At 39.1% G+C, this 144,179-nt stretch overlaps 1 protein-coding gene and 1 long non-coding RNA gene across 2 annotated transcripts; one reads left to right on the forward strand and one right to left on the reverse strand.

Moving 5' to 3' along the window:
• Nucleotides 1-9,806: 9,806 nt before the first annotated feature.
• On the reverse strand, nucleotides 9,807-10,774 carry LOC132311093 (uncharacterized). Its single transcript, XR_009482833.1, has 2 exons — nucleotides 10,505-10,774; nucleotides 9,807-10,373 (listed from the first exon to the last, which is right to left on the reverse strand). It is a non-coding gene; the product is annotated as an uncharacterized LOC132311093 (long non-coding RNA).
• A 131-nt stretch (nucleotides 10,775-10,905) lies between these two features.
• On the forward strand, nucleotides 10,906-66,236 carry LOC132311092 (DEAD-box ATP-dependent RNA helicase 32). Its single transcript, XM_059808820.1, has 8 exons — nucleotides 10,906-11,554; nucleotides 12,194-12,469; nucleotides 13,150-13,473; nucleotides 42,382-42,579; nucleotides 42,655-42,810; nucleotides 42,925-43,343; nucleotides 43,686-43,849; nucleotides 65,664-66,236. The coding sequence occupies exons 1-8, from the start codon at nucleotides 11,186-11,188 to the stop codon at nucleotides 66,002-66,004; spliced, it is 2,247 nt and encodes a 748-aa protein (XP_059664803.1). The 5' UTR covers nucleotides 10,906-11,185; the 3' UTR covers nucleotides 66,005-66,236.
• Nucleotides 66,237-144,179: the final 77,943 nt, after the last annotated feature.

Here is a 144,179-nt window from a genome sequence, read left to right on the forward strand (position 1 = left end):
AGGAAGGTGTCTGGACGCTGAGTGTGCAGATAGTTCTCTTGGTGTGCGTTGGATGCTCGCTTGTAAGGCTTATGGCATTGAGTGTTTGGACACATGGCTGAGCTTCCGGATGCATTTTTAGCTGGCTACTAGAATTTTAACTTTTATTAAATTGAATTTGCTGTTCTAATTTTCAAAGGGCATCCGGATGCCAGAATTGCGCTTGGAGAGTGCGTCTAAATGCTATGTTATGCCCTTCATAGTTGACTTCTCCTTCTTATTTAGCTTCTCGGGCCTGACTTCATTCTCAGGCTGAATATGATCTTAGACTTAAGTCCATTTTGCCGGGATCCATAGCTCGCCAAACACCTTGTTCATTAAAAACCTTTAAAATCCCCTTTTTACACCATTTTGGAGATAAATCTTAAAAATAACAAATAAACACAAAAGTATGTGAAAGACACTTTATTATTATGCTAAATAGACTAAACCATGCAATTAAGGGTGTTTGAATATGCAATATTCGGTGCTTATCAAATATACATGCTTCACAATGTTATAGTAACATGGCAATTTCTACATCAAAGCCCACTTTAATAATTCACGATTTAAGAGCAATTCAACATAGCAGTTTTCATATAATGACTATAGCATTTATAACATAAAATCAGCATGCCAACTTAGCATTTCATACATCAATAAACATTTCTATAAATCATGTTTTAGAAGTAAAACTAACATGGCAGTTTACAAGTAATAGACACAATTCCAGATTAACATGAAATCAACCTCTAAAACAAGGCAATTAGACATAGGAAGTATACATTGATTCAAAAATATTCACATAACATTCCAATAGTTAAATTAAACATGTGTTACATAAACCACAATCATAAAAGGCTTAAATTCTATACATGCTATAATGCAAATTTAAGGAAATAATTTACCAAGAACAAATGGTTGTGAATTTTAGAAATAACCCCTACCTTAAATCAAGCAAAACCCTCAAAATAGCCCCAAATTCGAAACTCCAAGGGTCACCAAATGGAAGCCTAGAAGCACCAAGGAAGAGAAAAAGGTAAGAGTAACAAAGTTCCCTCTTGAAACACCAACAAATTCCCACTTCCAAGGGGAATTTCAAAAATCATAAATGAAGGAATGGGTTTGATTCTTACATCACTGGAAAGCTCTATTCCTGAGGGTTAATTCTCTCTTCTTTGGCATCACCAAATTCCTCCTCTAAAGTGCCTAAAATGGAGCTTCAATAATAAGCTCTAATGGAGGAAAAATTTAGAGAAAGAAAGAAAAAGAAAAGAGAAAGAAGAAGGCTGTAGAAAAAAGTAGAAGTTGTACGAAATGAGTGGGTAGCAGAAATGAGGTCCTCCACTCACTTGGTCAAACTTTGACCAAGTGAATCCCTAAAATTACAGTCATGACATTTATATACAAAAACCCCAAAGTAACCCCACACAAAAGACAAACAACATTTAAAACACTTAAATAAACCAAGAAAATAATTTCGGAGCACTTAAATTCTGGTGTAGGACCCATACGGGCCTCCCGAACCAAAGAATTGAAAAATACCAAAATCGCCCAAATTGTATTTCTAAGAGTCCCCAACCTCAAAATTCCTAATGTTTTTTAAACCATCGCTCTGATACAAACTTTGTAACGGCCCAAACCCGGGGTTCGAAATGCTAACCAGTCCGTGCCAGGACCCGAGGGCACACACAGCCAAAACGGTCAATTCAAGACTAATATGGAAGGTGAGTTGAGTATGAGTAGTCAAATAGGGCCCTCTAAACTCACATTAACCAAATAAGTCCATTCCATAAGTTTCAAATAGACAAAGGTAAAGTTTCTCCACTTTTTCCTATTATCGGCTTGAAGGACTTCCTAACATTACCTCACTAAAGCTGATATAACTCTCAGTGTGTTTATAATTTAAGGATGGAATTGATATCCATGGGAAACTGACTTCGGGCCGGTCAGTTTAGACTCAAGAACGACCCAATTTGAGTTTGAAATTAGGGAGTTATGGTCGTTTGAAGTTCAGGTCAAAATGCAAAAAACTGCTCTCGGGATCTCACCATTTTAGGCCCTGTGCTCAACCACAAAGCCATATTTTGGCCTTACCTTAGTTCTTATATTGCTCATTAAGTTATAATGCCAAACCAAGCACTTTAAACCTGTCCAAACCATGGTATAAATGTACCTTACCACTTTATTTATAGAATGCCAACATAATAGCCCTAAAATACGTGAAGCTCATACATGCATTGTCCTTACTTTACATTGAACCATAGGGTTACATTTACAATACTATAATTTACAAGGCTTCAACAAGTCATATGTCAAGGATTGTACAAAATAGGCATGAGGGTACAAAAGATAACATAGACAATATATACATTGATTACAAAATAAGCAAAACAATCATTCTAAATCACGACTAAACTTATGGAGGAACATCGTCCGCCACTTCTCTTTCCGTGACCTGAAAAATAGTAGTAGGGGGTGAGCACAATAGGTCAGTAGGTGGTGCCTAAACCGCACTCCTTAATAATCTCGTGAATCCAAACAAAGAATAGTTAATAGGAAAGGGTTCATGCTTAGTTTGGGGATAAGAAACATCACACAATACAAGATCCGAAAGATACAATGCAATGCAATACCAATGCAATGCTAATGTCTTTCATAATTTTCTCGAAATCCTTTCCGTACTCGTCAAACTATTAATGTAACCCGGCCCGAGGCAACTCCCCGGCGCCACGAAAGGAGGATTGACTAACTATCCCTGACCTAAGGTAACTATTTAGCATCATTTGGGGCCTAGGTAACTTAACCACGCGTAAGGTAATTTCCCTACGTCCCCTTTAGGTCCCATTAACCACACGGACATAAGGTAACTCCTTGCTGCCCAATTTTTGCAAACGTTCTTTCAAAACACTTCCTAAAATAGTTTTTTTTTTTTTTTTCATTTTCAAAACACCTTTTCCATTTCATACCCAATGTAAATGCATGCATGAACATACTTGTCAATTCCATACACATATTAACATGCCAACAATAAATTTCTATATCAACAACCATTAACATAAACACACATTTAGAAGTAATTTGGTGTAACAAAACATATACCTTCAATATAGGAATTCCTTGGGCAGATTTCAACAACATAGTGGTGTAACAAAACATATACATTTAATATAGAAACCATTTGTTCATATTTGACAACATAGTGGTATAACAAAACATATACATTCAATATAGAAACCCTCTGGACAGATTTGACAACATAGTGGTGTAACAAAACATATACATTCAACATAAAACCCCTTTGGGCAGATTTGACAACATAGCCATGGCATGTTAAACATAAGAAACATATAATGATATTAAGCATGTTTACATTCCTACAATAGACATTTAAGCATGTAAATTACTTGTTAAGCACATAGAACATAACCACCATATAACTCATATACAAACCCTAACAACCATGAAAGAATTTCAGTTTTTAAGCATGCTAATGCACAAATTTAAAGAAGTTAATTCACCAAAATCAAAGGTTATGAGGCTTAGAAACCCCTACCTTAAAATTAAGCCAAAAACCTCCTCCTAGCTTTTCGAATTTCAAAGGTGGATGTGCCCTCAGGTCCAGGCATGGACTGGTTAGCATTTCAGACCCCGGGTTTGGGTCATTACACTCCAAATTTACTTCCATATACAAACTTGAATTGCAATTAACAAAACATCAAAATACAAAATACTATTAAGAACAATGTTGAAATAGGAGGATATTATTTAAGTGCAATGGAAGATAATTACACAGTTCACCTTCCTACCAGATTACATGAAGAATTCTTTAGTATGACAATTACACAGTTTAACTTCCACTACTGGATTCAGCATATACACAAAAGAAGCCATATATGCAATTTGGTTGAATAAATAAATGGTACAATAAAAGGCATTGCCTCCAGTCTTATAGTCTTGATAGTTGTTGCTGCAGATAACACAAATATATATCAAACAATCTGAAAAATATAAACATATAACATACAACATATATTTTGGAAACAGATAAGAGAAACAAACCACAATACCCATACAAAGAGAAAGAGAAAAAAAAAAAACCCATTGAAAAGTGATGCAAAAAATAAAATGTGCGGGCTCTATTTAGCTAGGATTCTTGTAATCTCAAAACGGGTTTCTAAGCCTAGAAAGTCATTTGCCAATAATAAAGGACATGTTTGGCTGGGCTTTCTGTAACCTCAAAACGGGCTTATAAGCCCAAAAATTTTTTTGCCAATAATAAAAAGCGTTTGTTAAAATTTTTGAAAATGGACTTTTAAAAAGTTTTAGTGGTTTAGAAGCCTGATTGACCAAAGCCAATAAAATATGCTTCCTGGTCGACTTCCCACAAGTTACACACTTTTTTTAAGTAATAAATATAAAATTCATATAATGTCTATTATTTAACCTATTTCTATTTCTGAATTCCATTGCAAACTTTTCACTTTTTCTTTCTCTACCCAAAAATAAAAAATAAAAAATAAATTTTAAAATGTTGAGCAACATTTCACAGTTTTTTACTAAAAAAATATATATATATTGTTGACAAACGATTCAACAAAGGAAAAATAATGACTTTGAGGAGTTGCAGGAAAAATTACTATCGACTCTCATTTGACTTCAAAGCCTAAAGAGTTCAAAGATTTATGAACTCTCGTCCAAAATTCAACCCTATGTAGAATTCTAAATAACTTTTTTTTCTCACAATATATATAAATACACACACAATATATATGTATATATAAATTATTCTTTTTTAAGGCTATCGTTCTACTGTTAAAGTAATTTATAGCTATAAATAAGAACAAAAATGGGATATTTTTGTTGCCATTTCTCTCTTTCATTTCATTTTTCTTTTCTTTTTCCATGATCTCTTTCAACTTCTAATAAGGAAAAAAAAAATTCTATCATATAGATTGGGTAAATTTGTATACCTTGATCATTACTATGTTAATTAATCGTTGATGTACCCTAGGCAGTTTCACTCCGTCACTTTAATTATGTTTTTTTTTTTTTTTTTTCCCTTCCTTCCCCTCTTTGTACATCTCAATTCAACTCTATGCTATTATTTATGGATTATTAAGGATATAATTGTCAAGTTAAATTATGCTGATAGTTAAAAGAACTTCAAAAAATTCATCCACCAAACAACTTTTTTGTTTTAAATCCCTTTAATCAAAATGCATTCTCCAAAACCGATTTAATAGAAGGAATTTTAAAAATTGAAAGCTCCCCCAAACAGGGCTAAAGAATGTTTGGTAAAATTTCAGAAAACGGACTTTTAAAAAGCCTTGGTGGTTTAGAAGCCCGATTGACCAAAGCCAATAAAACATGTTTCCTGATCTACTTTCCGCAAGTTACGCACTTTTTTAAGTAATAAATATAAAATTCATATATTGTCCGTTATTTAACCTATTTCTATTTCTATTTATGAATTTCATTGCAAACTTTTATCTTTCTCTTTCTGTATCATCTTCTTCGTTGGTTCTCTACCCAACAAAAAATAATAATAATAATATTGAGCAAAATTTCACAAAAAAACGATTCAACAAAGGAAGAACAAAGAGATTGATGAGTTACAAAATTTATGAACTCTCATTCAAAATTCAACACTATGTAGAATTCTAAATAACTATTCTTTCTCTCAATATATATATACACACACACAATATATATATATATATATATATATATATATATATATATATATATATATATATATATATTTGTAAGACTACCCATTCCGCTGTGAAAGTAATTTATAGTTATAAATAAGAATAAAAAATGGGATATTTTTGCTGTCATATCTCTCTTACTTTTAATTTTTCTTTTCTTTTCTTTTTCCATCTCTTTCACCTTCTATCATGTAAAAAAAAAAACACTTCTATCATGTAGATTGGGTGAATTTGTATACTTGGATCTTGACTATGCTAATTAATCGTTACTGCATCGTCGCCACTCCATCACTTTAATTATGGTTTTTTTTTTTTTTTTTCTTCACTACATCCCAATTCAATTCTTTGTTATTATTCATGGTTCATTAAGGATATTAATAGTTAAAAGAGCTTCAAAAAATTTACCTACCAAATAACATTTTTATTTTAAATTCCTTTCAACAAAATGCATTCTTCAAAACCGATGTAGTGGAAGGAATTTTAGAAACTAAAAATTTCCCCAAACAAGCCGTAGTACAAGAAAGACGGTTTTTCTCACCCACAAACAATCCCAATCTTCGTTCCGCTACAGGACACACAACATTTCATTTAGAATAAATAGTTGTAACTGTTGAGAACTTCAAGAGGTGATCATCATGTAATTTTTAAGTTTGTAACTGTTGAAAATTCTAGAGTTAGCAGTTGAGAATTCCAAGAGGCCCAATAGTGCAAACGAGGAAATTCAATTGTTAATTCATCATTGGATTTAATGATACTTTATTAGTCATTTTATATTTAAAAAAATTAAAAAATGTTAATAAATTAGAGAAGGGACTTACACATGTGTAACAAGTTAACTCATGTCATCAATTTCACTAGATGTTGAAGATGATAAATACAATGTGACAAGTTTTTAGAACTTTATACGATACATGTGTCTTTCAAATTGCTGTGAAAACACTTGTCCGGTGTTTATTGTGCAAAAAGACATTTATACTCCCAATTTACGGCATTTTTGTCAACTTAGTTTTTTTAATAATTTTTATTTTTACTTATTTAGGGGTATAAGTGTCTTTTCACATGACAAGTATGGGACAAAAGTGTTTTCACAACAGCTTGAAGGGCATTTTTATTATATGAAGCTAAAAAAAAATCTTGTTATATCTGCGTTGATCAGCTCTGACCATTAGTAAACTGATGACAGCGGCTATGCACATTTTCAGAACACAAAGAAAATAAGGGCTTGTTTGATATGCATTTTATTTTTGGTATTAGTACAGTAGTAGTGAACGTGAAAAAAATGTGTTTGATAAAAAATGTTTTGTTTTGCACAGTGTCAAAACGTTTTGTGAATAGTGGTAAAACGTTTCATGAATACCTTCGATCTGTTGGCCACCGAGCTAGGGTTTCAGAGAATAGAGAAAAACGATAGGAAAGCCAAGCCCGAGATGAAATTGGTCTTTGTTTTTGAAAGATTTGCAGACAAAAAGATTAATCTGTGGTCTACCAACCCCGATTTGCGAGAATAGAGAGAAATGAGAGGCGCAAATGAAATCGCCTCGACCGACCTGCGAGAAGACATAGAAATGAAAGGCGAAAATGGTTGTTCTCGCTGGTGGAGAAGCTCTGCCAGATCGGTGGTGGAAGAGGTTGTGTATGGAGTTACCTACACTTGGATCGCAACTGAAATTGCCTCCAAGAAGTTGCGCGAAGAGAGAGAAAGTGAGGCTGAAAAATGGCTAGGTTCTGATATGCGATATTATATACTTGATATCACCACTACAGTAAAAAACGAGGGTTGATATGTTTTGTTTTGGGCTGATATCACCGCTATAGTGCCATATCACCCAATATCACCAAATTGGTGATATGGGTTTTGGCCAAAATTTCATATCTGTTATGACACTATTCAATATCACATCAGCCTACTTCAAACATGATATTGGCCCAAAAACCAAAACCAAAACATCCAAACCAATATCATACCAATTTCATACCTCCTTCCAAACAATTCAGCACTGAATACAGAACACGATAACTGATTTTTAAAAATAAGTTTGTTTGATATAATCTTAGGACACCGCTTAACATGGTAAGTACCGTTTAAAAGATGCCAAAATTTTAAGGATGAGAAATGTTACTTATCACTTATCGCAGAAGACGGTAAGTGGTTGGGTTTAAAAAATAACTTTTTAATAACTACTGTATCCTCATATTATTGTGTTATCTCTTTTAGGGTTTCTCTTTACCTAATATGTTTTTAAAACGTATATAGCCTTTTGGTTACCATTTATATGGATTCGCTATAGAAAATAATTATTTATATAACATAATTCTATTTAATTTCACGTACTTTCTCAAATATTTTAAACACCATTTTTATACCCACACCATTTTTATACCCTACATAAATATTATGTAATTATTTATATAATAGAATTCTATTCTCAGAGAAGAATTGACGTACTTTTTTAACACTCTTTTCATTAACCTATAAACCAAAACCCATATATTTTAAGTTTTACTTTCTTTAATCTTTTTGTAACATTCTTTTTTATATCCAAAACCTATATATTTTAAATTTTCATTAATTATTTATATAATAGAATTATTATTATTTTTATTTTTGGTAATTGTGGGTGTTTGAGCCAGCTTGCGCGCACCTTGACTAATCCCATAAGGCCCTGAAAATATATAATAGAATTATGTTCCTAGATAAGAATTCATTTTCTCTTTCCTTAATTTTTGTAACACATTTTTTAATATCCTACATAAATATTATGTAATTCAAAATACATATATTTTAAATTTTACTTTCTTTAATTTCTGTAACACCATACTTACATAAATATTATGTAATACAAACAGATTTAAAATTTCCATCAATTATTTATATAATAGAATTTTATTCCTAAATAAGAAGTCTTTTTCAAGTATTTTCTTTAATTTTTGTAACACCCTTTTCAATACCTACCTAAATATTATTCAACCCAAAACTCATATATTTTAAATTTTACTTTCTTTAATCTTTGTAACACCTTTTTCGATACCATACATAAATATTATGTAATACAAAATCCATATATTTTAAAATTTCATATTTATTTATTTCATTGGGTGAATGTGATTATTTTATTAATATTTTTGTATTATAAATATAAAACTGTTATGAGTATTAGATATTAAGGGCAAAAATATAATATGTACAATTTTCAGATTTCAGCCTATGTATATGATAAACAATCTTAATGAATTCAGCATTTAAAATTAAAATGTTATTAAACAGGTTTTCAGATTAATACATTCAGCGCTTAAAATTCAGTATTTAAAATTTTCAGTGCTTAATTTTCAGTTTTATCAAACAGAACGTAACTTGGGTGTTTTTACATATTTCAGCAACAATACAAAAAAAAAAAAAAAAACTTTTCAATGACATTTTAAAACTAATTATTAATATTTTTCAAACTTACAAAACTTTTTTTGTCAAACTAAATCCTTAATTATCTCAAAAATTTTAAAAATATTTATTTTTTAATTTCATTTAAAAACTTCCCATTCAAAAATTTTGAAAACTTTTTTCAGTTTTATGAAACACAAGTGTTATCAAACTTACAAAACTTTTACCACGACAGACTAGCCTATCAAAGGCATTCCCATACATGATCTGAATTCCACTAGGGGGGCTTACTATGAATATGTTTAAGGTAGCATATGAACTTCTCCCCTTCTAGATTCAATTATTATTGGTCAGACGTCTGAAATTTTTAGTTCATATAACCAACTTTAGAACATTGGTTTCTATCATTCATATTCTATGAAAGTGTAACTAGTTATCTTAAACAAAGAAACTGGATACTCTTAGCAGTGTTTAAACGTGAATTTCTATTATACTCAAATACATGTTTTATTTATTTTCAGTGGTCGGATACACTCAAATACATGTTTTATTCAATCTGTGTCTATCACAGATTGAATTTTTAAAATTAAAAAATCTAAAATAGTTTGAATTTTTGTTTGATTGATAGTATATTTTTTTGAAAAACTGTTTTGAGTTAAAATATATAAAAAACAAATTAAAAAAAAAAAGAGAAAATATAACCTCAATATCTTATTATTCTTTTTAATAATAATTATTCTAAAAACAAGAAAGGAAAAGCCAAAATAAAAAAAAGAGGAGGAGAATAAAAGAGAGAGGAAAGGAAAAAAATGAATATAACATTCACTTGCTACTAATTGATGTTTGTTTATATGTAATGAGTGATGAGCTTTGATTTAAGTTTAAAGAAGACCGGCTCCGAGAGAGAGATTAGTGAAGATCAAAAACAAATCATGGTCATTGCCCAGAAGCCATGAAGAGCAACGACACATTCACAAAAAACAACAGTAGAAGAGAAGATGATCGAAAGGCGACGACTAGTACCAGTAGTATCTCAACCCTCGATTCCAGATTCACCAAACCCTCCGAAATGTTCAAGGGTACGTCTCAAAGTTTCCAACCATACCCTTAGATCCACTTTTGACTCTGTAATCAGCAAGTCCAGAAAATCATTCATTTCCTTATAAATGCTCATTTCTCACTTCGCACTCATCAATCAAACGATTAGAAATTTTCTTTTGCCACCAGATAGGCATTACACACAGTGACACACACACAAAAAAATCCTAGTATTGGAACAAAGAAAAAGGCCCAAATCAAATGATCCACATAAATTGAACAACATATATGTGTGAAATGATAATTGCATTGAGAATCGAAGACCCAGATAGGGAAATAGTGTGAATTTAAAGAAAACCTGTTTTCTAGTGGCGAGACCTGCGTTTCGACTTTCGTGAAAGTCGCTGAGAGATGTGAGATAGTGGGAGTCGCTGAGAGATGTGAGATAGAGGTGAGGGAGTTGTTGAGAGATGTGAGATAGAGGGAGTCGCCGATAGGTTGCGAGTTTCGTTGCTCGTTTCGACTTTCGCGGGAGATCGGTAGGAAGGCGATATAGAGAGAGAGAAGGATGAGGGGAGAGAAAGTTAGGGTTTGTTCAAACCTGAAGTCTATCGATATAAAGAGAGAAGAGAAGGATTTATATTTAATTTGGGTTTTCGGGTTGGGTTCGGGTTAAACCCTAGCCCAACCCAAATAAGATTGGGTTTTGATAAAATCCAATCCGACTTAAACCCAGTGAATTTATATATCCAGATTTTAAAATTTATGGATTAGACTCGGGTTGAGCTGAGTTAGTCCGCCCAAGTTACACCCCCAATCCGTGTTTATAGAATTGAACCAACATATTTGAGTTAGGGGGGTTTAATGTGTTGTAAACTCAAATTGAGTCGAAATCACGATAAACCCTAGGGTTTTCTTCTTCTTCTGCATCATCCTTCGTTGAGCATCCAAAGTCTCGGACTCTGCAAGCCTGGGTTGATTCTGAAAGCCCTTTAGATATCACTCTAAAACAACCTAGCGTTGCCACAGAAACTTCAGAATGAGACGACCCAAATCCAAACAATTCCGCAAGCAAAATCGACTGTCAGAGGTCCAAGAAATCGAATTGCTCGAATCCTGGACCGAATTCGGCAAACCCGATTCAGGTTCGAACCCGTTGTCGCTACCGCCGTTGCCGTCCGACGCTCCAGTCGGCCGAATGGACGAGAACTCGTTCTCTTCATACGCCGGGTGCAAGAAATTCAGTCAATTGCCTATCTCTCAGAAAACAAAAGATGGGTTGAGACAATCGAAGTACATAAAAATGACTGAAATTCAGAGGGCTTCGCTGCCGCACGCGCTCTGCGGCCGTGACATCCTCGGCGCGGCGAAAACTGGGTCTGGGAAGACACTGGCATTCATCATTCCGGTTAGTTCTATGTGAATTTAGGGTTTCATTCATGTTAATGAGTTTTTCTTGTTTGGTTGCTTGTAATGTTCTAATAATTTTAGTTCAGTTAGACTCTGCATTTTGGGCTGTTCATGTTTCTGTTAGACTGCATATTACCGAACACAGTTTTTCACAATCAAAATAATCAATGTATAAAAAATTCATGGTACCACTTCCATTTATTGTTCAGTTACTGTTGTTTGGTGCTGAGATAATGTAGAAAAAGATTAGACTTACCAAAAAGTAAATAAAATTGTGGACAAGAATGGAAATTGAAATTTCACAAATTCATTGTTTCCACTGTATAGTGATTGAAATAACTGCTCAACTGTGCCCCGCTAAGTTATTTAGTTTGTTTGGATGGGACCTCATTTCTTAGAAATTCAAAACAAAATGAAAACAAGGCTTTGAAACAATGAATGGTAAATAATTAGGATCTCTCTCTACATATAGATACATACAAACACAAATACGTACATATTTGAGCTTTCAAGAACATCAACTTGTTTTGGTATCATCCGAGGTCTAGTAGACAAGTTTGTTCCTTTGTTGATATTAGTCATTAATTCATCGTAAAGAACCAACTCACTTGATGCACAACTTTGTTGTTGTTTTCAGGTCTTAGAGAAGTTATACAGAGTGAGATGGGGTCCAGAGGATGGGGTAGGCAGCATCATAATATCTCCAACAAGGGAGCTAGCTGGCCAACTTTTTGAAGTACTGAAATCTGTTGGGAAGCACCACGGTTTTAGTGCTGGCCTCCTAATTGGTGGTCGCAAAGATGTCGATGCTGAGAAAGAGCATGTAAATGAGTTGAACATCTTGGTCTGCACTCCTGGTCGGCTTCTTCAGCACATGGATGAGACTCCAAATTTTGATTGCTCACAGCTTCAGGTCAACATAAGTTATTCTTTCATATTCTAATTTTTGTTTTGCTTTCTTAATATACTGTTTTAAGATACTGGGATGGAGCTGCAATTCTTTTTGTGTAGCCATACTAGCATACATGGGAAAATGTCCAGATTTTAGGGTTTGGTATTTCTCACCCTTCCACGGTATAAAACATTGCTTATTCTGCTGCATATTGTGCTATTTATCTACATTGTACGTCAACTTTCCTACCCTAAAGAGGGGCTGAAAATAGAATTCACTTAAAAGGGTTAGGTATTTTTAAGTTGGGGAAACGTGATTTTCACTAAAGGTTAAACAATTCTAGTATAAGTTTTAAGTTTTAGTATGTTTAGAAAAATTTGCCTTTTATAAATTTCAATACTAAATACTTGGCTTTTTAAGGTATCCAACACCACTAATTCAAAACAAATTTCTTTTTCAGTGGTAGTTTCAATTTCATCAAACACTCAAGTTAAGGCTCCTTAAATTTTTACAGTGGGATTTCTTCTAGATTTTCCATCTTTATGCAAGTAATATGGGCAATTTTTGAATAATCAATATGTATGATGATGGTATTTTGATATCTGAGAGTGCATGAGCGTGTGCATGTGATTGGTTTCCCAGACACCTACTTTATTGCGCTACTCGGTGCTGATTTGGGTGTATTTTCTTGGCCACGGCAGGTTTTAGTTCTTGATGAGGCAGATCGTATTCTTGATGTTGGATTTAAGAGCGCATTGAATGCGATAGTTTCACAGCTACCGAAGCGTAGGCAAACATTGCTTTTCTCTGCCACTCAGACAAACTTGGTTCAAGATCTTGCAAGGCTCAGTTTGAAGGATCCAGAGTACATCAGTGCGCATGCGGAGTGTGAAACTGCCACTCCCAATCGCTTGCATCAAACTGCAATAATTGTTCCTCTCGATCAAAAGCTTGATATGTTGTGGAGTTTTGTGAAAGCACATCTCAATTCAAGGATACTTGTATTTCTTTCAAGCTGCAAACAGGTAACTGTTCATGTTATATAACTGTTTATAAATTATGCTCAGCTAGGTGGAACTAGGGGTGGCCACGGATCGGATTAGGCATCGTGATCTGCTCCCAACGGATTAGACAAATCTTAATCCGGCATCGATCCGTTATCCCACGGATCGGATCGGATCGAATACGTGTAATAATGGATCGGATCGGATCGAATCCGTGGATTGGGTTTTATCTAAATTATTCATTATTATTTTTATAATTAATATTATATATTATTTATTATCTTTTAACCATAACCCAATAGATAAAATTTTAATTTATTAATATTAATTCATATATTTAACTAATTATTAACTAATACATCTTTAGAGTCCATTAAATTATCATTAACTGATTAAATTAACTAATATATTCTTTGAATATATATATATATATAAATTTCACGGATCGGACTTACGGATCTGATCGGATTTTTAACAGCCCAATTCGTGAGTTACGGATTCGATTTTTTTGAATCCGCCACCGATCTGTGGGTGTGGCAATCCGATCCGGTCTCGGATTCGCGGATTCACGGATTATTATATATTTATTTATTGATAAGTAAACTACTTAGGCACCCATCCACTATAGCCCCAATGGGGACTTGAAGATCAACCTTCCATTTGGAAGGAGAAGGAGATATCACTTGAGCGTAAGACTTAGTGTTGAACTTAATTTTCAGTCAATTAGACTTAGTGGTGAACTTAAATTTCATAGTCAATTAACATTTAGATGTGCAAGCTTGTTGCTCTGGTTGTTTGGGCGAAATTCATACACAGTTTTAAACAAGTTCGTTCACCCAACTTAGGGTATCTAAGCCAAATTCAGTGAATTTGAAGTTGGTGGTTGCGATAAGTACGATTGAGTTTTGGGTTTCCATTTGTTTGCACGCATTTGTCGACCCGAAATAATTATTATATTGTTTTTCTCATCTTGTGAACTACTCATGACCCCAGATGGGATACTTATATTGCTTGCATATGCTCTTTTGATATAGTCATACGGTTCATATTGACATTCTTGTGGCATCGGCACGAGTTGGAATTTTGGATGAGCATGGAGTGTTGGATTATGAATCAGAATTTTTTTTTTTGATACGTAAGATTTCATTAAAGGCGCTAAAGAGGGGAGTGCTCCCAAAGGAATACAAAGAAGCCTAAGATGGGTTTATCCACAGAGTCCAAAAGATGCCCCAAAGATTTACAATTTGCCCCATTGACCTAAAAAAATAAAGTAGAAAGAATATTGTATTCGGGAGACCAAATAGGGGACTCCTCTCCATCAAAGGATCTCCTATTTCTCTCGCTCTACAAACCCCACCATAAATAAAGGGGTGTGACTCTCCACGCATCCTTGGCTCGGCTCTCCACTGTACACCTTTTCCAAGCCTATAACATGTCAACTATGGACTCGGGAAACACCCAAGCCATGCCAAAAGCAACCAAGAACAAAGACTACACATCCCTCGCCACTAGACAATGAAGGAGAAGGTGGTTCACTGATTCTTCTGTCTTTTTGCACATACAACACCAATTCATGACTATCTGCCGTCCCCTTTTTTTTTTTTTTGAATAAGTAAAGATATATTAACAAACGCGCTCAGAGGGGAGCGAACCCTTAACAAAACAAATAAAACAAAAACGCAAAGCATCAATACAACGATAAGTTGTCAACAAAATCCAAAAAACTATCTACAGATGGGTAATTTTTCCCATTAACCAAAGAATAAAGGGAATGCAAAATATTCGCCTTGATAACCCACACTGACGACTCCTGGCCTTCGAAAGATCTTCTATTCCTCTCATGCCATAACCCCCACCAAATACAAAGAGGTGCAACCCTCCATGCCTTCCGAACCCGACTTTCCACTTGACTCTTTCTCTAAGCTTCTAACATATCCATCGTGTTACGTGACACTACCCATTCCACCCCAAAAACATTCAGCATCATACTCCAAACATCCGCTGCCACTCTACAATGCAACAAGAGATGATTAATTGATTCGCTCGCCTTCTTACACATGCAACACCAATTAACTGTTATTTGGCGTCTTTTCCTGAGATTATCCAAAGTAAGAATGCTGCCAAGTGCCGCTGTCCACGTGAAAAAGGCCACCTTTGTTGGTGCTGAAGTCCTCCAAACAACCTTCCAAGGAAACCCGTTGCTTATCGAATTCGTAAGACTTTTATAAAACAGCCTCACCTTAAACACCCCTTTAGAGTCCCCCTTCCACACCATCTCATCCCTTCCTTCCCCCTCCACCACTTGACTATAAATTAATCCCATTAATTCTGTAAACTCCACCAACTCCCAATCATTCAAATTTCTACGAAATCTCACGTCCCAACTAGCTCTCCCATTCCAAACCTAAAATAATCTACCACCACCGCATGCTTCACTTCAACCATCCTATAAAGTCTACGAAACCTACAAGCCAACGCCACATCCCCACACCAAACATCCGTCCAAAACCTCACAAAACTGCCATCCCTAACTCGAAATCGTATCCGCTTAGAAAATTTGTCCCACCCCCTCCTAATACCTTTCCATGACCCAATACCTGCTGATGCATTCACACCTCTGGATACCCAACCTCCCTCCTCTTCCCCAAACCGACAAGCAATAACACGCCTCCAAAACACGGACCTTTCGCATCCAAATCTCTATAATCATTTCTCTAACAGAGCTTTGTTAAACATTTCAAACCTGCGCAGTCCCAAGCCTCCTCTTTGAATCGGGGTGCACACTTTCTCTCCTTTCACAAGGTGGTATTTAAACTCCTCCCCTACGCCCCCCACAAAAAGTTCCCCTGAATCTTATTAAGTCTACAAATCACTGTTTTATGGATTGGAAACAAAGACATGAAATATGTAGGATGGTTAGCTAAGGTACTCTTCAGCAATGTAAGTTTACCCCCTTTTGACAAATATTGCTTCTTCCACCCAGATAACCTCTTTTGAAAACGTTCCTCCACTGGATCCCAAATAGCAACTCTCCTCGAGGAAGCACCCAATGGCAGCCCCAAATAAGAAATAAGAAAAACCTCCACTCCGCAACCCAAAATAGCTGCCAACTCATGAATATGACCCACATCCTGTACTGGAACAATCACACTCTTCCCAATATTGATCTTCAACCTCGAAACCACTTGAAAACAGGCCAAAACACACCTCAAGTGTCTCACTTGATTCACACTAGCATCACAAAACACAATAGTGTCATCAGCAAACAGCAAGTGAGATGTACAAATCTGATTTGGCGCACGGCCCATTGCAAAACCTTGAATAAAGCCCAGAACCTATGCCCTTTTCATGAGTCTACTAAAGGCTTCCATTACAATAATAAATAAAAAAGGGAACAATGGGTCCCCCTGACGTAAATCTCTCGAACTTGCAAAGAAACCTGTTGGTGACCTATTCACTAAAATAGAAAACCAAGCGGTCGAAATACATTTATGAATCCACCCCTCCATTTGGTGCCAAACCCCATCCTCTCTAACACATACAATAAGAACGCCCAATTCACATGGTCATAAGCTTTTTCTATTGCCAATTTACACACAATCCCCGGTTCACCACTCCTAACTCTAGCATCAATACATTCACTAGCAATAAGAATCGGGTCGAGAATTTGTCTTCCTCCAACAAACGCATTTTGAGACTTCGAAATGACCCCATCCATCACTTTCCTTAACCTATTGGCCAGAATCTTCGCAATAATCTTATACACCGCACCCACCAAACTAATTGGTCTCCCCTTAGGTTGTCAAGAGTGAGAATGCTACCAAGGGCAGTTGTCCAAGTGAAAAACACCACCTTCAAGGGGCTTTTGTCCTCTAAATAGCCTTTCAAGGGAAGGTTTGGCTGGGATCACCATCAGACTCCGGTAGAAAGACCTAAGCTCAAAAACCCCTCTAGGTGTGCCCACCCACACCATCTCATCCATATCCTCACCCTCTACCACCTGGTTGTAAAGTAATGTAAAGAGATCAATGACCTCAGTAATTTCCCAATCATGAACCTCTCTACGAAACAACACATTCCAAGTTAATCACCCTTTATCAAGCCAATAACAGTCAGCCACCAGTGTATGCCTGTTCGTTGAGTTTTTGAAAGTCGGGGGAACCTTTGAACCAGAACAAAATCCCTGCACCAATGATCCCCCCCAAAATCTGACGTGCCTCCCATTCCTAAATCTGAACCGAATTCGTTTGGAGAACTCATCTCAACCCTTCTGGATAAGCTTCCAAGTACCCACGCCCGCTAGATTCTGCACCTCCCGAGACGACCACCCTCTATCTCCCTCCCCACGAAGTCAAGCAATGACTCTCCTCTATAATTTGGACCTCTCGCACCCAAATCTCCAAAGCCGTTTGCCCAGCAAAGGCTTGTTGAAAAGATCTTGCCTCCGAATCCCCAAACCTCCATTTTTGATAGGGAAGCACACACTCTCCCAGATAACCAAGTGGTAACCATCCCATAAAAAATTCCTCTGCAAACAACAAGTGGGATATCTCTAACTGATGAGCCATATCCCTGCCCACCTTGAAACCCCTAATGAAACCCATATCCACGGCCCTCCCCATCAGCCTACTAAGAGGGCCTTATGACAATGATGAACAAGAAGGGAGAGAAGGGATCCCCTGTCTCAATCCCCGCAAACTAGTAAAGAAACCAGTTGGAAATCCGTTTATTAGAACTAAAAATCTCCCAGAAGAAATGCAAAACTCAATCCATCTCCTCCATCTCTCCCCAAAGTCCATTTTCTCTAACATGTAGAACAAAAAGTTTCAGATCACGCGATCATAAGCTTTCTCAATGTCAAGCTTACAGAGGATACATGAAACACCACTACTCATCCTCGGGTCCATACGCTCACTGTTAACGAGGGTTGAATCAAGAATCTGATGGCCACCAATAAAAGCGTTATGAGTCTTTGAAATGACTCCATCCAAAACACCCCTTAATCTCGTGGCAAGAACCTTGTTTAAGAGCTTATACATGCACCCCACCAAGTTAATGGGTCTAAAATCCCTAATATCAGAAGCTCCACCCTCTTAGGTATAAGAGTAATAAAAGATGTATTTAGGGATTTCTCAAACCTCCCATACGAATGGAAATCCTCAAAAGTACCCATCACCTCACTCCTAACCACACCCCAACTTTTCAGAAGAAACCTCATAGTTAAACCATCCCTTGCTCTTCAACGGCCTTCAACACTAGCTCTTCAGAAAAAGGGCTCTCCAAACCAATCCCTGTCCTTCTTAGAAATTGAATCGAAATGAAGACCTCCAAGTCAGGGTCTCCAACTGGCAGTTTACAGCCTCTGGTAGTAAGAGGCAGTCCCCCTACACATCTCCTCCTCCCTATATAGCCGAACATCGTCCACATGGATCCGCCTAATATGATTACCCCTCCTATGAGCATTGGCGAGCCTATGAGAGAACCTCGTATTGCGATCCCCCTCCTTGAGCCACAACGCCCGTGACTTCTGATGCCACAAGATCTCTGAAATAGCAATCTCCTTGATCTCTGCCTGACACCTTGCTCTATGACGTCTTTGAGCCTTCACAATACTGCTCATATCGATCAATCTCTGTGATTTATGAAAGAGCTCTATTCTTCCTTCATTCCAGATTCCCGAACATCTCCTTGTTCCACCTTTTGATCTTAGTCTTCGAGCACTGGAGCTTTCTTGCCAGCACAAAGCTCGAAATCTGCAAAAACCTATACGAGTCCCTCTCTCTCTTTATCATTTATGACAGTGATGTGGGGTCTTTGGAGGAGATTGAAGAGTGGGCTACGAAGACATGGAGGATCTCATGTGGGGTTATTCTCATCAATTAAGGAGGCATATAAGGTGCAAAATAGGGGAAAGAAAACATGGGGCGACGCGCAGTTGTTCATCGACCTATCATGTGGGGTTATTCTCGTCGATTAAGGAGGCACATAAGGTGCAAAATAGGGGAAAGAAAACATGGGGCGACGCGCAGCTGTTCATCGACCTATAGTGTTACAGGGTTGGGTGTTTTGGGTTGAGAAAGAAGACTAATCATTGGTGAGTCATTGTGTACGGTCTTCCTCTGCATCTCTGGTGTCAGAAGCTGTTTGTTGTAATTGGGGATTTATGTGGAGGATTTTGGGACGTTGAGGCTTATGAAATGAGCCACACAGAGAGGATTTTTATTACTGTGGTTGAAGGCGGCGAGATCCTGGAGTCCATCATCGTGGAGGACAGGTGGTGGGCCTTCATAATTTCATTAACAGAAGAAATCGCTCCTTCCCTTGTGCCGTTTTCGAAGTCCTGTGCCAGAAGTGAAGGTTTGAGGCCACCTGTGGTGTCAGAAAGAAGGAAGCGACCGTCTCGCAAGCTTGGGACTGGGTCTGGGTTGTGCCGGTGTTTCAGAAGACGGATTTGCAGCACTGTTGGACTTAAGGATAGGGACGCGTGAAGTTGAACGCGCTAAAGGCGAGTGGGATTGGGAGAGACGCTAGCGGGACATGTGGTTGGCGTTCAGAAGCCTCCCATTGCGAGTGTAAGACGGTTGTTTCTGCACTTGAGGGGGCATGTGAGAGTAGGGGATTTTTAAGTTCTGCATCCGATGGGCTTGGTGAGATTGGGCTTAGACAGCATGGGCTGTACAGACTGGATCGTGGTATGATAGAGCTTTAGAAAGTTGGGTCGGTTGTGATAGGCCTAGGTCATTTAGGCCAACCTCTTATTCTGGGTCTGCACAGGCCAAGTCCAAACACAAACACATAAGAGATAGGGTGGTGAGTTGGGGCCCAAATACGTGTTTAACTGTGTCTATTAATGGAATGCAGCCCAGCCCAACTTTTGCAAAGGTGTCGAGAACAGTTTCTCAAGGCCTTATCCGTGATTCGGCACAACAAAAGTTAGATATGAGGTATTGGTCACGATTGGAGAAGGAGCATTGGGCAAAGGTGAGTGTGAACAAGAAGAAGGGTGCTGGTTCAATATTGAAGAAGTTTCGGCGCGGTGAGTGCTGTCAGAAATTGCTCTCTGGTAATAGATTTGGACTGCTTTAGTTGGGTTCTCTGTGTGATGTCGAGGATGGCAGTTGTTCATCCATCAAGGAAGATTGCCACTCTTCGATTAAATTACATCAATTTGGTAAAAGATGGACTAGAAAAGACAAGCAGAAATGGGCCGTCTGCAAGGATAATCATTCTGATCCTGGTATGTACCCTGCTTACTTTTTTCGGAGCTCTCTTTTTGCTCTTTCTTCTTCTTCTACTCCTTGTGGGGTGTTGAGGAGCGAGGTGGGGGAGGATTTTGATGGGACGTCGATGATGTCTTGGATGCTATCGCCAGTGGTGGAGGTGGACTCCGAGGATGAGGTGATTGATACGGAATTTACTGGCATGGGGCTTTTGGGCGGTTAGAAAGGGATGGGATGGTTAGTTTGCTTGTTGATGGTTTCATTGATCGGAATTGTGTAGGGCATAATGGGTTTTGCTCTGATTTCTCCTCTTCCATTCAGTATGGTACGTCTGGGGATGATTTGGGTGGGCTGTCCGAACCTCAACTGGGCAGGGAGGAAGGAATAAGTCTTTGTAGACCCAAAGGTGATTTACTGGAGATACCTCAGACGGTTTCTTTGCTTGAAAAGATGATAGTTTGCATTGGTAAGGACATCCGTATTACCCTTAGTGATGAATCAGCTACTTTGTTGGTCCAAGAATTGAAGAAGCACAGGTTTTTGTCTGATGAAGTGCTCACTGGCAGTCTTGAGACCGGAGGGTATGGACACTGATGTTGCAAGGTAGTATTGTGTTGATATTGGCAAGGAATGGGTCATGGCAAATATCGGGGTCACTAGCGAACTGTTGGGTGTCTCTTGCAAGGGCAACCGGGACCAAGCCTTGTCGATTCTTATTTCCTCGTGAAGCTAAGAATTTTATCTTGGAATGTTCGCGGTCTTAATGACCAGGGCAAGATGAAGGTGGTGAAGTTGGCAGTGAGAAAATGGGGGGTTCATTTGGTGTGCCTTTAAGAAACGAAGATTGATTCGATGACCGATAGAGTGGTTAAGAGCCTTTGGGGGAGTAGGTTTGTGGGAGGTTTTGGACTCTTCAGGTCCTCTGGAGGCATTCTTCTCATGTGGGATAGGAGATGGGATGGCAAGGGTGGATATTTGGAGAGGGCGATTATCTCTATCTTATGCTTTTGTGATGGAGGAGGATGGTTTTTCTTGTGCTTTTTCTGGCGTTTATGGCCGGTGGATGATTGTTAGAGGCTTGCGCTGTGGGAGGAGCTTAGTGTGGTGAAGGGGTTGTGGTCTCTTCCATGGTGTGTGGCCGGGGATTCAATGTGGTTAGGTCTCCGTTGGAGAGATATATAGGTGGTCGATGGACTCCGGCTATGATGCAATTTTCGGAGTTTATTGATGGACATCATCTTATTGACCTTCCATTGAAGGGAGCTGCTTTTACATAGTCCAGTGGTAGGGAGGTGCCCACTCTTTCCCGCCTGGATAGATTCTTGATTTCTGGGGAGTGGGAGGAGAAGTTTCCGGACGTAGTTCAGGCTGTTTTGGCTAGGGTGACTTCTGACCACTTTCCTTTGGTTTTGGATTGTGGAGGATTGAGACCTTGTTGTACTCCCTTCAGATTTGAGAACATGTGGCTTAGAGCGGTTGATTTTTAGGGGAAAGTGCGGTCTTGGTGGGCGGAGGACACGATGGTGGGAACGCCGAGTTTTATTTTGACTGGAAAGCTTCAACTCTTGAAGAACAAACTCAAAAGACGGAACAAGGATGTGTTCGATAATCTAGAGTGGAGGAAGAATAGGGCTTTTGCTGATATTGCTGAGGTTGATAGTTTGGAAGGGGTGGGTGGTATTGTTGAGTCTCAACGTGATAGGAGAGCAGCTTGTCAGGCAAAGATTGTTGTTATGGAGGAAATTTCGTGGCGACAAAAATATCAGGCTTTATGGCTTCAAAGAGGGAGACCTTAATACAATTTTTTTTTCATAGAACTGCTAATGCCCATAGGAGGGGTAATCATAGTGAGTGGATTCGTGTGGATGGAACGGTGTTGAGTACGAAGGAGGAGGTGTGTTGGGGGATTGTTTCTTTCTACCAGAGGCTCTACTTTGAGCCTTTACGTTGGAGGCCACGGCTCGATGGCCTTCATTTTTACTCTATTTCAGCTGTGGATAGGGATGGGTTAGAGAGTCCCTTTTCAAAGGACAGTTTTGAAGGCTTTGAAGAGCTGTAATGGTGACAAAGCTCCGGGTTCGGATGGGTTTACAATGAGGTTTTTATTGGAAAGCTGGGAGGTGGTGAGATTATAGGCACTTTTCATGAGTTCCATTCTAATGGGAGGTTCGAAAAGTCGCTGAATGCATCTTTCATTGCCCTAATTCCTAAGAAGGGTGGTGTTTCCGATGTTAAGAAATTTAGACCAATAAGTTTGCTTGGGTGTATCTATAAGCTTATTGCTAAAGTCCTTGCATTGAGATTGAGGGAGGTTCTGGACGTAGTCATTTGTGAATCTCAAAATGTGTTCATTGGGGGGCAGATCCCGGATTCCGCTCTCATTGCCAGTGAATGTGTGGATTATAGGCTCAGTAGCAGTGTTCTTGGAGTTTTGTGTAAGCTCGATATTGAGAAAGCCTATGATCATGTTAGTTGGAATTTCTTGTTTTATTTGTTACAGAGGATGGGTTTCGGAGAGAGATGGAGGAGATGGATCGAGGCATGCGTTTCCTCTTTAGATTTTATGTGCTGGTGAATAGGTCTCCATCTGGGTTTTTTGGTAGTTCTTGTGGTTTGAGGCAAGGGGATCCCCTATCCCCCTTCTTGTTCATTATTGTTATGGAGGCTCTTAGTAGGTTGATGAGAAGGGCTATGGATTTGGGATTTATCAGAGGTTTCAGGATGGGTCCAAATTCATTTCAATAGATGGAGATCTCTCACTTGCTTTTCGCGAATGACACTCTGGTTTTCTATGAGGCAGATGTGTCCCAACTGAGATATTTGAGATGTGTTCTGGTTTGCTTTCAGGCAGTTTCAGGTTTGAAAGTTAACGTGGGTAAAAGTGTGCTTGTTCCTGCGGGGGAGGTTCAGGAGGTGGCTTCTCTTGCGGTGGATTTAGGGTGTGGGACGAGCTCCTTCCCTATTTCTTATTTGGGCTTGTTGTTGGGTGATTCGTCAAGGAGGCTAGGAAGCTGGGACCCGGTGATAGTGTGTTTCTAGATAAGGTGGGCTAGATGGAACAAATAATATCTTTCGAAGCGCGGGAAAGTTACTTTGGTGAAGAGTAAGTTGTCCACTTTTCCAACTTATTTTCTTTTGTTTTTCCAAATCCCCTCCTCTATTGTTGGAAGACTTGAGATGCTTCAACGGAAATTCCTTTGAGGCGGGCGGGGGGAGGAGTTTAAGTTTCATCTTGTCTGGTGGGAGTAGGTTTGCAGGGCTCTTTAGTTGGGCAGTCTTGGGATTAGGAGGTTGACCCCTATCAACAAAGCGCTCCCAGGTAAGTGGTTATGGAGATTCAGTAGCAAAAGACATAGGTTATTGAGGAGGGTTATTTCGTGTCGCTTTGGGGAGGAGAGAGGGGGATGGTCATCTAGGCCGGTCAGATCTACTGTCAGCGTGGGGGTGTGGAAATTCATTCGGAAGGGATGGGTGAGCTCTCTAAGCATATTAGATTCAGAGTTCGGGAGGGAAGGGACGTCTGGTTTTGGGAGGATACTTGGTGCGAGGATCGCCCATTGTTTTGTTTGTTTCCAAGGTTGTTCAGGATTGCTATTGATAGACATGCTTTGGTAGGTGACTATTATCGACTCGATAGCGGTAGTTTTTCTTGGGATGTGCGGTTCCGGCGATCCTTTCAGGATTGGGAGTTGGACGATGTGACTGGCTTGCTGGACCTTTTGTATAGACAGGAGGTCGATGGTACTGGTTCGGATTCCTTGACTTGGGTGCCATCTCCGCATGGGACTTTTTAGGTGCGTTCCTTTTTTCTCTGTCTCTCCGAGTTTCACAGTTCCAATTTCGTGTGGAAAATGGTTTGGCATTCGAAGGCTCCTTTTAGGGTGGCTTTTTTTGCTTGGATTGCAGCTTGGGGCAAGATTTTGACTCTGGACAATTTGAGAAAGAGAAGACAAATCAAAGTCAATTGGTGTTGTCTGTGTAAGAATGATGGAGAGTCTGTAGATCACCTTCTTTTGCAATGCCCGTGGCCCATTTGCTAGAGTCTTATTTTTGGTCTATTTGGCGTCCAATGATAAATGTCCCGAACTTCAAGGGATTTGATTGATGTTTGGAGGGGCCACATGGTGGGGGTTCATGTTCGTGACTCTTGGAGGGCGACCCCACTCTGTGTTTGGTGGAGTTTTTAGAAAGAGCGGAATAGAAGATCTTTTGATGGGGAGGAATCCTCCATTGGGGCGTTGAAGTTTCTGTTATTAGTTCCCTTTTTAGTTGGGTGATGGGGAGAAATTGTATATCTTTAGATGAAATCGTGGACTTTTTGGATTCTTTGGGTCCATAGGACTCCTTTTTTGGGTTCTTTAGAAATCGTTGAAGTTTTCTAATACACTTTTACTTATCAAAATTATATATATGTTGTCTAAATCCATAAATATTGCTTATAGTATACTTGATTATATTTTGTCGTTTGATGGTTCCTCTTGTGTTGCTATATACATGACTCCCCTTAAATTGAATTATCTACTTTCATGAATATTTAGCTTCTTAGACAGATTTGATATGTAAAGGCTTATAACTTAGTTTGGTTTTGTTTAATCTAATTGATTTTATTGAGTCTTCCTATGCCGGTACCCAAGGCTGGATGTGAAAGGAGGCGGCTTAGTTTCAGGTAGATAGCCAACTGTAAAACTCACGTTAAATCTTGTTTGATGAATTGTCATTTGAAAAAAAGAAGAAGAAAAAAATAATATAATAAGACAAAAAACTAAGTTATCAGTGGTAGGTGTAATGAACTTGTGGACACATTAAAAAGGAGAAAAATAAACATAATTTGTTTGCAAGAAGCAAAAGGGAAAGATGAAAAAGCTAGCAAGATGGGAGAAGAATATAGAACTTTTTTGTTTAGGAGGTGAGGCTAAGTAAAAGAGCAGAGTAGGTATAGACCATATATTGTAAAAGTAAGATGACGAGCACAAAATTATAGTTATTAAAATTGTTTTAGGTGCAGTTGTTTTAAATACAATTGGTGCATATGCTCCTCAAATAGCGTTAGATGAAACTACACACACAAAAAAAAAAAAGAAAAAAAAAATATATATATATATTTTGGGATTTAATGGATGAAAGATGCAATCCATTCGTATTTATGAGAGGGGGTATCTATAGGAGGTGATTTTGATGGGCATGTACTGCTGATCAAATAGGATATATATCTTCATAGAGGATATGGTTTTGGAGAGTGAAATGAAATAGGTGAAACACTGTTAGGATTTGCAAATGCATATGATTTAGCTGTAGCAAATACATTTTTTGAAGGAGGAGAATAACATTTAAATGTAGAAGGAATAAAACACGAATCGACTATTGTTTATATAGCATAAGGGAATTGGTCGGTTGCTAGGATTGTAAGGTAATCCCTGGAGAAAGTCTCACAAATCAACCTCAAATACTACTAACCTTAGACTATCAAATACTAATCTTAGGCTATCAAATACTAATCTTAGACTTAAACAAAATATATATATATATATATATATATATATATATATATATATATATATATATAAAAGCAAGAATAGGCCCTTAAGACAAAAAAATGAATTAAAAGGTAGCAGATTGATGAGGAGGGCTAGGTGTTGGGATTTATTCAAGGGTTCTCGGTGGGTAACAATCCTAATGAGCTGGTTATTTCTCACTTGCTGTTCGCGGATGATACTATCGTTTTTTATGATGCTAGGGTGGATCAGCTGTGGTTCTCGAGGTGTGTACTGGCCTGCTTTCAAGTTGTTTCGGGGCTGAAGATCAATATCGCGAAGAGTGAGTTGGTCCCAGTCGGGGCAGTCAATGGTATTCAGGACTTAGCAGATATTCTTGGGTGTGGTGTTGGCACTCTCCCAATTTCTTATCTTGGACTCCCTTTGGGAGCTGTTTCGAGGAGGATTTCAGTTTGGGACCCCGTGGTCAAGTGGTTTGAAAGGAGACTTGCAGGGTGGAAGAATCAGTACCTCTCGAAAGGGGGGAAGATTACCCTAATGAAAACCACCCTTTCAAACCTCCCAACCTATTATTTGTCTCTCTTCCCGATGCCAAAGGCTATTATTCGAAGACTTGATGACATTTAGAGGAATTTCTTATGGGGTGGCATATGTGATGAGTTCAAATACCATTTGGTGAACTGGGAGAAGGTGTGCTCCCCACTTCACAAGTGGGGCTTGGGCATTTGGAGATTGGATTTGTTCAACAATGCTTTGTTGGGCAAATGGCTTTGGAGATTTGGAAGGGAGAGTCCTCACCTCTGGAGTAGGGTCATTGCTTGTCGTCATGGGGAGGGCGATTGTGGGTGGCTGTCCAGGGAAGGGAGAGGTCCAGCGGGGATGATGGTGCAGGGCAGTAGCGACATGCTGCTGTCCGGCAGCTGTAACAGTGTAAAACAATGAAAGAAAAGGATTTCCAGCAATAAACAAACAGAAAAACAGAGAGATAAAGCAATAGAATCGAAGTTGGAACGTAGATAGGTGAGTTCTAGGGCAAAGAGACCCGAGAGAAACTCTAAATCTGATTAGTAAAAATCTGCATACATAGTCTCTTAATAGACTATTTATACTAGGGTTACAGCAGCCCTAGCATCCTAGCCCTTGATTACTTCAATAACTAATAAATCTTAACCCTCCAAAGTCCTAAAAAACTCACATGACTATTTAAAAAGACTAGGACTATCACTAGCATCTACCAAATAACATAGAACGTAAAAATCAAATAAGACACATAGAAAATAAGCAAATAACTAAAACCCCAAGATAATTAGAACCCAATCCTAGTTGGCTAGGGGGCCCAAATAGTCTTGGAGAGCCTTGTAGATGCTCCTGCATAAACTCCTCCTGGTTGGGAAAAACTCGACTCTGGCGAGAAATCCTTCACAACTTCAGCATATATTTCTGGATTAATTCTTTTCAGCTCTTCTTCAGCTATCCATGTACTGTCACTAGCAGGTTTACCCAACCATTTCACTTGAAACCGCCTATATTGGTTGCCCCTCCTTGATTTCACCTCTTTAACATCCAATACATCTTCGACAACATCTGGTTTCACCTTTGGAAGGTACTTGAGTTGTGCCTCTGTTGAAACTGGTTCCCCATCAGAATACAGATCAGACACGTTGAAGGTTGGGCTTATTTGGAGGTCAGATAGCGGCTCTATCATGTACGCATTTGAGCTAATTTTCTTCAGCACCTTGCATGGCCCAAACTTCTTTGACTTCAGTTTATGATAAGTGCCTTTTGGGAATCTGTCTCGCCTCAAATGCACCAAAACCATGTCACCCTCTTCAAAATCTTTGACTTTCCAGTGTTGATTGGCTGTTGTTGCATAGGATTCATTACTAGCCTTGATTGCTGCCCTTACTTCTTCGTGCACTTTTTTGATGTGATCTGCAAATGCCCCTCCATCGTCACTCACTTTACCTCTTGTGGTAGCGAAACTAGATCAAGAACATGCTGAGGTTTTAGTCCATAAGCAGCTTCAAAAGGTGTCTTCTTTGTAGATCTATTCACCGAATTATTGTATGCAAATTCAGCTTGCGGAATAATTAAATCCCACAGCCTTCACTATGCTTCCAACAAGGCATCCAAGCATATTACCCAAACTCCGATTTACTACTTCAGTCTGACCATCTGTCTGAGGATGGCATGTGCTAGAGTATTTTAATTCAGTCCCAAACTTTCTCCATACAGTCCTCCAAAAGTGTCCCGTGAACTTGACATCTCTATCAGAAACAATAGAAGTTGGCACACCATGTAGTCTCACCACTTCTTTGAAAAATAACTCAGCTACATGTGTGGCATCTGCAGTTCTAGAACATGGAATGAAATGCGCCATTTTGGAGAAACGGTCCACCACAACAACAATATTATCATGGCCCCTTGCCGTCTTTGGAAGTCCCAACACAAAATCCATGCTAATATGAACCCAATGAGCTTCTGCCACTCGTAAGGGTGTGTATAAACGTGTGTTTTGTGAGCTTCCCTTCCCAAACTGACAAACATGACACCTCCGAACCAGCCTATTCACATCCTTGTACATTCCAGGCCAATAATAACGATCAGCCACCATTGCCATTGTCTTATCCCTACCAAAATGTCCTCCTAACCCATTTCCATGAAGTTCTCTAATAATTTGTTCACATAAAGATCCCTCTGGAATGCACAAGAAATTTCCTTTAAATAAATACCCATCATGCATGCTAAATGGCAGCATCTTCCAACCTGCAGGGCCTTGAAGTTCAGAAACTATAGAGCTGAAATATGGATCTGCAACATACTGATTTTTCAACTCCTCAAACCCAATAACTTGAGTACTCATCACTGTCAACAATAGATTCCTGCTACTCAAAGCATCTGCAACTTTATTAGACTCGCCAGTTTTGTACTTGGGACAAAAATTGAAATCTTGAAGGTATGAACTCCATTTGACATGTCGAGCATTCAACTTCTTTTGAGAATTCAAGTACCTCAAGGCTTGATGATCTGAATAAACCACAAATTCTTTATAGGCTAGGTAGTGTTCCCAATGTTGGATTGCACGAACCAAAGCATAAAATTCCAAATCATAGGTGGAATAACACCATTTAGCACCTGACAACTTCTCACTAAAAAATTCCACCGGCCTTCCTTCTTGACTCAAAACAGCCCCTATTCCTGCATGCGATGCATCACACTAAATAGTGAATAGCTTCTCAAAATCTGGTAGCGTGAGTACCGGAGCTTCTGTCATCAATCTTTTTATTTGTTCAAAGGCTCCTTGTGCTGATTTTGACCATTCAAAAACATTTGTTTTCAAGCATTCAGTGATCGGACTCATAATGGAGATGGAATTGCGAATGAACCTCCTGTAGAATGAAACCAATCCATGGAAACTGCGAACGTCACCAACAGATTGTGGTACTGGCCACTCTGTAATAGCTCTTACTTTTCCAGGATCAGCTTGCAAACCATCGGCTGAACAATAAAGCCAAGAAACACAACTTTGTCGCACCGAAAATGGTACTTTTTCAAGTTTACATAAAGCTTCTCCTTACGGAGAACCTCCATGACTTGGCGCAAATGGACTAAATGTTCTTTACTTGTGTGACTATATATATAAATATGTCATCAAAATAAACAACTACAAATGAGCCCAAGAAAGGTTTGAGTACCTCGGTCATAACTCGCATAAATGTGATAGGAGCATTGGATAGTCCAAATGGCGTCACTAACCACTCGTAAAGTCCATTCGGAGTTTTGAAGGCTGTCTTCCATTCATCACCACTCCTCATACGAATCTGATGATACCCGCTTCTCAAGTCTATTTTGGAGAACACCTTGGCCCCTACTAACATATCAAGTATATCCTCTAATCGAGGGATGGGAAACCGGTATTTTACTGTAATTTTGTTGATGGCACGACTGTCTACACACATCCTCCACGATCCATCTTTTTTTGGTGTTAGCAATGCTGGAACAGCGCAAGGACTCTTGCTCTCACGCACAAAACCCTTAACAATCAAGTTTTCCACTTGCCTTTAAATTTCAGCTCGTTGTGTGGGTGGAATCCTATAAGCAGGAAGGTTTGGTAAAGCTGCACTAGACACCAAATCAATAGCATGTTGAATACTCCTCATTGGTGGCAAACCTTGTTGTAAATCATCACCAACCAGCTCTTGGAACTCCATTTATATATGCTGAATTTCATTTGGATACTCATCAAATTTTAAAGGTTGTTCCTCTTGTACTTTCTTAGCAACAAGTGCATACACAACTCCCACGTCCTTGCTCTCAAGTTCAAACTTGTGGGCTGCAAAAAACCCATTAACTTTGGCAGCCTTAGGAGTGGTGGTGATTTCTTCTTTAAGTGGTTGCAACGTCAACTTTTCCCATCTTTATGAAACGAGTAGGTATTGGCTCTAATATAATGGGTCATGTCTTTGTCAAACAACCATGGCCTTCCTAATAAGATATGACAGGCATCCATACGAACATCATCACACCAAGCTTCATCATTAACTATATTACCCATAGTGAATTTAACCAAACACCGTGAAGTGACCGGCACCTCGTTACCTTTTCGGAATCATGCAACCTTGTAGGGATTAGGATGCTTCTCAGTTTGTAATTCGAGTTTGTCTACCGCCTCCTGTGAAATAATGTTCTCACTGCTACCTCCATCAAGAATGACGTTACACACCTTTCCACCACAAAGGACTTGTGTCCGGAAGAAATTGTGTTGTCTCCAGTCTACTTCCTCGACTTTGGGTGTTGTCATCACTCGTCTCAGCACCAAAGACTCCTTTTACCGGGAAAAGATCAATAACTTCCTCTCCGTCGTTATACTCATCAAATACTGGTTCATGTAAGTTTCTTCAACTTCAAGCTCTGCTAAATTCACCCTGCGTCTTGGACAAGCGTAAGACGTGTGCCCCTTCTCTCCACAAGTCAAACAACGAACTTGTGTAGTGCTGCTACCCTTTGAATTGCTTACACCAGCACTGTGTTGTGGTTCGAATCTTTTCTCCTTTTCACTCCTATCAGCACCCCCAATGTTCCTGCCTCCTGGGCACGTGGGATAGCACCTTGAGCAATTCGAACACCTCCAACAGCAGCTGTACCCCTCTGCCAAACAGCACCTGGGCGACTAGAAACAACTCTTCCGCCACCACGACGCAGCACGCTTTTTTCCGCGATTAAGGCATATTGTCGAGAATCTTCTAGGTTGAACAAATGGACCATTTACTTATCAAAAAATAAAAAAAAACAAACGGACCACCCCCATCTCATCTCTAATGGAGTGATGCAATCCAAGAGATAACGAGATGTCAATTGTTCATTACTATCGTTTAAACCAGATGTCAATTGTTCATTACTCTCGTTTAAACCTACTTGAATCGAGAGATTTTTAAACTCAGATGTATATTCTTCAACGGACATGTCTTCTTGCTTCAAACTATGAAACCTTTCGTATAACTCCATTGAATAATCAGCAGGCAGAAATTGCTTTCGCAATTTTGATTTCATATGTTCCCATGTGTTGATTTTTTGCTTCCCTTGTCGAGCATGCTGTTCAACTCTCTTCCACCATTGAAGTGCAGTACTCTTCAACTTAAGCTTTACAAACAACACCTTCCTATCTTCAGCCATAGGCTTCCACTCAAAGTAATTCTCCAAGCTTGCCTCCCAATCTAAATAATCTTTGGCATGCATCTTTCCATAGAAGTCAGCAACTTCAATTTTAATTCCTCCACCATTCAAATCCAACGCATGAATCAACCACTCTTCCAATCTGCCATGATCCAGATTTTCTCGATTTCTAGCATCATGAAAGGGGTTTTCCTCTTCTTCCTCAAAATATTCATCCGGTACGTCCAAGGGGCCGCTGTTACCTTCCGGAATCTCCATACGGGCTTCCGCACGTTCCTGACGTTGAAGAGCTTGCACCACTCTTGACAGATCTTCAATCATACACCGCATCTCTGTCATCTCTGTTTGTTGGACTTGGTTTCCTCTTCCACGACCTCTACCATGTCCAACCATGGTGCAGACCTAGGGTGTTTTTTCCGGCTCTGATACCAATCTGGTGCACGGCAGTAGCAATAAGCTGCTGTCCATCAGCTGTAACAGTGTAAAATAATGAAAGAAAATGATTCCCGGTAGAGAGAGAAAGCAATAGAATCGAAGTTGAAATGTAGATAGGTGAGTTCTAGGGCAAAGGGACCCGAGAGAAACTCTAAAACTGATTTTCTAGAATCAAAAACTGCATACAAAGTCTCTTAATAGACTATTTATACAAGGGTTACGGCAGCCCTAGCATCATAGCCCCTGATTACTTCAATGACTAATAAATCTTAACCCTCCAAAGTACTTAAAAACTCACATCATTATTTAAAAAGACTAGGACTATAACTATCATCTACCAAATAACATAAAACATAAAAATCAAATAAGACACATAGAAAATAAGCAATTAACTAAAACCCCAAGATAAATAGAACCCAAGCCTAGTTGGCTAGGGGGCCTGAATAGTCTTGGAGAGCCTCGTAGATGCTCCTGCATCAGATGGGCACGTGGAAGTGTATCCGGAAGGGGTGGAATGAGTTTTCCAAATGTTTTCGATTTCTAGTTAGGAGTTGGAGCCACATCAGGTTTTGGGAGGATCGCTGGTGTGGGGACTTTGCTTTGTCACGTAGTTTTCCTTGGTTATTCAAGATCTCTTCGAGTAGACATGCTTTGGTTGCTGATTGTTATCGGCTTGTTAGCGGAAGGTTGACTTGAGATGTGTGTGCATTTTTGTAGAGAGTTTCATGATTGGGAGCTTACGGAGGTTGCAGAGTTCTTAGCCTTGCTTTTTAGCCAGGTGGTGGAGGGTGCGGGAATGGATGAGATGGTGTGGGTGGGTACTCCAAGAGGGGCGTTTGAGGTTGGAGCGCATTTTTTTTTTGGACAAGTAAAAATGTATTTGAAAATGTTCAAACGGGGAATGCATCCCAAGAGTTGTACAAGGATCGAAGCCAAAAGTTAGTCCTATGGACTTAAAGAACCCAAAAAAAATCCACGATTTCATCTAAAGATATACAATTTCTCCCTATCACCCAGCTAAAGAAATAATAATAGAAAATTTTAGCGCCCCAATGGAGGATTCCTCCCCATCAAAAGATCTTTTATTTCGCTCTTTCCCAATACTCCACCAAACACAAAGGGGGGTTGCCCTCCAAAATTCATGAGCGTGTGCCCCCGCACTGTGGCCCCTCCAAATGCCAGTCAAATCTCTTGAAAAAATAGGCATAACCCAATGAACACCAAAAAGACCAAGAATAAGACTCCAATAGTCGTGAGGTTAGAGCTTTTTATCACAACCTTTCGGAGATCCTAGGTCCTCCCTTTCCGTGGAAGTCAATTTGGAGATCAAAAGCCCCATTGAAAGTGGCTTTCTTTGGTGGTGTGCCGCTTATGAAAGTATTCTCACCCTTGACAATCTCATGAGGAGACGACAGATTGTGGTTAACTGGTGTTGTATGTGTAAGAAGACGGAGGAATCCGTGAATCACCTTCTTCTGCACTATCGAGTTGCTAGAGACGTTTGGGCTATATTTTTTATTGCGTTTGGCATGTCTTGGGTGTTCCCAAGATCCATAGTGGGTTTGAGTGAGTCTTGGAGAAGGGTGTCTAGTGGATAGCCGAGCCAAGGATGTTTGGAGGGCCACACTCCGTTGTATTCTTTATTTTTTGGGTTCTTGGGCGCAATTGTAAATCTTTGGGACATCTTTTGGATTTTGTGGATGGTTTAAAGCTATAGTTGTCGCCTTTGGTGTCTTATGTATTCTTTTGGAAGCGCTCCCTCCTTGAGCACCTTTTATGAAATCTTACTTATCAAAAAAAGGTTAGCAATTAGCAAAGAGGTAACATTTAGTGAGAGAATATTTAAAGTAGAACAATGAAATTGAAATGATTATATGAATAACTGGTGGAAGAAATGACAAATTATATTAGGAGTATGGCGAAGGAAGTTCTAGGGTAAACCAAAGGGAATAAATTCATTTAAAAGAAACATGGTGGTGGAGTGATGAAATACAACAAATAGCACAATAAAAGAGAGTATCAAATAACAGAAAAACGGTAACCAACAAGAGAATTTAGAGAAATATAAGAGATTCCAAGAAGATAGTAAGTGATGAAATACAACAAAAGAGAGTCTCACAGAACGGCAAAGAAGCAAGCAACAAGAGGATTTAAAGAAATATAGGAGATTCTAAGAAGATGGTGAGTAAAACTAAACACAATGCACTAAATGATTTATATGCAAAAGTAGACACAAATGATGTGAGAAAACTATTTATAAATTGGCAAAAGGGATAAGTTAACAAGAGATATGTAGGCTGTAATCGAACTGAGCTTTGAGATGTTTGGGCTCGGCTCGTCAACTTCACAATTGTGCTTGAGCTCGATTGAGCTATGATTAGCCAGGATTGAGCTCGCTCGACCATGTTTGAACGAGCTCGGACAGCTCGATTGAGCTCGTTTACTTCTCTGATTTCGTGTAAATACAGTGTGTTTGTGTGTGTATATATATATGCCTACCTGGTGGAAGAATTCTCCGTCGATCTCAACACGTTTACCAATCTTCACTCCATTGTTAAAACAATCATAAATCACTTCAGACATCTCCATTCGTGCGGTCGGATCTAGAATAGATGAAAAAAATATACGAGAGAAAGAGGGAGAGGGACCTGTAACCTGTTGGCAACATGAAGTTGTGGAGGATTTCGATTGTGATCGTCAATGGAAGATTTTGCGTTTCGGACGATGACTAGTGTTACGGTGCTGGGTAAGTGCTATGTGCGGCTAGGGTTGTAGAGAAAGAGAAGGTGGTGTTGTAATAGTAGTCTGACAGAGAATTTAATACATGGGTAATTAAGATGGCTTGGGTTGGGCTATTTTAAAAGGGATGAATATAATTAGTTAAGTTGGGCTTGGACTTGTCATAGGTTCAAATGGTTTAATAGTTGATTAATTAGAGTTAACCTGGGCTAAACTTATATATTGATGATGCAGAATTCCGCGCAACTCGGATCTGATCTGAGTTCCTGAACAAAGAGAAGAAAAGGTGATCCTATAGGCATCGGTGTGTTACCGGTGGAGTTAGCTCCGACGAACAAGTCAGTGTACAAAATAATCTCTCTGGAGAAATCAAGAAATTGAGTTGGGATCTATTGTATACCTTAAAACGTCGATTAGCTCCTTTCTTTATAGGGCTTAGGTCAGGATGTATCGTAGACTTACCGTCGTCTTAATCCTTATCGTGATCTGTAGGCTTAATCCTTATCGTAATTTGTAGGCTTAATCCTTATCGTAATCTGCAGAGTCTATCTCAATCTTATGAGATAGTGCGTTAATTTAACAATCTTCCCCTATTTGCGGGTATTTAAATTATACATCCATCAGTTGCCCCCCGTTTCGGAGAATTGCTTGTCAAACCACCGGAACGTTAATTCTCAAATATTACATAATAATAGATATTTAGAATTGTAGAGTCGTTCCCTGTATTTCTACAATAAGTTGGTTTGATTATTAGACAGTAGAGCCTTGCCCATTAGCCTGACTCATATTGCCACTTCGCTAACACAGTCAGGGGTCGAGCCTGACTCAAATTCTGCCTGACTCAAATTTAGCTTGATACAGTCGGGGGAAGAGCCTGACTCAAATTAAGCCTGACTCAAATTTAGCCTGACACAGTCGGGGGTAGAGCCTGACTCAATTTTTTTTTTTTTTTTAGGACCGTAGATGTCTTTGACATATTTGTCGTAATGCCACATTGGCAGCTCGTATATGTGACAAGCTGCCATGTTGGCAGCCTACCTTTCGGCACATAGGCAACTCATGTGGGGCTACCAGTGTGGTTGTCCTATTCGAGGATTGACTCTTAGTCCTATTCTCTGACCAACATGTCGTTTGCGATTCCACCTTGTAAAAGTAAATTCCTACGCAAAATAGCCCGCTGGGAGCTAATTGTCCCTCACGAAGCAGATTTCTGTTAGAACTCCATCATAAATCTCTTCCTTATCTGTTTACGTTCTTCTTCTATAAATCGAGAAGGTTTGACTAGAATTCATTCGAATTATTTCCATCTTCCAGAAAACCAAGTAGTACAAGTCGTAGTGATGTTATTTTATACTTGATTTTATTGACATCTTTAGTCGGCTCGTCCCTTTTAATAAGGGAAGTAGATTAATACAAGCTTCACCCAGCTCACCTTTTAACAAGAGAAGTAGATTAATACGAGTTTCACTCAGCTCCTCTCTTTTAATAAGGGAAGTAGATTAATACGAGCTTCACTCAACTCCTCTCTTTTAATAAGGGAAGTAGATTAATACGAGCTTCACCCAGCTTACCTTTTAACAAGGGAAGTAGATTAATACGAGCTTCACCAAGCTCACCCTTTAACAAGGGAAGTAGATTACTATGAGCTTCACTCAACTCATCCTTTAACAAGGGAAGTAGATTAGTACGAGCTTCACCTAACTTACCCTTTAACAAGGGAAGTAGATTAGTACGAGCTTTACTCAGCTCACCCTTTAACAAGGGAAGTAGATTAGTACGAGCTTCACTCAGCTCACCCTTTAACAAGGGAAGTAGGTTAATAGGAGCTTCGCCCAGCTCACCCTTTAACAAGGGAAGTAGATTAGTACGAGCTTCACCCAACTCACCCTTTAACAAAGGGAATTAGATTATTATGAGTTTCACCCAGCTCACCCTTTAACAAGGGAATTAGATTAGTATGAACGTCACTCAGCTCATTCATTTAACATGAATATCTTAACATATCAAAATGATGATGAATTATTTGAAACAACTGATCTAAGTGGGGAATACTTTATTAAAAGTAAAGTTGATAACAAGGCTATTGAAGACACTTATTTGTAGAGAATGAAACAATTATTGAAGCTAGAAGTATTAGCAAAAGCAAATAATAAACTCAGATTAAATTGAAATTGTTTACTGATAATATTTCTTCAGATGCTCAACATTCCACGGGTGAGGCAGTGGCTTTCCCTCTAAGTCCTCCAACCAGTATATTCCTGGTCTCTGACATCGCATAACTTTGTAAGGCCCTTCCCATTTGGGACCCAGTTTCCCCATGGTTGAATCCTTGGTTGCTTGAGTAACTTTGCGGAGTACTAAATCTCCTACTGAGAACCTCCTAGGCTTGACCCGAGCATTGTAATACTTGGAGACCTTCTATTGATAGGCAGCCATCCTAATCTGGGCTTGGTCTCTCCTTTCTTCGATCAGGTCCAAGCTTGATTCCAACTCCCTTTCGTTCTGCTTGGGCTCGCTGGACGGCGAGACAATCTGTCAGCCTGGCTGCCTATGAATTTCTTGTACTTCGATTCCTTTTCCTCCCTAGTGTTAGGTGCTGGCTTATTTTTATCCGACCTCTTATCTTCACCATCTTTGTTTTTTCGTGCATTCATAGCATCCTCAGAGTTCATGTGCTTCCGTGCTCTAACCATTAACTCTGCCATGCTCGTAGGGGCTTCTTTTGACAAGGAGAATAGGAACTTAGAGGTCTGTAGTCCTCCCATAAAAGCTGTGAGGGCAACCTTGTCGTCCACCTCTTCTACCTGTAGCATTTCAGTGTTAAAACGACTTATGTAATCACGAAGAGGCTCTCCCTTCTGTTGTTCCACATTCAATAAGTGTGTTGCTTGTCTCCTATGCCTCTGCCCAACGATGAAATGTCCTATGAATTGTTTGCTCAACTCATTAAAGTTTTCAATGGAGCCTGGCTTTAATTTATTGAACCAGAGACGAGCCCAACTCTTTTGTGTGGTAGGGAAAGCCCTGCACATAATCTCGTCCGGTATGGCTTGCAAATACATAAAAGCTTTGTAGGTCTCCAAATGATCGAGAGGGTCCCGCGTCCAATCGAAGCTCTCAAGAGTTGGCATCTTGAATTTGCTAGGTAGAGGACAACTCATAACAACTAGGCTAAATGCTAGGGTGGTCTTCTGCACTAGATCGTTCGCTGCGGCCTAGCCCTTCCCTTTCATCGCTTGCATGACGTTTTCGACCAGTTCTCAGATCTTGCATCTGTAGATCGAAATGAGTGACGTCCTCAGTCTTGTCGCCAACACAACCAGAGGTATCTCCACGGAGGTATCTCCACGGAGCCTGGCGGTATTCCGTTCGGGAGACCGATGGTGATGGCTTCTGTGTTGACCCCCTATTTGACTAAGCTCAACGTCGTTGTCAATCCTACGGGAGTCATTGTTGGGTACTTCACTGTTCTCCACCTCATTGGGGGCGGCTAAGCATTGCAGAATCATCGCATTTTGCTAGGACTAATTGGTTCATTCCCTCATTTAAGGTTTGAACCTGTTGTTTCAGCACTGCGACGCGTTCCTGATCGTTTGGGATGACGGGGGGTTGCCTCGTCGAGTCTCCTTGATCAGAAGTCTGCAACGCTTCGTCCTCGCCAGCAGCCAGACCAGATCGCAATTGAACCATGCTTTATTTAGAGAACTAAAATCGTTTCCCACAGACGGCGCCAACTGTTGATGCAGGATTCCGCGCAACTCGGATCTGATCTGAGTTCCTGAACAAAGAGAAGAAAAGGTGATCCTACAGGCACCGGTGTGTTACCGGTGGAGTAGCCTCCGACGAACAAGTCAGTGTACAAAGTAATCTCTCTGGAGAAATCAAGAAATTGAGTTGGGATCTATTGCATACCATAAAACGTCGATTAGCTCCTTTCTTTATAGGGCTTAGGTCAGGATGCATCGTAGATCCGCGCAACTCAGATCTGATCTGAGTTCCTGAACAAATAGAAGAAAAGGTGATGCTACAGGCACCGGTGTGTTATCGGTGGAGTAGGCTCCGATGAACAAGTCAGTGTATAAAGTAATCTCTCTGGAGAAATCAAGAAATTGAGTTGGGATCTATTGCATCTTAAAACGTCGATTAGCTCCTTTCTTTATAGGGCTTAGGTTAGGATGTATCGTAGACTTACCGTAGGCTTAATCCTTATCGTAATCTGTAGGCTTAATCTTTATCGTAATCTGTAGAGTTTATCTCAATCTTATGAGATAGTGCGTTAATTTAACAATCTTCCCCTATCCGCGGGTATTTAAATTATACATCCATCATATATATATATATATATGTATATATATGTATGAACGAGCCTAACATGGAGGTGTTTGAGCTTGGTTTGTTTGTTAATCGAGCTTAAAAATTTTCTTTTGAGCTTGGTTCGTTTGTTAAACAAATGAACTCGAACTAAGCTCTTAGGAGCCGAGTTCGAGTTGTTTGTCAAAAGCTTGTTTCGTTTACAACCCCTAGAGATAAACATATTAGTTAAGGATAATGACATATTAGTTAGATGGAAAATTTATTTTCAGCACCATCTAAAATGAGGAATATTCTAGAGGAGTGAAAAGTAATGAAATTAATGAAGGATTGATGAATAAAATCAACAAGAAGGAAGTAGATGACACACTTAAAAAGATGGAGAAGAATAAAGCGGTTGGCCCAAATAACATGCCTATGGAGGCATGGAGAATGTTAGGAAAGGTAGGAAATGAATTTTTAACAAAGTTTTTAAAAAGGAACTATGCCGAAAGAGTGGAGAAAGAGCACAATAGTTTACACGAACAATGGGGATATACAAAATTATAACAATTATCAAGAATTAAATTAATGTGCCATACACTTATCCAAAAAAAAAAAAATAATGTGCCATACAATGAAACTATGGATTATGGAAAAGCATGATAGAACAAAGATTAAGGATGGAAAAACAAGCTATTGCCCTATTTAAGGAACAACGAAACTTTGGAAAAGGACGATATTAGTATTTTACAAAACAAAGGGGATATACAAAATTGCAACAATTATAGAGAATTAAATTAATGCGTCATACAAAGAAACTATGGAAAAGGGTGATAAAACAAAGATTAAGGACAGAAAAACAAGCTATCGCCCTGTGTAGAGGTTTCCCGTCCTCTACTGAAGTCATTTTTAGTATATTTTAGTTCCTGTGTTTATTGCTATTACTTTATCGCATAGAACACAAAATTTAAAAACAAAAGCAAGAGTGGTATGAAATTGAAGTTTTGAATATGAAAGATAATAGAAACCATGAAATCAATAAAGTATTCTATGAGATATAGATATTGAGGGGAGGGAGGTGATAATTTTACTTCGCTTCATAAGAATGAATGTGTCACTGAAGTGAATAAGAAAAATCCTTCTGTTCATTATGAGAATAAGACAGGTGAAAGACAGGCTTTAACAGACATATAACCGAATCTATAAAACAAGAGCTGGTTATTGCTCTTTGTTGAAGGATTTAAATATTATAGTTACACCCTCTCTTCTAACAGCTTAAGCTTTTAGAGTAGCTGGTGGTTAACGCTCTTATGACTAATCAAGGATCTAATTCAAAAACACTTTCAAGGAGGAGAATAATGGAACATGAGACTTCCTTCAGGATGACTTTGAAAAGGGCTAAAAAAAGATTATTGCGAGATCCATAGCAAATTGATCCTCCCATATTTGAAAAGAACGTACCCAAAGACTTCTATTTCAGATGAAACAAAGACTTATATTTCAGATGAAACAAATGGTTTTCTGTTTGAAGGCAAACTGACTCCATAACCAATTTGGATTTATGCTAGGAAGATCCACTGTAGGCTATTTATTTAGCAAGACAACTAGATAAAGAGTTGTAGGAGTCAAGAAAAAAATTTACATATGTTTTTCATAGATTTAGAAAAGCTTATGATAGGTTGCCGAGAGATATAGTTTGGTGGGCTTTACAAAGAAAACAAATTCCTACTGAAATGATACTGATGATCAAGGATATGTATGTGAATACAAAAACTAGAATTAGCACTACATGCCGTGAGACTAGTGGTTTTCCTGTAAATGTGGGATTGCACCAAGGGTTAGCATTAAGTCCATATTATTCACAATAATTTTAGACAAAAAATTATTGTGGGATTGCTTGATTTTATGGATAGTCTGGGATTATAGAGATGTATAGTTATAGTTTTTTGTGTAGTTGTTCTTGGGTTCACTCTCCCATCAAGTGCTTCTTAATGAAATATTACTTACATTTTTTTTAAAGACAAAATCACAAAAGATTTACAAGGAAACATTCCTTGGTGCATGGTGTTTGCCGATGACAGTGTTATTGAATTATTGTAAAGAAAATTTAGCTATAATAAAATTATCAATGTGGAGAAAGGCATTAGAAATAAAAGGTTTAAAAACTAATGGGACTAAAATTGAATTTCGGAATGTAAATTAGTAACGGATACTGATAATATAATGATCGCACTTCAAAGCCAAAGGATTATCATAAGTAACCATCTTTGATATCTACAATCATAATACAAAAAGATGGTGGGATAGGTGGTGATATAATTCATAGAATTGGAGCAGATTAGACAAAATGGAGACAATCTACTGGTATTTTATGCGATAAAAAGATAACAAATAAATTAAAAGGGAAATTTTATAAAACAGTTATTAGGCCAACTATTTTATATGGTGCAGCGTGTTGGGCTTTAAAGAAGAAATAGGAACAACACTAGTCAAAAAAGGAAAAAGAAGAAATAGGAACAACAAATTCAGAAATGATAATGTTAAGATGGATGATAAGAGTTACTATAAGAGATAGGGTTACTAATCAAAATGTGAGGGAGAAATTTTTAGTGACACCTATTAGTGATAAATAAGGAAAAGTAGAGAGGTGGAATGGACAAGTACAAAGAAAACCCATAGAGGCAACATTAAGAAGAGGAAGAGGCTAATTCGCATAGCAGGTATGAGACAGAGTGGGTCATCGAAATTAATGTGAGATGAAATTATTAGAAATGCTTTAAAAATGTTAAATCTTATAGAAGCAATGGCTTGTAATAGGAAAAATTGAAACAAGAGAATTCATGTGGCTGACCTCATATTGGAAGAAGAGAATTCTTGTGGCCAACCCCATTCATATGGGATTAAGGCAAGGATGATGACAACGATGATGAATTTCTTCTCATTCAGCTGGACCTCCAATACTATTTGTTTATCTTTCTGTTTGTTTTATCTTGTCTTTTTTTGGGGACGTACTTTTTTTTAATCTTTATTCATTTATATTTGTTTAACTTGGGAGCTATGCTATTGCTATCTAATAGGTAAAGTTCGTTTTTGAAGCATTCAAGAAACTTCGTCCAGGAATCCCCTTAAAATGTCTTCATGGAAGGATGAAGCAGGAGAGACGGATGGGAATATATTCCCAGTTCTGTGAGAAAGATAAACGTTCAGTTCTCTTCTCAACAGATGTGGCCTCAAGGGGCCTTGATTTCAATAAGGCAGTTGACTATGTTGTTCAGGTGAGTTAATGGCTTTGCATAGAAGCAATATTTCACACGATTGTTGTCTTTGATATGAATGCCTTTTTCCTTTAGGTGGATTGTCCAGAAGATGTTGCAGCTTACATACATAGAGTTGGTCGAACTGCTCGTTATCTTTGTGGTGGGAGTTCGGTTTTATTCCTGATGCCATCAGAAATTAAAATGCTTGAAAAACTACAAGAAAAAAAAATTCCCATACAGTCTAAGAAGGTAGATTATTTGTTCTTGACAACCATTCTCATTTATATCTACTTTGAGTGGGATGGTCAAATTAGCTGCCTTGTATTGTCATATGCTAACCCTGCCTTATGCTGTTTGTTTCAGGCAAACACAAAAAAGCTGCAAGCCATTTCCGGATTGTTGGCACCTTTACTAGCCAAGTATAACAATTTGCAGCCACTGGCTCAAAGGGCCTTCATCACATATTTGAAGTCTATTTATATACAACGAGATAAAGATGTTTTTGATGTAATGAAACTGCCCATTGATGAATTCTCGGCTTCATTGGGTCTGCCAATGACCCCAAAAATCCGTTTTTTGAAGCAGAAAATTAAGAGCAAAGCAGTGTCAGTAGAACCTTCTCTTCAACCTGGAATTTCTCCCAAGGAGAATTTGTTAAAACTTCCAAAGGAAATGCCAGATATCGGCAAATTTGAGGAAGACGTAGTGGATGATATTTTTCTTAAAGGAAAGGAGACCCTTTATGGAGGGGAAGAAAAGACAACTGAGATCGGAGATTTTATGTATGTAACCTTTTACTTTTTCCCCCTCATGTTAAAATATTTATGCGTTATTTATTCTTGACAAATATGTAACCTAATATATAGTTGCAATTATGCTGTTCATATTAATCTCATATGAGAGGGCAGACCTGGACCAAATGGATGTAATATCCATTCTATCGTTTATTATCTGCTGTTTGGAAGATTGCAAGCGATTTTGTGCCTTGGTTTGTAATCTGTTGTTGACTAACATTTTCAAGCTTTAGCTGTTTGGATTAAATTCTTCTGATGTGTTTGTTGACCATGCTGCAATTTTAATGCTGATTATAATTTTGGGTTGGTTTTTCATCTATTGTTTTGTAGGCCGGCAACTAAGGTATCGAAGAAAAAAAAGCTGAAGATTAATATCCACAAACCAGGGGGAAAAAGAGTTGTCTTTGATGAGGAATGCAATCCGCTCCCTCCGCTTGCAACATTAGCTGACACGAAGAGTGGCAATAGTTCAGTCCAGCTTGACGTAGACTTGGGTAAATGTTACTTGGTTTACATCTCCTAGAAGCTTTAATTATGCATATGATGTTGAGAAGTGGTTTACTAAATACAAGTCAATCAAACCTTTAAATGTAGAAAAAGAATTGAACTTTTTACTAAAATTAAGTTCAATGGTAAATTTAACTGTTGTTCCCCTGAGGTTTGGGGTAGTCTCACACGTGTAAAGATTGGCCGAAGTTACTCCGTCGTCCCCCAAGGTTCTACACGTGTCCCCCACGACCCCCATCCTGGCAAGTAGTGCCAAAAAATTCATTTTCATGTAGATATTCAATGGGTTTTCTACAAACACATGGAATAGAGGAAAAACAGAGTTCAAAAGAGAAATGAAAGAGCAAACACACAATCTCACAACACACATAGATTTTACAAGGTTCAGCAACCTGCCTACATCCTTGCCTTAGAAACGCCTTTTGAGGATTCCGTTTCTTACTAAATGAGTTTCTCTTTACGGGTGGAGGAGAAACCTTACAGTGATCCTTTTACATAGGCTCAGGATCAACCCTCTATTTTATGGGATCAGAGAGAACCTTTTCATGCTGCGGGGCAGCACCCACACAGACTTCCTGAAGGCTGTAACCTTCAATCTCTTTTCTTCAAAGAGTGTGCTCTAAGCGCAATAATTGAGGTGTCCCTTGATGGACAGATATAAAATACAAGCTTAAAATTTCTCTCTCAAAAGATAGATATACAATCAGCTCTCTTTTACACAATTTCTAAAGTAATGGATAAAGCAAGAATTCTAGTTCAACTTATTGAGTGTGATGTCTAAAGACTTCAAATATTCAATGAAGATCGAAGTCTTGCTTTCATTTCTTTATACAGAAAGGTTTTTTTTTTTTTTTTTTTCCAAAAGATTTGAATGAAGTTTGAAAAGCTTTTCTAATTTCTCAAAGAGCTGGATGAAGCTCTTGATCTACAAAGCTTAAAACTTTTAGCTAATGCTGATAAGCTCAAGTGAGCGAGGAAAACTTCCTTTTATAATCTCTTTAGGAAATACAGCCGTTGGAGGGCTTTTGAGAGACTGTTTGGTAATATGTTTTAACTTATTAAGAAAACATTGAAGTTCAATTGCCTGTTTGTCCGGTTTGTGAACATCTGGATGTCTGCAGCTCATTAAATGAGCACATCTGCTCTTCTATTGACAATAAAGCTTAGCAAGGTGAGGGTCAGAATGTTAGACGCTTCAAGGCCAGTGCATAGTACTTCAAATCTTATCTTTTAAGCTTTGGCCAATTTGCACATGCAAGTCTTTGCTCCTTTGACCAACTTTAAGTCAAATTAAAGTGGTCTGGTTCCCTATGACTAAATAAGAGTTGAATCATAATAGCAGTGTCATAATAGTAGATTTGACATTTAGCCTAGGTTCAATTATTTTATCCTATTGTTGAGCATAGAATCATTTTGCAAGATAACCAATACTTCACGCGATTCTAATACTCATCAATCCAAATACCCCATGGACTTGAACTTGATTTTCAATAGGTAGTTCCAATGCCATGTGATGGGTTCAGCCAAATGGTCGAGTCCATGTGCTTTTGAGGAGGCCAGAAGTGACATGGGCCGGATATGACCCGCGAACATGGCATCCGGTCCGAGCAGATGGGTCCAGCCCATAGAGAAATACTGCCATATGGGCCGAACGCGAATAGCCCATCAAAGATGACCAAAACCCACAGAGGAATGGGCCCGGATCTAGTAGTCCATTAGTGTTTGTAAGTATCTATAAATATGAGAAGTAATGGATGGATTTGGGGCATTCTGTTGAAGTGTAAGAGTTCTAGAGAGAGAGAAAATAAAAATGAATTTCTTGCATCTTCAATTGGCGCCGTCTGTAGGAATCGTTGAAGATTAATTGATCATTGATCAATATCGCGTGGATTCAAACCAATTCGTGAAGACGAAACTCGATCTTTGGGAGTTGGATCCAGATCTGAGCAATTGTGACCTATTCTGGAGGAATTTTAGTTCCTGTTGCTTTGGCGGAAGTGGCTTCAGATCTACGCAACAACGAGTTGTTCGATTGTGGCCGGATCTGACGGATTTAGAATTTGGACAATTCAGATCTCGTCAACCGTAAGCATAATTCGGAGAATTCGAAACCAGATCTGAAAAATTCGCGCTCACGAAGCTCAGATCTACTCACGAACTTGAGATTAATGCCTTTACTCCGTTCAGGAATAATGATAGGTGAAAGCTCCAATCCGATGGAGGCTGTCCAGCAAACGAAGCTTGAGGAATTGATGAGCTTGATCGAAGCTCTCAAAAAAGAGAATGCAGAATTGAAAGCTGGAATGCAGCATCAGCAAATACCCGCGGTTCCGCGTCCACTTCCGGCCAGTGAAGGAGGTATGCAATCTAATATCGCACATCAAGGCGAGCAGGACGAGAACAATCAGTCAGCTCTCCACCGTGATGAAAGGAGGATGGACGATTTGCCGCCAAATGTTCGTCGAGTTGAGGATCACGAAGGATCGACTCACGTTGATCCGCGACATGAGCAGATCAGACAGAACGAAGCCATGACCTTCGATCCGCATCGGGAAAGGTTCAACCGAGAGGAAGTGATAGAGGTTGATCGCCGCCGAGCTGTATCGCCTTGGCAAAGAGAGCTCATTGAGGAACGGTCGTTCGATCCGTCTTACCGGCCCTCCATAGCTACAATCACTCATCGCGGTTCGGAGAGCAGATCTGTAGCTCATAGAGCTACCGCTGGGCTCCAGAGAGAGAATGAAGCACTCCGATCCGCGGCTCGGACGGTTGATTCACCATTCACTGATGAGATCCTGAATGCTCCGCATCCAAGGAAGTTTGCTATGCCAGTCTTTATTCTGTTTGACGGAACAACCGATCCGATCGATCATGTGTACCATATCCAGTTGAAGATGGCCCTGAATACGGAGAACGACTCTTTAATGTGCAAATGTTTCCCTACAAGTCTAGCCGGACCGGCGCTTAGTTGGTTCAAGAACTTGCCTAGGAGCTCCATTGATAGCTTCCGAAACCTGTGCGATCGGTTCATAAGCCAGTACTATGGGAACAAGCGTCCGCCGAAGGACATCTCGAGCCTATTCACAATGAAACAGCACAAAGATGAACGTCTCCAGGCTTTTCTCACCAGGTTTAATCTCACTAAGAGTATGGTGATCGAATGCCACCCTTCTACAGCGGTTCAAGCCTTCAAGTTGGCCATGACACGTGGCACTCCGTTCCATACCAGTCTGGTAGTGAACACGTTGACGACTATGGATGAACTCAATGAAAGAGCCGATGGCTTTGTGCGCCTAGAAGAAGAGGAGGCAGCCAATGCTCGGACAGCGTCGGTCGTGTCGACCGAGGAAAAGTCCAAGGCAAAGATCAGGCAGAAGCAGGCTCAGCCGCAACGTCAGACCTCCTAGAAGGCAGAAAATAGGTCCAGGGAGGAAGAGCTGATCACTCCGTTGAAGGTCACTCTGGCGAGGCTATATCAGGAGAACAAAGATAAGTTTCATCCACCACTGCCAATTAGGCAACCCCTCGAACAGAGGGATCAGACTAAACATTGTGCTTTCCACTCTGATTTCGGCCATCAGACTAACGAATGCAGGAATTTGAGAAGGCAAGTGGAGATGTTGATTGCTAGAGGGGAGTTTGCGAGTTATGTTCAAGGCTCGGCGATAGAGCAGAATCGACCGATGGAGCAAGTAAAAAGGAGTCAGAAACAAAGCTCCCACAATTCACAGCCAGTTCGTATAATCAATGCTATCCACGGTCGACCCGAGCCTAGCGAAGACTCAGATGAGCTACTCCGAACGCGCCTACGGCAGGCGCAGATGAAGAAAAGGGTCAGCAGTGTGAATACTCTGCACCAACAGATCGCATCGATACAGATAAAGTTCGATAGGACAGACCTGCAGCGTGTTCAAATCCCCCATGAAGACCCGTTGGTAGTCAGCTTGACAGTGGCGGACTGCCTGGTGCGCAGAGTTCTGATCGATCCCGGAAGTAGTGCGAATGTCATGCCGAGGGACACATTTGATCGGCTCGAGATTAAACCAGAGAGGCTCAAGCCCACTGGAAATCCCCTGTTAGGATTTGATGGTAAGAGGGTGGAGCCCATCGGAATGGTGGAAGTAGAAGTTCAAGCTGCAGAACGAGCTCTTATGGAAACTTTTGTGGTTGTGGAGATTCACCCCTCGTACAATCTCCTGATAGGAAAAGGATGGATTCACAGAGTCCAAGGTGTGCCCTCAACTCTACATCAGGTCATGAGGTGCCTCGGACCCGATGGAAGTAAGGTGATAGACATTCGTGGGGATCAGGTTGCAGCCAAAGAGTGTTATTCCGTCACACTAAAATATGCTAGGAAAGGGAAGGCGCCCGTCCGTTCGGCAAGCCCCAGATAGCAATTACAGGAACCTCCGCCCAAGCAGAATAGGGTGGAGGAGTCAGTTGACTTGACCGAAGAGCCCCTTCTGGATGTGCAGATCGATCAGTCCAAGCCAGAGCAAACTACCAGAGTAGGAGTAAGACTGACCAGGGAAGAGCAGCAGGAGCTAAATGACTTCTTGTCTCACAATGCTGATGTATTTGCATGGAGTCACCTAGACATGCCTGGAATTAATCCCTCCGTATCCTGTCATTCCTTGAATGTCAATCCCAATTTCAAACCAGTAAAGCAGAAGCAACGAAGATTTGCTCCAGAACGTAACCAGATCATAGCCGAGGAGGTTGATAGGCTGCTCGATGCGGGATTCATCAGAGAAGTGCACTATCCTGATTGGTTGTCCAACGTTGTTGTCGTGCAGAAGAAGAATGGGAAATGGCGAGTATGCATTGATTTCACCAATTTGAACAAAGCCTGTCCAAAGGATAGCTTCCCGCTGCCTAAGATTGATCAAATGGTGGATGCCACCACCAGGTATGAGCGTTTAACCTTTCTGGACGCTTATTTAGGTTATAATCAGATCCCTATGGACCCGGCAGATGAAGAAAAAACTTCTTTTGTTACCGAGCGAGGGACATACTGTTACAAAGTTATGCCTTTCGGACTGAAAAACGCGGGAGCAACTTATCAAAGACTTGTTAGCAAAATTTTTAAGGATCAAATAGGAAAGACTGTGGAAGCCTATATTGATGATATGGTGGTAAAGAGTAAGAAGAAGGATGATCATCTGAAACATCTGCAAGATGTATTTGATGTGCTGAGGCGGTATGGGATGAGGCTCAATCCAACCAAGTGCTCGTTCGGTGTGAGTTCCGGCCAGTTTTTGGGACACGTGGTTAACCGCGGAGGCATCGAAGTTAGCCCTGCTCAAGCAGAGGCTTTGATTAAGAATGCCGAGCCAAAGACGATCAAAGAAGTGCAAGCCCTCACAGGACGAATAGCTGCATTAAGTCGATTCATTTCTAAGTTGTCAGACCGCTGCAAGCCATTCTTTGACATGATCCGGAGTCATGGAAGACAGGTCTGGGGGGATGAACAACGACAAGCATTGACCCATTTGAAGGAATATATGCAGAATCCACCAGTCCTGTCAGCCCCGGATCCAGAAGAAAAATTATATCTATACCTTGGAGTATCTAGTGTTGCGACAAGTGCCGTTCTGATTCGTTGCAAGGAAGGGGTGCAACACCCGGTGTTTTATGTCAGTAAGACAATGACCGAGGCAGAACGAAGGTACTCGAAGGCCGAACGGGTGATACTTTCACTCGTAAACGCAAAAAGAAAGTTGAGGCATTATTTCGAATCCCACCCTATAGCTGTTCTAACAGCTTTTCCAATCAGAGTGCTTATGCACAAGCCAGAACTCTCGGGCAGAATGACAAAATGGGCCATAGAGTTAAGCTCATTTGACATAACGTATGAGCCGAGAACAGCTGTCAAAGGACAAGCGGTAGCCGATTTCCTGCTAGAATGTGACTCTGAGGATACGGAAGAAGACCTTAGATGCGGCTCTTGGAAACTTTATGTGGATGGCTCCTCTAACCAGATGGGGGCAGGAATTGGGGTTAAACTGCAAACCCCAGAGGGTACTTCTTTGAGTCAGGCACTCAGACTTGAGTTCCGAGCCACCAACAATGAAGCGGAATACGAGGCGTTGCTGAATGGGTTAAAGTTGGCCAGAGAGCTACAGGTCAGAAGTTTGACTGTTTATAGTGACTCATAGTTGATTGTTCGGCAGGTAAATGGTGAGTACGCGACCAAGGATGACACGATGGAGGCATATCGTTTTGCCGTTCTGCATAAAGCCAAGGACTTTGCAAAGATTGAATTCATACAGTTACCGAGGGAACAGAATGCAGATGCGGACCGGTTAGCATGTAGTGCTTCGAGTTCTGGCGAGACATTGGCGAGGGTGATTCCAATAGGAATACTGACCCAGCCATCTATTTTTGAAGAACCTTTAGATTCTGACCCTTGGCAAGTCAATGTCATACCGTATGAACCGAGTTGGATTGACCCCATCATCACTTATATTCGAGATGGCGTTTTGCCTATGCAAAGGGATGAAGCCTGGAAAATCAAAAAGAATGCTGCAAAGTACGCCATCGTGCATAACCAGCTGTACAGAAGGTCCTACTCTGGCCCATACTTGAAGTGTGTCACCCCCACAGAGGCTCAGCAGGTGTTGCGAGCTATTCATGAAGGCGTATGTGGCAATCATTCTGGGGGAAGATCGTTAGCGCACAAAGCAATGACACAAGGGTATTTCTGGCCGAACATGTCAAGAGATGCGGAGGAGTTCTCTTGAAGGTGCGATAAATGCCAACGGTATGGACCATTGATCCACCAACCACCTGAGGAATTGCACGTAATGGCCTCGCCATGGCCTTTCGCGCAATGGGGGATGGATGTGGTCGGTCCTTTGCCAACTGCAAGAGCTCAGAACAAGTATGTGCTACTGGCCACGGATTACTTCACTAAGTGGGTGGAAGCAGAACCATATCCAAGCGTGACTCAGACTCATGTGAGTCGATTTATCTGGAGCCATATTATCTGCCGTTTCGGCGTTCCAAGGTCAATAGTCATGGATAATGGCACGAACCTCGACAGCAAGCAAGTAAGAGAGCTGCTGGAGGAGTATGGAATTAATCAGAAGTTGGCTGCAGTAAGTCATCCCCAGGCCAATGGACAAGCAGAAATTACAAACAGAACAATTTTCGCCTGTATTAAGAAGAAGTTGGAGGACCATAAAGGGAAGTGGTTGGATGAGCTCCTGAACGTCCTATGGGCTTACAGAACCACCCCAAGGCGGCCGACTGGGGAGAGCCCGTTTGCAATGGCGTATGGTACCGAGTCGGTTATACCGGTTGAGCACTGGGTCCCAACTATCAGAAGCTTAGCATGGAGTCGAAGTCAGAACGAGAGAATGTTAAGATTGAACCTCGATATGATAGACGAAAAGAGGGACGCTGTAGCAATAAGGTTAGCATCATACCAGCAAGTATTGGCGAATAGTCACAACAAAAGAGTGAAACACAGAAATTTTGCCCCTGGCGATCTAGTTCTGAAAAGAAAGGTGGGGATAGTCAAAAAAATGATGCCACCCTGGGAAGGCCCATACAGAATTGTAGAAGTCATAGGGAAGGGGGCATATACATTAGAGACTATGGCGGGAAGGTTGGTCAATAAGCCCTGGAATGCTACGTCTCTGAAGAGGTACTATCAATAAAAGCTAAGTTTCAGTTTTACTGGATGTTGTTTGTTTTCAATCAAGTACGTATGAATGTGCAAATTCCTGAGATTTATAAAAATAGCTTTCCTTTTCAAAGGGTTTTAAAAAAAAATGAAAAGCCAAGTGGCAAGTGGCATTCTAGCCAAGCGCCAGGCACTTAAGCAAGATAAGTGGCAGCTGGCACCGTAAGCCGAACGCTAGACACTTGCTAAAAAATGAAAAGCCAAGTGGCAAGTGGCATTCTAGCCGAGCGCCAGGCACTTAAGCAAGATAAGTGGCAGCTGGCACCATAAGCCGAACGCTAGACACTTGCTAAAAAATGAAAAGCCAAGTGGCAGGTGACATTCTAGCCGAGCGCCAGGCACTTAAGCAAGATAAGTGGCAGCTGGCACCATAAGTCGAACGCCAGACACTTGCTAAAAAATGAAAAGCCAAGTGGCAAGTGGCATTCTAGCCGAGCGCCAGGCACTTAAGCAAGATAAGTGGCAGCTGGCACCATAAGCCGAACGCCAGACACTTGCTAAAAAACACGCACACGATAAAGTCAATAAGAAAAAATATTGAAAGTGGGTTTGAACAGAGCGTAGCACACAAAAAAAAAAACAGAAGAGGAGAAGAAAAAAAAAGAAAGGTTTTATCATCTCATTCATAATAAGCATTGAGGTTACAAAAAGTGAAGTATTCAAGTCACATAACTACAAAAGAGTATGGAATCGAAGAATCTGGAAAAGCCCTAGCTAGCTGCCTCAGTGCCGACAGCCTCCTGGTTGTGCTAACCCACCTCCTCGTTCCCGTCAGCCATCTCACCCTCACGAGGTGGGGAATCGAGATGAATAACAGAGTCGTTCTGCTGGGGCCCAACGTCAGCAGTGACTATGGGAGATACCACAGTTGACGAAGGAAGAGCGATTAGAGGCTGAACGGTAGGAGGAGCTGTAGTGATCCTGGAGGAAGCAATCTCCTGACACTCATCAAATATGTGCTCGGCTTCGGTGGGTTCTGGGTCAACATAAACCCCCAGAGGGTCAATCCCTAGATCCTTATCAATCTCATCCGGAGTTGAGCTGGTCTGGCCCTCAGCCGGAACTCGGTCGGAGAAACCATCTCGGAATCCCTGAGCATATCTAAGAGCTCCAACTCTTGAGAACCGAGCATGAAGAGCCAGCATTCCACCATTCACTCTGCGAATGGTGTCAATCAGAGCGTTGCGCTCGTCCAGAGCTCTTTTCTCAAAAGCCATCCGAGCAGATTGCTCGTCAGCCAGAAGGCGCTGGAGCTCTGCCTTTTCATCTCTAATTGAATCACGTTCAGTCTGCCAGACACTCTTCTCAAGCTGGAGGGCGTCTTTTTCATCTTGAAGAGAGTCGGTTTCCTTCTTCAGAGCATCTCTTTCTTTTTCGGCTTCTTCAAGCCGAGCCAATATCTCGGTGTTCTTGCTGGCAAGAATGTCGTTTTCCTTATTAGCCACATCCAGGCTATCAGAGAACTTACGGGCCCTGGCGTTCCCCATTTCCACCTGTTTCTGCATAGCCATCATACCGAACAAAGTCTGCATAGATATGCATGGATATTGGTTAAACTGATCGCCTGGTCGGACGAAGGCAAGAGCAAATATTATGAGAAGATTCATGAGTTAGAAAATAAAAGTCACCTCCATGGCAGATTGGGGAAAGCGGCTGAACACATCCTTTTGTGACAGACCCTTCGCCGCCTCAAGGTCTTTTGGAGTCCACATGGTCCTATAATACGCCATGGCGGTATGGCCATCCCTTAACATGGTCTCGTTCGGCTTCACGAATGTCCCATCCGTTCGGGTGTATCGAGGAGCCCATGGTGGTAGAACAGGAATAGAGGCAGAGGCAGAAGCTGAAGCAGAGGCAGAGACACCAGCTGCAACAGGCCCGGAGGGGGCAGGAGCTCTGACTGGGCGATGCAAGAGAGCGCTCGGCCCAGAGACTCGGGTCCTTCTTGTAAGAGATTCCCCCTCAAGGTTGACTCTATCGTTAGGATGAGGTCTTTTGCCTCGCTCTTTGTCCCGAGCACCCCCAGCGGCAGCAGGGGTAGTAGTGATCTGTGGAGATGTGTTTGGGTTGGTAGTAGGGGTGCTAACAACAGGATCAATAGCCACCGTACTCGGGATAGTGTCAGAGATGGTGGCTGAAGAAGAGGCTGATGCAGGAGAGGAGGTTGCTCCAGCAGCAGTAGTGGCTGGGGGAGTTCCTCCTACCAAAGGAAGGAATTTGAAGCCTGCTCATTGTATAGCCGAGGGATGAGAGCGCTAGAAGGTTGTCTGAAGTGAGGAGGTCTGAGCAAGAAGGAATATCTTTCAGAACGTATTTCTTCAAGTAATTACTCCTATCCCTGCAAACACTGTAGCTCAAGTTATCACAAGGTATGCCTAAGGAGCGACATAAGAAAGTACAAAAGCGAGGAACACATGTTTCGCAGGGACAATTGTTTTTATGAAATTTGAATTTCTTATGCGAGGAGACAGAACAGACGCCAAAGGCGCTCGGGATTGGGTAATCCTCTGCAGCCGGCGAAGACCAGGCCCCACTAACACCCACAATGTTATCCCTCCAACCCTTTTCAGATTTGATTGTATCCTTACATATGGACATCTTGTCGATCGGGTAGAGGTGGTAGAATGGCTCGTCAGTTCGGATCTTACTGACCTTATAGCAAAGAAGAAGATCTATGAGGTCAAGGTCCAGACCTCTGTCACGAATCAACAGTAACATAACGGATATGATTCTAAAGAAATTGGGGTTTACCTGCAAGGGGGATATCCCCAGTCTATTGAAAACATAGTTAAAGAAGGGATGCAGAGGGAACCTAACGACCTTCAGTTGAAGGTTAGTAAATAAAACCTCGCCGGGAAGAAGGCCGACACCGGTCATAATATTAACATCCCTAGGGCAAACCCTAACTTGGATGTCGTCAGGAAGCCTAAGTCTCATACGAAGAACATCTAGATCTACAACCATGGTGGAAGCGATTGAAGGATCTAAAAGAGTAAAAAGAAGTCTGCCGAAAGTAAAAAGGAACAAGACTAACCTCTAGGGTAGAAAGCAACAAAGAGCACTGCAAGATCGCTGGAAGAATGACTCTCGAAGAATTTCACCGGATGAAATTTAGCACTGTTCTAAAAAGATGAGCGAGAGATTTGACTGATGATGGAGAGAGATGGAGACGGTAAAAAGGCATGAAGTGGCATTCTAGAGCCTTATAAAGGCGAAGTGGACCCGAGGGCCGAAGCGTCAGGGAGGCGAGAAGTTTATCGAACCCCGGAACATTGATTCCGGATCCGACCGCCCATTCCCCCATAAGGGTTTCTCGAGCCGTCAACATCATGATGAGACGCCTTTGATAATTACCCCCTTTTTAAACAAGGAGTAATTATGGGGGCAGTTGAGGAGGCCAGAAGTGACATGGGCCGGATATGACCCGCGAACATGGCATCCGGTTCTAGCAGATGGGTCCAGCCCATAGAGAAATACTGCCATATGGGCCGAACGCGAATAGCCCATCAACGATGACCAAAACCCACAGAGGAACGGGCCCGGATCTAGTAGTCCATTAGTGTTTGTAAGTATCTATAAATATGAGAAGTAATGGATGGATTTGGGGCATTCTGTTGAAGTGTAAGAGTTCTAGAGTGAGAGAAAATAAAAATGAATTTCTTGCATCTTCAGCTTTAAATTGAATATAGCTTGATACACCATCAATGGATCAACAATGTACTTGAGATTGAATATTAATCCTGAAATTCAGTATACTTAAGTAGGCTGTTAGATACCCACATTAATAGGTTGTAATCATTAAGATTACCTAGTTTCCCTTGGCTTGAAACATTTGGGCTAACAGAGTGAGCTAGTGCAGTATTGGTTGGTGTTCGTTGCAATGGTGGTGCTAGAGAGAGAAATAAAAGCCAAGAGAGTTGGTGGTTCAATGGTTGGTGGTGGCGCAAGTGGGGTATACAAAGAAGGCCATGGCGGTAAAGGGGTGGCAGAGAGAGAATAGAGTAGACCATAGCAGTGGAAGGGTGGAAATGAGAGAATACAAGACTCAAGAGGTGGTGGTAGTCGACGTGGGATGGAAAGACAACAGAGAGAGAGAGAGAGAGAGAGAGAGAGAGAGAGCTAATGCGATAGTGGTGTTAAAGAAGCAAAAGCTAAGAGAGAGAATTGAGGTATCCAACCAAAGAGACCCAAGAAGATCGACAATCTGAGCACATCCATTTAAAAAATTGTCATTTATCTGCTTATTTCCGACCATCTCGTTGTTATGACAGGGAGGTGATGGTGATGCTCGGCGATTGGTGGGACGTATGTGCGAATAGAGAATAGAGGAGGTCATGGCAGCGGAAGGGTGGAGAGGATAGATAATAAAATAGACGGTGACAGTTAACGAAGTGGAAAGAGAAGACGATGTCGAGAAGAGAGAGCTAGTGCAATACTGGTGATGCAATTGGTCACCACAATGGTGGTGATAGAGAGAGAAACAAAAGCCAAGAGAGATGGTAGTGGTTGGTGTTCGTTGCAATGGTGGTGCTAGAGAGAGAAATAAAAGCTAAGAGAGATGGTGGTTCGATGGTTGGTGGTGGCGTAAGTGGGGTGTACAAAGAAGGCCATGGCGGTAAAGGGTGGCAGAGAGAGAATGGAGGAGACCATAGCAGTGGAAGGGTGGAAATGAGAGAATACAAGAGGTGATGGTAGTTGAGGTGGGATGGAAAGACAACAGAGAGAGAGAGAGAGAGCTAACGCGATGGTGGTGTTAAAGAAGCAAAAGCCAAGAGAGAGAATTGAGGTATCCAACCAAAGAGGCCTAAGAAGATTGACAATTTGAGCACATCCATTTAAAAAGTTGTCATTTATCTGCTTATTTCTGAGCATCTCGTTGTTATGACAGGAAGGTGATGGTGATGTTCGGCGATTGGTGGGACGTATGTGCGAATAGAGAATAGAGGAGGCCATGGCAGCGGAAGGGTGGAGAGGATAGATAATAAAATAGATGGTGACAGTCAACGAAGTGGAAAGAGAAGACGACGTCGAGAAGTGAGAGCTAGTGCAATACTGGTGGTGCAGTTGGTTACCACAATGGTGGTGATAGAGAGAGACAAAAGCCAAGAGAGATGGTAGTGGTTCGACGGTTGGTGGTGACTTAAGGGAGTGGAAGGCCATGGTGGTTAAAGGGGTGGCAGAGAGAGAATAGAGGAGGCCATGGCGGTGGAAGGGTGGAAAGGAGAGAGAACATAAGAGGTGGGATGGAAAGACAACGTAGAGAGAGAGAGAGAGAGAGAGAGAGCTAATGCGATAGTGGTGGTGTGGCTAGTGGTTGCTGCAATGGTGGTGCTAGAGAAATCTTTGCCTTGTTCGGAGATTTGACAGAGATGTGCGGTGTCTAAAATGGATTGAAGAGTGAGTTACAAAGGTTTGGAAAGTTTTGAGTGGGGTTAGGGTTTCTAACCTACCCGATGGTTTGTTTCTCTTTTGATTGCCGCTGGAAAAGGAAGCGCTGAGGGTTTTGACATGGGGCAAGAAGTATTGGGGTGTCATACATGGTGTTTTCGCTTCGGGTGTTATGGTTTGAGGAAGAAAACCAAGCACCGAAGAATCATCTTGTTTAGGATTTCGTTGCATCTTTGGTGTTAGAAGCTGTATGAAGCAATTGGGGACCTCTGTGGTGGGTTCTAGGATGTTGAGGCCTTTGAAATGTGTGATACCGAGCGGATTGTCATTACGGTGGTTGATGGTGGAGTAATCCCAGAGTCCATCATCGTGGAGGACAGGTGTTGGGCTGGTAAGATCTCGTTGACAGAAGAGATTGCTCCCTCTATTGTGCCTTCTTCTTTGTCCTTTGTCGGGAAGTCTCCTGTGGCAAGGAAAAGGAAAGGACGCATGATTCGTAGCTTGGATGTTGGCTCGGGTTTTTCTTCGACACAACAGGGATATGAAGCAGGGATGGATTCAAGGTCAGGGACGGGTTGGGTTGCATGCGCAGAAGGCGAGTGGAAAGGAAAGGGGAGAGGTGAGTGATCTGAGCCGTCCATGTGCCATGATCCCAGATGCTTCATGTTTAATGTGCAAGACAACTGTTTCCTCACGTGGCCGTGCATATGAGAGGTGAAATTTTGAATTTACAGGCTGCTGGCCTTGATGGGGTTGAGCCTGGATGATTTGGGCCTCTTATTACTTCTTCTAATTCTAGGCCGGGTAGTGGGCGAGCCCAGTCACCCTCCGCAGATGTTCGAAGAGGAAGGGATAGGCCCATGCTCAATGGTTTAGAAGCTGCTTCTGAGCCAGCTCTTGTTAGGCCTGCTTCAAGCCTTTCTTCTAATGGAAAGGACATTGAGGTGTTTTGTGGCCCAAATAATGGGCTCTCTGTTTCTATTAAAGGAATGAAGCCCAGCCCAAAGGATAGGAGGACGCCCATGGATAGGCGATCAGCCCAAGGCCATGTCCGTTATTCTTTTCAGAGGATTTCAATGAGGCCATCTTTGACGCCGGATCATTTTGTTGAAGGGAGGCAATGGTTGCGTTCTGATAAAGAGAATTGGGTAAAGGTTAGTTATAACAATAATAGCTTAGATGCGACAGGAAGATGTTCCAGCACGGTGAATGTTGCTTAGGGCCGGTTTCTGATAACAGATTTGGACCATTACAGTCGGACTCGATGCGTGATTTCTCAGACGATGGTAGTCTAACCACAACGGATGGCAGTCAGAGTATTCCGGGCCTATTTAGAAGACATAGAAGGCGATGGTCAAGCAAGGATTAACAGAAATGGGTTGCCCGTAATGATACATCATTCGAACTTGGTATGTACCCTGTTTCTCATCCTCAGAGCTCTCTTTCTGCTCCTTCTATTCCTTCTTGTGGGGTGTCGAGGAGTGCAATGGGGGAAGAGAATGATGGATTATTGGGGAAATCTCGGTTGCTATTGTCGGCTTCTGAGGAAGAGTTGTTTAATTTAGTTTCGATCAATTATGTGGGTTTCGGGCTATCAGAAAGGGATGCGACATCTGGGAAGGAAGTGGGTGACCTTTGCAGTAGGGGGGATGCTGGTGGTCTCTCGGAATTTTCTTCTCCGGCTCAGCCTCCTTCTGGTAGGGGGTCGGGGTGGTTGTCTGGGGTCTTTGGGCTTGTGCAGATTGGATGGAGGGACTCTGAGGACGTCACAGTTGAATGTTGTGTGTTGGATTTCTGATAAGATGACAGTTTGTGTGGGAAGGGATGTTCATATCACTCTTTGTGACGAGTTGGCTGCTTTGTTGGTCAAGGAGCTGAAAAATTATGGAATCCTAAATGATGACCTGCATAACTTTTCTCTGGACACTCAAGCTGATAGGTCGGAAGGTGGGTGTGATAGTGCTATTGACTGGTTATCGTGTGTTGGTGAGGAGGAGGGGTTGGAGGATGGTGAGGGATGTGCGGAGAGGGAGGAGCATGTTGGGCCTTTTGATTTGATCTTGTGGGCAAAGGAGGACCTCGCAAATCTTGGGGTGGTTGATCCCTTGGCTGTTGTGAGACCGGAAGGCGTGGAGTGGGATGTTGTAAGGCAGGAGTTTACTAATCTTGGTAAGGAGTAGGTGAAGGAGAATATCGGTGTTACTAGTGAATTGTTGGGTGTCTCCTTTGAGGGCAATAAAGATCAGGCCTTGTCAGTCCTTTATGTGACGGCGGAGGGGAGAGAAGGGGAGTTAAAGAAGAAGTCCCAGAAGGGGAGTAGGAGGAGGAATCCCTCTTGTTGGAAAGGAGAGAGGGCGGTGAGAAATCTGATTTCTTATGTCAATTATAGGGGGAAGGAGGGGATGGTGAGGGAGAGGGAGAGGGAGAGAGTGAGGGGTGGAAGGAGGAGTAAAGGGGAGGGGCTTGACATTGTTTCCTCATGAAGTTACGCCTTATTTTTTGGAACGTCTGTGGTCTCAATGATCCGGATAAGAGGAAGGTGGTGAAATTGGCTGAGGAAATGGGGGGCTCATGTGGTTTGTCCTCAAGAAATGAAGGTTGCTTTGATGATGGATAGGGTGGTTAGCAGCCTATGGGGAGGAAGGTTCGTGAAGTGAGGCGTTGGACGCGATTGGAACCTTTGTAGGCATTCTTGTCATGTGGGTTAGAAGATGGTTGTCGAGGGTGGACACTTGGAGAGGGAGGTTCTCCATCTCTTGTGCCTTCTTACTTAAGGAGGATGGCTTTAAAAGCGGGCTTTTTCAGGGGTGTATGTGCAGTGGATGATGGTGAGAGACTTTTGTTATGGGAGGAGCTTAATTTAGTCAAAGGGATATGGTCTCTTCTGTGGTTTGTGGGTGGAGATTTCATCGCTGTTAGGTCCCCGACAGAGAGATCTACAGGCGGAAGATGGTCCTTGGCTATGTCTCAGTTCTCAAAATTCATTGATGGACATCATCATAACCGTTGGAGGGAGTGGTCTTTACTTGGTCTAGTGGTAGGGATTCGCCCACTCTCTCCCGTCCGGATAAGATTATTTATAGGGATTGGGAGGAGAAATTCCCGGATGTTGTTCAGGTGGCTTTGGCTAGGGTGACCTTTGATCATATCCCATTAGTCCTGGATTGTGGGAGCTTGAGAGCTAGAAGTACCCCTTTCATATTCGAGAATATGTGGCTTAGAGCAAAGGATTTTTAGGGGCAGGTTCGGTCTTGGTGGGAGGAAGCTGGGGTGGTTGGTACCCCAAGTTTTGTTTTAGCTGAAAAGCTTCGTTTTTAGAACACTGAGCTTAAAAGATGGAATAAGGAGGTGTTCGGGAACTTGGAGTGGAGGAAGAATAGGGCTCTTGCTGAAATTGCAAAGATTGATCGGATGGAAGGGGTGGGTGGGATTGTGGAGTCTCAGCGTAGTTGGAGAGTAGTTTGCCAGGTGGAAATTGATGAGATTGCTATTATGGAGGAGATTTTGTGCCGTCAAAAATTTTAGGCTTTGTGGCTTAAAGGAGGAGACCGCAATACGAAGGTCTTCTATAGGCTTGCTAATGCCCATAGGAGGGGCAATCATATTGGGCGGGTTCGAGTGGATGGGGTGGAGTTGTGTAGGGAGGAGGAGGTGTGTAGGGGGATTGGTACATTCTTTCAGAGACTCTACACTGAGCCTTTTGGGTGGAGACCTCGCCTTGGCGGCCTTCACTTTGACTCTATCTGAGCGATGGATAGGATGGGCTCGAGATCCCTTTCCCTGAGGAGGAAGTTCTGAAGGCTCTGAAGAGCTGTAATGGTGACAATGCTCCAGGTCCGGATTGTTTTACTATGAGATTTTTGTTGGATACATAGTTGTTAAAGGCTCAAGGCGGACAAAAAGCGCAAAGGCCTTCTGGAGCCAGAGGCGCAAGGTGAGGCGCTCGCCCAACTGAAGCAAGGCGCACGTTGAAAAAAAAAAAAAAACAAACCTCACCCAATAAAGATTCAATAGTATATATAAAGATGCAAAAGTTAACTAAATCAATTACTTAAGTTCAATATTCAACATAAAGATGCCAAAGCCAACTAAATCTACTTGAGTTCAATAGTGAATAATCAAACATATTAATATAAAGATGTAAAAGTCTAACTAAGGAGAATTATGAGATAAAACTAAAACAAAAACAGGATTAATGATCACTCTAATAGTCTAATGAAGTAGTTCAAATTAGTTACAGGATTAAGTTTAAAACTAATTTTTTGTTTTTTAAATTTTCACTTGGAATCCTATTTGACCAATCAATTAAATTGGGAAAATGAAATGTTGAATAAAAAAAATTGAGATTGAATATTACTCTCACTTTTGATTTCAAACATTGTTTCAAAGTAAAATTAAGTAGTTTACTACTCTACTGTGAAACTCCTAAACTTTCAAATACACACAGTCAAAGTTTAAATTTTAAAAACCAATTATGGGACATCAAATGATTTATGTATAGTACCATTCATGTTGGAGGTCATAGAGAGGTAGTATAAAAAATGAGATTGATTCTAATAAATTAATAATTAAACAGCAAGTTTCAGAGAAGACAATTTTTTTTCCTTGAATTGAGAGGAGAAAATTTTGGAAAACAAAAAGTAATTGAAGCAAGTTATTTTTAATTAGCATAAAAATAGTGTTTTTAATAAGAAAATCAAGCAAAAGAAAAGGAGGTGTAAAAGAAAAGGCCAGTTATAAAAGGGTTTCTAGAATTTTGCTTCTGAAGAGACGTGGGAGTAAAAGAAAAGGCTAAGGGAAGTTATGTAACTTATGTCTCTACGTGGCAGCAAAAGAAAAGGAGGAAAGGTTGAAGTTGAAAAAAGAGAGAGAAAAGAAGATTATTCTGCTGAGAGAAGAGAGAGAAAAAGAAGAGAGAGGGAAGGAGAGAAAAAAAGAGAAAGAGAAGAAGAAGAAGAAGAAGAAGAAGAGAGAAAAAAAGAGAGAGAAGAACATCTGAAGAAGAGAGAAGAAGGAGGAGAAGGAGAAGGACTTACCTGGAAATCACAAGCTTCCTCTGTCGGCAGAATCGCAAACTTGCAGAATTTTGCTTCAAAGTTTCTCAGCCCTAGCCCCCCTCCTCTTCGATTCACTTTTACACTTTCCTTTTTGCTTTTGCTTTTATTTTATTCTTTTTCTTTTTGTAAAGTTGCTAAAACAGTAATAATAACCAAATAATAAGTAATAAACAAATAGCAAATAGTAACAAATAAAAGGAGGCGCGCCTTTTCTACGCCTGGGGCCTCTCGCCTCTTATGTAAAGGCGCACGCTTGTTCAAAGATCACCGCCTGGGGCCTATACAGGCGCAAGTCATGCGCCTTGTGCCTTAGGCGCGCGCCTTAGGCGCGCGCCTTCGGCGCTTTTTACAACTATGGTTGGATAGATGGGAGGTGGTAAGGAGTGAGGTTATGTGCACTTTTCATGAGTTTCATTCTTATAGGTGGTTTGAAAAGTTGCTTAATGCATTTTTCATTGCCTTCATTTGTAAGCAGGGTGGAGTTTTTGATGTTAAGGATTTTAGACCAATAAGTCTGTTGGGTTACATTTATAAGCTTATTGCTAAAATCCTTGCTTTGAGATTAAGGGAGGTCCTGGATGGTGTCATCTCAGAGTCCCATAACGCCTTTGTTGGTGGCCAGTAGATTCTTGACTCCACTCTCATTACAAGCGAGTGTGTGGACTCCAGAGGTGTTCTTGGACTGTTATGTAAGCTTGACATCAAGAAGGCTTATGATTATGTTACTTGGAGCTTTTTGTTGTATCTGATAGGGAGCCTGGGATTTGGAGAAAGATGGAGGAGATGGATAGAGGTCTGTTTTTCCTCTGTTAGATTTTTTGTTCTGCTGAATGGGTCTCCTACCGGTTTTTTTTGGTAGTTCTCGGGGTCTGCGGCAGGGGTATCCTCTTTCTCCATTTTTGTTCATCATTGTTATGGAGGCTCTTAGTAGGTTGTTGAGGAGTGCTGCGGAGCGGATCTGGGCCTCATTAGGGGCTTTAGGGTGGGTTCCGATCTGGGTCATTAGATGGAGATCTCTCATTTACTGTTTGCGGATGACACCCTGGTTTTTTGCGATACGGATGTGTCTTGAGATATTTGAGGTGTGTTTTCAAGCAGTTTCTAGGTTGAAAGTTAATGTGGGTAAGAGTGTGCTTGTTTTGTGGGGGAGGTCGAGGATTTTGCTTCTTTTGCTGAGGTTCTTAGGTGTGAGGTGAACTTCCCTATTTCTTATCTGGGTTTGCCTCTAGGTGCTTCATCGAGAAGGGTGGGAGGGTGGGAGGATGGGATCATGTGATTGAGCGGGTTGAAAGAAGTTTGGTTGGGTGGAAGAAGCAGTATCTTTCGAAGGGCGGGAAGGTTATTCTTTTGTCGAGCCTTCCAACTTGTCTCTTTTCCAGGTTCCTTCCTCTGTTGTTGATAGGATTGAGAGACTCCAATGGAATTTTCTGTGGGGTGGTCAGGGGGAGGAGTTCAAGTATCATCTCGTACGTTGGGATCATGTTTGCAGGCCTCTTCAGGTGGGAGGTCTTGGCATTAGGAGATTGGCCCCCTTCAATATAGCCCTCCTTGGTAAGTGTTTGTGGAGATCCGGTAGTGAGCTGCATCGTTTATGGAGGAAGGTTATCTTATGTTGTTTTGGGTAGGAGAGAGGCGGGTGGTCGTTTGGCCGGCCAGAGTTGCTAACGGTGTGGGAGTGTGGAAGTTTATTAGGAAGGCCTGAGCTGAGTTTTGTAAACACATCAGATTCACAGCTCGGAATGGAAGGGATGTTTGGTTCTAGGAGGATTTATGGTGTGGTGATTACCTGATGTCTTGTTCTTTCCCCAGACTTTATAAGATTGTTGTTGATAGGCATGCACTGGCGGCCGACTGTTATCAACTTGATAGCTGTAGGTTTACCTGTGATGTGAGAGTTCGGCGTTCCTTTTAGGATTGGGAGTTGGACAATGTTTTTGGCTTATTTAATCTTTTATATAGCCAGAAGGTGGATGAGAGGATCTGATTATCTACTGTGGGTGCCTTCTCCTCAGGGGAGGTTTGATGTCCGTTCTTTATTCCGTTGCCTCTCTGACTTTCGTGGGCTTATCTTTCCTTGGAAAACAGTTTGGTGATCTAAGGCTCTGCTTAGAATTGCTTTTTTTGTTTGGACTGCAGTTTGGGGTAAGATACTTACCATGGATAATCTGTGGAAGATAAGACATATTACATAGTTAACTTATGCTGCTTGTGTAAGAGGGATGGGGAGTCTGTAGATCATCTTCTTTTGCATTGCCTTGTGAGCCACAATTGTTGGAGCCTAATTTTTTGGAGGGTGATTAACCTTTGCGTTTAGTGGTGCCTTTGGAGAGAGCGGAGTAGAAGATCTTTCAATGGGGAGGAATCCTCCATTGGGGCCTTGAAATTTCATATTATTAGCTCTCTTTTTAGTTGGGTGACGGGGAGAAATTGTAAATCTATAGAGGAAATTGCTGATTTTTTGGGGTTCCTTTGGTCCCTTGGGATCCTCTATGTGGCTTTAGCCGTTGTATAGTTTCTGGAATGCGTTCCTCTTTTGAATGCTTTCTAATATATTCTTACTTATCAAAAAAAGTGTTAGAGAAACATAAGGCAAAAGAGAGAATTGGGGTAGGTGGGGATGTAATGCATGGGGGAAGGGAAATCTGACATTTATGACTATTATTAATGGGTGTAATAAGGTATTTTCACATGAAATGAATTTTCTTTAAAGTATTGTTAAATCAATATAATTTAACGGCTGTCAGCTTACTAATGTCAAAAGGAGAGGTCTTTGTAATTTTGGTCAACCTTGATACCCGAGTGAACTAACCTCAAACCTAAGGAAGTGTAACTTACCCTAAATTCATATATATATATATATATATATCTATATATTTTATTCCACAATGTTGCTTCAGAAAATTCTTTAATTTTGACAAATTTAAATCACTACCAAACGGTGTAGCCCATTGATATCTCTTTTACTTCCAAAAATGGAAAGTTGAGGGTTTCAGTCCCCCATAGGGCCAAAATAGGTGTTTGACTTATTTGTCAAGACAAAAAAATTAAATAAATAAATAACAAGACAAAGAAAAAAAGTACTTGGCCTTTTAATGTATAACTATAATTTATTAATACTTGATTCGTGTTCTAAAACTGGAATACATTGCTTATTAAAACGGATCCTGAAAATCGACTATACCATTAACTTATATTTACTTCAGTAATTTGGATGTAGCTTAGAAGGTGACAGCTTGCCTGGTTGGTAAAATCTCAAGGTAATCTACCAGATCTCAGTATCGAATTCCGCCTTCATTCAGATTAGTGGTGCCTTCATTCAGATTAGCGGCACCACAAGTACAGGTGACAGGTTGTGTAGTTGGTAAAATCTCTAGGCAATCTACTAGATCTCAGGATCAAATGCCGGCTTTATTCAGATTAGCGGTACCACAAGTACAGGAGGCTATCCAATCATGTGGCCTACCCGTTGCAACCACCAATAAATATATTAGAATATAATTGTAATTAAGATTGCTCTATGCCCATTGCAACCACCACCCCAGGAGATGAAACAAACTGCTTATACACCTAAACTATGGTTGTGCTGAATTAGTGTGTGTATCCTATGTGTTGATTTCATACCGGTCTTTGATATGCCTCTAATATTTTGCTTTATTTATTTTGCAGTAAATAGGAGATACGCAGAGATGAGGGAAGAGATGAAACAACAGGACAAGGAAGACAAGCTTAGAGACCGTCAGCGCCGCAAGGAGCTACGGATGAAGAAAAAGATGAAGTGGAAGAGGCAAAGGGAGGAAGAGGATGTAGAGGGTGAGGATGATGGCTTGGAGTCGGATGGAGAAGCAAGTGTGAAACGGGTAAATAAAAGGTCAAAAATATATTTTGACAGTGACAATGATGATGGTGAAAGAAAGAAAGAGGACAAAGTGAGTCTGAATGCTGACTCCATTTCTTTGGCAGAGCAAGAGGAACTCGCCCTTAAATTATTGGGTTCCATGAACTCATAGATTATATAAATCTCTTTAACTTTTTGTCATGTTAAATGTGTTTGATTGCAGCAGATTTGGATAAATAGAGGGACTTACAAGTTGCATGGACTCTTGATTTTGCGCATGCTCTTCGCTACTGTATATGCGTGACGGGGTGTAAAATTTAATGATGCACATTTCTTAATTGCATTTAGACCAAATCTATATCATTAATTATTATTCATGGTTTCTTTTGATTTTTCCTCCTTAATGGTTCTGCTTGTGAGAGCTTCGATTTGCTTGTTTTGCTTCCTTCACTTACCGTGCAATTTCACTCTTTTATTTATTTATTTTTACCTTGGCAAGAAATCCACACGGTGTTGGAAAAAAGCCTAAGATTTAGGTTGACAATTTATTATACTCCTCCGTTAATAGTTGTCGAACTTGAGAATGAGTACATGATAATTATCAAAATGTACCTAATATTTTATTATTTTATAATTGTTTTAAGTAATCATTTCATATATGAAAATTTTAAACAACATTTTTTTAAGAATGTAGAATAAATATATAGATTTCTTGCATTTTGTTAAAAAAAAAAAAAAAAAAAAATTAAAATACTAGTTTTTGTATTTTAATTATTACTAATATTATGTATCTCCCAACGAATTATAACTTATAACACTTTTTCTAGTGCTTATGAAAATAAAATTTTATTATTCTAGAAAATATATAATAGGACTTTAACATAAATACAAATTGTAAATATCATAAATCTAGACAAGTGGAAAGTTGACATATGGTGAGTTATAAGGGAACTTGCCACACCAGATTAGTTCTGGCAACGGGAAAAGGAATGCTACCTTGTAGGTAGTTCCACCTAGCTACTCAAGTCTTAAGTATGGAACCGTTCAGATGCTGATACGTGGCACTAAAGAATGAATTAAAGGTGGAAGGGATTCAGTGAAACACAAGCTCACCATAAGAACACATGGGGTCCATTACTACCACATGGCAATCATCGGGATAGCCATGTGTACCTTTGACCTAGTCATCAAGAATGACAACTCCCCACTCCTATAATATTTCCTAGTTTGTAGGAGTCACTCCAAGAAAGACATGCAACGGTTATGGCATATATGGAATGCCAAAAATAGACTTAGTCATTGAAGGATGTAAAATACCATTCCTAAAAAGTCTCCTATGTTATAGGAGTTGCTTCAGAAATCATGCAACTGCTATATGGAAACTTCCAGGATATTTCAAGATTAGGTTGACCAAGTAAAGAAGGAAAGTAGGAACGTGGTGCTATGATTTCTCTTACTTTGTAAGGAAGTTCCAACAGCCATACAACCACTATGTCCAGTTCATTGAATTTTCATGCTGAATTAAAACAAACTTATAAAAATAGAAACATAAAAAATGGGGAAGCGTATTGTTAAACATTAATTGACTCTAGAGGGGAGTGAATAGAGTCAATGACCAATGTTTAAATTTTGCAACTTTAAAATCTAATTAACAATTATGTAATAATCAAATAAGATAGACAAATAATTCAAAACATAAATGTAAGAGAGCTAAGGATAACAAATTGCAAACAATGACTCGGAGATTTTAGCAAGGTTCGGAAACTCCTACTCCTCGGCTCAAGATCCCTCTTGAGACTTCCCAATCCACTAGAACTTCTCCTTAATGGTGGAGAGCAAACCTTCACATGAAACAAACCCTTGCTTCTCTTCCTTGCTAGGAGAACACCCTTCTCCAAGGCTTCTTTTGGGTCACACCAACCCTTACAAGTTTATAACAATGTATATATTTGGAATACAAGATAGAATCTCTCTCAAGATAGATGTACAAATGTAAGCTCATAACTAGAGTAAATATATGAATGAAATGAAGCTCAAATCTCTAAGATGATATGAGAGAATGAATGATCAAATAATGGCCTTGAATGCTCTAGAATAAAACTCTTCAATGCTTTTCAAATTGCTCTCAATAGTTGTGTGTATGTAACACAAGCTGCAGCTCATATTTATAGAGAGAGGAGCACAATATAGCTGTTGGAGATGAGGTATGAATAGTCCAAGTTTGCAGGTAGCCATTTGATTTGAATTTGACTCTGTGTCGGTTGGTTGATGGAGTATCTTCGGTTGGCCGAAAGTCCCTTGTCAACTGACTGATCCTTAATCATCAGTCGGCCGAAACGATGGTTGAGAGACTCTAGCTCTCTGTTTTCATGAATGCTTCTTGTCAATCGGCTGATGAATCAATTCGGTCGGTTAATGGATTTATCATGAAATATTTTCTTCGTGAAACCCTTATCGGTCAGCTGAACCCTCATGTTCGGTCTGCCGAAAGTCTTTGAATGTGAACCTCCTTCTCTGTTTCTTTGTGCTGGGCTTTCAAATACATATTATGGACCATATGTGATGCTATTCAAACTATGAAATGAGGAATGAATGATCCTAGGATATGAACTTCATAAGATTCATAAATTACTTTAACATTTAAATCTAAGGCGCTCACCAAACCTATTTGTGTCGGCTGGCTGATGGAGTATCTTCGGTCGGCTGAAAGTCCCTTATTAGCCGGCTGATCCCTAATCATCAGTCGGCCGAAACGATGGTTGAGAGACTCTAACTCTCTGTTTTCATGAATGCTTCTTGTCGGTCGAGTGATGAATTAATTCGGTCGGCTGATGGATTTATCATGAAATATTTTCTTTGTGAAACCCTTATCGGTCGGTTGAACCTTCATGTTCGGTCGGCCGAAAGTCCTTGAATGTGAACCTCCTTCTCTGTTTCTTTGTGCTAGGCTTTCAAAGACATATTATGGACCATGTGTGATGCCATTTAAACTATGAAATGAGGAATGAATGATCCAAGGATATGAGCTTCATAAGATTTATAAATTACTTTAACATTTAAATCTAAGGCGCTCACCAAACCTATCTTCTCCATTTGAATCATCGGTCTTGATTACTTTTCTTCTCCGTGTTTCATCTTTGAAGCTTGGGATAGAATGATTTGTCTTCTTTTGTCCTTGGAGTGCATAGAATGTATCTTGCTTGACTTTACCTTTCCTTGTTTTCTACTTCATTTTTAGACTTCAAATGACGAACTTGTTATATGTTCTCAAGTCAAATATTATTCCTTAAAACATCATTAATGTTTTGTGATTGTCAAAATTAGTCTTAAGGTTAACAATCTCCCCCTTTTTGATGATGACAAAACATTGATGTGTTTTAGAAATAAGTGGAGTTGCATTTAAAAAAGCTCCCCTTATCGTTATGCACATTTGTACTTTATAGCAAGGTAATCACATGACAGTTTTAGTTTGCAACTGAGAATAGGCATTATACATTTTAACCTCCCCCTATCTTTGTGCACTTCATATTTAAGAAATAGGCAATAAGCATATACAAAGATACATATAGAACCAAGGTAATTTTTTCATTAACATGATATTCAAGGTTGAGTGCATATAGACATGAATTTCCACAAAATAAACAAATACATCAATAACTACAGCAACAGCTTAAGCCCAAACACCACCAAAATAAACCAATGTTCAACAACCTATCAACCACATCTTTTCCCCCTTTTTATCATCCTTAAAAAGAAAATATAGCATGGAGAGGTTGAAAAGACTGAAAAATAAAGTAAGATAAACCATATTGTAAGATAGAGAACAGGAACCCAAGCGGAAAAATCCTCAATATGGAGGAAGATCGGCACCCATACGCAGCTCTCGGAGATCCTTTTTGATGGCGTCGACATCACCCTCAATAGTGTCAAGGCGACCAACCATATCATTGACCTTAGCTTCAGTCCCGTGAGAGATACTAATATGCTCGTGAAGAAGATCATTTTGCTACGTGAGAAGCTCGAGAATAGCAGGATCGCTCTGTGGAGGCGGCATAGGGATATGAGGAACAACTGGAGGGGGGTCATCATGATCATCATCTTCTTGCGCAACAGGAGCTGGAATATTAGGAGGGACAAGAAATTCCCCATTGTCCTAAAGTTCTCCTCTTTCTAAAGCCTCATTCCAAGCCCTCTCAATGGGATTGAACCAATGCCCATCACTGTCCATTTGAAACCCCATTAACCCAATAGTAGCGGATGTGAGTTTGTTTCGGGGTCCTTGATCCCTTTTCACTTCTCTCCCAACGGATACCCCCTTAGCAAGAAAAATACGACTCAAGGGCACGGCATAAAAGAGATGTTTGTCTTCACTCCTTTGGCAGTCATTGATATGATGAAAGATAAGGAATGCAAGATCAAAATCCTTACCATTTAGGATGCACCAAATGAGGAAGGCCTCTATGTATGAGACATCCGAGCGACCTCCGAATTTTGGAAGGATTGCATACATGATGATGTTGTAAATGACTCGAGCTTCCAAAGTGAGCTGTTTTGCATGAACTTTTTAAGTGTTGGTGATTCTTTCATTATAGCTCATTTGGCGTATGGCCTCAACCTCATTAAAATCCTCCCCTTGATACCATGTGAAGGTAGTGAAATATTTAATGGATCCTATGGGTAATCCGAGAATTGTGCGAATGGTAAGGATATCTAGGGAAAAGCTAGTACCGGAAACAAAAGATTCCATTTGCAGGGAATTTGGTTTTTTTTCAAGATGTGTGTAGAAAAGACGAACTATGCACGGATAGAATGGAATATTCATGGCGATAAATTGACCCAACCTAATGGCATCAAATAAGTCATAAGTATTGAGATGAAGAGCCTTACACTCGGATTTGACAAGACTTTCCTAGAAGCAACTTTTCTATGAAGAAACTTTGTGTCATACAGATTTTTTATGGCTGGGTTTTTGAAAAGAGCAAGGTTGGAAATGGGTAGGGACTCGGTGTTGCTAGCCTCAGCTTGCTCAGGGTGACTATTTTTCTTTCGCTTGCTTTGAGAGTGGGTGGGGTTTTTCCTAGGCTCAGAGGATGACATGATTTTGTAAGGATTTGTAAAATGACTTTTGATAGAAAAATAAAGTGAAACCCTAACCCAAATCAACTATGACAGAGTTCCAAACCAATTTTAAAGAAAATCATAATGAAGACAGAGATTTTAGTAAACCTTCGAATGAAAATCTTGATTTCATTTGGACAGAATGAAAACCCCCAATTCAATTTTGATAAAATAACACTGAGAATTTTGTCCCCGAAATTAGGAACATACCGGAAAAGAACAGAACAAGGACCAAACAGAAGGTCAAATCAAAGAACAGCCCATGAAGCATTGAAGGACAACTCCAGAAGTCTCAAGATGAACTGAAGGAACACGAAACCACGAACCGAGATAACACCTCACAAGAATCGGCACGTTAACTCAATGTCAACCACTGAGAGAATCCCAAGACAACGAAACGTTGAAACACGATAAAAAAAGAGAGTGACAAGGCAGTATGAACAGTGACCAGAACTGGCCCACACTTACTCGTCAGTAAGGTAGAATGACGGTATAAGGCACTAGTTCATAATATGCCCCTAACTAGGTCAACTCGGAAAAACCTATCGATACGGATGACATTAATGTAAGAAACGATCATTACCAAAAGCACTACGGGAACCAGGCATTTTGCGAGAGTGGGGTATGGTCCAATGATGTCTGGCCAGACCATTTTGGCCAATCCCAAAGCTCTGACAATAATGTCATAGGCACTGTTACGCTTAAGGCCTTAAATCCCTAACGCTGGTGTAACTAATGACTCCCACATCTGAAAACGCGACAACAACAACAGCAGTCCCGAATCCATAGCCTGATAGGTTTGTGCCCTTAAGCTAATGGATTGGACCCACAAAATTGAAAACATAATGGAATCCCAATACTACACGAAACAAGACAACAACGAAATGGATAGCCCCAATGCTAACCGTTACGAGACATCAACAAGAAAACCCTTAAACCAAGATGCCAACGAGTTCGATAGAAACTCTACAGGATTCTACCAGAACCTTAACACAATGCCCCAAGTCTCCAAAGATAAGGAAGAGTAATTAATTACACCAATGCAATTAATTACACGAAACCTCTCATAACCCAACCGTAGCTCGTAAGAGCCGTCCAAGGTAACACAAAAGGAATCCTAGGTCATCACACCTATCCAAATCCCGAAACCATCGCCTTAAGAAGGCAAGACACAAGAACCTTGCCCTAAGGCTCACAAGGTAACTCCCGACTCTCCAAAGGAAGGACTTGAGTCAATCCTGACTCATCGTCCCATGACGCTAGAAACAAAGACCTCAATGGCATCATGACATCAAGACCACTGTGAAGTCCTAAGAGATGACATCGACACCTCCAACACCACCATGACTACATCACGAAGAGACAAAAGAAAATGAGACTAAACGGTGCCTCCGTGGCCTACGTCTCATACTGCCAGACGGATACTACAACTCTACGCTCACTCAAGCCCTAAAGAGAAGACTCTGTGTGAGTCAAGACTGTGACGCTATATGCGTGAAAAGGAAACGAGATCAATAATAACACGAGTTATTATGATCAAATACAACTCACACTATAAATGCACCAAACAAATAGCATGTCAATGTATGCAACATACGGTTATGCTAAAACAGATAAGCATACACAACATGCTAAACAGATAGTGGAAACTTCTAGGCACTTAAACACATAAGCACATATCAAACTAGGATGCTTTTAAATATATAAGCATACAAGTACAAAAAAAAACATGTCATCATACTGAGCATGTTATCAAAAGGCACGTAAACATGTTATCAAAAAACATGTGCACATATCAAAACAATTTAACAAAAGCATGAAATACACCCAAAGCCCGTCGTCCAAGGTATTCAAACCTAGGAGCTCTGATACCACCTGCGACAACCCTAGATTTTTCAACCCAGTGTGTCCTGTGATGACCCGAAGTGGATCCAAAATGCAGAAGCAAAACAAAAACAAGTCCATAGAGATGTACATTATCCCTAGGACACAAGAATGGACTTTCAAAGAGTTTTGAGGCTCAACGAAAGAAAAACGAAGACAAATGTGTCAAAAACCTACCAGAAGAAGGACCAAGGGTAAAATGGTCATTTTACCCTAAGAGGAAGGAATTTGACTTCCAACAAGTCAAATGAGGTAAAAAATGTAATGACCCGGTCATTTTCCTCCCTTTCATTTTTCTCAAATTTTACGGATGAATTTTTTTCGTTTAATTTTCTTTTTTGAGTTCTGTTTCTCGTCACTGGGTGTCGTCTCGAGTGCTTGGAAATGGTTTTCGAGACTCTTTCATTTGGATTGACAACTTCCTTTAAGGACCGAGTCATTTCCACATTTTCACTTTTTCGACACTATTCACCTTTCGTCTTTTTCCCGTTTGTCACTTTGTTGGCACAACCTCACTTTTTGTGTTCGGATTTGATTCTGGTTTTGCATGCATCCATGTTATTTAAATTCCATGCCATGTGTATTTTTGCTTTCCAATAAATGCATGCCATTAGTGCACTTTCTTCTTTAGGGGTGTGGATGCACACTTTCTTTGGAAACTTCTTGTTTTTGGGGTTTTAGTGTAATTATGTAAAGTAGTTATTTTTCGTCTTGGAGACCATTTTTTAATTTTGTTTGGAAGATATTTTCAAAAAGGATCTTTTTGCAATTTTTGGAGAGTGTGACAAGTCACACTTTCATAGAGCTACTTGTTGGCATTGGGGTGGAAAGACTTGGATGCATCATCTTGTGACATTTGGAGGGTGGAGATTCACCCACTTGTTGGCCTAGGATTAGTGCACTTGTTGGTTAAGATGGTTGACAAGTGTAGGCTTAAGATTAAGCCTAGGAAGGCGCCATTGATTTGTGACAAGTGTAGGCTAAATTGGTCTTGCATTGTGTGTGTGTGAGAGGTAGTGTAAGAGCACATAGTGAGTGGAGGATTACTAGATCCTCCACTCACCATTTTTCACTTTCATTTTTTTCATTTCCTTGTTTTTCAAAACCCTAAACTAGCCACTATTGGAGAAAAGCTTGTTTAATAGCTTAATTCTTCATTTTGGCCTCCTTCCACTCACCTTAGACCATTAACCTTGGGAGACAAAATTTTCCTCTCACTCTCCTCTTCAAAACCCTTGTTTTGTTTTCCATTTTGATGCTTTCTTGCATTGGATTCAAGGGGACCATTTTGCAATTTAATTTGGAAGATATTTTCAAAAAAGACCTTTTTGTAATCTCCTGGAGCCACTTGTTGGCATTGGGGTGGAGAGACTTGGATGCATCATCTAGTGACATTTGGAGGGTGGAGATTCACCCACTTGTTCACCTAGGATAGGTGCACTTGTTGGCTTAGATGGTTGACAAGTGTAGGTTTAAGATTAAGCCTAGGAAGGAGCCATTGATTTGTGACAAGTGTATGCTCACAAATTAGTCTTGCATTGTGTGTGATAGAGATGTAGTACAAGAGCACATAGTGAGTGGAGGATTACTAGATCCTACACTCACCATTTTTCACTTTCATCTTTTTAATTTCCTTGTTCTTCAAAACCCTAACCTAGCCACCATTGGAGAAAAGCTTGGTTAATAGCATAATTCTTCATTTTGGCCTCTTTCCACTCACCTTAGACCATTAACCTTGGGAGACAAAAGTTTCCTCTCACTCTCCTATTCAAAACCCTTGTTTTGTTTTCCATTTTGATGCTTACTTGCCTTGGATTCAAGAGGAACAATCCTCTTTTGAGGTAGGGGGTGTTATAGCTTATTTATCTAAGAGTTTTACTTGTTTTTGTAATGAAAATATAAGTTGTATGCATGTCTTATGTTAATTTGAGAAATAAATGATTAAAAGGTAGCTTGCATATAACTTACTTTAGACTTGATTTATGGCATGACCATGACTTGATCTTTGTTGTATATTAATTTGGGATGATTTAAATGAGTTTTCAAATCTAGAGATTTAATGAATTTAATTTGATTTAAATTCTACTTAATTGTACCTTACTTGTATTCTATTTTAGACTTGATATATGGCATGACCATGACTTAATCCTTGTTATATAATTATTAGGGATCATTTGAATAACTTTTGAAATCTAGAGATTTAATTAATTTAGATTAATTAAATTCAACATGATGTTATCTTGCTCATTTTTCACTTTTGATTTAATACATGCAATGACCATGGAATGATCTTTCACATATGTTATTTTGAGAATTTTTGGACAACTTTGATTTCTAAAGAAATTAATTAATTAGGTTAATCAATTTCTACTTAGTGTTCTAATGAATTAGACTTGTATTTCATGGGGCTTTTGTCTTTCTATCATGTATCATGACTTATTGCAACTTAGCTTCATTAATGTAGTTGATGAACTTGCACCCTTACATTGAAATGATTTAATTGTTCAAGTGTTGTTAAATAAATCATTAAATCATTAATCTTATACTAGTGGTATGTTTACATCAAATGGATTTTATGTGCTATATATCCTAGTTTGTAGTCTATGTAAATGCATACTATGATTTCTTGACATTTCACATGCCATGGTAGTTGAGAACTTAGGGCATGACTTGTGTGTTTCCAAAATCTCGGTTGTGCATGAAATGTGTTTAATGCATTACTTGTACCTTGATGCTATATTGACTTGCACAACTTGTTGATTTTGGAAACTCGGTGATATCAATCAAGAAATGACATGGCTAGGACTTGGTTCTAGTACGGGAGATAAAGAGCTCCCTACACTATAGTGCGTACTAAGGGACGGTACCCATGGGTTAGTAGCCCTAAAGTGATCCCAAGAGTACAGTTTTCTATAGTGCGCACTAAGGGAAGGTACCCATGGGTTAGTAACCCTAAAGTGATCATAAGAGATAAGAGCTCACTCCACTATAGTGCGCACTAGGGGAAGATACCCATGGGTTAGTAGCCCTAAAGTGATCCTAAGAATATGGTTTTAATCCGGCAATATCCAAGTATCCATATTGTTTGATTTCACTTTTTAAATTTCTAGTTGCTATTCCTTGAAGATTTAAAACTCTTTTCGTTTAGTTGCATTGATATTATGCCTTATCCTTGATTTCACGCCTTGTCTTTGTCATGTTAATTGAATTGTTTCAATCTTGTTAATTTTCTTAGTTATCTTGTTTCATGTTACTTTATGCTATCATGACTTAGGAATGATCCTATACATGTAACTTGACTTAGATTCTAGGTGGCATGGACCATACGTAATGATTTATATCAACATGCAAAATCTTTAAACTCTTAGATTTCAAGTGTTATCTTTTAAAGATCTAAGAACCTTGTCGTGTTATATGGAGTATTTCTTACCTTGTTTAATTGCATAGACATTATGCTTACTTCGTGTATTTAGATCTCATTTAGTATACTTGAAATTGTGCACTTGCTTATTGTATCTAGATTCCATTTAGTATACTTGTGTCTTGTATACTCCTCTTTTGAGCTTCTTCTCTTCAGTGAAATGCCGTAGTGCCTTAGTGTTTTATGTTTGACTTGGCGAGGCCTTCGATTCTACCAATTAGAATCTTGTTTTGGCCATTTCTTGAGTTTGGATTTGAAGTCAAGTTGTGATTTTTATGAGGCTTCCTTGGGATTCTTGTTCATCGTGTTGTCCCCGATAAAACTCCGAAGTTTCGTCGGATTCGGAGCGGTTTCGTTTTGGTGGCTTTTGAGATTTTCATCTCAAATTGAGGTAGGGGGTGTCTTAGGTTTATGTTAATGTTGTATGGATGATTTTAGAAGCTTTTATAACTTGTATGCATGATTCGGTTTAAGTCCAAGAATTTAATTTAATTAATTTCTATGGTTAGGATTTAATTCTCATGATGATATATAACTTGGGATTAAATTGTGGCATGCTAGTAAGTTTAGCTTTGATATGTTTGCTAACATTTATTAAATTAAAATTATTTGAATAAGAATTGCATTTTTTATTTAATAATTATCTTTGGTGAAAGTTTAATTCTCATGGACGTACCTTGCATGAAATTAACTTGTAATATACTTTTAAATTAAGTCTTAGCATGTTCTTTAACATACCTTAATTTGAGAGCATTTGAATAAGTATGAAAATCTAAAGATCTTAATTAAAAGGATTAATTAAAATCTCTTTTAAAGGTTCCATTGGCTTAATCAAGTTTTTAATTTGATAATTGTGATGACGAGGACTTGTATACTAGCATATATAAATTTGGGACCATTTAGAGTTGTTTTAGAAGTTAGAGATTTAATTATTATGTTTTAATTAAATTCTACCTTATTGTATCAATGGCCTAATTAAGTTTTTGAATTAATATATGTAGTGATCAAGTTATGTTGTATAACATGAGTTAATTGGGGATCATTGATTTGGGACTTGAAACTTAAAGAAATTAATTAGGTTATGTAATTAATTTCCGTTTCTATTGCGTTAATGATTTTATCATGTGTTTGACATTGCTTATATGTTTAAATCATGATTTTGGACTTTTATTAGATTCTTCACTTTATGCTTTCAATATTGAATCATATTGTTATAGCGTGTAACGAATCGCACATTGAAGATTCGACGTGTGATGTTATTATAGCGTGTAACGAATCGCACTCTGAAGATTCGACATTGTCATCCTATAGTAGTTGTGGATTTAGAGCATGTATTGTGTGGTTACAACCTACTTGCGCATGGAATGTAGTTTTGTGCTTTATATATATTTCGTATACAAGTTGTTAACTTATTTATTTTTGGAGTCGTGTTACAGAGACATGGCTAGAGTTTGGCTCTAATGCGGGAGGTATGAGTTTTCCCTATTTATAGTGCACACTTAGGGTGGTATTCCCAGTGGGTTAATGCCTGAAATAGCCGTAGCATTATCCAAGGCATGATGTCCAAGTATTCCACTATTTGATTTTGCATTCAATTCCAAGTTGACAACCAATGTTTAATTATGACTTGTGGTTTTGGTTATCGGCGAATTAATGTTTGTTTAAGTACATTTATGCATTATGATTTGTAAGGAATCATCGCAGGTTTCAAATGTTGTTAAGTACCATTATGCTTTATGATTTTAATGAATCATTGCAGACTTGATGTTATTAAGTACATCTATGCTATATTGTTCAAATGTAACTTATGGATGATCCTATAAATTTATTTGGGACATAAACGTTAGGTGGTATGACCCACTTTAACTGTTTTAGCAATTTAGATTTCAGGTTAACTTTGAGAATCTATGCCTTGTTGCCTTGTATAGTATGCTTCTGTGATATTTGAATTGCCTGTATGATGTGATTTATGATAAAAATGATCAAAGGTAGCTTACGATGCTCCCTGAGTCTCACTTTGATATAAATGTTAGGTGGCATGAGCCTCTTTAACATGTTTCACCTTAAGGTGATAAAAATGTAAAATTCTAGGTCGAAGCATGCTCATTTCCTATGAGTAGCTTTATGTTACTCACCCACGTAGTGGGGACATTTTTCAGGTATAGGAATCAAGGTTAGAGATTCTCATCATGCTTGGATGATTTGAGGACTTGAAGGGTTCAATTCTTGTGTAGGTTGGCTAGAAATACCATTTGTAGCCTTAATTGTTAAATATGTATATTTAATTCTAAACTTGTAATGTGTGCCTAAGCACACTTTTTGATTCTCATTTTATGTATATGACATGAGGCCAAGGGTAAAGCTTCATTTGAAGTCCATGCTCCTTCATAATGGTTGTATATTGCTTTAATAAGAATACAAAGAAAAGCATGTGTTTTGGAATCTGAAAAATTTGCCTGTGAATTAAGGAATAACTAGGAATGAATGCAAGTATGGATAGTAAGTCACATGTTTAATTGTAAGTTCCCTTCTAAAAAGTGTTTTACTGATTGAGATTATTGAATGAATGATTAAACTAACATGAAGGGACCATGGTTGCTAAATTGAAATTGAAAGTTGAAGGTTTTTCTAATTACATGATTGGCTGTATTTGCTATATTTGACTGATTAACGAACTGCAGGGATAATATGATTTGGAAATAGGTCTAAATGAGCTTATTGTGCAATTAAGGCACTGGTTTAAGAAGTTTATGGGTATCTTCACTGGAAACCCTCACGAGACTACAACTCGTCCACTTAAGATAACCTAGGGGTTTAAAGGCTTTTTGTATAGGCTAAATGCAACTGTGATTCCTACGAAAGCGGCTTTTTAGTTTTGTATTGCTAAGAGACTAGCAATATGTAAGTTTGGGGGTGTGACGAGCGTTGAATATTCCCCTAAATATACATATGTTAAGGCCTAAAGTGATACTTCTATCCATTGTTAGACTGATTTAAATATGTAAGTTTGGGGGTGTGATGAGCATTGAATATTGCATATTCGAGCCCCTAAATATACGTATGTTAAGGCCTAAAGTGATACTTCTATCTATTGTTAGACTGATTTATGGTTAATGTGTGTTTACAGGTACTTTTCCAGAGAAACGGTTAAAACCGGGATTATATGATGAAAAATTGATATCGAAGCTGATACAGTCATTGCTGGTCATCCAGAGCAAGCCGAGTGCTTAAATGGTGAATTTTGGTAGAATTTAAGATCCAAGGCTCAAGCCCAAGTTTTGAGGCTCGAGCCCTACAAGTCAAAGAAGAAAAATCAACAAGGCATTGAAGTTTGAGCCTTGCACCTTTAGGCTCGAGCCTTAACAAAGGGTGTTCGAGCCTGACCTTAAGGTGCTCAAGCCTTGACTCCAAAGCTCGAGCACAAGGCGTCGAAATTTGAAAAGTTGATTTAATAAAGAACCAAGCTCCTGGGGCCTCATGGCTAACCTCAAGGATCGAGCATCATCACACAAAGCTCAAGCCTTTAGTACCTAAAGCTCGAGCCTGGTACCTAGTTCTTGAGCCCATGAAGCTTGGATCGAGCAATGTTAAAAGAGATGATGTAATACCCCTAATTTTAAAAAGGATAGTCCTGATATTTAGTTCATTGTTTAATTGCGTTTTAATTTATTTAATTATGAATTTGTTGATTTAATTGTGAATTGATGTGAATTATTTGTTGTGAATTATTTAATGACTTGTTTATTTAATTATTTTGTTTGAATTGATTTATTTAATTGGTTAATTGAAATTTAGGGTTTGGTTTTAATTTTTTTTCACGTTATAGCCGACTTAGTATAGGATTAATTATATTGTTGGTTGTATAATTTTTTTCCAATCAGAATTAGGGATAGGTTTTACTTAAGCCTATAAATATAGCATTAGACGACTACTTTGGGTTTAGAGATCAAAAACCCTATTCACGACATAAAGAGAACATAGAGAAGCATAAAGGAGTCTGGGAGAGAACAGAGAGGGAAAACCAAAGGATCACCAGAAAAGTTTAGGAGAAGACATTGAGATTTTTGAACCGAATCTCACAGGTAAGTTTTATAACTAACTCTATCCCTTTGACTTGTGTTCTTTGTATCTCTAACTCAATTCTAGGAACAGATAAAGCTTTAAAATCAATCTGGTTCGCATGCTTGCATTGTTTAATAAACATATGTTTATGAACTGTTTAATTGTTTATTTTACAGTTTTGGTTGTTTACAGTTTTGTTTTACATAATTCATGATTTAAAGGATGTCAATTGATGGATTAAGAATTTTGTTAGTTCTAAAACATCTTAAGAAATCTTAAAATTAATCTAGAGCACAGGGTTAGATTCTTGAACAGAATGTATTCTTGTATGGGTTTTAGTCCACATAGAAACTGTTTTGCGTAATTATTGTTCCATATGGTTTCGAATAATAAGTAATGAATTTAATTAACTTTGGAACTCCCTAGGACTTAGTTTTAATTAGTAATAAACTTGGTCATAGGAACACAGTTGCCGGACACCGTCGGAATTATAGAAGAAGACGCATAGGGGAAGAGCCTGCTCTAATTTGAGTAGAGAAAGCTTAACAAAAGAGTAGAGCAGGCTCCACCGTAGGTGGAGCCAGCTCTTGGGGTTCTAGAGGCAGCTCCACCTTGTATAGAGCCAGCTGGTGGAGGCGGCTCCACCTTGTGTGGAGTCTGCTCTTCCAATTTTTGTGATTTTTTTCGCCTTTTCAGTGATAGTTTTGGCTACGGGTTTCAGAATTGGGTGTTTTCAGATGCAACTTGGAGCTACACAGGGATTTTTTAGTAGCATCTTGATAAGCGCCGAATATTGCATATTCAAGCGCCCTTACTTGCATTAGTTAAGTCCGTTTATGGTTTATTTGTATAGATTATCTCCAATTCCATATTTTTATGTATTTTCAGGTTTATCCTCCAAAAGGAAGTAAAAATGGAAGCTTTTGAAGGCCTTTTTGAAGATCAAGTCACTCTAAGCCTTTTTGTCTTCTGATTTCCAAGAGGAAACCGTCAAAGATGGTTTATGAAAACTTCCTACAATGAAAAAGGAGTAAAAGATTCTCAATAAGCCAAGGATGAATGTATGAAGAAGAATTCGGAGCAGCAGAAGGAGAAGAGCATGCTGGTGCATTTTTGAGTGCTCGAAGCCCCCCTTTGAGCGCTCGAAATCTTGACAGTCTACTCCACGGCTTACTTCGAGCGCTCAAAGCCCCTTCTTCGAGCGTTCGAAGGAACATTGCAGCCCACTTGTTCCTTGATTCCCTCAATTTTTGGTTCCCCTCTTTTTGGAGTGGTTGGAAATGTTCTTTTGGGGGGAGATGAAGCTTAGTTTTTGAGGGGTTTGGTGAGAGGATGTCTATAAAAGGAGAGATAGAGCTTGGATATCAAAGAGATATCATTTTGCAAGATTTTTGGAGAGAGAAAAGGAAAAGAGGATAGAGTTCTTGTGGCTAAAAAGAGGGAGCTCGAAAATGGAGGTTAGAGGCAAGCTTCTTCCTTCCTCCATGGGTAACTAATTCTTCCTCTAGGGAGGTGATGAAGCCCCTCCCCCTTGTAAGCATGTTCTAGTATAGTTATATTTTGGGGATTACAATGTATATTCTATGGTCTTTTCATAACCAAGAGCACTTCATTGGTTGTAATGGATGCTGATATATATATAAATGATTTTTCTAAGTTGATTATCTTGTTCTAGGTAATGTCTTACATTAATCATATTGCTTATGTTTTCATGGTGACAATGGAAATAAGGTTATGAACTGGTTTAATGGCATGTTGATAGGTGACTTTGATAGATCATTGTTTAGGAAAATCCTTTGATAATGTATGCTTAATCTCTACCTTCATGTGCTTCATCATTTTTGTCAAGAACTTGATAATCTTTCATCCAAGTAAGTGTGTTTAAGTTGCATCCTAGTTTAAGTAGTTTAAACACATTCACCTTTGGTAGATTATGCTTGTTTAAGGCTTAATGTACTTTTTGTTAATTATATGGCAACTATGTGTCGCTATATAATTCTTGACCATTATATATTGTTTATCCCCTAAATTAGTTCTATATCTAGCATGTGTAGAGGGATGGAGGTTGATTCACTTCCCTAGTTGTCTTTACTCGTATTTTATCTCGCTTTAGTTCTCGCAAGATTTATTTTACGAACCTCACATTTTAGTTTTTGTGACAATCCAACAAATCCTTTATAAACCCCCTTATCATTCTAAAAGATGATTCTAGATACTTAGGTTGCCATAGACTAGCAGTCCCAGTGGTTTGACTTACCCGACTAATAGCCCAATTTTACAGTGATTTGTGCTATTGCAAAACGGGTTGATTTATAATTGATAATCGATCCGTCGATCAATTTTTGGTGCCGTTGCCGGGGACTGCAAATGGTTTAGCAACCGAATTTCTAGGGTTTACTTTGGTTTGATTGTTAATATTGTGATTTATGAATATTTCTTGTGTGGTTTTGACTATCTTTGTGTATAAGTTGTTTGTGAGATTCTAGGGACTTGATGCTCGTCGGGGGAACCCTAGCAAATTCGTAAGTCTAGAGGACTCCAAGTAAGTCTCTTGACCTTCTAGTTTCGAAATTGTGAGTATCTCGCATGTGTTAAATCTAGTATTAGTTAGGTTGTGAAGCCCTTGTTGAGGCTATTTTATTGAATATTTTCAATTGCAAGCATCGGTCCTTGTCGTGGCTATTTAATTTCTGTCTTGATAATTGTGGAGAAAGGGACCATCGTATGTAGAGTCGATATGATAGATTGTTGTGATAAGTGTGTTGTGTGTTGTTGATATTTGGCCAAAGATCACTCTCTCTACCAACGCTAGAATCGCCAATTGACATAAATTCGCTAGAATGAACTCTTAGAAGAAACCTTAGGCAATCTGCTAGCACAAGAGAACTTGAAACTGAATTTAACGCAATGGCTGATAATATTGGAGATATCGGAAATGAGGGAATTAATAATGATAGGGCTGAAATTCCAAATGTGGTTCCTATGACTCTTCGGGACCACTTCATCCCTACCACTTATGCTTCTCCCTCTTGCATAGTGATGCCAAATATTGAGGATGCTCAATATGAAATCAAATCTAGCACCATCCAAATGCTTCCATCTTTTCATGGCTTTGAAAATGAGGACCGTTATAAGCACCTTGATGAATTCCTTGAAATATGCTCTACCATCAAGTTGAGGGGTTTTCCTGATAATGCTCTCCAATTGCATCTCTTCCCATTCTCATTAAAAGAACGGGCAAAATATTGGTTGAACTCCCTTGCCGCCAATTCCATCACCACATGGGCTCAACTGCAGCAATAATTCTTAAAGAAATATTATCCAGTGAGTAAAACCAATTTAATGAGGTGTTCCATTCTTAGCTTTTCACAAAGCGAGGGGGAACAACTCCATGAGACTTGGGAGCGATTTCAAGACCTCTTAAGGAAATGTCCGCACCACCTAATTCCAAAATGGCAATTGGTGCAAGTTTTTAATGCTGGGTTAACCAACCCACATAGGTTTATGGTTGACTCATCTTGTAGAGGGATGTTCATGTCTAAAAGTGTGGATGAGACATGGACCTTACTTGAAAATTTGAGTGAAAACTCATTGCAGCATAACTCTCGTAGTGGTCCAACCTCAACCAATACAAAGAACACCAACCCTTGTCAACCAAAAACACTGAGGGAGGAATCTTCCCAGGTGGATGCCATAGCTTATAAATTCTATCAATTGATGGCACCACATCTCTCCCCTTCTTTGTCTCAAATTCAGCAAGTGCGGTTTGCACATCATGCACTAGTCCTTTCCATCTCTCGGAAGATTGCCTCACACCGGAGCAATTTTCTAATCCAAATCAAGAGCAAGCAAATGCCATGTTCTCAAGGCCCGGGAATAATCCATATTCCAATACTTACAATCCGGGATGGAGAGATCATCCGAATTTCTCGTGGAGGCAACAAGCCCCACAAAATTCGTAATTCCAAAATCTGGGGCATCAAAATCAGCCCCCTTCTCAATTTCAAAATACGTCATTTCCAGCCTCTTCAAGTTATCGCCCTTCGTATAATCCAAATATCTCTAATCAACCTACTATGTTTCCAACCGATAAAATATTGGCTATAAATAAGCAGATGATGGAATCTTTAAATAAGCAAATGATGGATTCCAACAAGCAACTCTTGTCATCTTTGCAGCCCACTCTCCAAATGGTTCACTCTCATACTCAGTCCATAGCTAAACTTGAGAATCAAGTGGGTCAAATAGCTAACTCTATGAACCAGTTGTTGCAAAAAGATAAGGGTAAGCTTCCCGATCAACCATTTGAAAATCCTAGAGGGATGCATATGATTGATGAATCCCCTTCCCCGAGTGGGCCAATTCATAAACAAGTCCAAGCAATCTCCACCCTTAGGAGTGGTCGTGTTGTTGACAACAAGGTTGATGGAAGCAAAGATGAGAAAAATTCTCCTTCAAAAAATCCAAATCCAAGACCTAGCTCTTCTAATCCAAATCCTACTCATGAAAATCCCAAGCTTGTCACCCCAAATGTGTAAACTTCTTATGAGCCTAAAGCTCCGTTTCCTCAACGTCTCCAAGAGTCGACACATATTGGGAACAAGAATTGCAAAATTCAAGACATGTGGGAAGTTTTCAAGCAAGTAAAACTCAACTTGCCTCTCTTGGATGCTATAAAGAAAATCCCTCCCTATGCAAAATTTCTCAAGGATTTGTGCACTCAAAAGCACACTTCCAAAAATCATTTGCCAAAGAAAGTGAGATTAATTGAAAATGTGAGTGCAATCATTCAACACAGTGCTCCTCCAAAGTATAAGGATCCGGGTGCCCCAACTATCTTGAGTGTCATTGGCGACAACAAGATAGAAAGGGCCCTCCTTGACCTAGGAGCTAGTGTAAATTTGATTCCATATTCAGTTTACTTACAGCTTAGGTTGGGAGATCTAAAGCCAACCTCTGTGGTCTTGCAGCTTACCGATAGATCGGTCAAGCACCCACGAGACATTCTTGAGGATGTCATTATCAAAGGGGACAAATTTTACTTTCTGGTAGACTTTGTGGTTCTTGACACGAACCGGTCCATGACCCAAAGAAGCATATTCCAGTGATCCTCGGTAGGCCATTTTTAGCTACAGCTAATGCTTTAATTAATTGCCAAACTGGGGTGATGGATATCGCCATTGGAAATATGTAGGTCAAACTCCACATCTTCCATGCAACTCAACATCCTTCCGATGAGGATTTCCTTATCAATGTGGTAGATGAAGTGGTCGAAGAATCCCTCCCCTTCATTCTAAGCAAGGATCCTTTAGAAACTTGCATGTCTCATTTCGACTTCTCAAACTTTGATATTGACCAGTCAATCCAAGAAGCCAATTCCTTGCTTGACATTAATGCTGTCATGGATACTCCTCCATGGAAATTCTAAAAAAACCGCTTCCTCAACTCTCTTCTACTCCTCCGGTCCCTTCCTTGGAGTCTCCTCCACAACTTGAGCTAAAGCCACACCCGGCTCACCTCAAGTATGTGTTTCTTGGTGCTAATCAAACTCTTCCAGTCATCATTGCTTCTGACCTTTTAAAGGATCAAGAAACTAGCCTTTTAGCGGTGCACAAAGAAGCTATTGGCTGGGCAGTGGCTGATTTGAAAGGAATCGATCCTTCTATTTGCATGTATCACATCCATATGGAGGAGGACGTTAAACCTTCTAGACAGGTGCAGCACTGGTTGAATCCCAACATGAAGGAAGTGGTCATGAAAGAAATGATCAAGCTATTGGATGCAGGAATCATTTACCATATCTCCGATAGTAAATGGGTGAGTCCCACTCAAGTTATTCCTAAGAAATCCGGCCTCACTGTCGTTGAAAATTTCGCGGGAGAGCTCGTGCCACAACGCACCACCACCGGTTGGCATGTGAGCATTGACTACCAGAAACTTAACTCTACCACTAGGAAGGATCATTTTCCACTCCCATTCATTGATCAAATCCTAGAGAGGTTAGCCGGCCAAAGCTTTTTATTGTTTCCTTGATGGTTATTCCGGCTATAACCAAGTGGCAATTGATCCGCAAGATCAAGAGAAGAGCACATTCACATGCCCCTTCGGAACCTTTTCTTATAGACGCATGCTTTTTGGGCTATGCAATGCACTAGCCACGTTCCAAAGATCCATGATGTCTATATTTTCAAATATGGTTGAAAAATTCCTAGAGGTATTCATGGATGACTTCTCCGTTTTGGATCCTCCTTTGACTCGTGTCTCCAAAATCTATCTCTTGTGCTTCAAAGGTGCAAGGAAACAAATCTCATTATAAGTTGGGAGAAAAGTCATTTTATGGTCCAAGAAGGCATTATTTTAGGACATGTCTTTTCAAAAAGGGGAATTGAGGTTGACAAAGCCAAAGTGGAGTTAATCTCTAATCTCTCTCCTCCGAATTCGGTCCGTCAAATCCGTTCCTTCCTTGGCCATGCCGGATTCTATCGTCGCTTCATTAAAGATTTTAGCAAAATCTCTCGGCCTTTGTGTAATCTTCTTGCCAAAGATGTTCCGTTCAATTTTAATGAAGCTTGCATTGAAGCTTTCACTAAACTCCGCACTCTCCTCTCATCCGCCCCAATCATAAAACCGCCAAATTGGTCTCTTCCTTTTAAAATCATGTGTGATACATTCGATTATGCATTAGGCGCGGTTTTGGGCAAACGTGTGAAAGACTTCCGTACGTCATCTATTATGTTAGCAAGACTCTCTTCGATGCTCAGTTAAATTACACTACCATGGAAAAAGAATTGCTAGCTGTGGTGTATGCCTTGAATAAATTCCGTTCCTATCTTCTTGGCTCCAAGGTCATAGTCTTTTCGGATCATGCCGCTCTTAGGCATTTGCTTGCTAAAAAAGAGACCAAACCCCGCCTGATTTGATGGATACTCTTACTTCAAGAGTTTGACATTGAAATCCGGGACAAAAAAGGGACCGACAATGTTGTTGCAGACCATCTCTCTTGCTTACTCATTGAAAAATCTTCTGAATTTGCTGCAGTCCGTGATTACTTTCCGGATGAGCAACTTTTTTAGATTTCCCATTCCAGTCTCCCTTAGTATGCGGATATTGTCAACTATCTAGTGATAGGCAAAATTCCATCCAATTGGTCCAAACAAGAAAGAGACCGTTTCTTCTCCCAAGTTAAGTATTTCTTTTGGGAAGATCCGGAACTATTCAAGTATTACCCGGATCAAATCATTTGGCGATGCATTCCCAAAACTGAGACCACAAGCATTCTAAATTTTTGTCATACTCTTGCTTGTGGCGGCCATTTCAGTGCCAAAAAGACAGCCGACAAAGTCCTTCAAAGCGGATTTTATTGGGCATCCTTGTTTCGGGATGCTTATAACTTCTGCAAATCTTTCGAGCATTGCCAAAAGCTCGGATCCATGTCTAGAAGAGACATGATGCCCCTCACTCTCATCTTAATCGTAGAAATTTTTGATGTGTGGGGGATCGACTTCATGGGACCATTTCCATCTTCTTATAGCTATGAGTACATTCTTGTAGCGGTGGATTATGTTTCCAAGTGGGTTGAAGCCGAAGCTACCAAAACCAGTGATCATAAAGTAGTGATCAACTTCATTCAGTCCAACATTTTTAGTCATTTTGGTACACCCCGGGCAATCATTAGTGACAGTGGAACTCATTTTCGAAATCGTTATCGTAAATTCGTCCTCTCCAAGTACTCCGTCATCCACAAGGTTGCCACACCTTACCATCCTCAAACGAGCGGTCAAGTGGAAGTCTCTAATCGGGAGATTAGGCACATCTTGGAAAAAACGGTTCGACCAGATCACAAAGATTGGTCATTAAGACTAAACGATACGCTTTGGGCTTACCAAATAGCTTATAAGACACCCATTGGCATGTCGCCATATCGACTTGTCTTTGGCAAGGCGTGTCATCTCCCCGTTGAACTAGAGCACCGTGCTTATTGGGCCATAAAAGGCTCAACTTTGATCTCAAACAAGCCAGCTCTACTCGTAAATTGCAACTAAATGAACTTGAGGAAATCCGAAATGATGCTTATGAAAGTGCAAAAATCTATAAGGCAAAGACTAAAGCTTTTCATGACAAACACAATGTTAACAAGTCTTTCGCCCTGGGACAAAAGGTTTGGCTTTTCAATTCCCGCTTGAAACTCTTTCCCGGTAAACTCCGGTCAAGATGGGATGGTCCTTACCTCATCAATACTGTTTTTCCTCATGGTGCAATCGAACTTCGGAATCCGATGGATCGCTATTCAAGGTTAATGGCCAACGGCTTAAGCCTTGCATTGACGGCATAGTCCCAATCCGCAAAGTTGAGAAAGTCCTCTTGATAGACCCAATTTACGAGGACTGATGCATGATCTCGCTTTATCTAGCTATCGACTTTAAATTTAGCAACCAAAGGGAAGAAATTCTTTCTATTCCTATGCTTCCCTAATTTTCATTTGCTCGTGCCTTAAAATTTTCTGGGGAATGGTTAAGGAAAGTCAAAATTTAATTTTTTTGGAACTATCTTAAATTGTGTTCCCACAATTCAGACTGGCTTTCTTAAACCTTCTCAATCCTTGTCTTCATTCCCGGAAGTTTTTAGCTCTATCTAGCAATTTCATCGGACCTTCGGATTGGTACTCGTGTGCATAACTTCTTATTTTCAATACACCAGTTGATTGTGGTTTCCCAATTCTTTTCGAGCACTTAAGTCCTACATTGGCACTCTTTGACTTCGTTGTCATTTTCGTGTGGCAACGACTGCAATTCACGTGCTCAAGGGTGTTAGAGAAACTTTGCACTTCAATTTAAGTTCTTGATGATGCCACCAAGCTCTTTGCAGAATTTTCGAGCACTCGAAGACCACCTTCGAGCACTCGAAACCTGTATTCCACAGTCCCAAGTCCTCTGCCCAAAGTTCGAGAGCTCGAAGCCTTTCCTTCGAGCACTCAAAAGTTCCAAATAGCCTACTGTCCATTTTTTGAGCGCTCGAAGAGTCACCTTCGAGTGCTCGAAGCCTCAACCCACGGTTTCAAAGCTGTCTGCCCCTTCTTTGAGCACTCAAACTCACCCCCTTCCATATTAATCCGACTTTCCCTCTCCCATTTGCTTCAATTACTTCAACCACTCCCTCCATCAACCCATGAACTCCCTCCATCATATCCCTCCATAACTTCCCTATCTTTCCCACTACCCCATTATGCATGAAACCTCTATAAATACTCATCACCTCCATCCTCCTTCCTCACTCCATCCATCTTTCTCCCCCTCATCCTCTCAAGGTATGTTTCCGCATAATTTTTGTTTCATTCTTTTTGTTCAATTATTGTTATCTTTTTGAGGAGTAGGGGCATGGAAATTATGGAGGTTGGGTGTGATTGTTGATGTTACTCTAATCTTGAGAGTGTTTTGTTAACAAAATTTTTGGGTTTGATCTTCCATAACTCTCACTCTCACCTTCTCTTTCTCTTGGTGCACACCAGGTGCTCACTGAAATTCCCCATCCACGTCCGCCTCTCCAAATGTCTCGTGCCGGCCCTTCTCGTTGTCCTAGACCCTCTGCGGATGTCCCCGTTGTTGCTCGCGAGCAACCCCGAGACCCTTGGCTCGACAAAAAGCTCAATTATGAGCTTCCTTTTCTGCTCACGGGGTGTCTTTGACACTCTTCCCACCACTTCATGGGCTGCCGCGGAATTAGTCAACCAGCGCCTTCAACACATTTGCCAACCTGTTGCAAAGGTCACCTACCCCCGTGTGGTGCGACTCTTCTACCAGAAACTTAATTGCCCTGAAGAGCCGCCTATCTCTCTCACCACATCCATTGATGGCGTCCCTTATTCCTTCACTCTTACTGACATTGTGGCAGTCTTTGGCTGTCCTCTAGAGTGCCCCGATGATATTTTCAATCGTGAGAATCTCCCATTCGCAACGTGGATGACCCTCATCGACCCCGGAGCTTTACACTAAAATCTACTCTTCCGGAGCGAGTTTGGTTCCTTGACTCCGTTCTCAAGCACAATGTTTACCCCTTGGCACACAGCGCCGAGCGCCGAGGCCTGATGTTGTAAGCCTTGTATGCCATGGACCAAGGCAAATGGTTCTCTATCCCCGAGCTTATTTGGAACACATTTATGCGGTTCTGGGATGAGTGTATCAATGCACGGCATCAGCGTGTTAAAAATCGGCCTTTGCCATTGCCATTCTTCATCATTAAGCTCTTGAAGCACAAAGGCTTCATTGTTCCTCCTTATGAACCAAAAGGCAAAAAGATTCAGACTTTTACTCTCCGCCGGTGGACCAATGTTCTGAGCCATTCTCGGCCACCTCAGCTCGCTGCCTCTCCATTCCCCCGCTCTCCATCTCTTCCTTTTTTTGAGGATGATCCCATGGCTGAGGCTACTGAAGGGGAAGAGCCCCATGTTGACCCTCCACAGGACTATGCTTTCCTGCAGGCTAGCATCGCTGATATCCATACCCGAATGGACCATTTTGAGGCCACCTTTGCAGACTACAATCGGACCGTGCATGAGGACTACTACCGTGCCAAAGAAGACCGTCGTACTACTGCCGTGGACCGCCATGTTGTGGCTGAAGAGCGTCGCATGGCTCAAGAGGAATGGTGTGAAACAAAATCCCTCCTCAATGCCCTCCTTGCTCATTTTCCTCCTGGCCTATAGTTGGTTACCCGGGCAATTATTCTTTAGTTGCACATGTTTTCTATTTTTAATTTCTGTTATTGTCTTCTTATTAGAACTTGGGAATTTTTTTATTTTTTATTTTTTATTTTTTTTTTTGTCATGGTTGATCCAGTTGGACCAGGCTAGCACTTTAGTCCTTTTTGTAATCATGTCCACCTACTTTTGAATGAAAATTCCCTCTTTTATTTTCTTTAATTTTCTGTTAATCATTTTCTTTTATTTCTTCATTGTTATTTTTTAATTATTTTTTTTTTCCTTTCCCCAACTGTTTCTGATCCCTTGCAGGTTGTACACTTCAAGTTTGGGGGCCTTTTTGTGTTGGCATTTTCATGGGAGCTTTTTGTCACTTCTCCATGCACTTTCCTCCTATTATGGGTATTTTTGTTCTTGTTTTTCTCTCATTTTTTATAGATGGTAGTCGTTGTCCCACATTGAGGACAATGTGTTATTCAAGTTTGGGGGTGCAATATTGCATTTCTGTAAATGGCATATTTTTGGCATCACATTTTTTAGCAATGATAGTGCAATTTGAAACTTATCGGAGATGATGCTCATGTTTAATACCTTGTGTATAGAAGCAATTGTTAAGTTTTGAAAATAAAGAAAAATTTGAATTTGAAATGATCATGTGGATGCAATTTAGTCTGTATAAATGTTTCAATTAAATTCTCGCTAGATCTTATACTCTTTCATGCTTCACAATGCACAGATACGCATTGGAAACTTAACCGCGAGGCATGTAATTTGATTAACCTTGATCTGGACCTAGTTAATCTGAATTGATGAACCTAATAGATGAATACCTTTGGCATGAAAAAAAAAAAAAGAAAAAAAAAAAAGAAAATTAATAATAATATATGAAAAAGAAAATAGTGACCAGTTTGAGTTTGTAGCCTTTCCAACTCGAGTTATTAAGCCCTAGGAGTGTCTCTACACTCAACACCCTAAAGCCATCTGGTTTGGGAGTTATTGGCCTAATGCTTGCTACATAGGTTGGTTAAAAAGCTTAAAAGACTTAGACATTGCACGGTCATTCAAAAAAATTATAATAAACACGGTCCGTTGGAGTTCGTAACCTTGCCAATTCAAGCCATTAAGCCCTAGGAGTGTCGCTACACTCAACACCCTAAAGCCATCTGGTTTGGGAGTTGTTGGCCTAACGCTTGCTAAATGGATTGGTTAGAAAGCTTAAAGAAATTCGGCATTGCACAACCATTTTATGTATCATTTTTGAGTTATAATAAATTGTCAGGAAGCAACAAAAGTTGTTTTATAAATAAATTCATGCCTTAGTGACTTCATTTAAAGGGGAATTCAATGATTTGAAGACTTGTGTCTTGAATTTGGAAAAAGAAAGTAAAAGCTGCATGTTGAGAATCCAATCCACTTTCACTGAAGTTAGAGTTGATTTCCATTCAAGAGATGACAATTGAGTTATTTATATAGACTAGGATGTTGATGCATGTATGTTGAAACGTGTTTAGCAAACTTTTGTATCAATGTTTCATATATACATGGTAGTCTGCTTAATGACCCCATCTCCAGTCCTTTGTTTGTTTCAAGTTGTATTTGAGCTATATGTGTATTTTATTTTGCTTTGGTTGATATTTTTAGAAAGCAATCCAATGGTTGTCATTGTAGTGAATACTTCATTTTTGTTTTGCTATGGGACTAGCAAAATGTAAGTTTGGGGGTGTGATAAGCGCCAAATATTGCACAGTCAAGTGCCCTTAGTTGCATTAGTTAAGTCCGTTTATGGTTTATTTGAATAGATTATCTCTAAGTTAGTATTTTTGTGTATTTTCAGTTTTATCCTCCAAAAGGAAGTAAAATGGAAGCTTTTGAAGGTCTTTTTGAAGATCAAGTCACTCCGAGCCTTTTTGTCTTTTGATTTCCAAGGGGAAACTGTCAAAGAGGGTTTATGAAAACTTCCTATAATAAAAAAGGAGTAAAAGATTCTCAATAAGCCAAGGACGAATGCATGAAGAAGAATTCGGAGCAGCAGAAGGAGGAGCATGCTGGTGCATTTCCGAGCACTCGAAATCTTGACAGTCTACTCCACGGCTTACTTCAAGCACTCGAAGCCCCTTCTTCGAGCGCTCGAAGGAACATTGTAGCCCACTTGTTCCTTGATTCCCTCAATTTTTGGTTCCCCTCTTTTATGAAGTGGTTGGAAATGTTCTTTTGGGGGGAGATGAAGCTCGGTCTTTGAGGGGTTTGGTGAGAGGATGTCTACAAAAGGAGAGGTAGAGCTTGGATATCAAAGAGATATCATTTTGCAAGATTTTTGGAGAGAGAAAAGGAAAAGAGGATAGAGTTCTTGTGGCTAAAAAGAGGGAGCTCAAAAATGGAGGTTAGAGGCAAGCTTCTTCCTTCCTCTAGGACAGCCATGGGTAACTAATTCTTCCTCTAGGGAGGTGATAAAGCCCCTCCCCCGTGTAAGCATGTTCTAGTATAGTTTTATTTTGGGGATTACAATGTATACTCTATTGTCTTTTCATGACCAAGAGCACTTCATTGGTTGTAATGGATGTTGATATATATATGAATGATTTTTCTAAGTTGATTATCTTGTTCTAGGTAATGTCTTACATTAATCATATTGCTTATGTTTTCATGGTGACAATGGACATAAGGTTATGAAATGGTTTAATGGCATGTTGATAGGTAACTTTGATAGATCATTTTTTCGGAAAATCCTTTGATGGTGTATACTTAATCTCTACCTTCATGTGTTTCATCATTTTTGTCAAGAACTTGATAATCTTTCATCCAAGTAAATGTGTTTAAGTTGCATCCTAGTTTAAATAGTTTAAACGCATTCACCTTTGGTGGATTATGCTTGTTTAAGGCTTAATGTACTTCTTGTTAATTATATGGCAACTATGTGTCGCTATATAATTCTTGACCATTATATATTGTTTATCCCCTAAATTAGTTCTATATCTAGTATGTGTAGAGCGATGGAGGCAGATTCACTTCCCTAGTTGTCTTTACTCGTATTTTATCTCGCTTTAATTCTCGCAAGCTTTATTTTATGAACCTCACATTTTAGTTTTAGTGGCAATCCAACAAATCCTTTATAAACCCCCTTATCATTCTAAAAGATGATTCTAGATACTTAGGTTACCATAGACTAGCAGTCCCAGTGGTTCGACTTACCCAACCAATAGCCCTATTTTACAGTGATTTGTGCTATTGCAAAATGGGTTGATTTATAATTGATAATCGATCCGTCGATCACATCTAAGTCTTATAAAAAAATTCTGATGGTGTGATATTATATAGTAAATCATAAGGAAATCGGTAGATTAAACCGTTAGGGTTTTAAGGGAACTTGTGGATTGTTTTTGGAGGTAGAGGATTTCAAGTGCGTAACCTTATGGGTTGCTATTTATCTGGGAATGGACATATTGTTTAATCATGTTTCTGTAATTCAAATTAAGCATATTAGATTACAGAATGATTATATATTTATAATGGACAAATTGTTATATACATATGTTAAACATGTATTCTTAATTCTTGGATAATTAAGAAGTGTGTAAGTTAAGCATGTTTGATTATATATTTTGACTCTGCTTGATATGGAGTAGTTGGTATTTACATTCAATATTTTGTATTATTAACTTACTGGATGATGTGGATTGGTTTAAGTGAGCATATTAATTCTAATATTGACATTAGTATGTAGATAGGGGAAAGGATGGATTACACTTGTGCCCTATGTTTCTAAACTATTAAAAGAATCATGTACTGTTCGTGTATGACAAGCATGCTATTTATACATTCTTGCTGTACTTTTTATGGATGTGTTGATATTGATATTTTTAATGTCGTCTGTTTTATCAACAATTGGATGCATGGTGTTAGACTGTTTATGGATTTGTTGATTTTGTAATGCTTACTATCTTTTATATTATCAACACTGGATGGATGGAGTGTATGCTCCGGTATGGGATGGTGTCATACTAGGGGGATTAGCTAAAAAATGCTAAGTCCTACCTACTCTAGATTAAAGGATGGATTAACTACAAAAGTTAAGTCCTACCTGTATTTTATGTCCGATCACTAAATAGTTGAGTGACACTTTTGGTTTGGAACGGTTTTTAAATATATTTTTATGGTGCAACGATATGAGCCTGAGTCTTAGAGTTGTTGGCTAGGGAGCGTATATGCATTGGGATGCATAGTTGGCTTTGATGGTTGGATGTGTACCCTGCTAGGTCTAGGTAGTCATGCCCACCTCAGGTGCGTTTTGCATGGTGCCTACTAGTCAGGTTGAGATGGGCCTATAGTCCAGTGAGAGTCCTGTAGTGTGATTATATATATATATATATATATATATATATATATATGTATCTACAGACTATTTAGTTATTATTGGATTGGTTAGGATGTACATGCGTATCGGGTCTCTGCTTGGGTAGTAGTAGTATATAACTTGCTAGTGGGCCTGACCCACTTATCATTTTTCAGGTACTCGACGTTTGAGGTCTTAGGGCTTGTTCGAGCTGAGTAGAGACGATCTTCCATTCTACCGACGACGTAGGACTTCTTTCCAAATATTAGATTTGGGCTTTTATCTTCAGTTATTTATTTTCGTTCGGTTTGGGTTTTTAATAGGGGTCCACTAGAGATGGATTCCCGAGTTGTAAACTTATGAAGTTTGGATTATTAAAGTTTAAATATTTATGTTTGGGGATTTTTTTTTTTTTAATTTTAGTATTCCTTCAGCTTATTATTGTTATTTTTTAAATTCATTTTGTATTCTGTGTTCAGTTAAATATTTATTGTTTGGTATCCCTTGGATCTGTGCTCGGACTTGATCACCCGTGGCTCGAGAATCGAGGGGTATCACAGTTGGTATCAGAGCACTCCAAGTTCAAGTGTCTCTAGGATTCTATCGTATAAGACTTCCGCGTAGCGTTCTCTCTTGTTTAGAGCTTTAAGATTAGGATTCGTTGAATTCCTTTACGATCCGTTTATAATCATACTGATGTCTGTCTTTCTATGTTAACAGTATGGTTAACACTAGAAGAGGACAGAACTTGAATAGTTGACTGAGTAGACTAGCACTTAGGCAGTAAGAACGCCTGCAGCGTCGGCAAATGGGGGAAGAGCAGCAGGTGCCTCGGTTTTGGGAGGAAGATGGTCAATTGCAGATAGAGTATGAGGAAGTTCAGCATACTCAGGAGTCTCAGCATCAGGCCTACAATCAGGGCAGGGATCTAGAGTATTCTCCTCAGTTAGTTTACATCATTGCTCAGTGTCAAGCACTGAATGTTATACATTTTAGCGCCTCTATTCGTATGTTTTATTCTCTTAATAATAGTTTATTCGTGATTTTACATTGTTTTATTATTTTTATTTTTTTCAGGGCTTTAATTGTAAAATCAGTCAACACCAGTAATTCTGAGCTTTACAAGATGACTTTCATGGGACCGACCAATGCTGAAGATCCAAGTCTAATTATACTTAGAAAATAGTCCAAAGAAGTTACAAGTTGGTGAGAATGGAAAGAAGAAGAAAAGGAAAAATCCTTCTCCAAACAGGAAACTTTCGCCAAAGTTGGTAACTTAAACCCGTTTTGGTAATCTGGCTGTATCTCTCTCCTCGAAAGTCAAAACAGCTAAATTCTTGCGTGGGTTGATAGGAAATTCGAAGAGCTACAATTTTGTGTTTCACGAGCTTTCCCTAAGACAACTATTTACCATGTCAAAATTGGCCTAGAAGTCTGCACGAATTTTGGGAGTCCTTGTTCGACAAAATTTCTATGTATGTCTCCTATATGAAAAAGGGAACTTTAGGGGTGATCTTTTATTATTTAAAGGGGGTCCTTTATAACATTGAAGCATCATATAGAAGAGCTTGAGGCTGAGATCAGAGAAGAGCAGTCAGAAGAAAGAAGAGGTCGATCCATGGCGGTGAAGATGTCTTCCTCAACCACGAAGAATTTCACTCCAGTCATGCTTGGCTAAAAGCTTTGCTAGGGTTGTAATGTAGCCCTAGCTTAGCACACTGGTTTGATTGTATTTAATTATTGGAGAACAATTTTTATCATGCATGATTGTGTAATCTATAGGGTTTTTAATTGAATTTTCAGTAAGAATCAGTTTTAAAGTTTTAATTCAATTACAAATATTTTTTTATCTTGTCTTAGATATTTTAATCTTGTGATTGAACACAACTCATTCGCTTCTTGTAGTTGTGAGTGAGATGATTACACAATGGTATTTCTTTAAATATAATGTTAGAGATTTGATGGATTATGCCTAGAAAAGATAGACCATGCTACACCCTAGAGTAAAGTAGTTAGGTAGATGGTTTATACCAATCGAAGATAGTCTATGCTTAGCTTTAAATTATACTATTTTCTAGCTGAATTAATATGTGCTTGTAGCCATGATTAATTCCCTATGCATGTTATATGAAATATCTCTAATAAATTGATGCAATTGACTGGTGGTGCGACATTAGTGGTGAAATCATACCCCTAGTCCTCTCTCTCTATTTTCTACATCTTATTTAATCATTGTTCTTTAGTTTATTTTATTTTTCTACTTAGTTAATTTAGAATTAATCATCACAATTCAATTATCCTACTTTCAAGTTAATTTTGGAATTTAAGAAATCTGTTGACAAACTTAATTTACACAAGTCCCTTGGGTATGACACCCTTACAAGTAAACCCTATCTGTAAAGATTCGTGCACTTGCGAGTGGTAAATATAAATTCACAACACTCAGGCTATAGCTGCAGGCGTAGCAGCAGCACTTCAGAGTCAACTGCATGTGCAACAAACACTTGAAGCAGTACCGGTGGTGCAGAATGTGGTTAAAGTTTATTGTTTTGGCTGCGAAGAGGATGGGCATACATCCAACCAATGTCCTGAGTTAGCCCAGAGACAGCAGAATAGGGTACCACAGGCAGAACGTGATCAATTATGGTCTAACCAGCAGAGGAGGCCGTTTGGTACTTTTAGGGGTACTTGCTATACTTCTGGAGAGTACGGTCACACTGCTAGGCAGTGTCATAGACGAGGAGGTATCGGGCCGTCCCAGTAAGAGGTTACCAAACCACAAGGAGGATGGCTCTTTTAAGAATTTTTTTTTTTTGGTTGTTAATAGTAGAGGAGATTTTATTAAAGGTGTGGTATGGATTTAAACACGTACACTAGTTGTATGTTAAAGATTATCTTACGATTTACAGTTAACAGTTATGGTTTGGAAAAGTTCTTAATAAAGTGAACTAGCGGTTTTAGCTATTTTTTAATTGTGTGGTGTGATAGTATTTTTGTGGTATATATGGTTTTTATTAAACTAAATTGGGATGATTATGTGGTATTAATAGATGATTATCCCAGTGGAGTGGTTGGGGTTTTGTAGAACAAGCAAGCAAATAGTTGCTTGTAAATATATTATGTAGAGATAGGATGATTACCAAAAAGTTTATCAATGAACTTATGTAAGTCAATATGGTAGGTTTGTTTGGAAGGAGGAATTTCCAGGATAGAAGAATAATCCAAAAAAATGGGACGATTGCAGAGTATCTCGTCTTACCTTATGTGTTTTGCACTACGGAGTATTTCGAAACATGGGATTCTCATGGATTGGTTGGTGATACACGTATGCGGTAGACCTCAGGATATTTCTATATTTTTGGGCAATATTGCCATTTTTCATGAGAGTGATATGCCTGTGACACTAGATATTGGTAGACTCGGATTTCTAGCCAATCTTTTGTCCTGGATATGCACACTTATGATGGGATACTTGGGATGGATTGGTTATCACTTCCATGCTCAAGTTATTTGTTTTTGGATGGGTCTATTGTAGTTACTATACCTAGTCCGAATGTTTACGTCGTTGTTATGCCACATTTTAACGGGGACATTAGCACCTATTTGTTTCGGATAAAGTAGGAAACGGAGGTGGGGACTACTGTATCATTAGATAGCATACCAGTTGTACAGGACTTCTCAGATGTATTTTAGGAGATTCCAAGGATTTGTCGCCTAGTCGCGAGATCGACTTTATGATCGACTTAGCTCCAAGCACTACGCCTATTGCTAGGGCACCATATAGGATGGCACCAGTGGAGATGCATGAGCTGAGGGATCAGATTCAGCAGCTACTCAGCCAGGGTTTCGTTCGTATGAGTACTTCACCCTGGGGAGCACCAGTTCCATTTGTGAAGAAGAAGGATGGTTCGCTCCGCCTGTGTATAGATTACAAAGAGTTTAACAAGGTTACTATTCATAACAAATATCTTTTGCCCAGGATTGATGACTTGTTTGATCAGTTGAAGGAAGCTACTTATTTCCCTAAGATTGGTCTGAGGTCTGGATATCATCAACTTCGAGTTAGGGAGCAGGATATTCCGAGGACAGCATTTCTCACTAGATATGGATCTTATGGGTTTCGGGTGATGCCATTCGGGTTGAATAATGCACTAGCGGTCTTCATGGATTTGATGAACAGGGTCTTCAAAGCCTATTTTGATCAGTTTGTCATTGTTTTCATCAATGATATCTTGATCTATTCTAGGTCTGAGGACGATCATGCTAGACATCTTCGGATAGTCTTGCAGACGCTTCGTGAGCACCAGTTGTATGCCAAGTTCGAGAAGTGTGAAGATTGGCAGCATGAGGTGAAGTTTCTGGGGCACCTGGTGTCAGAAAGGGGAATAGCGGTGGATCCAGCCAAGGTTTCAGTGGTGGTTGAGTGGGGATAGCCTACTTCACTTACTGAGATTTGAAGTTTCCTTGGTTTGGCAGGATATTATAGGAGGTTTATCCAAGGGTTCTCAAAGATAGCAGGACCACTCACTCATCTGACTAAGAAGGGTGTACGGTTCGTATGGGATGAACATTGTCAGAAAGCTTTTGAGGAGCTGAAGACTAAATTGACTTCTGCACCAGTTTTGTCTACTCCACAGAGTGGAATAGAGTATCTGGTTTACACGGATGCTTCTTTGTGGGGTCTTGGATGTGTTTCGATGTAGGACGAGCGACCGATTTCGTCTGGATCTCGGAAGCTTAAGCCTTACGAGCTTAATTATCCAGCACATGATATGGAGCTGGTAGCTGTGGTCTTTGTCTTACGTATTTGGAGGCATTATCTGTTGGGTGAGTCCTTCAGATTATTTAGCAATCATAGGAGTTTGTAGTACTTGTTCACTTAGGGGGAGTTGAATATGAGACAGCGCAGATGGTTGGAGTTTGTGAAAGACTATCACTTCTCTATACAGTATCATCCAGGGAAAGCTCACTTCTTGCCTATTAGCACTGATTACACTTCGGAGCAGTTGGCGAGACTGTACATTTCTGAGATTGTGAAGTTGCATGGCATTCCTTTGTCTATTATATCGGACAGGGATTCAAGCTTTGTGTCAGGATCCTGAAAGTGTTTTCAGCAGGCTTTAGGAACAGAATTACACCTTAGTATTGCTTATCATCCTCAGACTGATGGACAGACTGAGCGAGTGAATCAGATCATGGAGGATATGCCTTGGCCGTGTGTTCTTGATTTCAAGGGCCACTAGGAGGATTACTTACCGCTTATGGAGTTTGCTTATAACAATAATTTCTAGAAGACTATTGGAATGGCACCATTTGAGGCATTATACGGCCGACCGTGTCGATCTCCTGTTTGTTGGATGGAGGTTGGTGAGAGCAGATTCTTGGATCCTGAGTTCATCAAGGATACTTCTGAGAAGATCGCTCTTATTACGGATCGCATGCAAACTGCCCAAAGTAGGCAGAAGAGCTATGCTGATCATCGCACACGTGCTTTGGATTTTTGGGTTGGGGATCAAGTTCTTATCAAAGTGTCGCTTAAGAAGGGTGTAATGCGCTTAGGGAAGAAAGGGAAGTGGCCTCCGCGGTTTGTCGGTCTATTCCTGATAACGGATCGAGTTGGTGCTATTGCTTATCGGTTAGCACTTTCGGAACATTTGGAATTGCGTACATAATGTATTCCATGTTTCCATGTCGTGAAAATTTTTTGTGTTGGTAATAATATATCGATGTTGGGGAGATTGTGTTGCGGCCGGATGCAACTTATTTGGTGCCACCGTGTTGTATTGTCGACCGTCGGGATCAAATCCTTCGTAACAAGGTTATCCCTATGGTTCGGGCTCGGTGGAGTCATCACAATGAGGTTGAGTCTACTTGAGAACGGGAGGATGTCAATCGCTTGCAGTTTCCTAAATTATGGGAAGAAGGTAAGAGCGAATTCCGAGGACGAAATTCCTTTTGTTAGGGGGGAAGAATGTAATACTCCTAATTTTTAAAAGGATAGTCCTGGTATTTAGTTAATTGTTTAATTGCGTTTTAATTTATTTAATTGTGAATTTGTTGATTTAATTGTAAATTGTTGTGAATTATTTGTTGCGAATTATTTAATGACTTGTTTATTTAATTGTTTTGTTTGAATTAATTTATTTAATTGGTTAATTGAAATTTAAGGTTTGGTTTTAATTTTCTTTCATGTTATAGCCGACTTAGTATAGGATTAATTATATTGTTGGTTGTATAATTTTCTTCTAATTAGAATTAGGGTTTAAGTTTTACTTAAGCCTATAAATATAGCATTAGACGACTACTTAGGGTTTAGAGATCAAAAACCCTATTCACGACATAAAGAGAACAGAGAGAAGCATAGAGGAGTCTGGGAGAGAACAGAGAGGGAAAACCAAAGGATCACCGGAAAAGTTTAGGAGAAGACGTCGAGATTTTTGAACCGAATCTCACAAGCAAGTTTTATAACTAACTCTATCCCTTTGACTTGTGTTCTTTGCATCTCTAACTCAATTCCAGGAACAAATAAAGGTTTTAAATCAATCTGGTTCGCATGCTTGCATTGTTTAATAAACATATGTTCATGAACTGTTTAATTGTTCGTTTTACAGTTTTGGTTGTTTACAGTTTTGTTTTACATAATTCATGATTTAAAGGATGTCAATTGATGGATTAAGAATTTTATTAGTTCTAAAACATCTTAGGAAATCTTAAAATTAATCTGGAGCGCAGGGTTAGATACTTGAATATAATGTGTTCTTGTATGGGTTTTAGTCCACTTAGAAACTGTTTTGCGTAATTATTGTTCCATATGGTTTTGAATAATAAGTAATGAATTTAATCTACTTTAGAACTCCCTAGGACTTAGTTTTAATCAGTAATAAACTTGGTTGGAGGAACACAGTTGCTGGACACCGCCGGAATTACAAAAGAAGATGTACAGGGGAAGAGCTTGCTCTAATTTGAGTAGAGCAGGCTCAACAAAAGAGTAGAGCAGGCCCTACCTTAGGTATAGCCGGCTCTTAGGGTTCTAGAGGCGGCTCCACCTTGTGTGGAGCAGGCTCTACAAGGAGGTGGAGGCTGCTCCACCATGTGTGGAGCCTGCTCCTCCAATTTTTGTGATTTTTTGCCTTTTCAGTGATAGTTTTGGCTACGGGTTTTAGAATTTGGTGTTTTCAGATGCAATTAGGAGCTACACAGGGATTTTTCAGTAGCATCTAAGTCTTATAAAAAAATTCTAAGGGTGTGATATTAAATACTAAATCACAAGGAAATCGGTAGATTAAACCATTAGGGTTTTAAGGGAACTTGTGGATTATTTTTGGAGGTAGAGGATTTCAAGTGCATAGCCTTATGGGTTGCTATTTATCTGGGAATAGATATATTGTTTAATCATGTTTCTGTAATTCAAATTAAGCATATTAGATTACAGAATGATTATATATTTATAATGGACAAATTGTCGTATACATATGTTAAAATGTATTCTCAATTCTTGGATAATTAAGAAGTGTGTAAGTTATGCATGTTTGATTATATATTTTGACTCTGCTTAATATGGAGTAGTTGGTATTTACATTCAATATTTTGTATTATCAACTTACTGGATGATGTGGATTGGTTTAAGTGAGCATATTAATTCTAATATTAACATTAGTATGTAGATACGGGAAAGGATGGATTACACTTGTGCCCTACGTTTCTAAACTATTAAAAGAATCATGTACTGTTCGTGTATGACTAGCATGCTATTTATACATTCTTGCTGTACTTGTTATGGATGTGTTGATATTGATATTTATATTGTCCTCTGTTTTATCAACAATTCGATGGATGGTGTTAAACTATTTATGGATTTGTTGATATTGTAATGCTTACAGTCTTTTATATTATCAACACTGGATGGATGGAGTGTATGCTTCGGTATGGGATGCTGTCATACTAGGGGGATTAGCTTAAAAATGCTAAGTCCTACCCACTCTGGATTAAGGGATGGATTAATTACAAAAGTTAAGTCCTACCTGTATTTTGTGTCAGATCACTAAATAGTTGAGTGACACTTTTGGTTTGGAACGGATTTTAAATATTTTTTTATGGTGCCACGATATGGGCCTGAGTCTCAGTGTTGTTGGCTAGGGAGCCTATATGCATTGGGATGCATAGCTGGCTTTGATGGTTGGATATGTACCCAACTAGGTCTAGGTAGTCATGCCCACCTCAGGTGCGTTTTGCATGGTGCCTACTAGTCAGGTTGAGACGGGCCTGTAGTCCAGTGAGAGTCCTGTAGTGTGATTATATATATATATGTATCTATGGACTATCTAGTTATTGTTGGATTGGTTAGGATGTACATGCGTATCGGGTTTCTGCTTGGGTAGTAGTAGTATAAAACTAGCTAGTGGGCCTGACCCACTTATCATTTTTCAGGTATTGGACGTTTGAGGTCTTAGGGCTTGTTCGTGCTGAGCAGAGGCAATCTTCCATTCTATCGACGACATTGGACTTCTTTCCAGATATCAGATTTGGGCTTTTATCTTCAGTTATTTCTTTTCATTCGTTTTGAGTTTTTAATAAGGGTCCACTAGAGATGGATTCCCGAGTTGTAAACTTATGAAGTTTCGATTCTCAGAGTTTAAATATTTATGTTTGAGGATTTTTTTAAAATTTAGTATTCCTTCAGCTTATTATTTTTATTTCTTAAATTCATTTTGTATTTTGTGTTCGGTTAAATATTAATTGTTTGGTATCCCTCGGATCTGTGCTCGGACTTGATCACCCGTGGCTCTAGAATCAAGGGGTATCATAGATGAAGCGAAAAATATTCTAAGTGTTGAAGAAAAAGATGCTTTGAAAAATAATTGAAGAAACTTGGCTAAGTGTCAAAGTGAAGATCGAGCATCAACTTAATAAAGCTCAAGCATTGTTCCCAAAGCTCGAGCCTTAACCTTAAAGCTCGAGCATTTATTCCTAAAGCTCGAGCCTTCCATGACATGCCAGATTTAGGTTACAGGATTGCTCTTTTCACAAGTCGAATCTTATCCCAGTTGGTCAGAATACCTAAAAGCCCACGAAGCTGTTATTTTCTTTTATAAAAGAAGTCATAGGCCTTTATAGAAAAAAGTCCTTTTTCTCGTATTATTTTAGAATGCTAATACTGTGGTGGCCAATTTTAGGGTTTCCATAACCTTAGAAGGTGAAGATCCTGATAAGAGAAGTGTCATCCGTGATGATGGAACTGACCCCAACACAGATGATATTCGGCATCGTCAGGAGTAGCTAATTCCTCTCTTAGGGCACTGATGTAACCCAATCTAGTATTATGGTTTGATTGTTCTTAACTCTGGGATTATTTAATGTATATTATGTTTTTGATCATATGACTATGAGCAATTGGGATAGCTTAATAGGATTTAATGTTTTATATAGGTTACAAATTGTTATTACCTTGTCTTAGATATAACTATTTGTTCTTTATTCTCAACCTATCTTATTGGATGGTATCTGGCAGAGCCTTGCCGGACATAAGAATAGAGATCATATAATGGTGTTCCAACGTTTTTACAAAAGAATGTTTTCATAGTCTACGCTTAGGAAAGATAAATTATTTGTAAAGTAGTTAAAGTAGTTAAAATAGTTAGAGTAGGTAGGTGGATAGTCTATGCTAACCGCAGATAGGTTATAGTTAACTGAATTTCATAAAACATCTTTCTTTAAAACCCAAATTGAACGAATGTTATTGAGTTCAATTCATTTAAAACATAATTTGTTAAATTCCCAGAGTTGAAACAATTAACCATAGTATGATGATTGCGGTAAAGTCTAAGCCCTAAGATCTCTCTCTCTGATCACTTTAGTTTAATTTTAGTTTTTAATCGTGACAACCAATCAAACACTTCAATCAGTTACTTGTGAACCAATAGGAATTAATTAAAGGCTGAACATAAATCCTCATCTCCCTGTGGGTTCGACATTCTCTCTATAGTGCTATCCTTTAAGGATTTGTTCTATTACGAGTGATAAAATTTACAAACAGCAGTTACCTTAGGGTTTTGTTAAGCTCGTGGTAGGGTTCGGTGTCCGGAACTGATTTCTGACACCATGTGCATTGCATTATTTTATCTTTTATTGTCAATGCATGATTTAATTTCATAGAAAAACATGCTCGTTTATTTTTATTTTCTAGGGGTACGGATGCATAGTTTCTTCGGAAACATTTTCATTTTTCAAGGTTATTTGATTAATTAAGTTTTTGAGATATTTTTGCTTAAGGACCTTTTTGTAATTATTTTTGCCAGAAATTTAGAAGAGGGACCATTTTGTAATTTTTAAAAAGTGTGGTAAGTGTCACCTTTTCTATAGACCATTTGTTGACATTTGGGTGGAACACTTGGAAGCCTAGGATGCTGACAAGTGTAAGGCCTAGATTTAGCCTTGTGAGGAGGACTAAAATCATGACAAGTGGAGGGGTGTGATGTGTGTGTGTGAGAGAGAGGTAGTGTTAGTATGGTATATGTGTCTAACCATTCATTTTAGTTAGTGGAAGACCTAGTAAAATGTATTGTCTTTCACCTTGCTCTCTCACCTAGCCACCATTGATGACTTGAAGACCTAGCCCATAAACCTTGATTTCAAGCCTCTTTCTCTCACCTTTTTGTGTTACACTTGGAAGACAAAAGGTTCTTCTCTCTATTGTCCACCACACCTTGCCATGGTTTTACATTTTGCTTCCATTTCTCTTGGTTTCTAGAGATACAATTCTCTAGTGAGGTAGGGGGTGACTTATGTTTATACCCTTAGAGTTTTAATGAGTTATTTGAAGTTAATATACATTGTATGCATGTTATTTAAATTCTAGGATTGCATATAGATGTATATTGTATGAAATTAACTTAGGATTTAATATTGTACAAGGCTTGTGTATGATCTTTACCTTGTATTAGTATTATTTTATTTGGTGGAGAATTAAAATCTAGTGATTATTATTGTGTAACTATAGAAATTCAATATAATTCTTGCCAATGATTTAATTGTATATTTGATACTATGTTGTTGTTTAAATAATGAATTTGAAAATCATTATATATTGGTATAAGTGGATTTCATATGTCAACAACATTGTAATAGCTTAGTTTCATTCACATTGTGAACTTGTCATTGCTTATGCCATGGTAGTTGAAGATTTAGGGCATGGATCATATAGTTTCCAAACTTGATTATGTATGGAAGGTGGTTAAGTGCATTGTATACTTATGTATGCGTTGTGGTATTGCTTGTTGATTTTGGATTCTTAGAACATCGTTGTTGTGACATGACTAGAGTATGGCTCTAGTGCGGGAGGTACGAGTTCTCCCCAATTTAGTGCGCACTAGGGTAGTTACCGGCTGGCTAGTAACCCAAAATAACTAATTTCATTTGGTTTATATCCAGCGTGATGTCCATGTATATTCCTAATGTATGATTTCACATTTTGTTTCCAAGTTGATAGTACTAAGTAATTGAACTTGCTATTTCGTATTGGTTGTTCCAATGTTGTTTATATACCATACTTGTTGTGGATCATGTTTAGAATGTGTCAAATATAGCTTAGGATGATCCCTTAGCTCCCCCCTTGAAGCTAGATGTTAGGAGGCATGACCCTCATGTGTTTGGTTTATATTACACTTGCAAATCCATCAAAACTTTTGGTTATACGCATATGCATCGTCCTACTAAGTAATTTACTTACTTACCCTAGTTGATATCTATTTTTTTTCAGACAAGGAGGTTCTTTTCTAGGATACACACCATCCCTAATATGTTGTGGATTTCTATCACAGACATACACACCTTTTGTAATGCATACAAAATGTTTAGCTTGCTTGTTTGACCGAAATGTCATTTTGGAGGACCGAAATGCTATACATATTGTCCAACTTGGTTTAGACATTTGCCCCTATTTGTTTATTTCATTTACATGCTTCTATTTTCATTTTCAACCTTACATAAGCCAACTTATCACGATCATGAACTAGTTTAACCTAGTCTATGTTTCTTGGACTGTACGTATTGATGCCGTAAGGTACCATTTGACCTTTTGACTTAGCTTCCGCATTTAGGATCCATTATTGAGTTAGTCTTCGGGTGATGCACCTAGTTCTTCAAAATTTGGGCCGTTATAATATTTGGTTACTAAATAATTTTCTTATATGTACGTTCCTAGGAAAATTTATTCTATAAACCTTAAAACCCTAAAACTGTGTGAAAAGTGTGGGAACATTAAGAGAATAACACGTATACACTTTATATGCATTAAGGATTTTTAGTTGATAAATCCACATGATTCATACATGTTTGTTTATTTCTTTCGCCACAAGAGCAAAACTTTATGTTTTCATTTATATATGCAGATGAGAGTTGTGGATGTGGTTTATGCCACATCATTGAAAGTCACATCAAGCTGACATCACATCAGTGCCAGCTTTGAAAAAGAATAACAAGAAGACAAAATGGCCAACACTCGGTCGATGGGCCTTGAACCTCAATTTGGTCAAAGCCACAACTGTCGATCGATGGGCCTTAAACCTTGATCTGACCAGGCCACAAACTATCGATCGATGGGCCTTGAACCTCGATCTAACCAATCCACAAACTGTTGATCGATGGTCCTTGAACCTCGATCTGACCAAAGCCTCGAACCATCGATCGTTGGGCCTTGAACCTCGATCTGACCAAGCCACGAACTGTCAATCGACGAGTCTTGAACCTCAAGTTAACCAAGCCAGAAACTGTCGATCGACAGGCTTTGAACCTCGGTCCGACTAAGCCACGAATTGTTGATTGATGGTCCTTGAACCTTGATCTGACCAAGCCACGAACTGTCGATAGATTGGCCTTGAACCTTGATCTGACCAAGCAATGAACTGTTGATAGATGGGCCTTGAACGTCGATCTGACTAAGCCACGAATTGCTGATCGATGGGCCTTGAACTTTGATTTGACCAAGCCATAAACTGTCAATCAACGGGCCTTGAACCTCGATCCAACTAAGCCATAAACTGTCAATCGACGGGCCTTGAACCTCGATCTAACCAAGCCACAAACTGTCGATCGACGGGCCTTGAACCTCGATCCAACCAAGCCACGTCCCATCAAAGGAAATGAACAACGAAGAGTAATGGTAGGACTCTTCAAGGCTAGTAGGAATGCATAAGGGACTTTGGAATGGAGGATGGAAAATTAGCTAAGTGTTATTAAGGTAGGACCAAAATTTTGGACAAAAGTGAAAGACAAGCTGGAGCAAATATAGATACCTTTACAGCTTCCCTCCATTAAGTAATTCAAGGAGAGACGTACCCCTGGCGACAGGATCGGAAAAATAGGGATTAGGGCATTATGATCCATAAAGGAACATGGACGTTGACTCGTCTTATCTGGAGGCCCAACATATAACTTAAATGACCTAGAACTATAAATAGGTGGGCAAAGGCAAGAAGGAGAAGGACACAAAGAATTCAGTCTCTAAGAATACTCCAAACTTCATTTTCTCTTCCATCGTTTTAGTCCACAGATTGGGCTGGTTTTGTCTCCCTCAATCCACTCTTTTGTATTCCTCATATTATTTTAGTGGTATTTTCCAGATATTTTCATCTCTCAACTTGACTAAAAAATTGGGTACATACATTTGGCGACTCCACTAGGGATATCCTATTAAGAAGATGAATCCAGACGAGGTACACCTCCCACTGGCATAGGTAGAGGTATTTGCCATTGGAGCTACCAGTGCTAGATCTCATTCATCAGCGAGGTCCAGGCACAGACTTGACACATGCACCATCTTAGAAGCGATATAGAGCATCAACAACTAGTTGATGACTCGAATGGAGATGTTTGAAGAAGCCCTCCATGCTCTCGACAAAAAAGTTCTAACTACACAAACTATAGCTGAGACATAGCTTGCTCCGGCCAACCAGATGGCACCTACTGTTGTTAAACTAGCCGACATGAACTTACCCATGTAATGTGAGCAGCCAGCCATCATCCAATCACCAATGGACCGGGTTATAGTACATATCTACTTTCACAGTGTACTTCGGAGCCCTGCAACCCAGTGCTACAGGGAACTGTTGTGTTGTCAATTATAAATAACCACTCATAATAGCATGAATCTTTGTAGGATAGTACTATAGAGAAGGTATCGAACCCCAAGGGAGACGAGTGTATTATAATTTGATTTTAACTAATCTCTACTGGTTTATAGGTAGCTGGTTGAATTGATTGATTCGTTGTCACGATTATAAATTGAAATTAAACTAAAATTTAACTAAAGTGATCAGAGATAGAGAGAGGTTTTAGGGCTTTGACTTCACCACAACCGTCATACTATGGTTAAATATTTAAACTCCTGGGATTTAACAAATTATATTCAAATAAATTGAACTCAATAACATTCATTCAATTCGGGTTTTAAAAAAGGATATTCTATAAATTACAGTTAACTATAACCTATCTGCGGTTAGCATGGACTATCCACCTACCTAATCTAACTACTTTAACTAATTTCTAAACAATCCATCTTTCCTAAGCATAGACTATGAAAGCATTCATTTATAAAAAAACATTGAAACACCATAACATGACCTCTATTCTTATGTCCGGCAGGGCTCCACCAGATACCTTCCAATAAGAATGGGTTGAGAGTAGAAAACAAATCAGTTATATCTAAGACAAGGTGATAATAATTCGAAAACTATTTAAAACACTAAATCCAATTGACCTGTCTCAATTGCTCATAGTCATGTAATAAAAAACATAATATATATTAAAAATAACCCAGAGTTAAAACAATCAAACCATAATACTAGATTTGGTTACATCAGTGTCCAAAAAGAGGAATTAGCTACTCATGATGATGCCAAATATCATCTGTGTTGTAGTTGTCTCCATCGTCACGAACGACACTTCTATTCTCAGGATCTTAACCTTCTAAGGTTATGGAAACCCTAAAAGCTACCACCACAATATTAGCCTTCTGAATAATACGAGAAAAATGAACTTCTTCTATCAAGGCCTGTGCCTTCTTTTATAGAAGAACATAAAGGTTTGGTGGGCTTTTAGGTCTTCTGGCCCATCTGGAATGAAATATGACTTTGAAAAGAATAATCCCGTAACTTAAATCTGATATGTCATGGAAGTCTCGAGCTTTAGGAAGTAGAGCTCGAGCTTTGAGGTTTGGGCTCGAGCTTGGGAACAAGGCTTGAGCTTTAAGGAATTATTGCTAGCTTTAAGGAATGGTGCTATATCTTCACTTTTACACTTAGCCAAATTTCTTTAATTATTTTCCAAAGCGTCTTTTCCTTCAACACGTAGAATATTTTGGGATTCTTCTCTTTTAACATTACTCGATCCAAGCTTCATAGGGCTCGAGCTTTGAATGATAGTGCTCAATCCTTGAGGTTTGGCACAAGGCCCTAGGAGCTTGGTTCTTTATTTAAATCAACTCTTCAAATTCCAACGCCTTATGCTCGAGCTTGAGGGCCAAGGCTCGAGAACCCTGAGTAGGGCTCGAGCTCTGAAGGTGTAAGGATCGAGCTTCAATGCCTTGTTGATTTTTCTTCCTTTTTCTTGCAAGGCTCGAGCCTCAGGACTTGGGCTCGAGCTTTGGTTCTTGAATTCTTCCAAACTTCACCATTTAAGCTCTCGGCTTGCTTTGAATGACTGGCAATGACTCTAAAAGCTTCGATATCAGTCTTTTCATTATAAAGTCCCGATTTTAGCCGTTTCTCTAGGAAAGTACCAATAAACACACATTAAACATAAATAAGTCTAACAATGGATAGAAGTATCACTTTAAGCCTTAACATACGTATATTTAAGGGCTCGAATATGCAATATTCAGCATTTATCACACCCCCAAACTTACATATTGCTAGTCCATTAGCAATACAGAACTAAAGATCCACTTTTGTAGGAATCACGGTTGCATTTATCCTATGCACCCCTAGGTTACCCCTAGTGGACGAGTTGTAGTCTCGTGAGGGTTTCCAGTGATGGTACCCACAAACATCTCAACCAGTGCCTTATTTGCACAATAAGCTCATTCAAGCCTGTTTTCAAATCATAATATCCTTACAGTTCATTAATTAGTCAAATATAGTAAGCACAACCAATCATATTAATTAGCAAAAATTTCAACTTCCAATTTCAATTTAGCAACTATGGTCCCCATATGTCGGTTTAATCATTTATTCAACAATCTTAATCTCCAAAACTCTTTAAAAGTGATCTTACAATTAAACATATGGCTTACAGTCTATGCTTGCATTTATTCCTTGCTATTCCTCAATTCACATGCAAACTTTTCCAATTCCAATTCCAAGGCATTATTATTTTTTTCTATAGGTATGCATTTTTTAAAAAGGATACTATGCAATGTTCAAGTCTATTAAGCTTTCTAAATGACCCATGTAACGAACTTCCACCCAATGACTCCTAGATGATAAGCGCCGAATATTGCATATTCAAGTGCCCTTATTTGCATTACTTAAGTCCATTCGTTGATCATATTATACATATTAGCTTCATTTGCGTGTTTTTGTTCATTTTCAGGTTGGTGCCCCAAAGATAGTTAAAAGCGCTGCTTTGTTGAGTTTTTGAAGAATCAAAGCATGCCGTTGCTGGGGTCATTCACTTTAGCTAAGCGTGACCAATTAATCTCATGTTTTCCTTACAAAATGCGCTAAGGAGGATGCCTGCCAAAGCGGACCGAGCCAAAAACAACCTGGCAGCAGTGAAGTTTGCCTTTGTTCTTCATTTTTGACCCACCATACTTGAGAATTGGACTCCTATTAAAACATGACGTACTTAGATCTTTGAGTTAGATTGGCAAATCATTAAATAGTTCATCATTTGGAGTTCGGAACAAAGAGTTATGTGCTGAAATTTATAGCCTGGCAACAGTGAAGTTTGACTTTGTTCTTCATTTTTGACCCACCAAACTTGAGAATTGGAGTTCTATTAAAACATGATGTACTTAGATCTTTGAGTTATCTTTCTAAATCATCAAATGGTTCATCATTTGGAGTTTGGAGCAAGGAGTAATGGCCTTTTTACCAAAGGTGTGCAGAGTTGAGGAACAACTGCGGGCGCCCACAAGGAACCTGCGGGTGCCCACCAAAATGGGCAGCAAGGAACCCATGGGCGCCAGCCAAGAACCCACGAGCGCCTACCCGATTGGCCAGTATCTTCGTGCAGCCGCGGGCGCCCACCTTGTGCCTGCAGGTGATCGGTTGATCAACTATACATCAACCTTCGTAATAGCACGAATCATTGTAAAATAGGGCTATTGGTCAGGTAAGTCGAACCACTGGGACTGCGCTAGTCTAAGGCAACCTAAGTGTCTAGAGTCATTCTTAGGATGATGAAGGGGTATAGAGTGTTTGTTTGTCACTAAAGATAGGAATGTAAAGATGCATAAATTAAGAACTTGCAAGAATTTAAAAGAGATAAAATATGGGTAAAAGAGACTAGGGAAGTAACTTCACCACCTACAATATAAACATGCTAGAATATGATTCATTCGGGGAAAAACAACATAAATATGTGGCTATGATAAGTAGTTACTCATGGTTACTACATTACCTTCAAAGGATTCATGGAATCAATAGGCAAGAACAATTTATCAAAGATTTTACATGCTCAATTACCTAAACTAAAGTGTAATTTAAGACATGTTCACTAAGCTAGAAATTGTCAAACCATCAATCACATGATAAGAGCACATGAAGCTAAGAATTAAGAATAAGCCATCAAAGAAAGAACCTAAGCTATGGCCTATCAAATCTCTCAACAACATGCCATTAAAACCATTCCAAAAATCTCATCTTCATTGTCACCATGAAAATGTAAACCATACAACCATGAAAACATACATTCTAAGACAAGAAAGTAGGTCCAACATGATCATTAAATCAAAATCAATTCATTACATCAAGTAAGAGTTCTAGATTATGGAATCACCGCAAAAATACATTATTTTTCCCAAACTAGAATCAAAAGTAAAGCATGCTTACAATGAGGGGTTCCATTACCTCCCTAGAGGAGGAGTTAGTTACACATGGGAGCCTTAGAATGAAGAAGAACCATGGATCCTCCTTCCATTTTTGAGCTCCCCTTTATTTGCTCCAAGAACTCTCTTCTTGCTCCTCTTTCTCCCTCCAAAAATCTGATCCAAAAGTGAGATTAATAATGTGTGGCCTCCCTTCTCTTCTTTTGTATAAGTAAGGCCTCTCTCTCCCTTCCAAAAACATCCCCAACCACCTCATAAAGAAGTAAGTAGAAATGAGGAAACCAATGCACAAGTGGCTGCCAAACTGAGAATTCCCGAAGGCAATTCTACCTGAATTTCGAGCACTCGAAGCAAGGCCTCGAGCACTCGAAATTGGAGCAGATTGCTCCATGCTTGCTTTGCTTTGCCCGGACCTACTTTTGTAAAATGGCTATAAGTTTGTGCTCCAAACTCCGAATGACAAACCATTTGAAGATTTGGAAAGCTAATTCAGAGCTCTAAAAACTTTATGTTTTGGTGGAGATCCAATTCTCAAGGTTGGTTGGTCGAAATTGAAGAACAAGGCAGACTTTCATTGCTGCCAGGAAGTTCTGAGCACCTCTAATGAGAAGATCATAACTCTCTGCTCCGAACTCCGAATGATGAACTGCTTAAAGATTTGGAAAGCTGATTTAGAGCTCTAAATCTTTTATGTTATGAGGGAAGTCCAGTTCTCGAGATTGGTAGGTCAAAATGGCAAACAAAGTTTGGGATTCACTGCTGCCAGAATTTCAGAATTGGCACCTTGATATTCAAAAACTCTACAAAACACCCTTCTTGCTCCTTTATTGCAATTGAACCTGAAAATGCACAAAAACATTCAAATGAAAGTAATCTACATAATTAAATGAACAATGGACTTAACTAATGCAATTAAGGGCGCTTGAATATGCAATATTCGGCACTTATCACACCCCCAAACTTACATTTTGCTAGTCCCTTAGCAAAACTACAATGAAAAACTTAATGAAAAGACAACCATGGGCATGCTACTACAAAAATATCATCCATGGTAAAATGAGATATGTACATAGCTCAAAAATAACTTGAAACAGAAAAAGAGCTGGAGATGGGGTCATTGGGAAGACTACCTTGCATATATGAAGCATTGATACAAAACACATTTCAACATGCATGTATCAACATCATAGACTATATAAATAACTCAATTATCATCTCTTGAATGGAAATCAACTCTAGCTTCAGTGAAAGTGAATTGGATTCTCAATATGCGGCTTTTACTTTTTTTTCCAATTTCCAAGCACAAGTTTTTGAATCATTGAATTCCCCTTTAAATGAGGTCCCTAAGGCATGATTTTATTTACAAGACAACTTTTGTTGCTTGTTGACAATTTATTGTAACTCATAAGCGAAACATAGAATGGTTGTGCAATGCTGAAGTCCCTTAAGCTTTCTAACCAACCTATGTAGCAAGCATTAGGCCAACAACTCCCAAACCAGATGGCTTTAGGGTGTTAACTATAAAGACACTCCTAGGGCTTAATAGCTCAAGTTGGAAAGGCTATGAACTCCAACGAACCATGTTTATTACAAGTTCTTTTTGAATGACCGTGCAATGTTTAAGTCCTTTAAGCTTTCTAACCAACCCATATAGCAAGCGTTAGGCCAACAACTCCCAAACCAGAAGCTTTAAGGTGTTAAGTGTAGAGACACTCCATAGGGCTTAATAGCTCGAGTTGGAAAGGCTACGAACTTCAACTGGTCATTATTTTCTTTCTTTTTTTTTTTTTTTTTTTTTTTTTAGACAACTTAAATCATGTCAAAGATATTCATCTATCAGGTTCATCAAATTAGATTAACTAGGCCAAGGTCAAGGTTGATCAAGTTGCATGCCTCATAGTTAAGTTTCCAATGTGCATCTGTGCATTGTGAAGCTTAAAAGAGTGTCAAATCCAGTGAGAATCTAATTGAGACATTTATACAGACTAATATGAATCCACATGATCATTTCAACTCAAATTTTTCTTTATTTTCAAAAATGTCAATTGCTTCTATACACAAGGTATTATACATATGCTTCATCTCCAACTAGTGTCAAGTTATACTATCATTGCTTAGCAAAAACTATGAAACCAAAAATGCATAAATGCACCCCCAAACTTGAATGGCACATTGTCCTCAATGTGAGAAGACAAGTTAATGAAAATAAGAACAGAGAGGGTTAAAGAACAATAATACCAAGTCGAGTGACGATGACGTAGATGTTCAGCCATGTGAGTGCGCAGCAGCGTCTCCTAAACTTGGATATGAAGACCTATCAAAACACAACTAAAATATACAGGTAAAAGCATTGGTCTCGTAAGGAGAATGAGAACAGACAAAAAATAGGACTAACACGAATTGTAATAAAAGATAGAAATCTATAATAATTTTTTTATTTTTTTTTCTTTTAGAGAATGCAAGAAGGTTGGATGGGTGGTGGGTTTTGGAGGTTGAAGCCGAGATGGGTTTGGGGTGTTGGAGAGGGTTGGGATGGTGGGGTTGGGGTATACTTGCATGGTGGTGAGGGAAGGGGCATGCATGGGAGTGGGTTGCATAGAGATGAGGTTGTGGGGTGGGAGATGGTGAGAGGGTGGTGGTTTATGGGAATGGTGTGTGTGAGGTGAGAATGGAGGGTTGGGATGTGCATGGGGTGAGGTTGGTTGTTGTGGGTTGTGAGGAGGTTGGGTTGTAGGGAGTGAGCATTGGGTTTACATGCAGGATGGGCTGCATGCATTGAGGAGGTGGTGGTTTGTGAGGGTGGCCGAGAATGGGATGCATGAGGTTGGAGTTGGTGTGAGGTGGAGGGGCTCGGTTGTGTAGAGAGAGGTTGCTGAGGTTGAAAGGAGTTAGGGTAGTGAAGTGAGGGATGCCGAGAGCTGGGTTGTTGGTTTGGGTTGTGGTGAGCATGCATGGAAGTGGTGGACAAGAGAGTGAGGAAGCAGATTCGAGTGCTCGAACTGAGCCTGCGAACACTCGAATTGAAGGCAATGGGCTCGGCATGGTTAGTGTAGGAAATTCGAGCACTCTAACAGGAATTGAGAGTGCTCGAAAATGAGGCAGTGGGTTGGGAAGTTGGGCTGAAAATTTAGAGCAATCCAAATGGAATTTAGAGTGCTCTAAAATTGGGCAGTGGTGCATGCAAGATTGGTTCACATTTAGAGCACTCTAAAATGGAATTAGAGTGCTCTAAATATAAGCAGCAGCCTCGGAATGATGGTGAAGAAGTTTGGAGCAATCCAAATGGTAGCTAGAGTTCTCTAAATGAAGGCAGTAGGCTCAGCATTGTGGGTTGAAGAATTTGGAGCACTCAAATTGGAATTTGGAGTGCACGAAATTGGCTCAGTAGCTTGTAAATGAATTGGCACATGGAGATGGAATGTTTCAGCCAACTTGAATGCATGTATGATCTTGCATGGATGGATTGCATAGCTGCATTTTGAGTGCATGGATGAATGCATTTGATGGATTGCCATGCATGGTGCTTCCAACCATCCATCCATCATGTAAGATTACAACAAAGAAATGCATGGAATGCATGCAACATAGAAATGCATGAAACATAAAAAAAATGCATGCAACATAGAAATGAATGGAATGCATGCAAGCAAGGTGTCTATGCATGCAAAAATGCAATATTGCATGGATGAACTTTCAACTTTTGAACTTCAATCCATTCTAATGCAAGGAGGGAAAATTGTCAAACTCTACACTTCATTGCAATGCATGGAAAATTTAGAAAAATTTTCAAATTGTGCAAATTTTTTTTTTTTTTTTTAGTGCATGGATGATTTCAAGAAGATTTCCCAACTTTTGCAACCTCACACAATGCATGGATGATTTTGAGAAAATTTTCAAACTTTGGAACATCTCTTCAATGCATGGATGAGATTAAGAACATTTCAACAATGCATTAAAGATGAGAGGTTATGTATATGAGTGCCATGTCGAAAGTCCGAGAAAATTGCCTGATAGAGCCAGAAACTTCCGGGAATAAAAACAACAGTTGAGAAGGTCTAAGAAGCCGGTCTAAAATTGTGGAACACAACTGAAAAGCATTCCAGGAAAATCAAATTTCTGGCTTTTCGAAACCATTTCCCAGAAAATTTCAAGGCTCAGGCAATTGAAAGGAGGGGAGCTTGGAAATTGAAAGAATTGCTTCCCATGAGTGCTAAAGTTAACATCGATAGCTAGACGCACCGAGATCAGGTTAGTCCTTATCACCCTATACCATGTCTCTCTAGAGAGTCATGTTGCCCCAAATAGGATAATTCTTTTAAAAGCGGAGGAGGAAGAGCTTGAAGACAAAAGTGGAAAAGAAGTAACGGAAAGACCTTAACCCACTCTTCATCCTTAATGAAGAACTTTAGATTATGGGGCTGATTTGGATGAGGGAAAGGTGGATCAAATGAAGGCACATCAAGCAAAGACTTGTGAAGGGCCATATTGAGTACGGGTATGCTCAACCAATTATCCTTCAGAATTTCAACATCCTCCTCACACTTATCCGGCGGCTCAGGCTCAATAGCTTGAGATAACTCAAGTGAAGGAATGAGAGGAGGTGCAAGCTCCCAAGAGAGGGATACATTTGATGGTGCCCAAGGAAGAGAGTGAATGGGTGGAGGAATATTAAACAAAGAATTTACCTCCCAAATAGACTTATCAACATCAAAATCCTCATAATTGAAATGAGCTAAGCAAGCTTTTAGAGGATCCTCCATTAAAGGAGGTGCATCAAGCAAGGGATTATGTAGGGGCTGTGCTGGATTTTTATAGGATACAATCTCATCATCATTAATTTCCTCATTTTGAACCACAAATTCTTCAATTTTTTGTGTGGCTACAATTTGATCTTCACCCACTATTTCTTCATTTTCACATGCGGTAACCACTTGAACATTCTCGTGATGAAAATTACTAAAAGTAAACTCATCATTCATAGAATTCTCTTTTGGATTGACCACAAGTTCAATTGGAAATTCTTCTTCCTTTTCCTGATTTAGAATATCAACCATTTGTTGAATTTGGGCTATTTGGTCATCTAAATCAACTCTAGATTGGGAATGAGAATAGGCGGTGGATTGCATGCTAACAATGTCATCCAACATTTGCTTGTTGGACTCCATCATTTGCGTATGCATAGACTCTATCATTTGTTCGTTGGCAGCTATTAACTCATCCAATGGAGACGGTAGAAAAGGAGAAAAAGAGGGCTGGAAATAATGATCATTGGGTTGAAAATTGGAGTGAAAATGTTGCCCAAGAGATTGTGGGGCGGAATTTCCTACGTCAAGCCACAAGAAGTTTTGATGATCTCCTGAACCCGAGTTATAACCATTGAAGTATGGATCACTACCTGGTTCAGAGAAATTTGCATTTCGTTGCTCTAGATAGAAATCCGAGAATTGTCTCGTTGGAAGACAATCTCTTGTATGATGTGTATTACTAGAGCAAAAAGCGCAAAACGCATGTGGTGTGTAGAATTGAGTTAGGAGATAATTATTCTCCATCTAGGAGTAATTCAACAACACACAAAGTAATCAACACAACACTTCATCACCATAACCTCCACATATGATATTCCCTCTCTCCTCAATTATTAAGACAAAAATTAAATTGGCCACGATAAGGACCGATGCTTGAACACGAAATTTAAACAGGATAAGAGCCTTAACAAGGGCTTCACAACTAAACTAAAACTAAATTTAATACATGCACAATATTCACAACTCGAAACTAGAAGTCACGAGACTTACCTAGGGTCCTCTAGACTTATAATTTGCTAGCATTCCCCCGGCGAGCTTCGAGTCCCTAGAATCTTACAACACTTAAAACATTGAGATGGTCAAAACACACAAGAAATATTCACAAGACACAATATTCACAATCAAACTAAAATTAACCCTAGAACTTTGGTCGCTAAACCGTTTGCAGTCCCCGGCAACGGCGCCAAAAATTGATCGGTTGATCAACTATACATCAACCTTCGCAATAGCACGAATCATTGTAAAATAGGGCTATTGGTCGGGTAAGTCGAACCACTGGGACTGCGCTAGTCTAAGGAAACCTAAGTGTCTAGATTCATTCTTAGGATGATGAAGGGGTATAGAGTGTTTGTTTGTCACTAAAGATAAGAATGTAAAGATGCATAAATTAAGAACTTACAAGAATTTAAAAGAGATAAAATGTGGGTAAAAGAGACTAGGGAAGTAACTTCACTACCTACAATATAATATGCTAGAATATGATTCATTCGGGGAAAAACAACATAAATATGTGGCTATGATAAGTAGTTACTCATGGTTACTACATTACCTTCAAAGGATTCATGGAATCAATAGGCAAGAACAATTTATCAAAGATTTTACATGCTCAATTACCTAAACTAAAGTGTAATTTAAGACATGTTCACTAAGCTAGAAATTGTCATCAATCACATGATAAGAGCACATGAAGCTAAGAATTAAGAATAAGCCATCAAAGGAAGAACCTAAGCTATGGCCTATCAAATCTCTCAACAACATGCCATTAAAACCATTCCAAAAATCTCATCTTCATTGTCACCATGAAAATGTAAACCATACAACCATGAAAACATACATTGTAAGACAAGAAAGTAGGTCCAACATGATCATTAAATCAAAATCAATTCATTACATCAAGTAAGAGTTCTAGATTATGGAATCACCACAAAAATACATTATTTTCCCCAAACTAGAATCAAAAGTAAAGCATGCTTACAATGAGGGGTTCCATTACCTCCCTAGAGGAGGAGTTAGTTACACATGGGAGCCTTAGAATGAAGAAGAACCATGGATCCTCCTTCCATTTTCGAGCTCCCCTTTATTTACTCCAAGAACTCTCTTCTTGCTCCTCTTTCTCCCTCCAAAAATCTGATCCAAAAGTGAGATTAATAATGTGTGGCCTCCCTTCTCTTCTTTTGCATAGGTAAGGCCTCTCTCTCCCTTCCAAAAACATCCCCAACCACCTTATAAAGAAGTAAGTAGAAATGAGGAAACCAATGCACAAGTGGCTGCCAAACTGAGAATTCCCGAAGGCAATTCTGCCTGAATTTCGAGCACTCGAAGCAAGGCCTTGAGCACTCGAAATTGGAGCAGATTGCTCCATGCTTGCTTTGCTTCGCCCAGACCTACTTTGGTAAAACGGCTATAAGTTTGTGTTCCAAACTCCAAATGACAAAACGTTTGAAGATTTGGAAATCTAATTAAGAGCTATATAAAATTTATGTTTTGGTGGAGATCCAATTCTCAAGTTTGGTTAGTCGAAATTGAAGAACAAGGCAGACTTTCATTGCTGCCAGGCAGTTCTGAGCACCTCTAATAAGAAGATCATAACTGTCTGCTCCAAACTCCGAATGACAAACCACTTGAAGATTTGGAAAGCTGATTCAGAGCTCTAAATCTTTCATGTTATGAGGGAAGTCCAGTTCTCGAGTTTGGTAGGTCAAAATTTTGAACAAAGTTCGGGCTTCACTGCTGCCAGAATTTCAGAATTGGCACCTTGATATTCAAAAACTCTACAAAACACCCTTCTTGCTCCTTTATTGCAATTGAACCTGAAAATGCACAAAAACATTGAAATGAAAGTAATCTACATAATTAAACGAACAATGGACTTAACTAATGCAATTAAGGGCGCTTGAATATGCAATATTCGGCGCTTATCAGCAGGCGCCCTCCAATTTGTGGACAAACAGGCATAGTCTCCCTCTTTTCCCACTAAATGTTATCCCCTTAATTAGGGGATTGCTCTGATATTGTCTAAGGCTTATAGACCACGAATTTGGGGGAAGATAGGAGGATAAGGTTGATATAATAAGGCATGTATGATATATCTCACATATCTCACAATTTGTAAGGTTCTAGAGAGAGAAAGAGGTGTTTTTGAGTGTGTGGATTGTTCTTGACCCTTAACGTGCAAAAATGGAAGGCCTCATCCTCTCTTCTACTTCCTCCATTGCTCCTATGGGTAACTAAATCCCTTTCTAGGGAGGTGATGAAGCCTTTCATTGTAAGCATGTTCTAGTTTTGATTCTATTTTGGGAAAAATGATGTATTTTTGTGGTTATTCCATAATCTAGAGCTTGCACTTGATGTAATGAACTGAAATTGATATAAATGATCATATTGAATCTAGTATCTTGTCTTAGAATGCATGTTGTCATGGTTGTATGGCTTGTATTTTCATGGTGACAATGAAAATGAGATTGTGGAATGGTTCTAATGGCATGTTGTTGAGAAATTTGATAGGCTATGGCTTAGGTTCTTCCTTTGATGGTCTATTTTTGATTTTTGTCTTCATGTGCTCTTATCATGTAATTGAAGGGTTGATAATCTCTAGCTTAGTGAGCATGTATAAGACTACATTCTACTTAGGTAGTTCAAGCATGTGCAACTTTGATAGGTTATTCTTGCCATTGATTTCATGAATTTCTTCAAGATAATGTAGCAACCATGTGTAACTACATATCATGGCCACTTATTTATGTTGTTTTTCCCAAATGAATCATATTTTAGCATATTTATATGGTAGGTGGTGGATTCACTTCCCTAGTCCTCTCTTTATTATTTTCATTGTAATACCCCTCACATTCATCTCTTCAATTCCTTGCAATTATTGTCTTATGCAATTTTAATTCCTAATTCTAGTGACACACTCAATCAAAACTGTATACCCCCTTTATCAAGCTAAAAGTGAATTTAAAAACCTTGGTTGCCATAAACTAGCAATCCTAGTGTTTCGACTTACCCGACCAATAGCCCTATTTTACAATGATTTGTGTTATTGCAAAGGGTTGATTTATTATAGATCGAATCTTTACCAATCAATTTTTGGCACCGTTGCCTGGGATTGCAAACAGTTTTGTGACCGAGGTTTTAAAGATTACCTTTAGTTTGATTGTGAATATCTTGTTTTGTGTATATTTTTTGTTTTTGTGTTTTTGTGGATTGTGTGTTTCTGTGAGATCCTAGGAACTCAAAACTAGCTAAGGAGAAGCTGAAAATTTGAAATCTTAAGGACTCCGGGTAAGTGTTTGATGTTCTAGTTTTACATTTATTTTTGTGTTGTATATATTTTGTGTGAATTTACCTTAATGTATCTAAATAAGTGGCTGAATTAGTCCTAGATGGTGGGTAATTATCTTCCAACTCAATTCTATATATCACATGAGTTTTGTGCATTTTGCTCTAGTCATACACATCATTCAATAGATTGTCCTCCATTGGGACAATTCTCAGATTTTTATCTAGAGCAACCAACTGAAAATTTCTTTAAACCGGGTAATGATCCATATTTCAATGGTTATGACTCGGGTTAGGGAGATTATAAAAACTTCTTGTGGCATGACATGGGAAATTCAGCCCCACAATCTCATGGGCAACATTTTCATGCCAATTTTTAACCAATGATCATGATTTCTAGCCCTCTTCTCTTTTTCCACCGCCTCAATTGGATGAGTTTATTGCTGCCAACAAACAAATGATGGAGTCTATAAACACGCAAATGATGGATTTCAATAAGCAAATGTTGGATGACACTGTTAGCATGGAATCCACCACATATTCTCATTCCCAATCTAGAGTTGAGTTAGATGACCAAATAGCCCAAATTTAACAAATGTTTAATGCTCTAAATCATGAAAATGAAGAAGAATTTCCTATTGAACTTGTGGCCAATCTAAAAGAAAATTCTATGAATGATAAGATTACTCCTAGTAACTTTCATCATGAGAATGATTAAATGGTTACCACATGTGAAAATGAAGAAATAGTGGTGGACGATCAAATTGTTGCCACACAAAGAAATGAAGAATTTGTGGTTCAAAATGAGGAAATTAATGATGAAGAGATTGATACACCTCCTTTAATGGAGGATCCTCTAAAAGTTTGCATGGCTCATTTCAATTGTGAGGATTTTGATGTTGACAATTCTATTTGGGAGGTAAATTATTTACTTGATATTCCTTCCCCCATTCACTCTTTTCCTTGGGCAACATCAAATTTATGTCTCTCTTAGGAGCTTGCACCTCCTCCCATTCCTTCACTTGAGTTATCTCAAGATGTTGAGCCTGAACCACCTGATAAGTGTGAGGAGGATATTGAAAGTTTAAAGGGTATTTGTCCAAAAATTCCCGCGCGAAATATGACCCTTCACAAACCTTTGCGAGATGTGCCCTCACTTAATCCACCTTCCCATAATCTAAAGTTCTTCGTTAAGGAAGAAGAGTGGGTTGAGGTCTTTCCGTTACCTCTTTTCAACTTTTGTCTCCAAGCTTTTTTTCTTCCACTTCTACAGAAATTTTCGTATTTAGGGAAGTATAACTCTGTAGAGAGACTTGGTGTAGGGTAAACCCTACTTTGAGATTCATAGTTAGATTTTAGTTTGTTTTCTTTGCATTTTAATTTTTAAATGTTTAATTTTACTAGATAATTTTAGATTTGATTTCATGAACTTGTGGATATGCTTAGTTTAGTTTCCTTTGCACATTTTCAGTTTGTTTTGTGTGCCTATGTTTTTCTACTTATGTGCATTAGTGTTGTTTTCCTAGGTTCTTATGTCCAAGTTTGGGGGAAGATCATTTTAGCATCTCTTCACGGGGTTGCATGCTGCTACAATGCTAGAGTTGCCTTACTCACTTGGTATTATTGTTCCTTTTACCCCCTATGCTCTTTATTTATACATCTTTGTCTTCACACATTGAGGACAATGTGCCATTCAAGTTTGGACATATTGTGTATTGTATAGTGTTTGTATTTGTTATTTTGTTCAAATAGATTGGCATAAAACTGAAAATTAAAAACAAAACAAAAAAAAAATATGGAAGCAATGATTTTGTAGTCTTGGAACTTGTTGGAGATTGAAGTATATGTTGAGTACTCTATGGATAGAGGCAAATGATAGTTTTGAATTGAGAAAAATCTGAAATGAACATGTGGATTCAAAAAGATTTGTATAAATGCTTCAATTAGATTATCTTCGAGTATCACTCTCTTTTATGCTTCACACTTTACATATGCACACCAGAAACTTAATTGTGAGGCATGCAACCCGATTTACCTTGACCATGACTCAGTTGATTTCAATTGATAACCCTAATGAATGGATATCTTTGGCATAAATTAAAAAAAAAAAAAAAAAGTTGAATAATGAAAATGACTTGTTTAAGTTCGTAACCTTGCTAACTCGAGTTATTAAGCCCTTGGAGTGTCCTTACACATAGCACCCTAAAGCCATCCGGTTTGGGAGTTGCTGGCCTAACACTTGCTACATGGGTTAGTTAGAAAGCTTAAGGGACTTGACATTGCACGGTCATTCACAAAATAAAAATAAATAAATATGGTTCGTTGGAGTTTATAGCCTTGCCAACTCAAGTTATTAAGCCCTTGGAGTGTTTTTACACTTATCACCCTAAAGCCATCCGGTTGGGGAGTTGCTGGCCTAACACTTGCTACATGGGTTGGTTAGAAAGCTTAAGGGACTTCGGCATTGCACGACCATAATATGCATATATATATATAATGTGTTTCGATTAAAATCATACCTTAGAGACCTCATTTAAAAGGAAATTCAATGAATTGAAAACTTGTGCTCTTGAAATTGGAACAAGAGGGTAAAAGTTACATATTGGGAATCCGGTTCACTTTAAATGAAGCTAAAGATGATTTCTATTATAGATATGACAATTGAAATATTTATATAGACTATGATGTTAATACATGAGAGTTGAAAGATGATTAGCCATTTTGTTTTATCAATGCTTCATATACACAAGGTAGTCTTCATAATGATTGCATCTCCAATGTTCTCTATGTTCCAAGTTTGCAAATGAGCTTTGTGCATCTTCATGCACCATGTTGATGTTTGTGGGTAACATTCTTATTAAACCCTTAAGAGACTTCACTCGTCCTCTAGGGATGCCTAGGGGTTTAAAAGGCTTGTTGCATATGCTAAATGCAACCGTCAATCCCACGAAAGAGGAGATTTGTTGTTATTTCATTAAGTATTTTCATTCTAGTTTTGCTATGGGACTAGCAAAATATAAGTTTAGGGGTGTGATAAACTCCAAATATTGCATATTCAAGCCCCCTTATTTGTATTATTTAAGTCCATTCGTTGGTCATATTATACATATTAGGTTCATTTGTCTGTTTTTGTTCATTTTCAGGTTGGTGCCCCAAAGATAGTTAAAAGCGCTGCTTTGTTGAGTTTTTGAAGAATCAAAGCATGCCATTCCTGGGGACCTTCAGTTTGGCTAAGCCAGTGACCAATTAATCTGATGTTTTCCCTGCAAAAAGTGCTAAGGAGGATGCCTGCCAAAGCGGACCGAGCCAAAAGTAACCTGGCAACAGTGAAGTTTGACATTGTTCTTCATTTTTGACCCCCCATAATTAAGAATTGGACTCCTATTTAAACATGATGTACTTAGATGCTTGAGCTACCTTTCCAAATCATCAAACGGTTTATCATTTGGAGTTTAGAGCAAAGAGTTATGTCATTTTTACCCCAGGAGTGCAATGCTGAAATTTATAGCCTGGCAGCAGTGAAGTTTGACTTTTTTTCTTCATTTTTGACTAACCAAACTTAAGAATTGGAGTTTCATTAAAACATGACATACTTAGATGATTGAGCTAGCTTTCTAAATCACCAAACAATTTATCATTTGGAGTTCAGAGCAGGGAGTTATGGCCTTTTTACCAAAGGTGCGCAGAGCTGAGGAACAACCACGGGCGCCCGCACGGAACCTGCAGGCGCCCACCAAAATGGATAGCAAGGAACCCGCGGGCACCAGCCAAGAACCCGCAGGCACTCGCCTGATTGGCCAGTACCTTTGTACAGCCGTGGGAGCCCGCCCTGTGCCTGAGGGCGCTCACCAATTTGCAAACAAACAGGTATGGGCTCCCTCTTTTCTCACCAAATGTTATCCCCTTAATTAGGGGATTGCTCTGATATTATTTAAGGCTTATGGACCATGAATTTGGGGGAAGATAGGAGGACAAGGTGGATATAATAAGGCATGTATGATATATCTCACATATCTCACAATTTGTAAGGTTCCAGAGAGAGAAAGAGGTGTTTTTGAGTGTATGGGTTGTTCTTGACCCTTAAGGTGCGAAAATGGAAGGCCTCATCCTCTCTTTTCCTTCCTCTATTGATCCTATGGGTAACTAACTCCCTTTATAGGGAGGTGATGAAGCCTTTCATTGTAAGCATGTTTTAGTTTAGATTCTATTTTGGGGAAAATGATGTATTTTTGTGGTTGTTCCATAATCTAGAGCTTGCACTTGATGTAATGAACTGAAATTGATATAAATGATCATGTTGAATCTACTATCTTGTCTTAGAATGTATGTTCTCATGGTTATATGGCTTCCATTTTCATGGTGACAATGAAAATGAGATTGTGGAATGGTTTTAATGGCTTGTTGTTGAGAAATTTGATAGGCCATGGCTTTAGTTCTTCCTTTGATGGTTTATTCTTGATTTTTGGCTTCATGTGATTGAAGGCTTGATAATCTCTAGCTTAGTGAGCATGTATAAGACTATACTCTAGTTAGGTAGTTCAAGCATGTGCAACTTTGATACGTTATTCTTGCCATTGATTTCATGAATTTCTTGAAGATAATTTGGCAACCATGTGTAACTACATATCATGGCCACTTATTTATGTTGTTTTTCCCAAATGAATCATATTCTAGCATATTTATATGGTAGGTGGTGGATTCACTTCCTTAGTCCTCTCTTTATTATTTTCATCTCTTCAATTCCTTGCAATTATTGTGTTATGCAATTTTAATTCCTAATTCTAGTGACAAACCTAATGAAAACTTTATACCACTTTTATTAAGCTAAAAGTGAATTTAAGAACCTTAGTTGCAATAAACTAGCAATCCCAATGGTTCGAATTACTGACTAATAACCCTATTTTACAATGATTTGTGCTATTGCAAAGGGTTGATTTATTATAGATCGAATCTTTACTGATCACTAGACCAGATGGTCTTAAAGCATTAAGTGATAAAGCACCTCTCCGAACCTAATTGTTCAAGTAATCTATGCAACCTAAACCCCTTATGTAACAAGCTTTTAGCCAATGACTCCCAGACCAATTGGTCTTAGGGCATTAGGTGTCAGAACACACCCCTAAGGACTCAATTGCTCAAGCAATCTGGCTACAGACCTGAATTTGACCCTTTTTTACTTCTTTTCTTCATTTTTTTTTCTTTCTTTCTTTCACATTGGTGATGAATTTTTTATTGCATACATACCTTTTTTTTCTTTATTTTGTTCTTTTCTCTTTTTTTTTTTTAATTTTTTTTATATTTATGCATTGGTTATTAAAATTATCAAATCCACCTACTCATCTCAGTTTAACTCAAAACAAAATGATACTTCTAGTTTTTACCACACAGAATTCATGCAAGTGTGAATATGTGTAAAGTGTAGCATCTCAGAGATCAATATCATTAAACAATAATCATCCTAGCAGAGTAGACCACATGCCACCAACTGATTTTAAAAATTTTCAAGAATCCATTTTCACAATATTTTGGCATACAAACCATTTCTAACCAACATCAAACTGCAAGCAGAATATATATGACAATCAACAGACTCAAAATCATGCTTATAACATCAAATATCATGACCCTGTGTTATCAAAATTTTTGAATATCCCTTGAATTTCCAACCCCCAAACTTAGTGTGCACGTTATCCTCAATGTGTGAAAACAAAAGAGAGTTTAGAAAGATATTACTATACAACCTTAGACCAGCAAATATATACCGACATGAAGCATAGAAGGCAAATGAGAAGACACCCCCAAACTTGGTCTGTAGTCCCTGGGAAGATCAGCAAACTCTAACACAAATCAGAGTATCAAGTATATGGAGTAATAGTAGAGAAATATCACATATAGCTCAAATATCAACACATGTATAAGATAGGCAAAAAGCATTTATATAAATAAACAATATCAGTACAATGCTTTAAAATAACAAACTTAGGGCATAAACACAACATAAAGAAATAAATACATTAAAAATACTGATCTAGTCTTCAAAAGTGCCTACTAATAAAAGAAAATACAGAAAAGCCCTAGACAGCTAATTTATATGAGGTGGAGGAGTATCGGTAGAAGTAGAAGGGGCAGACGGAGTGCAGTGTAATATATCCTTAAGAATGTTTTGTTGTGCAGTCAGCATCTATCTCAGCACTGTCTGTCCATCCTGTAACTCTCTAATCTCAGCCTGAAAAGAACTCTCAGGCTGTGCTGCAGGAACTGGTCCCCTCCTCGGTGAGGCCTGGCCATCAGAGGTATCCATCTCATCCTCTGTGGCCTCATCAGCATCCTTTGGCAGTCTCTCGGTAATTGCAATATAACCCTCATCACCTAACTCCACTACACTACGGTGATGTGCCGGCATATATATCCACACCTTATTCCACTCTTTCATTCCAAACTTTGGAGATCCATCACAAGACTCCTCTTTTTTACCTACCGCAAAGCCCTATAGCTCTAATAGCCTCGTAATCATGTAGGGAAAAGGTAGCATATGGGTAGGAACATTCTTATGTGGTCCAATCTCTGACCAAAACTCCAGTAACTGGCAGAAAATCATCCTAGGGAATGAATACTAGTGCTCAAACTGAATAGCATAGAGTGCCTGAAAAAAATCAGTATTTTGAGTATTCTTATGCCCAAGAGGATGGACATTAGCAAAAATAATATAATCTATAATCTATAACCTCTTTGGAATCTTAGCCTTGGTAGTACTAGTACGTTTTCTCCTGGCGAATCTACCATCACACAGTTTTTGAATCAAATTTCTGCAATTGGTACCCTAGGGAAAGGTGTGAAAGTAGGACAACTACACCTCTCATCTACCACCTCAGGAAGCGTATGATAACATTTTAAACCTGCAGCAATAGCATAAGGATTAATAATCAACTCATGCCTATCAATTATAGTCCTAAGCTCCCAAGGGTCATCCTCACTATAAACAAGATTGAGATAAAACAAACGAACAAGGCGAGGATAAGCAATCTTAGTAACAGGAACCATAAGATATAGAATATGCTTATCACTAAAGGACTTTATAGCCCATCTAGTGCGAGGATCAGTGATGAATGCCAAATAATCAATGGTCGTCTCATATGAAATTGGAATTGTCTTCCATGCACTTGGTAAAACATCTTTAGTCATCAAGAGTAGGACGAACCATCTCAACTTTCAATTAATAGTACTCACAAAAAAAGTTCCTAAAATCACTAAAAATTTCCAATTTATGCAATCTAGAAATTGAGGCACGAGCTTAACCTTCTAGGCTCGAGCTCTACCTGAAACTACACCATCACAGATCCCATAAATCAATGCATAGATCAACCAAAGAGTCTTTTTAGACAACCATTATATGCAGATGATTTATAAAAATCCAAAATAATCATTCATCCAAAAAAAAACTCATGCTTTCCTACTCCAGTTCTAGAAATTTAATCAACTAAGGAGGATGCAATGGAAAGAAGATGAAGATGAAGAGTTTTACCTGATTAGCATCTACAAATCTGGAAAGAGAATGTCAAATATCATGGTGAATGAGTATGAAGAGAAAACTTGGAGAGAAACTTCACAAGAAAGATGTATGATATAATAGAAGAAGGAGAACTCAGGCTTTTAAAAACTTTCAAAACCCAAGGCTCGAGCTTCAGAATGAGAGCTCGAGCCCGCCGCTAAAAACCCTAAAGTTAGCAATGGAGAATGGCTCGATCTTTGCATGTGCAAGCTCGAGCTTCAAAGTGAAAGTGAAAGCTTTAAGACAAATTTTTGTATTTTTCTGTTTTTTCAATTTTTTTTTTCTTTTTTTGTAATAATCCTAACCTAAAGTAAACTAGAAATAAAATAACAATAAAAATAACTAACACCTAAAAAATTAAAGCAAAAATAAAAATAAAAATAAACTATAGTACAACATACAAATGCTAAGTTTAACGTGGATTGCTCGACAGCATGCTAAGTTTAACGTCGATAGCTCGACGAAAACTGGCCTTTTTAGTCCAAATAATTAGGACATGAAGCTCTACTGCCTCCACTGTACCTCTCTGCACACTACCCTCTATGTAGGGTTTAAGTCTCTATCCATTGACTTTGGACAATTGTCTAGTCTTGCAATCCTATATCTCTATTGCACTATAAAGTGTTACAGAAATAACCATAAATGGACCTTCCCAACATGACTTTAATTTTCCAGGAAAAAGTTTTAGTCGTGTATTAAACAATTAAACCTTCTTCCTGGGCTCAAAAGTCTTATGCAAGATATGCTTATCATGAAATGCCTTAGTCCTTGATTTGTAAACCTTAGCACTCTCATAAACATCATTACGTAATTCTTCGAGCTCAGTTAGTTGAAGCTTTTTGTTAGAACCAGCGGAGTTCATATCAAAATTGAGCTTTTTTATGGCCAGAAAGCTTTGTGTTTTAACTCTACACAAAGATGGCACCCTTTACCATGGACAAGATTGTAAGGTGACATACCAATTAGAGTCTTAAAAGCTGTTCGGTAGGCCCACAAAACATCATTTAGTCTTAATGACTAATCCTTACGATCTGGCTTAACCGTTTTTTCAAGAATTCTCTTAATCTCACGATTAGATATTTCAACTTGGCCACTTGTTTGGGGATGATAGGGAGTATAAACTTTACGATTGATAGAGTATTTTTGTACCAAAGTACAAAAATATCTATTACAGAAGTAAGCACCCCCATCACTAATAATAGCTCGTGGCATACCAAACCGACTAAAAATGTTCGTTTGAATGAACTCAACCACGACTGTATGATCGGCGGTTTTAGTAGCCATTGCTTCAACCCATTTAGACATATAATTAACAGCAATAAGAATATATTCATTTTGATTTGACTGAACAAAAGGACCCATGAAATCAATACCCCGTACATCAAAAACCTCAATGACTAAGATTGGAGTTAAGGGCATCATGTTTCTTTTGGAAATTGATCCTAATTGCTAACATTGAAGGCATAACCTACAGAATAAGTATGCATCCCGAAAGAGTGAAGGCTAAAAGGAACCACAATGAAGAATTTTAGCTGCAGTTTTCTTTGTACTGAAATGACCTCCACAAGCTAAACTATGACAGAAGGTCAGCATACTATGAAACTCTCACTCTCAGGAACACATCTATGAATTTTTTGATCAGCACAATGCTTGAAAAGCAGGGGATCTTCCCAATAGTACATCTTAATCTGAGAGAAGAATCAATCTTTTTTCTGCTTTAACCAAGACAAAAGAATTTTGCCTACTGTGAGATAATTCATAATATCAGCAAACCAAGGCAAATCCGTATGAGAAACCCTAAATAGATGTTCATCTAGAAAGGAATCACAAACTGGAAGTGAAGTTAAGGTATCCTCAATTAGAATTCTAGAAAGATAGTCAGTTACCATATTCTTTGACCCTTTCTTATCCCAGATTTCGTAATCAAACTCTTAAAACAAGAGGATTCAACGAATCAAATGGGGTTTGGTTTCCTTTTTGGAGAGAAGATGTTTCAAAGCAGAATGATCAAAATAGACAACTACTTTGGGACCCAACAGAAAAGATTTGAATTTGTCCAAAGCAAAGACAACTGCAACCAAATCTTTTTCAGTAGTGATATAATTCAATTATGCATCTAAAAGAGTTTTGCTCAGAAAGTATATAACACGAGAAAGTTTATCTACTCGTTGTCTCAAGACAGCACCCATAGCATAATCAGATGTGTCACACATAATCTCAAATGGAAGAGCCCAGTTTGGAGCATTCATAATAGGAGCTGAAGAAAGAAGAAAGCGAAGCTTATGGAAAGCTTCTAGGCATGATTCATCAGAGACAAAAGGAGCTTCCTTTGAAAGTAGATTACACAAAAGATGAGAAAGTTTACTGAAATCTTTAATGAAACTTCGATGAAACCCGGCGTGCCCAAGAAATGATCGCAGTCCCCTTACGGAGGTAAGAGAAAGCAATTTAGAGATCAAATCTACTTTAGCTCTATCAAAACCAATACCTCTCTTTGAAATGATATGTCCTAAAACAATCCCCTCGTGAACCATAAAATAGCTCTTCTCCCAACTAAGAATAAGATTAGTTTCCCTACAACGCTGAAGCACTAGGGATAGATGTTGGAGACAGTTTTCAAATGTGGACCCAAAAATAGAGAAATCATCCATAAAGACCTGAAGAAAATTTTCAACCATATCCAAAAAGATAGACATTATACACCTCTGCGACGTTGCTGGCACATTACACAATCCGAAAGGCATCCGTCTATATGCAAATGTACCAATGGACAAGTAAAAGTAGTTTTCTCTTGTTCCGTAGGATCAATGGCCACCTGATTATAACCAAAATATCTGACTAAGAAGCAATAATAGCTCTGGCCAGCCAATTGCTCTTGAATCTGATCAATAAATGGTAATGGAAAATAATCTTTTCTAGTAGCGGAGTTGAGTTTTCGATAATCAATACATAGACGTTATCCAGTGGTTGTGCGTTGTGGAACTAATTATCCCTCAGAATTCTCAACTACTGTAATACCTAACTTTTTAGGTATTACTTGAGTAAGACTCAACCACTTGCTATCTGAGATGGGGTAGATCATTCCCGCATCTAGCAACTTCACAAATTGCTTCAAAACCACCTCCTTCATATTATGATTCAATCTTCTTTAGAGTTTCCAAGAAGTTCAGGAATCCTCCTCCAAATGAATCTGATGCATACAAATTATAGGACTAATTTCTTTTAAATCAGCCAAACTCTAACCAACAGCCTCTTTATTTTGCTCAAGAACTTTTAAGAGACTACTTTCATGGGAACTTGTAAGATTAGAAGCAATGATCACCAGGAGGGTGTCATTTAAACCCAAGAGCTTGTCCGGTAGTGGCTTAAGCTCAAGCTTAGGTGGAGACTCTAAAGAAAGAAAACGCGGAGTACTAGAAAGTGGAGGAAGAGGCTCAGGTCTAGATTTTTATGGAGGAAAATCTATGATAGGAGTAGAATTTAGCAAGAATTCACTTTAGCTATTGAAGATTCGATATCAAAATCTTCATAATTGAAGTGATTCAGACAAGCTTCTAAAGGATCCTTGGATAAAATAGTTGGGAGTGATTCCTTAACCAACTCATCAATAACATCAAGGAAGAAGCATTCACTATCATCGTGGGGATGATAAATAGCATTGAAGATATTCAGTTTAACTTTCATATTTCCAAAAGATAAATCCATGGCTCCAGTCCTACAGTTAATGCAAGTATTCGCTATGGCTAGAAAAGGACGCCCAAGAATGACTGGAATATACTTTTTGGAATCGTGGACCGGTTTTGTATCAAGAACTAAGAAATCAATCAAAAAAAAGAACTTGTCCACTTTTATAAGTACATCTTCAACAATACCTCGTGGTTGTCTGACAGAATGGTCAGCAAGCTGTAGAATAACCGACGTAAATTTTAACTCTCCCAAACCTAACTTCTTATACACCAAGTAAGGAATAAGATTCACACTTATTCCAAGATCAAGAAGTGCTTGCTCTATCACATTGTTTCCAACGATGCAAGAAATTATAGGAGCACCAGGATCTTTAACCTTTAGAGGAGTGTTGTACTTAAAAATAGCACCAACTTGCTCAATGAGACAAATTTTCTAAGGAACTTGGCTTTTGAATTTTCTCTTGAGAGTGTACAAGTCCTTTAAAAATTTGGAGTAGGCTGGAATTTGTTTTATAGAATCAAGCAGAGGAAGATTGATTTTGACTTGTTTAAAGACCTCTATCACATCTTGAATTTTCTCCCCTTGTTTACCAAAGTGTGAGGGTTCCTTGAGACATTCAGGATAAGGAGCTCTTGGCTCATTAGCTGTCTCAAGGTTAGGAGCAGATAAAGAAGTGACTCCACCTTCAACTCTTATGGTGGATTATGGAATGGAGTTTGAGGAGACATCCATGGGATGTGGATTATGAATGATAGGAACAATGGGAACCCTAAGCCTCTCTTTTTCTTCCTGTCCTTTTTCAACTTGATTATCAACCACTTTACCACTCCTCAATATAGTAATAGCATTAACTTGCTCATAATGAATACCTGAGGAATTGGTTTCATCAATCATGTAAGTCTGCATTTTTGGGTTGGCTACTGGCTGACTAGGCAGCTTTCCATCCTCTCTTCGAGACAGAGTACTCATTATTTTCCCAACTAATGCCTCTAGCTTTGCTATAGCTTATGAATGAGAATTAAGAAGTTAGGTATTGGCTTTAAGATTAACAAGAGCATTGAGTACTTGATCCTCAAAAGCAGAATTTCTAGGAGGAGGTGGAAGATTAGGAGTTTGAGTGGGTTAATTCCTGAACTGAGGTGGACGAAAGATACCAAATTAATTGAAAGAATTATTTTGTGGCATAGGATGAGATGAATTTTAGTACTGTCCCTATGATTGAGGAACAATGGTTCCTCGACTTTGATTATGCTATGATAGATTTGGATAATCTATCCAGCCAGAATTATATGTAGAAACATATGGATTGTAAGATGGTCTAGAGAATATAGCATTCACTTACTCCAGAGGGATCTTAGATGATTGTCCCGTCATAAGGCAAGTGTCAGTAAAATGGGAAGGATTAACATAGACTGAACAAACTTCCTTTTGGCAAGGAATTTTGTGGATTAGCAACAGGAACAAAGCTAGATGATAAGACTTTTATCAAACCTATGGTTTAATGCTTTTATTTGAGCGGCTAACTCACTAGATTTGTCTACCTCATAGAGTTTTTGAACCTCATGTATTCCAGGTGAAGACCTACACCTAGAGAAAGAAGTATGTTGCATTTAATTTTCACTTAGGGCCTTAAATAATTCCCAAGCGTCAGTCGGACTCTTACGCAGAAAGACTTCATTACTGGATGCATCAACCATGTTTCTATAAGAATCAGAAAGACTATTATAGAAAATCTATATTAAGTGCCATTTAGAAATATCATGGTGTGGACACTTTCTTAGAAGATCATTATATCTATCCCATGAATCATGGAGCTGTTCTCCCTAAATTTGGGAAAATGACATGATATCTCTTTTTGTTTGACAGGTTTTACCTACTGTGTAGTACTTTTTCAAGAACTCTTGTTGCAACATGTCCCATGTAGATATGGAATTTAGTGGAAGGGACTGCAACCAAGTTCTTGCTTTATCCTTGAGAGAGAATTCGAAAAGTCGCATCCTGAATGAATCAGTGGTCAACTTGGTGGTCGAACACAATTCCAAAAATACATCCAAGTGCGTATAAGGATCCTCTATTGCAAACCCATGGAAGGTAGGAAGCATTTGAATTATAGCAAAGCTTGATCTCAAAATGGGTAGCATCAGGAAATACAAAGCACAAAGGGGAAGTGTATATGGTTGGAATAAAATGATCCCTCAATTGTAGTTGTGGAGGAATAAGTGGCACCCATTCTCCATTACCATTACCATTATCATTACCATTACCTAGTGCATCACGATTATTAGCCATGTTATTAGAGATACATCATATTGAATTCAAATGTTTTTAAAGTTTTCTTAATTGAGTAAGAGTTCTCTTTATTTTAGGATCATGCACTAAAGGTTTTAACTGAGTATGGCGAGTTAACATGCACTAGTTCCACTAATCCTAATAGTAACAAAAAAAAAAAAAAATTCCAAGTAAAAGAAAATATTAAAAACTCACAAAAGGTTTTAAAAACTGAAGCTTTCTATCCCTTAAGCGTCTTTATTTTCACAGCTAATTTCCTGCACCTAAAAAGAAAAAGAATTTAGGTGAGATATCAAAAAGTTCGAAGACTGGTAAACCAAAAATAAAACTAATTAAAAAATAAACTAATAAATAAATCTCCCTGGCAATAGCACCAAAAATTATTATGCTGTCAATTATAAATAACCACTCACAATAGCACGAATCTTTGTAGGATAGTACTATAGAGAGAGTGTCGAACCCACAGGGAGATGAGTGTATTGTGTTTTGCTTTTAACTAATCTCTATTGGTTTACAGGTAACTGGTAGAATTGATTGATTGGTTGTCACGATTATAAATTGAAATTAAACTAAAGTGATCAGAGAGAGAGAGGTCTTAGGGCTTTGACTTCACCACAATCGTTATACTATGGTTAAATATTTCAACTCTTGGGATTTAACAAACTATATTTCAAATGAACTGAACTCAATATGTAATGACCCGGTCATTTTCCTTCCTTTATTTTTTACAGTAATTTTTTTTTTCGTCTTTTTTTCCTATTTCATCATTTTCCCGTTTGTCATTTTTCCTTGCATAACCTCACTTTTGTGCTCGGATTTGATTCCGGCTTTGTATGCATCCATGATATTTAAATTCCAAGATAATTGTATTTTTACTTTCGTAGAAAATACATTCTAGTTGCTTACTTTTTCGTAAAAGGCATGGATGCATATTTTCTTGGAAACATTCTTGATTTTTGGGGTTTTAGTGTAATTATGTAAAGTAATTATTTTCATATTAGGGACCATTTGGCAATTTAATATGGGAGATATTTTGGAAAATGACCGTTTTGCAATTTTTTGAAAGTGTGACAAGTGTCATACTCTCATGGAGCCACTTGTTGACATTGGGGTGGAGTTACTTGGAAGCATAATCTTGTGACATGTGTGGTGGTTTGCCTCGGGGGTCACACCCCGAAGTCCAAAAAGTTTGTGCACGACAAGATAGTGGTGTAGGTCTATGATGAATATGGCCAAGTTTTACATTTAGAAATTGTAACTACTACTTTTCACTAAAAATATAGCGAGGGCAAGTAGGGATCGTCCCAAGGGATTGTTGGGCCCGTACTAGGTTGTGGAATCAAGATTAGAGCTAGTAGGTCGAGTGATCAAAAGATTGATTAGTGGTTGAATTACACTAAGATACAATTTAAACTAAAGTAGGCAATTAAATGTAATGGAGAGAAAATAAGAGAGAGATCTTGGGATTTAGAGATCACCACTAAGCATAGCTTTTCTATACTCTTAATGAATAATTAATGAGGGGGGAAAACATGTATTGCAACAAAGTGTGTGTGTGTGGTTGTTTCAACAAACATGGATGACAAATTAAGCATATATTGTCTAAATAACATGGTGGATAGCACAACATATCAAATTAAGCCATTAATCCTTTCTTTAAGCTCACAACCAAACACATCACAAGGTTAGAGATATGTGCTACTTGTTTTCATAAGCATGGAACATTAAACAACAAGCATGGATTATCTTCCCATTTAACATCTAAACTACAACTACACTACAATTAAGCTAATGACATGAAATTAAACTAATTAAACTAAGGGAGAGGTACAATCCATCAAGAAATGAGTATGAACCATCAAATAAAGCACAAGAACAATCCATTAAGCACTATGTCTTGACAATCTCTAGATCTATAGCATTAATACACATAGACATGCATCAATAACACAAGAAATGGAGACAAACACATGAACATCTATTCTAGCATACATAGACAAATGCATAGAATGAAATGATTAATTGGAAGCATAAAACCTTATAAATCATTGAATAAACAAGATCTATCTATATAAAAGTGTCAAAACATGTATCACAATACAAATCCCCTCAAAAATACGTAAATCAAGACGTAGAAAGCATGCTTAGGGTTAACTCTAGCCCCAAGAGGATGTCTAGCCACTCATGGATGGTGTCCTCCAACCCTCAAGGGCTAACTCCATGGTAGATTGCTCCTCTTCTTAGTTAATGAAAGAACTCCAAGCTTGTGTCTCTAGCCTCTTCCTTTCTTTTTTTCTTCACTAAGAATATCAATATTATGCCTCTCAAGTGTATCAAAAGTCTCTAGTCTCCTCCCTCAAAAAGTGGCTCATATTCCTTATATAGGTAGGTCAAATATCACCCCAAATGAGCTGGGCTCGTACACCAATATTCATCCAATGATTGGATATGAGACAACCTTTAATGAGCTAGAATTCAGATTTTCTCGGGATTTGGGAAATTCGATCGATCGAACTTGTGGTGAGATTGATCGAACATGGTTGAGATCTATCGAATTGAAGCTAGATCGATCCTCTATAGCGACGTCTTTTTAGATAAAAACAAATCTGAGATATTTTGAAAATATTTTTAGGAAAAGGACAAAAGTGGTTGGTAGGGTGGTACAATTGGATAAGATCTAGCATGTGAATAAGGACAAGAAAGTTGGATCGATCAGAGAATCAAGTTGGATCGATCAAACTTTGAGATCTTTAGGCAGGGACAAACATGGCTCAGATCCATCCTGAAGTGCTGAGATCGATAAAAGTTGGATCGATTGAACTTTTCTTGAGATCGATCGAAGTTGCTGAAATTCCACCATTTGTTTCCTTTTGCTCTACTTTGCTCCTTTCTTTAATTCATCCCAGAATTGCTTCATTTCTGCTCTTATTTGGCTGAGTTAGCTTATTTTAGGGATAAATGCCTAAAAATGGAAATAACATAAAATTAGTACAAAGCGGGAAAATAAGATAGATAAAAGTTTTAGAATACCTAAGCTTAAGAGGTTTAAATAGGCATTTTTCAGTGCTCATCACACCCTCAAACTTAAATATTGACAGTCCCTAGCAGTGAACTATGAAGTAAAGGAATGAAATGAACAACTAATTAACTATGAACTAAAAAGCAATAAATGGATAACGCCACTTTCATAGGGCACACGATTGCATTTAGCGTGTGCAACAAGCCTTTTAAACCCCTAGGTTACCCCTAGTGGATGAGTGAAGTCTCGTGAGGGTTTCCAGAAATGATACCCACAAACATTAAGCTCATTCTTTCAAAAGAGGCACCAATATTGCAAACAAGCATTGGGAGAAAACTACCTCAAGTATGCAATTTTTCAAACATTTCCAAGTAATCTCCCAAAATCTCAACATTAAGCAAACAAGTATGGTTCTCCACACATCAAGAAAATGATCATGCAAATCAAAACAACTCTAGAATCCTTTTTGAGTAGACTGGCATCAAATATGTTGCTATCTTAGCCAACTAAAGAAATGATCATACCCTTACCCTCAAACTAGCACACAAATCTAGTACCGATCATCAAGACAAAAAGTGGACCTTTTACTAAAGCTTTATTGTTCTAGGTGTGCGTATTCTTTTCACTCGATTTTTTTTTTTTTTTTTTCCTTTATAGGATCAAAGATAGAAGCATAGTGCAATGTGTTGATCTATTAAGCTTTCTAGTAATCCATGAGGTCGAGCGTTAGGTCAATGACTCCCAAACCAGACAGCCTTAAGGCATTAAGCGTTTTAACACCCCTAAGGACTGACAAGCTCAAATCAACTAGGCTATAAATCAAAATAACCTCCATCTAATCATTTCCCATTTCTCACCTTTCGGGAGAGGTCCTCACTTTTTTATTACTTTTTTTTTTTTTTTTTTTTTTTTTTTTTTTTCAATTAGTAACCTAGAGTTTGGGTCCTCCACCTTTCGGCACGAGAAATTCAGTGCTTGATAAGGCTAAAATCTCAGCAACTCAATGAAAAGGGTTTGTTATCCACCTTTATCAAGAATGAAAGCTTTCAATGCACGACTAGCCCAATTGGGATATAACCAATTCATAATCAACAAAGCATGTACCCCACTTATGAATGCTAGTGTGCGCCTGTGCTAGTGTCGAATACTAGATTGAATCTCAAAACAATCACAAAATCAGGATGATGTAGACCACAAGTGCAAGCAAGATATTAATCTTTCGAAAAATTTACTCCTAAATGGTATTCAGAAGGCATACAAGGAGTATTGGACTCTCAAGTTAAACAATTTTTAAATTTTAAGAAATATAGTCCTCAAAAGATCAAAATCATAGCTAGTTATGAACCAATCATAGAAAATCCCTCAAATACACAAGTCATGCTCAAAATTTTAAATTTAAAGCAAACACTGCAAATCACACTATTACCCCCAAACTTAAATGGCACAGTGTCCTTAATATGCAAAGAGAATAAAAGGAAAGAGTATACCAGTGCAACTATAGTAAAGAATAGCCGGAACAGAAGTATCCAAAGTAGGTGGCATAGCCCCCCAAACTTGGGATTAATTGTGGTCCTGAAAATTTGGGTAGTACTTTCTCTCACTAAAGTCACTGGGATACACCTGATGGAGTCAATCACAAACAAATATATCAATACAAGCTATGACATCCAACATATAATATGTATGAATAGAAATAATATACATCATAGCACAGTATTAGGGCCAACAGACTGGCTGGAAAAATAGAGTAACAGTAATAATGTATCATAGATATATAAAACGACAGGAGTAAAGGGATAGAGAGATCAGGAAGAGGAGGTAGGACGGGCAGGGCGTGCTCCGCGGATATCTCGAGATAAGTCTCGCAACGCAACCATGACATCGGTACGGAAAGATGGAAACAGCATCCTCTCGGATAGAGACCGTATCGGCACGGATAGATACTACAGCATCCTCCAAAGCCTGGAGTCGCTCTCCAAAGCCGGGTGTCTGTGCTGGAGCCTCAGGTACCGCTGGAGCTGGAGAATGGTGATCCTGAGCCTGCTCCTCGTCATGAATGGGCGACCCAGCCAGAGAGTGATGCTCCTGGTCCTCTGCAGGCTACTGCAAGTCAATATCCATGTACATGGCAGATGGATCGACTAGTATATCATCCGCCGCCTACGCTGCTGCTGCTGCCTGCTCCATCCCCTCTAACTCTAACTCCTCAGCTGCTTCGGCAGTGTAGTCCTGCAGACTCTTGATAAGAGCGTTGTAGCTCTTATCCCAATCCTTCTTCTTGAATGAACAGGCCCCGAACTCAGTATGCTCCTATGGCTTGAAGGGATAGCGCTGGTCTCTCAGAATCGGTGTGATGAGATGGCCGAATGGGAGATACTTAGCCCTTTTTGGCTTCGTCTTGCTAATATGGTCAACATACAACTTCATGATCACGCTCAGATGAGCACAGGAATGGACAACCAGTGCCCTTCATAGAAGGCGTATAAAGCTGTAAGATAGTCACCGCGCCTCTGTGTCTTGTGGCCGGCCATAAAAATATTTCGATATAGCACCGAATCGAAAAACCACAGGTGTTCTTGCAGATAAGTCTGGGTGGTGAAAGTCTCGCCACTGGCATAGTGACCTATGAGTAAAATGACCATGTCTGCATATGTGGGCCTCCAAAGAGTAGGATAGGTATCATTGAGATCAAGAGGGCAGACGTGTGGACAACGGCTGAATCTGAAAAGAGTGTCCACCGTGATACTAATAGGGTGGCCATCGATGGTTGTCCGTAGCTCTGCCAGGTTACTCGGGGCAGGTCGGAGGTTCTAGAAGAACATCCGGACCAACCTTGGGTATACTTGGTATTTGACAGGGGCTAGTATGGCTGAGATGCCCCTCCGGTCTATATAATCATATGCTGCTCTGGTAAGAATAGACCGGGAGAAGTAGTCGATGTCAAAGACTGACTCGTGCACCACCTGAAGGTGTGAGTATCTGCGTAATGGCCGATCTAAGTGCTGGGCTAGCTGAGCTAGCGGTGGTGATGGTGATGGAGATGGTATGTGCTCAGCCTCAGCATCAGCCTATGAATAGGATGCCTCAGCTGAAGACTGTAGTCGACTGTCAGCTAAAGACTGTAGTCGACTGTCAACTAGAGACTGAGGTGGAGTGGGCTTTGCTGGCTCCTCCTGAATGGGGTCCTGGGCGTAAGATGGACCTGCCTCGTCATCCAAACTCTGCCTGGCCCTATGGTGATAGTGTCCGCGAGCTACAGTTTTGACCCTAGCCATGGCCTGCAAAAATAAAAGGAAAACTTGCAAAAAGGAAGTTAGTGCCTATATAAAGAATTAAAGTACAGTTGATAGAATCATGTATGTCAAATAGGATAGACAAAATAGATAAGGAACATGAATCTAGGCAAGTGACAAGGAATGCGTGACATGATATGAAGCATGCTAGACAGTTTAAGTATGGAATGCATCCAATGTGGAAAACACAAGCATTGGGCATGTATGAGATAGCATGAAACATAAGAGATGGTGTATGAAATGTGGGAAGTATATCTGTGAAGTTCGATTGATCACAAAAATGTGAGATTGATTCAAGTTCAATCAATCGAGAATAAGTGGGATTGATCTGTTACAGATCGATCGAATAAAAAGTTCGATCGATTGAACTGTGAGGTGAAACTCGAAAAGTCACAGATCTGTGACGTGGATGGCACGGGGCCTTCACGAACATGGTTGTGGGCCCATCTACACAACAAATTAAATATATTTGGTCACTTGGTTAAGCCCATAACCCCCAAAATCAAATCAAAAATAAAAAACATGTAAAACATATATACACATATATATACACACACATACAAAACTTCAAATCGTCATCAATGGCAAGATTCAAAACACCTTAGATCTAACAATTAGAGCATGGATTCATGAAATTAGAGCTTGAATCAAAGAGATGAGGTCTCGGATCTTACCGCAATCGAGAGAGAAGGTGAGATGAAGATGAGATCCTAGATCCGAGAAGAGAGAGAGAGATTTGACGCTTGGGATGGTCATCGGAGTTTCACCGGAGATGGAAAAGAGTTGTATGCAGCGGCGAAGGGTGAAACGAGGGTTTGAGATCGATTCTTGTGAAATCGATCGAATGACCCTAAATCGATTTTTAAAAACATTCCCTTGCCAGTTCGATCGATCGAACTGAATCCTCAAATCGATCGAACTGACATCGATCTCTCCTCTTAAGTGACAAAATATTTTTAGGATTTTTGAAAAATAAAAATAAAAATAAATAAATAAGAGTAAAAATATTTTTAGGATTTTTGAAAAATATTTATTTATTTATATTATTTATATATATATTATATATATTTTTTATTTTTTATTTTATTTTTATTTAATTTTATTTATTTATTTATTTTTTGGAAAATAAAAATAAAAATGACAATAAAAATAAAATATATATATATATATATTTTTTGAATTTTTTAAATTAAGAATTTAAAACAAAGTTAAAACAAAGTAAAAGTTGAAAATCAAAGAACAAAGATCGATTTCTCCAAGATCGATCTCAGAAAACTTTCGATCGATCGAGAATGCAAAGATTTGAAGAAATGTTCGATCGATGAGACAGAGAGGCTTTTGGATGCAGGTGGATGCAGGTTCAAAATTTTTCTAAGTGTTGGAACTGCAGATCGATCCAAGATAAAGTTGGATCGATTGAAGAACTAAAGATCGATCTAGGAACAAGTTCGAATGATGGGACAGAGAGCTAAAATATGCAGGTTTTGTTCGAACGATTGGACAAAAAGTGATTTGGATGCAAGTTTGATGCAGGTGGGAAGTTCGATCAATCGAACTCATTTTGAGATCAATCGAATTTATGCAAAATGCTCAATTTCAACATAAAAGTGTATGCAATCCTAGTCACAGTTCCTAGCAATGCATATGAACCCAAAGCCAATATCTAGACTTCGTAAGAAATGAAATTAAAGATAGAAATGAGGGAGGAATAGGGTTTTGACACCCTACGAAATGTCTTACTAGTCTTTAACATCTCTAGCAAGATGTTGGACTCTTTTAGCCCGGATCAAACATCTTGTAGTGCATCCCCTTCTTAATGGGGTGATAAGTGCTTCGAACTCCACCCAACAAATGGTTCTTTAAGGAACTTGTTGGA

This window comes from Cornus florida, unplaced genomic scaffold (genome assembly GCF_030987335.1).
Source record: "Cornus florida cultivar Cherokee Brave unplaced genomic scaffold, ASM3098733v1 CherokeeBrave_3.0.0_Hap2_Chr06, whole genome shotgun sequence".
In the NCBI taxonomy this organism is placed as follows: Eukaryota; Viridiplantae; Streptophyta; class Magnoliopsida; order Cornales; family Cornaceae; genus Cornus; species Cornus florida.

Excerpts from the sequence above, each read along its gene's own strand:
- LOC132311092 (XM_059808820.1), top strand. The coding sequence starts at position 11,186 with ATGAGACGACCCAAATCCAAACAATTCCGCAAGCAAAATCGACTGTCA. Across the intron at positions 11,555-12,193 it reads CACTGGCATTCATCATTCCG|GTCTTAGAGAAGTTATACAG; the intron begins GTTAGTTCTATG and ends TGTTGTTTTCAG. Across the intron at positions 43,850-65,663 it reads CCAGCTTGACGTAGACTTGG|TAAATAGGAGATACGCAGAG; the intron begins GTAAATGTTACT and ends TTTATTTTGCAG.